This window comes from Nerophis ophidion, linkage group LG18 (genome assembly GCF_033978795.1).
Source record: "Nerophis ophidion isolate RoL-2023_Sa linkage group LG18, RoL_Noph_v1.0, whole genome shotgun sequence".
Classification (NCBI taxonomy): Eukaryota; Metazoa; Chordata; class Actinopteri; order Syngnathiformes; family Syngnathidae; genus Nerophis; species Nerophis ophidion.
Window position 1 is genome coordinate 32,120,055 of NC_084628.1, and position 144,179 is coordinate 32,264,233.

Consider the following 144,179-nt stretch of genomic DNA (forward strand, 5'->3'; position numbering starts at 1 on the left):
ACTGGCTTCCTGTGCACTTAAGATGTGACTTTAAGGTTTTACTACTTACGTATAAAATACTACACGGTCTAGCTCCAGCCTATCTTGCCGATTGTATTGTACCGTATGTCCCGGCAAGAAATCTGCGTTCAAAAGACTCCGGCTTATTAGTGATTCCTAGAGCTCAAAAAAAGTCTGCGGGCTATAGAGCGTTTTCCGTTCGGGCTCCAGTACTCTGGAATGCCCTCCCGGTAACAGTTCGAGATGCTACCTCAGTAGAAGCATTTAAGTCTCATCTTAAAACTCATCTGTATACTCTAGCCTTTAAATAGACCTCCTTTTTAGACCAGTTGATCTGCCGCTTCTTTTCTTTCTCCTATGTCCCCCCCTCCCTTGTGGAGGGGGTCTGGTCCGATGACCATGGATGAAGTACTGACTGTCCAGAGTCGAGACCCAGGATGGACCGCTCGTCGGGACCCAGGATGGACCGCTCGCCTGTATCGGTTGGGGACATCTCTACGCTGCTGATCCGCTTGAGATGGTTTCCTGTGGACGGGACTCTCACTGCTGTCTTGGAGCCACTATGGATTGAACTTTCACAGTATCATGTTAGACCCGCTCGACATCCATTGCTTTCGGTCCCCTAGAGGGGGGGGGGTTGCCCACATCTGAGGTCCTCTCCAAGGTTTCTCATAGTCAGCATTGTCGCTGGCGTCCCACTGAATGTGAATTCTCCCTGCCCACTGGGTGTGAGTTTTCCTTGCCCTTTTGTGGGTTCTTCCGAGGATGTTGTAGTCGTAATGATTTGTGCAGTCCTTTGAGACATTTGTGATTTGGGGCTATATAAATAAACATTGATTGATTGATTGATTGATTCTACAGACATCACAGATGGGACGCTTTAGGAAGTAAGAATTGTTTTAGTTATATTGTAAAACTTACAAACATTGCTTGGGTGGATGAATTAATAATCTATACGAGTAGGAACACTATGGATGGCTAGAAGACCCTTGTACTTCCGGTTGAAAGCACTAAACAGTGAGCAAACTCATGCAAAAGATGGTGCCACAGCATAAACAATAACACACATTTTCAGTGTATGTGCTTGTTTGTTTTATGGTCGTCAACGAAGAAAAATCCATATATTAGCTGCACCATTAAATAAGCCACAGGGTTCCAAGTGTCGGGAAAAAAAAAGCAGCAGCTTATAGTCCACAATTTAAAGTAAATTTTTTTTTCATCAGTTTATGAGTCCCTTCTTTTGCAGTATATTGTTTAATTTTGTAATCAGCCTGACCTAAGCTTTGATAGTAATCATACTTTGATAACATTTGTCAAAGTGTATCTTGTTAAACTTTAACGAGGTGAGACAGAATTATTGAATATGATTAAAATCAAGAGTAAGATGACTAATTCCATGTTGACATTTGAGTGGGCCCGGGCCCCTCTGTGGTGGGAAAAAAAAAGGTTAAAGGGGAACATTATCACAATTTCAGAAGGGTTAAAACCAATAACCAGTGGCTTATTTAATTTTTCGAAAATTTTTTCAAAATTTACCCATCCCGGAATATCCCTAAAAAAAGCTTTAAAGTGCCTGATTTTCGCTATCTGTGAAGCCACTGTCCATTTTTCTGTGAAGTCATCCAGCGATGCTAATACGGATAGCACAGCAAGATATAGCGACATTAGCTCGGATTCACAACCGGATTTCAGCGGCTTAAGTGATTCAACAGATAATGCATGTATTGAAACGGAGGGCTGGAGTATGGAGGCAGATAGCAAAAACTAAATTGAAGAAAAAACTGAAGCTATTGAGCGAATAGCTATTGACGCTATTCGGCCATGTCTGCCTTAGCATCGCCGGTAAAATGTGCAGACCAACGATCAGAAGTTTCGCATCTTGTGACACTGGATCAACTTAAATCTGTCGATTGGTAAGTGTTTGTTTGGCATTAAATGTGGGTAGAGGGAAACGATGGATGAAAATATAGTTTTAAATGTACATACAGCTAGCCTAAATAGCATGTTAGCATCGATTAGCTGGCAGTCATGCCGCGACCAAATATGTCTGATTAGGTCATAAGTCAATAACATCAACAAAACTCACCTTTGTGATTTCGTTGACTTTATCGTTGGAAATGCATCTGCAGGATATCCATACATGTCTGCCTTAGCACAGCCGGTAAAATGTGCAGACACTCCGGCACATTCAATGGGGGTCTGGCGGCAGATTTCTTTGACTTTATCGTTGGAAATGCATCTGCTTTGAGTGTCGCAGGATATCCACACAATCTTGCCATCTCTGTAGTAGCACAGCTTTCGCCGGTAAAGTGTGCGGAACAAACGACTGACCATTTCGTCGGCTTTCCCCACACCCTCTTATTTTGAACAAATTTCGTCCAATTTCTTGCCACTTTCGCATCTTTGGGCCAGTGGTGCAACTTGAATCCCTCCCTGTTAGTGTTGTTACACCCTCCGACAACACACCGACGAGGCATGATGTCTCCAAGGTTCCAGAAAATAGTCGAAAAAACAGATCTGAGAGCCGGTGTTTGTAATGTGTTTGAGAAAATAGCGGCTTTATTACCTAGGTGACGTCACGTTCTGACGTCATCGCTCCGAGAGCGATAAATAGAAAGGCGTTTAATTCGCCAGAATTCACCCATTTAGAGTTCGGAAATCGGTTAAAAAAATATATGGTCTTTTTTTTGCAACATCAAGGTATATATTAATGCTTACATAGGTCTGGTGATAATGTTCCCCTTTAAGAACTACAAAAAGTAGAAAAATCAGCCTCCATCTCTGTTCATAATATTACTAGCAGGGGCCCTCAGCTAGTGAATGGGGCTCTAGGAGGGGGCCTCACCTCCTGCTAGCCATCTTATTGGCCCCCTTCTATCAGACTTTGATGAAATATTTTATTAGTGCGACTTTTAAAGAGGCCAGACACTTTTGAAAGGCAGAATCATCTTTTTAATCATTTTCACAGGCAGATTAGTTTCTTCCTCCCCGACCGAGAAGGAAAACGATCATGGTTTGTGTTGTCAGATGATCTTTGTAGACCAGAGATAATGTTTTGTGTCTAATTGAGGTCTTTGTGCACTTTACGTTTGGCACAAATCAATGTTTCATAACTAATTTTTTAAAAAGTAGAATTAAAAACCGGTGTGTTATCCAGAGGTGGATGTGGTTTGGTGTGCTTTGGCGGCCTCTTGGATCCACCTCCAGAAATATCCCAGCTCCAACACACGGGCGGCGCGCACGGAGGGTGGGTCCAGGTCGTTGGCGTGGCGCAGATCCAGGTGGTGAGCGCCCTCAGGGATCACGATGGACACCAGAGAGTCGGACACGTTAAAGGTCACTCCGCCTGAAGACCACGGGTCCAGGCCGCCGTTGCTGGGACACCAGAGGAAAGGAGGAAGACAGTCAGGCTGAGTCCACATCACCCGGGCTATAGGCCGCTACTTCTTTCCCTTGAACCCTGCGGCTAATATATGGATTTTTCTTAGTTGACAACAATAAAACAAGCACATACACTGAAAATGTGTGTTATTATTTATGCTGTGGTGCCATTTTTTGCACTGTTTAGTGCTTTCAACTGGAAGTAGAAGTGTCTTTTAGGCGTCCATAGCTTCCCTACTCGTATAGATTCTTAATTCATCACCTCAAACAATGTTTTTAAGTTTTACAATATAACTAAAACAATTGTTACTTACTAAAGCGTCCCAAGTGTGATGTCTGTAGGAGTGTTTATGCATTTTTGTAAATTCTATAGCAATACGTCTTTAGCATTAGCTAATATGCTAAAAGTGTCTGTGTTAATATTAACTTACAAATCCACATTCTTTTTTATTGCTTCACTTTCACAAATTTCTCAGTAAATTCACCAAAATGTTAGAGTCGTTTGCTTACTATTCTTGATTTTATATTTTTATTTTCTCTTTCCCTGTCCGTCCCCTTCATTACATTGTAACTCTTTTATTGCAGTATATTATTGTAATTTTAAAATTTATTTTTTAAACATTTTTCCACTTTTTAATCGACTGTTTTTATCTGTCTTGTTGCTTTTAATGTTTAGGTGATGCATTTTGAATGACCTTGTGTGGAAATGTGCTGTACAAATTCACGTGTCTAATATAAGAACACAAATGCAATATATTAATACAAATGACCAATAACACAAATTTGTTTTTAAAAATATTTATATAATTTTTTTGTGTACATTTTTAGCCTTTGGAAAAAAAATGCATCATTGGCCACGCCCCCACTGCCACAATTATATTGGCAATCTGAGGTTATAAACTGTGTGGAATAAAAAAAGTCATTTGTTTAAAGATGGGGGCGGCATAGCTTGGTTAGTAGAGTGGCTGTGCCAGAAACTTGAGGGTTGCAGGTTTGATTCCCGCTTCCGACATCCTAGTCACTGCCGTTGTGTCCTTGGGCAAAACACTTTACCCACCTGCTCCCAGTGCCACCCACACTGGTTTAAATGTAACTTAGACATTGGGTTTCACTATGTAAAGCGCTTTGAGTCACTAGAGAAAAGCGCTACATAAATATAATTCACTTCACTTCACTAGATGTTTAAAAGTTTTACGAGAAAATATTTTAAAAAGTGAGTTGAAATAAGCAATATTAAAAGTATTCAAATGATGTTTACAAGACACTCGGGGGCCACACTTACCTGAAGATGATGTTGCTGTGTGAGGCGATGTCCTTCCCCCCGTAAACGCTGGCGGCCCAGTTGGCTCGCGGCCGCACGCCAAACGTGGCGTGACACTCATCAGAGAAAGCCTGGAAGTCCCACTCCTCGGCCTCGAACATGTCCTGGACCCCGTCGGCGCACATGGGCATCACCATCTCTGTGCAGGCCTGCAAAGGAGGACGCGGCGTTCTCAGCCAAGATGGACGCCGGCGGGCCCGCCGTGCTTTACAGGCACGAACCTGGTAGTTCCAGCCCAGCGCGCCCAGGCTACCGGTGGCTGTCTGAGAGGTGTTGAGGCAGGGGGAACTTCCTGTGGAGTTGTAGTAGACCTTGGCCGCCTGGGAGACGCCGTGCAGCAGCTGCTGGTCGGAGGCGGTGGAATCCAGGCGCAGATGCTTGCACACAGCCTTCAAACACAAATAAATCTTGGTAACAATTTGTTCCATTCAAAGTTGTCCAAATGTCTCATCTCATCCATGAATAAAATGCATTGAATAATGCCAAAAATGACGCGGTTTTAAAACTTTTTTTTCCCCAATAACACTGAATAATGATCAATTTTTGAAGTGTTCCTTGGAACCTTTGCCTAAAATAGTACAGTTTCAAAAAAATGTATTAAGGTATTAATGTTTTAATCGTTTTATAGCACGAAGATATAAAAGTAGACACTAGATGGCAGTAAAAGCATTTACTGAGGGTTGTCTCAATACCAATAATTTGGTACCGGAACCAAAATATATATTCCCGGGTTTCAAACAAAGTTTCATTGTACTTGTTGCAATGACAATAAAGACCTACCTACAATTCCATCCATCCATCCATTTCTACCACTTATTCCCTTTTGGGTTCTGGGCGGGGGTGTGGGGGGGGTGTGCTGGCGCCTATCTCAGCTACAATCGGGCGAAAAGCGGGTTACACCTTGGACAAGTCGCCACCTCATCGCAGGGCCAACACAGATAGACAGACAACATTCACACAGTAGGGCCAATTTAGTGTTGCCAATCAACCTATCTCCAGGTGCATGTCTTTGGAAGTGGGAGGAAGCCGGAGTACCCGGAGGGAACCCACGCATTCACGGGGAGAACATGCAAACTCCACACAGAAAGTTCCCGAGCCTGGCATTGAACCCAGGACTACAGGACCTTCGTATTGTGAGGCAGGAGCACTAACCCCTCTTCCACCGTGAAGCCCCATGTATATTGATACTTTTCCAAATAATTATGTATATTGATACTTTTCCAAATAAAGGGAACTACGAAAACATTTCAATGTTGGCTTTATTTTAACAGAAAATCTTACAATGCAATGAACATGCGATTCCTATTGCAATTTTAGAGGGTTCAAATATAAATTAGAGGGCATTGAACACTGTGTTTTTCTTGTTGCACTCAAATGCAAATATACAATTTTCCATAGTCAGACAGACTTAGACTTCCTTTTATTGTCATTCACATTTGAACTTTACAGTACAGATAAGAACGACATTTTGTTGCATTAGCTTGTTGTAGTGCAGGATAAAAGAGCAACAAGGTGCAGATATAAATAAATAGATTATTATACAGCTAAATATATTGCACTTTTGCATATGCATCCACGTTTATGGATGTAAATTATATTGTCTTTATATTCTAGCAAGTTGATCCATTTTTGGGGGGATTTGAGGGGATTATTATTATAAGTTCAAGAGTCTTACAGCCTGAAGGAAGAAGCTGTTACAGAAACTGGAGGTTCTGCTACGGAGGCTGCGGAACCTCTTTCTAGAGTCCAACAGTAAAAACAGTCCTTGGTTTAATTGATTGATTGAAGTTTTATTAGTAGATTGCACAATACAGTACATATTCCATACCATTGACCACTAAATGGTAACACCCGAATAAGTTTTTCAACTTGTTTAATCGGGGTCCACGTAAATCAATTTATGGTACAAATATAAACTATCAGCATAATACAGTCATCACACAAGTTAATCATCAGAGTATATACATTGAATTATTTACATTATTTATAATCTGGGGGTGGGAGGCTTTTTGCGATCTCCTGGATAGGACAAAGAGGAGTCCTGATGATCTTTTCCGCCGCCGTCCTCACACTCTGCAGAAACTTCCAGTCTGAAGCACTGCCGGCTCCAGTCCTGACAGAGATGATGTTGGTCAGTAGGCTCTCTATAGTGCCTGTCTGGAGAATGTGGTGAGAACAGAGAGAGGGAGCAGTGCTCTTTTCATCCCACGCAAAAAGTGCATGCGCTGCTGAGCTCTTATTACAAGAGTCCCGGTGTGTAAGACCAGGTCATATTTTCAGTTATCTGCACCCCCAGTAACTTGGTGCTGCTTACAATCTCCACCACTGTGTTGTTGATGAAGAGTGGAGTGTGGCTGGACCGGTGCTTCCTGAAGTCGACGATGATCTCCTTGGTCTTGTCGACATTCAGGAGCAGGTTGTTGGTTCTGCACCAGTCAACCAGATGTTTCACCTCCTCCCTGTAGTCCATGTTGTTGTTGTGTCGTCCGCATACTTCACAATGTGGTTAGTAGTGGACCTGGCGAAGCAGCGGACTCAGGAGGCAGCCCTGGGGGGAGCCGGTGCTCAGGGAGATGGCACTGGAGGTGTTGTCACCCGCTCTCTTACACTTGGGTCTGTCTGTGAGGAAGTCAAGCAGCCAGTAGCATAGAGGGGTACTGAATCCGAGGGGGTTACTGAATCCAAGGGGGGCCAGTTTGCTCACCAAGTGCTAGTGTTGAACGCTGAGCGGAAGTCCAGAAACAACAGCCGCACATTTGTGTCCTTTCATTCCAGATGTTCTAAGCTAAGGTGGAGTGCAGAGGAGATGGCGTCCTCTGTGGGCGAAAAGCAAACTGGTATGGGTTGAATGTGTGGGGAAGTATGGAGACAATGTATTCCTTTACCAGCCTCACGAAGCACTTCATTATGATGGGGGTGAGTGCCACAGGCCGATAATCACTGAGGGAGGATATTGTGGGGTTTTTTTAGGTACTGCAATGATTGTGGTCGTCTTAAAACATGATGGTACTACAGCCTGGGTCAGCAAGGTGTTGAAGATGTCTGTGAGAACCCCAGGCAGCTGGTCTGCACATGCCTTAAGCACCCTGCCTGGAATGTCATCAGGTTCCGCTGCTTTCCGGGGGTTCACTCTCCTCAAGGTTATCCGGACATCCGCTGTGTCCAGATTGAGCGGCTGCTCATAAGGGCAAGGGATGGATTTCCTTGCCGGAGTGGTGTAAGTGCCTCAAACCTTGAAAAGTGGTTATTTAGGTTGTTAAAGAAGCTGATGCTGTTGTCACAGGGACAGCTTTATAGTCCGTGATGACATGTATTCCCTGCTACATTCGTCTAGTGTTCGTGGGGTACTCGAAGAAGTCCCGCACTTTCTGACTGTGAGCACGCTTTGCAACCCTAACGGCAAGGTTCAGGTTAGATCTAGCTGTTTTAAGTCCTACACTTTTATTTTGTAAAGTAAATCTGAACAGCCGATATGAGCATCTACATCAACTATATGATTTGCCTGAGAAGCTGGACAGGACCAAAAAAATATTTAAAGAAAATAAAAAAGTGCTACCATGTTGCCAGATCTAAAAGCCTTGTTCCGAGCCTTTAGCATTGCACGTACCTCACTGTTCATCCAGGGTTTCTTGTTGGCCCGTGTGGGGATGTTCTTGATCATACTAACATCCTCCATGCACTTCTGAATGTATGTGGACAAAGACTCTGCATACTCCTTTCACACACGTGTGATGATTGTCGGTGGCGGCTGCCTTGAACATGTCCCAGTCTGTGCTTTCAAAGCAGTCTTGTAATGCTTCCATTGCTCCCTCTGGCCAGGTCCTCACCTGCTTCACTGTAGTTTGCTTTCTGAACAGCAGGGGCTTTTATGCAGGAATTAGAATCAAAGATAGATGGTCAGAGGAGCCGAGATGGGGGCGGGGTGCAGCTTTGAATGCATGCTTAATATTGCTGTACACCATCTACAGCGTGCTTCCACCCTGGTTGCAAAATTTACATATTGATGGAAATGGGGGAACACAGTTTTCATGTTAGCTTGATAAAAGTCCCCTGCCATGATGAAAACTCCCCCTGGATGTGTAGGTTGCAGTTCAGTTAATCAAGAAATAGATTACAATATAGTGAAACAGCTTTATAAATATATTAAATGATTCATGATTTATGGTTGTCACTCCTGGTCTGTGCTTTAAGACGAATCCAATTATTAGTAAGTACTAAAATCAAAACTATAGATAAAAGTACCCAGATAAGACATGTAGCAGGTAAAACACACTTTTGTTAAAGATAAAACACAAATCGTAGCAATTTGTTACCAAATTCAGTCATTCAGTCATCCAAGCAACTGTGTGCGCGTCGTCGTCAAAAGTTTACATACACTTGTAAAGAACATAATGTCATGGCTATCTTTAGTTTCTAATAATTTCTACAACTCTATTTTTTTGTGATAGAGTGATTGGAGCACATACATGTTGGTCACAAAAAACATTCATAAAGATTGGTTCTTTTATGAATTTATTATGGGTCTACTGAAAATGTGACCAAATCTGCTGGGTCGAAAGTATACGTACAGCAATGTTAAAATTTGGTTACATGTTCCTTGGCAAGTTTCACTGCAATAAGGCGCTTTTGGTAGCCATCCACAAGCTGCTGGCAAGCTTCTGCTTGAATGTTTGACAACTATTCCACCCCGAAAGGGACAAGCGGTAGAAAACACATGGATGGATGGATGCTCTTGATAAAATTGGTGCAGTTCAGCTAAATGTGTTGGTTTTCTGAAATGGACTTGTTTCTTCAGCATTGTACACACGTTTAAATCAGGACTTTGGGAAGGTCATTCTAAAACCTTAAGTCTAGCCTGATTTAGCCATTCCTTTACCACTTTTGACCTGTGTTTGGGGTCATTGTCCTTTTGGAACACCCAACTGCGCCCAAGACCCAACCTCCGGGCTGATGATTTTAGGTTGTCCTGAAGAATTTGGAGGTTTCTTTGTCCCATTTACTCTCTGTAAAGCACAATTTCTATTGACAACAAAACAGGCCCAGAACATACTACCACCACCATGCTTGATGGTAGGATGGTGTTCCTTGGATTAAAGGCCTCACCTTTTCTCCTCCAAACATACAGTTGGGTATTGTGGCCAAAAAGCTCAATTGTTGTTTCTCCTGACCATAAGACTTTCCTCCAGAAGGTCTTATCTTCTTCTTCCATGTGATCAGCAGAAAACTTTAGACACCCCTTAAGGTGTGACTTCTGGAGCAAGGGCTTCTTTCTTGCATGGTAGCCTCTCAGTCCATGGCGATTTGAAAACACACTTGTCTGTGGACACTGACACCTGTGTTCCAGCAGCTTCCAACACATTGCAGACTTTGTTTCGGTGGTTTTCGGTTGACTTTTGATCATCCTGACCAATTTTCTCTCAGCAGCAGGTGATAGCTTGCATTTTCTTCCTGATTAGGGCAGTGACAAAATTGTGCCACGCACTTTATATTTACCAACTGTCTGCACAGATGCTCTTGGGACCTTAAGCTGCTTTCAAATGGGTCCAAGTGACTTTCCTGACTTGTTCAAGTCAATGATTTGTTTTTTCAGATCTGTGCTGAGTTCCTTTGACTTTCCCATTGTCGTTTGTAACAGAGCCTAATGACTGCATCACATGAGCCCTATTTAAATGGACCAGAAAAGTCAATAGGTGTTGTCAATCATAATCACTCACATGAAGTTAAGAGGCCATGCCATGAAGCTAATTTAATTTAATTGTAACTTTTCTACATCACCAAAATTGATAATGTATGTTGCTGTATGTATACTTTTGACCCAGCAGCTATGGTCACATTTTCAGTAGACCCATTATAAATTCATAAAAGAACCAAACTTTATGAATGTTTTGTGTGACCAACAAGTATATGCTCCAATCACTTTATTACAGAAAAATAGGATTTGTAGAAATTATTGAAATCTCAAGACAGCCATGACATTATGTTCTTTACAAGTGTATGTAAACTTTTAACCACAATTGTACATATCTACATCTCACGTATCTACATGTTACGTGTCTATATGTCACATATCTAGATGTTATCTACATGTCACATCTTACCGCGGATAAATAAAAGTTAAATAAATAAATGTGAACCAGGAGGTAAATGTTTATATACTACATTACCCAGAAGGCTTAGCTGCTGCAGACAGGAAGTAGGTCCGAGTTAAAACAATTTTGTGGTTTAATGAATAAATAGTAGGGCTGTCAAAAACTTGTGTGATGAATGACAAAATATTATTGCATCAATAATGATTAATTATGTGCTTTGGATAGAACTTAACACATTTAGAGCAAATAAATGACATGCATTCAAGTAAAACGTTTAAAAACGTTCCTGGATGACATTCTGACAATAAAACTGCATATGTGTTTAAATATTGGGCTCTTTTCTTAAGTAAATTGTAATTATGCAAGAGAGTTATCACCTGTGATTAATCAGGATTGAAATTCCAAATTTTAAAATAAATAATTTGACAGCCCTAATAAACAGATTGTTTGCCTGTTGTTGTTCCTGTTTGGTCCACACAACGGACTGACAGAAGTTTGGATTACACAGCTGACGTGCTCGTCTAGAGACTCTTTTGATTGGAGGAAAAGATGAGGACATGGGACAAAGTTGCAAGGTAGCTAATAATTTGCATAAATTGGCAAAATGGTACCACCTTAGACGGACTGGCTAAAAGCCTACTGAAATGAGATTTTCTTATTTAAACGGGGACAGCAGGTCCATTCTATGTGTCATACTTGATCATTTCGTGAAATTGCCATATTTTTGCTGAAAGGATTTAGTAGAGAATATAGACGATAAAGTTCGCAACTTTTGGTCGCTAACAGAAAAGCCCTGCCTTTACCGGAAGTGACAGACGATGACGTCACCCGTTGAGGGCTCCTCACATCCTCACATTGTTTTAATGGGAGCCTCCAACAAAAAGAGCTATTTGGACCGAGAAAACGACAATTTCCCCATTAATTTGAGCGAGGATGAAAGATTTGTGTTTGAGGTTAATGATAGTGACGGACTAGAAAAAATAAAATAAAAATCTAGTTGAAAAAAAACAAAACGCGATTGCATTGGGATGGATTCAGATGTTTTTAGACACATTTACCAGGATAATTCTGGGAAAGCCCTTATCTTTCTATTGTGTTGCTAGTGTTTTAGTGAGTTTAATAGTACCTGATAGTTGGAAGGGTGTTTCCACGGGTGTCTTGAGGCCAGTGTCTGATGGAAGTCGACGGCAGCTATGGACGGCACAAGCTCAGCTGATCTCCGGTAAGTGGCGACTTTTTACCACAATTCTCTCACCGAAAACTGCTGGCGGTGGCGATGACCAAGAAGAACGCAAAGTAGGAATATAATTACATTGGCGGAGTTACAATGCATAGTAGGCTACCGCCACCTACTGCACCAGGATTTGTAACTACAAGCTCCATTCACATGCAGAGTCCCATTGCTTTTATGAGCGGTCGAGCGAGTCAAAAGCCGAAACAAATTTCTATTTAATTTTTTAAAATCTATTTGTGGTGGCCGAAAATATTTCGTGGCGGGCCGCCACAAATAAATGAATGTGTGGGAAACCTTCTGAGAAGTTGTATTAATGTTTTCCAATGTTCTAAAAATGTGTAGAATAAATATTACATTTCAACATTTCTGTCAACGAAGATTGACTACAACACATAGTCATTTTGATAGAAGGCTAATTTGGCTAATATAGACACATCATGTGTTTCCTTCATTATAACACTTTTTAAGTGATTTGATTGTAGGTTAATATAGTCAATATAGACGCATCATGTGTTTTCATTATAACACTTATATAAGACATTTAAAGTCCTTTTGATAGTAGGGTAATATAAGTAATATAGACACATCATGTGTTGCCTTCATTGTAACACTTACATAAGATTTTTAAAGTAATTTTGATAGTAGGCTAATATAGTCAATATAGACACTTACATCATGCGTTTTCATTATGACACTTATATAAGACATTCAAAGTCATTTTGATAGTAGGCTAATATAACTAATATAGACACTTGTGTGTTGTTCGCTTTATAACACTTATATAAGACTGTTAAAGTCATTTTAATAGTAGACTAATAGAGACACATCATGTGTTGCCTTCGTTATAACACTTACTGTATATATAATTATAATTTTTTGCAGCTCCAGACAGATTTGTATTTTGTATTTTTGCACCAATATGGATCCTTTAACATTTTGTGTTGCGACCCCTTACTTAGAAGAATATCAAAATTGTAACGTAGAGTTAGCACATCACGTCTAGATGAACGCGCCCTGAACCCTGGAGCAGCTTGGGGTGTAGTTGCTGAGGATGGTGTTTACCCGCTAGGAGTGAAGTCTGGACTTGCTGTGCAGCGATAAAAGACATTCCATGACATCCAAGAGGTTGACAACAAGTGTTTTTCCACATAAAACGTGCTGGCGCCTTATTTGCATGTGAAATTCCTGCTTATTTACGGCTGGGATCTTGGAACAGGGGGAATTGGCCGACGTCGGCGTTAGCATGCTAAGCGGCGTAGAATGCAAATAAAAACAAGTTTTTAATGGCGGCCGCACGAAAACGCCGCGGATGTTGAATATTTCGCCGGGCTTTGTTTCCGTGTTGTTATGGTTGCAGTTGTTGTCCGCCACTCTTTGTAAGGCGGAAAGAAACGAGCTCCTCTTGTTTTCTGCTAGTGTTACTAAGGCTTTTGTCCACCGGCGGGGAGGACTCGGGCCGCGATGGATGAGGACGGCCGAGGACACGTCCAAGCAAAGATTTACACCGTGAAAGAGGGGACTTTTCAGCCAGGATTAGCTTCATACATTCATCTCTGCCAGCAGATCTCCCTCCTCTAAGCCCTCAATGGGCCTCACATAATCACATTAGCTTTGTCATTAAAAGGAGCCTAAAGCGCTTACGGCGCCCACAGGCTCGCATACATTAAGGGGGCCCGGCAGGAGCATTTAGCCCCCCAAGTCTGCACCACCAGTGAGGATGGTCCAGGTGTAGACGTGGGCGGGGCCAAACAGGTGATGAAAATACAATAATTGAACAGTTAATGGTTTTCCTCTGAGAACGTTGTTAGTGGGGCTGTTGGATGGATGGATGGATGGATAAAACTGATTACTTCAGGAGAGTTCCCTCAGAAAAATAAAAATTCCAGCAGAAGTGTACAGAATTGAGATCAAATTTAAAAAATAAAGAGTAAATAATGGGGGTATAAATGGAAACAAAATAGAAAAATATTACAATAAGAATAAAAATAAAAATCAACAATGAGAACAAATATATAACAGTAAAATAAGAATTTAACAAGAGGAACAAGGCAGTAGTGACCATGTTATGAAAAAGTATTGCACTGTTGTGGTTTTCCATTCCCTTTCATCCTAGTACCCCCACCCCCCTCCTCCCAGAGAGGAGTTGTACAGTCTAATGGCGTGTGGGACAAAGGAGTTTTTGAGTCTATTAGTCCTGCACTTGGGATGAAGAAGTCTAGCACTAAACAGGTTCCTCTGGCTACTGATAACGGTATGCACAGAGTGACTGGCATCATTTTTCCACAGTCCTCTTCTTTGCTACTGTCATCGGCCACTAAGTGTGGCCGATGGAAGGACACTTCCGGTGCAAAACAGACTACATCCAAAACAAACTACAGTAAAAATGAATTTCTTTCAAAATGCATCATAACCTAAAGGGTAATATTAAATAAATGGATAGATGCTGATAGTCCAACTCAAACTGACTGGTATACACAAGCTATGGAGTTGATATCAGTAGGAAAAGACTGCATTTACCATATTTTTCGAACCATAAGGCGCACTTAAAATCCTTTAATTTTCTCAAAACTCGACAGTGCGCCTTATAACCCGTTGCGCCAAATATACGGAAGTGTTTTGATTGCGCTAACCAACCTCAAAGCTACCGTATTTTATTTGCAACATGGGGTAATGATAAGTGTGACTCATAGATGGCAACCGCACATAAGAAATACGTGTAGACTGCAATATGATGGCAGTCACACACACGAGATACGTGTAGACTGCTATATAAAACACACACACAAGATACGTGTGGACTGCTGTATAACACACACACACGAGATACGTGTAGACTTCTGTATAACACACACACATACATACATACACACATATACATACATACATACATACATACATATATATATATATATATATATATATATAAATATATACAGTATACATACAAACCCCGTTTCCATATGAGTTGGGAAATTGTGTTAAATGTAAATAAAAACGGAATACAATGATTTGCCAATCCTTTTCAACCCATGCTTACCTTAGCTAAAGCTAATTATTACTCAAATCTCATCCACCGTAATAAAAACGATCCTAAATTTTTGTTTAGTACGGTAGCATCGCTAACCCAACAAGGGACTCCTTCCAGCAGCTCCACCCACTCAGCTGATGACTTTATGCAATTCTTTAGTAAGAAAATTGAAGTCATTAGAAAGGAGATTAAAGACAATGCGTCCCAGCTACAACGGGGTTCTATTAACACTGACACGATTGTATATACGGCGGATACTGCCCTCCAAAATAGTTTCTCTCGTTTTGAGGAAATAACATTAGAGGAATTGTTACAACGTGTAAATGGAATAAAACAAACAACATGTTTACTTGACCCTCTTCCTGGGAAACTGATCAAGGAGCTCTTTGTATTATTAGGTCCATCAGTGCTAAATATTATAAACTTATCACTTTCCTCGGGCACTGTTCCCCTAGCATTCAAAAAAGCGGTTATTCATCCTCTTCTTAAAAGACCTAACCTCGATCCTGACCTCATGGTAAACTACCGACCGGTGTCTCACCTTCCCTTTATTTCAAAAATCCTCGAAAAAATTGTTGCGGAGCAGTTAAATGAACACTTAGCGTCTAACAATCTATGTGAAACCTTTCAATCCGGTTTCAGGGCAAATCACTCGACGGAGACAGCCCTCGCAAAAATGACTAATGATCTATTGCTAACGATGGATTCTGATGCGTCATCTATGTTGCTGCTCCTCGATCTTAGCGCTGCTTTCGATACTGTCGATCATAATATTTTATTAGAACGTATCAAAACACGAATTGGTATGTCAGACTTAGCCCTGTCTTGGTTTAACTCTTATCTTACTGATAGGATGCAATGTGTCTCCCATAACAATGTGACCTCGGACTACGTTAAGGTAACGTGTGGAGTTCCCCAGGGTTCGGTCCTTGGCCCTGCACTCTTCAGCATCTACATGCTGCCGCTAGGTGACATCATACGCAAATACGGTGTTAGCTTTCACTGTTATGCTGATGACACCCAACTCTACATGCCCCTAAAGCTGACCAACACGCCGGATTGTAGTCAGCTGGAGGCGTGTCTTAATGAAATTAAACAATGGATGTCCGCTAACTTTTTGCAACTCAACGCCAAAAAAACGGAAATGCTGATTATCGGTCCTGCTAGACACCGAACTCTATTTAATAATACAACTCTAACATTTGACAACCAAACAATTAAACAAGGCGACACGGTAAAGAATCTGGGTATTATCTTCGACCCAACTCTCTCCTTTGAGGCACACATTAAAAGCGTTACTAAAACGGCCTTCTTTCATCTCCGCAATATCGCTAAAATTCGCTCCATTCTGTCCACTAAAGACGCTGAGATCATTATCCATGCGTTTGTTACGTCTCGCCTCGATTACTGTAACGTATTATTTTCGGGTCTCCCCATGTCTAGCATTAAAAGATTACAGTTGGTACAAAATGCGGCTGCTAGACTTTTGACAAGAACAAGAAAGTTTGATCACATTACGCCTGTACTGGCTCACCTGCACTGGCTTCCTGTGCACTTAAGATGTGACTTTAAGGTTTTACTACTTACGTATAAAATACTACACGGTCTAGCTCCATCCTATCTTGCCGATTGTATTGTACCATATGTCCCGGCAAGAAATCTGCGTTCAAAGGACTCCGGCTTTTTAGTGATCCCCAAAGCCCAAAAAAAGTCTGCGGGCTGTAGAGCTTTTTCATTTCGGGCTCCAGTACTCTGGAATGCCCTCCCGGTAACAGTTCGAGATGCTACCTCAGTAGAAGCATTTAAGTCTCACCTTAAAACTCATTTGTATGCTCTAGCCTTTAAATAGACTCCCTTTTCAGACCAGTTGATCTGCCGTTCCTTTTCTTTTTCTTCCATGTCCCACTCTCCTTTGTGGAGGGAGTCCGGTCCGATCCGGTGGCCATGTACTGCTCGCCTGTGTATCGGCTGGGGACATCTCTGCGCTGCTGATCAGCCTCCTCTTGGGATGGTTTCCTGCTGGCTCCGCTGTGAACGGGACTCTCGCTGCTGTGTTGGATCCGCTTTGGACTGGACTCTCGCGACTGTGTTGGATCCATTATGGATTGATCTTTCACAGTATCATGTTCTCATAGTCATCATTGTCACCGACGTCCCACTGGGTCATTATTGTCACCGATGTCCCACTGGGTGTGAGTTTTCCTTGCCCTTATGTGGGCCTACCGAGGATGTCGTAGTGGTTTGTGCAGCCCTTTGAGACACTAGTGATTTAGGGCTATATAAGTAAACATTGATTGATTGATTGATATTCAATTGAATGCACTACAAAGACAAGATATTAGATGTTCAAACTCATAAACTTTATTTTTTTTGCATATAATAACAAACTTAAAATTTCATGGCTGCAACACGTGCCAAAGTAGTTGGGAAAGGACATGTTCACCACTGTGTTACATCACCTTTTCATTTAACAACACTCAATAAACCTTTGGGAACTGAGGAGACATATTTTTGATGCTTTTTAGGTGGAATTCTTTCCCATTCTTGTTTTATGTACAGCTTAAGTTGTTCCACAGTCCGGGGTCTCCATTGTGGTATTTTAGGCTTCATAATGCGGCACACATTTTCAATGGGAGACAGGTCTGGACTACAGGCAGGCCAGTCTAGTACCCGCACTCTTTTACTATGAAGCCACACTGTTCTAACACGTGGCCTGGCATTGTCTTGCTGAAATAAGCAGGGACGTCCATGATAACGTTGCTTGGATGACAACATATGTTGCTCCAAAACCTGTATGTACCTTATGCATAGTAGTTTTAACTTGCACTTACAGATGTAGCGATAAACTGTAGTTACTGACAGTGGTTTTCTGAAGTGTTCCTTAGCCCATGTGGTGATATCCTTTACATACTGATGTCGCTTTTTAATGCAGTACCACCTGAGGGAACGAAAGCCTGTTATATCATCGCTTATGTTCAGTGATTTCTTCAGATTCTCTGAACCGTAGATGGTGAAATTCCTAAATTCCTTGCAATAGACCGTTGAAAAATGTTGTTCTTAAAGTGTTTGACAATTTGCTCACACATTTGTTCACAAAGTGGTGACCTTCGCCCCGTCCTTGTTTGTGAATGACTGAGCATTTCACGGAAGCTGTTTTTATACCCAATTATGGCACCCACCTGCTCCCAATTAGCCTGCACACCTGTGGGATGTTTCAAATAAGTGTTTGATGTTCATTCCTCAACTTTATCAGTATTTATTGCCACCTTTCCCAACTTATTTGTCACGTGTTGCTGGCATCAAATTCTAAAGTTAATGATTATTTGCAAAAAAAAAAAAAGGTTTATTAGTTTGAACATCAAATATGTTGTCTTTGTAGTGCATTCAACTGAATATGGGTTGAAAATGATTTGCAAATCATTGTATTCCGTTTATATTTACATCTAATACAATTTCCCAACTCATATACACACATATATAGATGCATACATACAGGTACCCAGCATCATTCCACGAGCAGGTTCCCCCCAACAAATAAGGCCATTATTTCTTTTAAATACTTTTACGAAAATGATACTCATTCATTTTTGTGCTTAATAGTAAAAAGACAGCATGTTTTTTTCCAAAAGAATGTCCATCGTCTGTGGCCCGGTGCTAGCTTAACAAACGCTAACAGCCTACTGACAGAATGAAACAGGCTTTGATTGAAACGTAGCAGTTTGAAAATGCGGTGAACACAACATCATCATATGTAGCGTTAAAAGTCATGTTAGATCGTCTCACGGCTGCTATGCAGGCTATTCTGTCTTTTTATTAGCTTCGTAATCCGACTTCCTTTGGCTTTGCTTCAAGGCTGGAAATGAACTTAAAGGGGAACATCACCACAATTTCAAAACGGTTAAAAACAATAAAAATCATTTCCCAGTGGCTTGTTGTATTTTTTTAAAAAATTTTACTGGTCCCTGAATAGCCCTAAAAAAAGCTTTAAAGTGCTTGATTTTCGCTATTTGCGATGTGACTGTCCATTTCCCTGTGACGTCATACAGTGCTGCCAATGTAAACAAACAATGGCAGATACCACAGCAAGATATAGCGACATTAGCTCAGATTCAGACTCGGATTTCAGCGGTTTAAGCGATTCAACAGATTACGCATGTATTGAAACAGATGGTTGGAGTATGAAAGTATTGAAGAAGAAACTGAAGCTTTTGAGCGAGTAGCTAGTGATGCTATTCATAGCCATAGCATGGCCGAATAGCTGCGTTAGCATCGCCGGTAAAATGTGCGGACCAAACGATCAGGACTTTCGCATCTCTTGACACTGGAGCAACTTAAATCCGTCGATTGGTAAGTGTTTTTTTCGCATTAAATGTGGGTGGAAGAAAACGTAATATAGTTGCAAATGCATCTACAGGTTATCCATACATCTCTGTGCCAGGTCTGCTTTAGCACTGCCGGTAAACAGTATGTTAGCATCGATTAGCGTAGCATGTTAGCATCGATTAGCTGGCAGTCAACATCAAGAAAACTCACCTTTATGATTTAGTTGACTTTATCGTTGCAAATGCATCTGCCGGTTATCCATACATCTCTGTGCCATGTCTGCTTTAGCACCGCCGGTAAATAGCATGTTAGCGTCGATTAGCGTAGCATGTTAGCATCGATTAGCTAGCAGTCACGCCGCGACCAAATATGTCTGATTAGCACATAAGTCACAATCAACAAAACTCACCTTTGTGATTTCCTTGACTTTATAGTAGCAAATGCATCTGCAGGTTATCCATACATCTCTGTGCCATGTAAAATATGGAGACACTTTGGCACATTCAATGGGGGTCTGGCGGCAGACACTTTCGCATCTTCGGGCCAGTGGTGCAACTTGAATCCCTCCCTGTTAGTGTTGTTACACCCTCCAACAACACACCGACGAGGTATGATGTCTCCAAGGTTCCAAAAAATAGTCGAAAAAACGGAAAATAACAGAGCTGAGACCTGGTGTTTGCAATGTGTTGAAAATGAAAATGGCGGCTGTGTTACCTCGGAGACGTCACGTTCTGACGTCATCACCACATGAGAGATAAACAGAAAGGCATTTAATTCGCCAAAATTCATCCATTTAGAGTTCGGAAATCGGTTAAAAAAATATATGGCCTTTTTTCTGCACCATCAAGGTATATATTGACACTTACATAGGTCTGGTGATAATGTTCCCCTTCAAGAACAGAGTCTTGTATACAGGCATGAAAATAAGCCATCCACAGCCCAGCAAGACCCACAATGCAATGTGTTTCCAGGTCACACTTTCAAACCCTATTAGAATCACTTACTTTTGATATCATGTAATCCTGTATGCCTCTTTTAATCCGGATTAAATCCATACCTTCTACACCTCCTACTTGACAGAGGAAAGATTTGCTACACGTCTTAAAATGAATTATGATTAAAGCCACAGCAAACACTACATCATGTGCACCTGTACTACCTGTCGGTACCTGAATGGGCCAGGGAGGCAGCGGCTGCAGGAAGTCGGCTTTGTATGGATAGTCCACCATGGCCAGGTTGACCCAGGTCTCCTGCAGCCAACTCTTGAAGTCTGCCAAGTCCTTCTGGCTCTTGAATGGCGCACACAAGCCCAACTCCTCCGACAGCCACTGGCGACCAGACGCTAGTCCACAAGGAACACATTGGTTTAGTTTACATTGAAGAGGTTCTAGTTTGTACTAAAACATGATGGTGTCAAATGGAAAGGATTCGAGTTTGAATCAAAAATATCAAAATTAGATTTAAAAGGTTTTGGTTTATACCAAAACATGTTGTAGTTTGTTTCAAATGACTTTAGTTTGGATTAAAAAATATGTAAAAGGGTTGCAGTTTGGAAGGGAAAGAGTTCTAGTTTGGACTAAAAACTTCTAGTGTGGATCAAAAAAGGATCTAATTTGGATTTAAAAAAAGATTGTAGTTTGGATTTAAAATGTTTTCTAGTTTGGATAAAATAAGTTTTCATGTAGATTATAAAATGCTTTAAAGCAGTGGTTCTCAAACTTTTTTCAGCGATGTACCCCCAGTGAATATTTTTTTAATTCAAGTACCCCCTAATCAGAGCAAAGCATTTTTGGTTGAAAAAAAGATAAAGAAGTCAAATACAGCACTATGTTACCAGTTTCTGAAATTTATTAAATTGTATAACAGTGCAAAGTATTGCTCATTTGAAGTGGTCTTTCTTGAACTCTTTGGAAAAAAAGATAAAAAATAACTGAAAACTTGTTGAAAAATAAACAAGTGATTCAATTAAAAATAAAGATTTCTACACATAGAAGTAATCATCAACTTAAAGTGCCCTCTTTGGGGATTTTAATAGAGATCCATCTGGATTCATGAACTTAATTCTAAACATTTCTTCACAAAAAAAAGAAATCTTTAACATCAATATTTATGGAACATTTCCACAAAAAAATCTAGCTGTCAACACTGAATATTGCATTGTTGTATTTTTTTTTCACAATTTCTGAACTTACATTCATATTTTGTTTAAAGTTAAAGTACCAATGATTGTCACACACACACTAGGTGTGGTGAAATGTGTCCTCTGCATTTGACCCATCCCCTTGATCACCCCCTAGGAAGTGAGGAGAGCACTGGGCAGCAGCAGTGCCACGCCCGGGAATCATTTATGATTTAACCCCCAATTCCAAACCCTGATGCTGAGTGCCAAGCAGGGAAGCAATGGGTCCCATTTTTTTATAGTCTTTAGTATGACTCGGCCGGAGTTTGAACTCACAACCTACCGATCTCAGGGCGGACACTCCAACCACTAGGCCAGTGAGTAGTATTATTCAATAAATATATGTACCCCTTGGCATACCTTCAAGTACCCCCCAGGGGTACACGTACCCCCATTTGAGAACCACTGCTTTAGAGTGTTAAAAGAGGTGCAAGTTTAGATTAAGGGTTAAAAGGGGTTTTAATTTGTTTTAAAAAAGGGTTTGTAGTACATCTAAAAAGGTTATTTTTTGGTTAAAAAGGGCTATTTATGGTTTGTATTCAAAAGGTTATAGTTTGTTCTGAAAGGGGTTCTATTTTGGATGGAAAGGGGTTCTAGTTTGGGTTAATAAAGGCTCTAGTTTGGATTTAAATTGGTTGTAATTTCTATTAAAAAGGTTGTAGTTTAGATTGAAAAGGGTTCTAGTTTGTTTTGAAAGGGATTTTATTTTGGATGAAAATGGGTTCTAGTTTAGATTGAAAATGGTTCTAGTTTTGGTTAAAATGGGTTTTAAATTGCATTAAAAAGGGGTTGTAGTATGTCTTAGAGGTTTTTTTTTGGTTTAAAAAGGTTTATTTATGGTTTGTATTTAAAAGGTTCTAGTTTGTTTCGAAAAAGGTTTCTATTTTGGATGTTAAAGGGTTCTATTTGGATTGGAAAAAGGTTCTAGTTTGGATTAAAAAAGGTTCCAGTATACATTAAAAAGGTACTAGTTTATCTTAAAAAAAAGTTGTCATTTGGATTAAAATAGGTTGTAATTTTGATTAAAAATGTTCTAGTTTGGATTGAAAAGGGTTCTAGTTTGGATTGAAAAGGGTTCTACTTTGTCTTTTAAGAGGTTCTAGTTCGTATTTAAGAGGTTCCATTTTAGATAAAAAATAAATGATTATTGGATTAAAAGAGGTGTTAGTTTGGATAAAAAATGTTTCCAGTTTGGGTTAAAATGGTTTTCATTTGTGTTAAAAAGGGGTTGTAGTATGTCCTAAAAGGTTCTGGTTTGGATTAAAAGGTTCTAGTTCAAAGGGGTTTTAGTTCATATTTAAGGACTTTTTATGTTAGATTTAAAAAATCTTCATTCAATTAATATAGGTTCTAGCTTGGATTAAAATGTTCTAGTTTATATTCCAAAAGGGTTCTAGCTTGGATTAAAAAAGGTTCTGGTTTTGACTAAAAGGGGTCTAATTTGTCTATAGGTTCAATTATAGTTTAAAAATAGTTTATAGTTTGGAATAAAAATGGGTTTGAAATTTGATTTAAAAATAATTGTAGTTTGTATATAAAAGTTCTAGTGTGGATTGAAAGGTTTTAATTTTGTTTAAAAATGTTTGGATTAAAAAAGATGGTCATTTGAATTAAAAAAGGTTGTAATTGTGATTAAAAATGTTTCGATTAAAAAATTTCACATTTCGATTGAAAAATTTCAAGTTTGGATTGAAAAAGGGTTTTGGTTTGTTTTCAAAAGTTCGAGTTTGGATTTAAAACTGTTTTAGTTCGGGTTAAAAGAGGTTGTAGTTTGGATTAAAACAAGGTTTGTATTAAAATGCTATAGCTCAAAAGAACAAAGGTTTTATATTGGATTAAAGAGATTTTAGTTTTGCTTGTGAGTTGTGAAGGTGTCCATCAAGTGCTAAGAATTTACCAGTGGAGAAAAGGCGATCGATGGCCTTCCATGAAGCTCGGATGTTGGCGTGACAGTTTGGTCCACTTTGAGCAAAGTCTTGAGTGACAATAGTGTAGAAGTGTCCACAAGGAACCATGCCAGTGAACTGCCATATTGGAGCAGAGGAGGCCAAGGCGCTGCAAGGCAACAAGAGTTTGGTTTCCACCCAGTTTGATGTTTCCACTGACATTTTACCCCACCACCCAGTTTAATGTTTCCTCTGACATTTTACCCCACCACCCAGTTTAATGTTTCCACCAACATTTTACCCCACCACCCAGTTTGATGTTTCCACTGACATTTTACCCCACCACCCAGTTTGATGTTTCCACTGACATTTTACCCCACCACCCAGTTTGATGTTTCCACTGACATTTTACCCCACCACCCAGTTTGATGTTTCCACTGACATCTTACCCCACCACCCAGTTTGATGTTTTCACTGACATCTTACCCCACCACCCAGTTTAACGTTTTCACTGACATCTTACCCCGCCACCCAGTTTGATGTTTCCACTGACATTTTACCCCACCACCCAGTTTAATGTTTCCACTGACATTTTACCCCACCACCCAGTTTGATGTTTTCACTGACATCTTACCCCACCACCCAGTTTGATGTTTTCACTGACATCGTACCCCACCACCCAGTTTGATGTTTTCAGACATCTTACCCCACCGCCCAGTTTGATGTTTTCACAGATATCTTACCCCACCACCCAGTTTAATGTTTCCACTGACATTTTACCCCACCACCCAGTTTGATGTTTTCACTGACATCTTACCCCACCACCCAGTTTGACATTTTCACTGAAATCTTACCCCACCACCCAGTTTGATGTTTCCACTGATATTTTACCCCACCACCCAGTTTAATGTTTCCACTGACATTTTACCCCACCACCCAGTTTGATGTTTTCACTGACATCTTACCCCACCACCCAGTTTGATGTTTTTACTGACATCTTAACCCACCACCCAGTTTGATGTTTTCACTGACATCCTACCCCACCACCCAGTTTGATGTTTTCACAGACATCTTACCCCACCACCCAGTTTGATGTTTTCCCAGACATCTTACCCCACCACCCAGTTTGATGTTTTCACTGACATCTTACCCCACCACCACGTGAGGATATTTCATCCTCAACCAGGCGGCCAGCATGCCTCCATAAGAACCTCCGATGGCGATGACTGGGCTGTGCTGGGCCCCGGGCCTGCTGGACTTCAGGTTCTGGATCAGTACAGCGAAATCTGCCAGGGCCTGTTCTGAGGTCAGGTAGTTGAGATGTTTGCTGTCCTGCAGACAAACAAACAACAAACCTGCTGCTAAGTGTCAACTGTCCTAAAGACACCACATGGACATAAGTATTCGGACACAAGACCGTGTGATCTCACTCTTCCAGGGGGGCTTGCTTGTATCAAATACATGAAAGATGCTAAAAGCAATAAAAACTGTTTACATGTAATAGTATATCTCATTAATAATAAAGTAGTAAAGTATATTTATATAGCGTTTTTCTCTAGTGGCTCAAAGCGCTTTTACATAGTGAAACCCAATATCTAAATTACATTTAAACCAGTGTGGGTGGCACTAAAGAAGGTAGGTAAAGTGTCATGCCCAAGGACACAACGGCAATGACTAGGATGGCGGAAGCTGGGATCGAACACAGACCCCTCAAGTTGCTGGCACAGCCACTCTACCAACCGAGCTATACCGCCCCTGTTGTTTACAAATATTGAGTATTACATCCATCCATCCATTTTCTACCACATATTCCCTTTGGGGTCGCTGGTGCCTATCTCAGCTACAATCGGACGGAAGGCGGAGCACACCCTCGACAAGTCGCCACCTCATCACAGGGCCAACACAGATAGACAGACAGCATTCACACTTACATTCACACACTAGGTCCAATTAAGTGTTGCCAATCAACCTACCCCCAGGTGCATTTCTTACAATATATTACAAAATGCTTTTCTTTATCACTAATATATATTAGGGCTGCAACTAACGATTAATTTGATAATCGATTAATCTGTCAATTATTACTTCGATTAATCGATTAATAATCGGATAAAAGAGACAAACTACATTTCTATCCTTTCCCATATTTTATTTTAAAAAACAGCATACTTAGACTTAGACAAACTTCAATGATCCACAAGGGAAATTGTTCTGGCACCATGTCCTTTCGACTTGCCAAATAAAACAATGCAAGTGTTACAAAAATGTTTTTTTGTTTTTTTTATAAAGTGCACAATAGCAATAATTTTGTTTATGGGGATTTCAATCCTGCCTACTACCTATTCCAACCAATCTGCAATGTTGGATGCTGAATGTCTTTCCTCTAGTGGCATGGTCGTAAGGCAGATTGACTTCATGTTCCATTCGTCTCCAATGTAGTGGCATGTATTGCCGAGGTAGGCTTCCGTGGATACACTTGTCCACACATCAGTGGTCAGAACAATTTCGCTTTGGGTTGATTAATGTCAGTTTACACAGCTTGAAATGTCGGCTCATACTTCCTCTCCATCAGTTTCGTAAAATGGGTCCTCGAGGGAAGAGTGTAACCAGGGTTGAGGACGTAAATCATTTTTCTGAAACAGTCATCCTCCACCATTGATAGTCGTCTCATGTCAGTTTGCAACATATTCAGGATAGCATCAGTCAATGCAGCCGCTTGCTTTGGTGTGCACACCTTCCTTTGTATGAAGTCGCTAATGATGGCTTGTTTCTTTCTGAAATGAGAGAAACCATACCATGAACGTACATAGTAGCAACATTAACATGTAACTCAATACATACTTTGTTGATTTATTTAATCATTTCTGATGTAAAAGGCACATTTTTTCATATGGTCACTGCTGCCTAGTTTTTCTTGTTGTATTGTTATTTTTACTGTTATATTTTTTTCTTATGTTGCTTTTTTATTTTTATTCTTATTGTAATATTTTCTCTTTTTTTTTCCATTTAAACCCCCGTTATTTACTTTTTAAATTCGATGTCAATTCTGTACACTGCTGCTGGAATTTAAATGTTCCTGAGGAAACTCCCAGAGGGAATCAATAAAAGTACTATCTATCTTAATTACACCACCACATTAAAAAAAGCTAAATGAAATAAATTGACATTGGGGGTGCAGCATACAAAAATAATAACACAGAAATGTAACTCATCAGATCAGAACTGGTTCAGATATTGTACACGTTTCTGTTCTGAATAATAAAGGATTCATTTTAGGCTGTCTGTGAATAATAGCATGAAATATTCCAGCACCTTCATGACGTTTATTTTACTAAAGCGTCACTCAAATATTATATAGCTTTATCGGGTCCGGCTACATTGATCCATTATGAAACCAACCTGAGATTTTTCTGTCCGTTTATTGCCTTAAAAAAATCTCCTCGTTAACAACATATTAAAAACACACAAAGACGGACACAACGGATCAATGTACTCGGACTATGGACTTAAAAAAGTTACGTACCGTGAGTTCTCTTCATCCATTGCCCCTCTTCAGGTGCTGCCGAAGCAATGTTGTCCTTCGTGCCACACGCGAGGTCCATGCTGCTCGTTTTGCAGGAAATGTAGTCTTTGAAGTCTTTAAAGTAAAGTGTTCCGACACTTTTGACGACTTAGGTCGCACACTTTTATAACCTCGAGATGTTTCTCAACTGAACTATCCGTACTATTTCCCTCCGGTATTTTTTGAATGTTTACAAGGAAAGGATACGGCGTGGTCCGTGAGCTGCAGATGATATATCATTGGCTGGCTCACTGCTACCTCATGAGACGTGGGCTCAGTGTCGCCCTGGCGCTGTTTTGTACTGTTTTTGTACTTATTTTGATTATTGTTGTTCAGCTGTTTGTAAATGTTGCAGTTTATAAATAACGGTTTAGGAAGTAAAAAATAAAATAAAAAAAATAAAAAACGCACGTATACATCCAACGAATCGATCGCCGACTTTTTTTTATAATCGATTAGTTGTTGCAGCCCTAATACATATATAAACATACATACATACATGTATATATGCATACATATATATATGCATACATATATATATATATATATGCATACATATATATATATATATGCATACATACATATATGGGGCGGTATAGCTCGGTCGGTAGAGCGGCCGTGCCAGCAACTTGAGGGTTGCAGGTTCGATCCCCGCTTCTGTCATCCTAGTCATTGCCGTTGTGTCCTTGGGCAAGACACTTTACCCACCTGCTCCCAGTGCCACCAACACTGGTTTAAATGTAATAATTAGATATTGGGTTCCACTATGTAAAGCGCTTTGAGTCACTAGAGAAAAAGCGCTATATAAATATTAAAAAAAAAAAAATATATATATATATATATACATAGATATAATTCACATATGCATACATACATACATATATATGCATATACATATATATACATATACATATAAATATACATATATATATAAATATACATATATGTATATATACATATACATATATACATATACATATATACATATATATATACATATACATATATACATATATATATACATATACATATATACATATATATATACATATACATATATACATATATATATACATATACATATATACATATATATATACATATACATATATACATACATATACATATATACATATATATATGCATACATATATACATATATACATACATATATATGCATACATATATATATGCATACACATATATACATACATACATACATACATATATACATACATATATATATATAAATTAAATTAAATAAATTGGTTGTACTTGTATAGCGCGTTTCTACCTTCAAGGTACTCAAAGCGCTTTGACACTACTTCCACATTTACCCATTCACACACGCATTCACACACTGATGGAAGGAGCTGCCATGCAAGGCGCCAAAAAGCACCCATCAGGAGCAAGGGTGAAGTGTCTTGCTCAGGACACAACGGACGTGACAAGGTTGGTTCTAGGTGGGATTTGAACCAGTGACGCTCGGGTTGCGCACGGCCACTTTCCCACTGCACCACGCCGTCCCTACATATACATACATACATACATACATATATATATATATGCATACATACTGTACATATATATGCATACATACATACTGTACATATATATATGCATACATATATACATACATATATATATATATATACATACATACATATATACATACATACATACATACATATATACATACATACATACACATACATATATATACATACATACATACATATACATATGCAGTAAATATACATATATATACACATATACAAACCCCGTTTCCATATGAATTGGGAAATTGTGTTAGATGTAAATATAAACGGAATACAATGATTTGCAATTCATTTTCAACCCATATTCAGTTGAATATGCCACAAAGACAACCCATTTGATGTTAAAACTGATAAACATTGTTTTTTTTGCAAATAATCATTAAGTTTAGAATTTGACACCAGCAACACGTGACAAAGAAGTTGCGAAAGTTGGCAATACATACTGATAAAGTTGAGGAATGCTCATCAAACACCTATTTGGGACATCCTACAGGTGTGCAGGCTGATTGGGAACAGGTGGTTGCCATGATTGGGTATAAAAGCAGCTTCCACGAAATGCTAGGTAATTCACAAACAGGGATGGGGCGAGGGTCACCAATTTGTAAGCAAATTGTCGAACAGTTTTAGAACAACCTTTTTCAACGAGCTACTGCAAGGAATTTAGGGATTTTACCATCTGCGGTCCGTAAACTCATCAAAAGGTTCAGAAAATCTGGAGAAATCACTGCACGTAAGTGATGATATTACGGACCTTTGATCCCTCAGGCGGTACTGCATCAAAAACTGACATCAGTGTGTAATGGATATCACCACATGTGCTCAGGAACACTTCAGAAAACCACTTTCAGTAACTACAGTTGGTCGCTACATCTGTAAATTCAAGTGAAAGCTCAACTATACAAAGTGAATGCCATTTATCAACAACACCAAGGGACCCCGCCGGCTTCGCTGGGCCCGAGCTCATCTAAGATGGACTGATGGACTCAAAGTGGAAAAGTGATCTGTGGTATATATATATATATATATATATATATATATATATATATATATATATATATATATATATATATATGTAGGTGTGGGAAAAATCACAAGACTACTTCATCTCTACAGAACTATTTCATGAGGGGTTCCCTCAATCATCAGGAGATTTTAATGGAAGCATTCACATACAATGGTTTATATAGGGCACAGAGTGGGTGGGTACAGGCAGGCGTAGGGTGTGGTGATTGGCTCATGTGTTACCTAGGAGGTGTTTCCGTCTGTGGCGGCATGTTGAAATGATTTCACTGCGCTTGTTGAGGGATGATAGATCTGGATGATATATAATAAACAGTTTCTCTTTTAAGCATAGGTTGCATCTTTTATTACCACTGTTGTAAGGTGTGCTGGATGCAAGAATTTGCCATGTTATTGAATATTCAACATTATTGGCTTTGAGGTTCCAAATGTGTTTGCTGAGTTCTGTAGAATTCTGCAAAGTCTGGTTTCTAAAGGAGGCGTTGTGATTATTCCATCTTGTTTTGAACACTCCTTCGGTTAATCCTACGTACGTGTCGGATGTGTTAATGTCCTTGCGTATTACCTTTGCTTGGTAAACGACTGATGTCTGTAAGCACCCTCCGTTGAGAGGGCAATCAGGTTTCTTGCGACAGTTACATTCCTTATTGGTTTCAGAGTCGTTTAGTCTGGGGGTAGGCAGTCCTTTTGCAATTGCTTTGTTGTGGTTTGAAATGATTTGTTGTATGTTATTCATACAGCTGTAGCTCAATTTAATGTTGTTCTTGTTGAATATTTTTTTTAGGGTGTTGCCTTTGGGGAAGTGTTTGTCGATCAGACTGAGGAACTTGCGGCCGATGTTGGTTGAGACGTTTTTAATGAATGGCGGATTGTACCAGATGATGTTGTTTCGTTTTCTGCTCTTTTTTGGTTGGTTTCCTGGAGTGGGTTCATAGGTGAGGGTGAAGTTGTATCCGCTTTCATCAAGTGCTTTCTGGTACGGGGGGGTTGCTTGGTCGAATTCAGCTTTGCTAGATGACAGCATCGATAGCCTTTTATTAATTCCGGTAGGTATTCTTTTCGTGGTGGTGGGTGGGTGGTTGCTGTCATGGTGCACGTATTGGAGTGTTGTGTTGGGTTTCGTGAATGGTTGGTAGCTGTTATTTCTCAGGTTGAAAGTGACGTCGAGGAAGTTGACGGTTTGCTTGTTGGCTTCAATCGTGATCCGTAGGTCGTTTTCTTTGAAGATTTGGCATATGCGCTTCTTGGTGTTCTCGCTGCTCCTTGGCGAGGCGCGGCACACTGCCAGCCCGTCATCACGGTAAATACCAAGGTTCAGGTTGAGGCTAGCAAGCTGGGAGAGGAGGAAACTCCCAACGAGTTCGCACGTTTCTGCTCCGTCAAAACTCCCCATAGTAACGTCAAATGTTGAATTGTTCTTTTTTTGCCATGGTGTACTGTTGTGGATGAGTATGGAGTTCTTTGCGTTGATGATGATGTTTCTTTCATTGCCTGTGATTGAGTCGTAGTCCGAGGCGAAGTTTAGTGCTTGGGTCAGTAGGTCTTGCGTGATGGAAGGGTAAAATTCTTCGATGTCGAAGGAGATAAAGTTGTGTTGTTGTTTGTCTTGGATGTTGTTAAACCATTTGATTACTGCTGCTGTATTTCTCCATTGGTTGAGTGGTGTTTTGTCCTTGATTTTTGTGTTGATTCTGTCCAGGATTATTTTGCTGATTTTTCCTATTTCGGAAATAGGAAAAATCAGCAAAATAATCCTGGACACAAAAATCAAGGACAAAACACCACTCAACCAATGGAAATAGGAAAAATCAGCAAAATAATCCTGGACACAAAAATCAAGGACAAAACACCACTCAACCAATGGAGAAATACAGCAGCAGTAATCAAATATATGTATATATATATACACACATACATATATATACATACATACATACAGTGGGGCAAAAAAGTATTTAGTCAGCCACCAATTGTGCAAGTTCTCCCACTTAAAATGATGACAGAGGTCTGTAATTTTCATTATAGGTACACTTCAACTGTGAGAGAATGTGAATCATAAATTATGGTGGAAATTTAAGTATTTGGTCCACCATTCAAAGCTCTCACTGATGGAAGGAGGGTTTGGCTCAAAATCTCACGATACATGGCCCCATTCATTCTTTCCTTAACACGGATAAATCGTCCTTTCCCCTTAGCAGAAAAACAGCCTCAAAACATGATGTTTCCACCTCAATGCTTCAAAGTAGGTATGGTGTTCTTGGGATGCAACTCGGTATTCTTCTTCCTCCAAACACGACGAGTTGAGTTTATACCAAAACGTTCTATTTTGGTTTCATCCGACCACATGACATTCTCCCAATCCTCTGCTGTATCATCAATGTGCTCTCTGGCAAACCTCAGACGGGCCTGGACATGCATTGGCTTAAGCAGGGGACACGTCTGGCACTGCAGGATTTGATTCCCTGTCGTCGTAGTGTGTTACTGATGGTAACCTTTGTTACTTTGGTCCCAGCTCTCTGGTTGTAGGATTTTTGCTCACCGTTCTCATGATCATTTTGACCCCACGGGATGAGATCTTGCGTGGAGCCCCAAATCGAGGGAGATTATCAGTGGATAATTGCTCCCACAGTTGATTTTTTTCACACCAAGCTGCTTGCCTATTGTGGACTCACTCTTCTCAGTCTGGTGCAGGACTACAATTCTTTTCCTGATGTCCTTCGACAGCTCTTTGGTCTTGGCCATAGTGGAGTTTGGAGTCTGACTGTTTGAGGCTGTGGACAGGTGTCTTTTATACAGATAACGAGTTCAAACAAGTGCCACTATTACAGGTAATGAGTGGAGGACAGAAGAGCTTGTTAAAGAAGAAGTTACAGGCCTGTGAGAGCCAGAGATCTTCCTTTTTTGAAGTGACCAAATACTTATTTTCCACCATAATTTACAAATAAATTATTTAAAATTCCTACAATGTGAATTCATGGATTTTTTTTCACCTTCTGTCTCTCACAGTTGAAGTGTACCTATGATGAAAATTACAGACCTCTGTCATCATTTTAAGTGTGAGAACTTACACAATCGTTGGCTGACTAAATACTTTTTTGCCCCACTGTATATATACACACATATTATATATATATATATATATATATATATATATATATATATATATATATATATATATATATATATATATATATATATATATATATATATATATATATATATATATATATATATATATATAGAAAAGCCAAAAGCCGTTAAGTTGTCACGTTGAGAAAATGGTAAATAAAAAAAGAATACAATGATTCGCAAATCCTTTTCAACTTATATTCAATTGAATAGACCTCAAAGACAATATATTTTATGTTCACACTGAGACTTAATTTTTTTTTGTGCAAATAATCATTACTTTGAATTTAATAGCAGCAACACATTGCAAAAAAGTTGTCACAGGTGCGTTTTCACCGCTGTGTTACATGGCCTTTCCTTCAAACAACAGTCACTAAACGTTTGGGAACTGAGGAGACACATTTTTGAAGTGGAATTCTTCCCCATTCTTGCCTGATGTAGAGCTTAAGTTGTTCAACAGTCTCCCTTCTGCTATTTTAGGCTTCATATTGCAACACACATTTTCAATGGGAGACAGGTCTGGACTACAGACAGGCCAGTCTAGTACCCAGACTCTTTTACTCCTAAGCCACGCTGTTGTAACACATGGCTTGGCATTGTCTTGCTGAAATAAGCTGGGGCGTCCGTGTTAACGTTGCTTGGATGGCAACATAAGTTGCTCCAAAACTTGCATGTACCTTTCAGCATTAATGGTGCTTTCACAGATGTGTAAGTTTCCCATGCCTTGGGCCTAAATACACTCCGGTACCATCACAGATGCTGCCTTTTACACTCTGCGCCTTGAACAGTCCAGATGATTCTTTTTCTCATTGGTCGAGGACACGACGTGCACCGTTTCCAAAAACTATTTGAAATGTGGACTCATCAGACCACAAAACACTTTTCCACTTGCAACAAATCTAGAGATTCTGGGTGTTGTTGATAAATGGCTTTTGCTTTGCATAGTAGAGTTTTAACTTGCACTTACAGATGTAGCAACAAACTGTAGTTACTGACAGTGGTTTTATGAAGTGTTCCTGAGTCAATGTGGTGATGTCTTGTACACACTGAAGTCGCTTTTTGATGCAGTACCGCCCCGAGGAATCGAAGGTCAAAGGCATTCAATGTTGGTTTTCGCCTTTGCGGCTTACATGCAGTGAGTTCTCCAGATTCTCTGAAACTTTTGAGGATATTACGGACCATAGATGGTGAAATGCCTAAATTCCTTGCAATCAATTGTTGATAAATTTTGTTTTTAAACTGACAATTTTCTCACGCATTTGTTGACAAAGTGGTGACCCTCACTTCATCCATTTCATGGAAGCTGCTTTTATACCCAATCATGAGCATTCCTCAACTTTCTCAGTCTTTTTAGCCACTTGTGCCAGCTTTTTTAAAACATGTTGCAGGAATCAAAGTCCAAATAAGCTAATATTTGCAAAAAATAACAAAACATTTTCTGTGTGAGCATTAAATATCTTGTCTTTGCAGTCTATTCAATTGATTATAGGTTGACCAGGATTTGCAGATCATTGTATTCTCTTTTTATTTAACATTTACACAACATGACAACTTCACTGCTTTAGGGTTTTGTATATACATATACACATATATACATATACATGTGTTTAGCATGTTGCTAGCATGTTGGCTTACTCGGTAAGAGTCCGGTCCAAAGGGCATGGATTCTCCGTAGTACCGATGTTCTGCAAACACCAACATGGCCTGCATCTCCCCAGCCACGTCCCACATGAAGCCCTGCAGGAACCAGACCAGCATTAGTGGTAACATCATCATGGCTCACTTGGTGGACTCACAGTGTTGTTGCAGAACCAGGAGATGTCGCCCTCGTTGCCGGTGTAAAACAAAATGGGACCGCCTGGTTGACGCCAATGCTTGTCGGCCACAAGGTAGCGCTGTTTGAACGTGCCGTCTTCCTGGAAGCCAAAATGATCGATCTGGGAAGACAATAATGGACGAGAACACATTTAATAACGCTCACACTCATGTTCTCAATCAAATACATTTAATAACTCTCACACTCATGTTCCCAATCAATTACATTTAATGACTCTCACACTCATGTTCCCAATCAAATACACTTAAATACTCTCTCACTCATGTTCCCAATCAAATACAACACTTTAACTTGAAAGACCAACTTTTTAAACTAAACTGTTTGACCTTAAGTACCATATCCAGTACTTTTTTGGAACCTAACAAATCCCACCGGTGCCATGTTGGGGGACCTGAGTTCCACGTGATCTCACATTTGGTTGCCGACTCAATCAACACTTCGGCACTTGCTGGTCACTCCAGCAGCACTGAGAGCGGACTCAGGCAAACTAACTTAGGGTGATATTGCAATTTTCAGGGCCTAATTGGTTGAAAATAAGGCTCCAACATAAGTTAAGTAAGGTTCCACTTTATGAGAGAGGGACGACTCTTTTCAATTCCCAAGAAGTTTAGTAGGATTTAATTTTTTTTAAGTGCCATTGCTCAGAAAATAATAATTAATTAAAATTAATGTTCTTATGAATTGTCAATCTATTTAACGCTCCAATTCCTTCATATCAAATATACAACTTTTAAATTTGGGGGTAAAAAAATCTTATATTTTGTGTTTCTGCCATAAAAAACCTGACGAAAAAGGTATTAAAAACATTATACTTACAGAAAAACCCGAAGTCGGAAAAAAAATGTTATATATATATATTATATATATGTATATATATATATATTTTTTTTTAAGTATACATATAATTTAAAACAATGATATACATATAGATTTAAAACAGTTATGTATCAATACATAAAATGTATAAAAGCAATTTAAAGTACATATTGGAAATCAAAATCACTACCAAAAAATGTATATACATACTTACATTTTATATATATATATATATATATATATATATATATATATATATATATATATATATATATAAATAAAAACATCCATCCATCCATTACCGCTTATTCCCTTTTGGGGTCGCTGGCGCATATCTCAGCTACAATCGGGCGGAAGGCAGGGTATACCCTGGACCAGTCGCCACCTAATCACAATATATATATATATATATATATATATATATATATATATATATATATATATATATATATATATATATATATATATATATATATATATATATATATATATGTGTGTGTGTGAATGTTGTCGGTCTATCTGTGTTGGTCCTGTGATGAGGTAGCGACTTGCCTTCCGCTTGAATGCCGCTGATATAGGGTCCAACAACCTTCCGTGACCCCGAAATGGACAAGCGGTAGAAAATGGATGACTGGATATAAGGTGGATGGATGCATCCACCTTCTTCCACTCATCTGAGGTTGGGTCGCAGGGGCAGCAGCTTAAGCAGGGATGCCCAGACTTTCCTCTCCCCAGCCACTTCGTCAAACTCTTCCCGGGGGATCCCGAGACGTTCCCCGTGGCCTCCTACCGGTCGGACGTGCCCGAAACACCTCCCTGGGAAGGCGTTTGGGTGGCATCCCGACCAGATGCCCAAACCACCTCATCTGGCACCTCTCGATGTGGAGGACCAGCGGTTTTACTTTGAGCTCCTCCTGGATGGCAGAGCGTCTCACCCTATCTCTAAGGGAGAGCCCCGCCACCCGGCGGAGGAAACTCATTTCAGCCGCTCGTACCCGTGATCTTGTCCTTTCGGTCATGACCCAAAGCTCATGACCATAGGTGAGGATGGGAACGTAGATCGACCGGTAAATTGAGAGCTTTGCTTTCCGGCACAGCTCCTTCTTCACCACAACGGATCGATACAGTGTCCGCATTACTGAAGACGCCGCACCGATCTGCCTGTTGATTTCACGATCCACTCTTCCCTCACTCCTGAACTAGACTCCGAGGTACTTGAACTCCTCCACTTGGGGCAGGGTCTCCTGCCCAACCCGGAGATGGCACGCCAACCCTTTCCGGGCGAGAACCATGGATTCAGATTTGGAGTTGCTGATTCACATCCCAGTCGCTTCACACTCGGCTGCGAACCGATCGAGTGAGAGTTGAAGATCTTGGCCAGATGAAGCCATCAGGACCTCATCATCTGCAAATAGCAGAGATCTAATCCTGCAGCCACCAAACCCGATACCCTCAACGCTCTGACTGCGCCTAGAAATTATGTCCATAAAAGTTATGAACAGAATGGATGACAAAGGACAGACTTGGCGGAGTCCAACCCTCACTGGAAACGTGTCCGACTTACTGCCGGGCAAAGCGGACAGAGCTCGGACACTGATCATACAGAGAGCGGACCGCCACAGACAGACAGTCCGTTACCCCAGACTCTCTGAACACTCCTCACACGACTTCCCAGGTACACGGTCGAATGCCTTCTCCAAGTCTACAAAGCACATGTAGACTGGTTGGGCAAACTCCCATGCACCCTCAAGGACCCTGCCGAGAGTATAGAGCTGGTCCACAATTCCACGACCAGGATGAAAACCACAGTGTTCCTCCTGAATCCGAGGTTCGACTATCCGGCGTAGCCTCCTCTCCAGTACATCTGAATAGACCTTACCGGGAAGGCTGAGTAGTGTTATCCGATGATAGTTGGAACACACCCTCCAGTTCCCCTTCCTAAAGAGAGGAACCACCCCCGATGTCACGCGATGTTGCAGAGTCTTGTCAACCAAGACAGCCCCACAGCATCCAGAGCCTTAAGGAATTCCTGGCATATCTCCCACTTCCAAAGACATGCACCTGGGGATAAGTTGATTGGCAACACTAAATTGGCCCTAGTGTGTGAATGTGAGTGTGAATGTTGTCTGTCTATCTGTGTTGGCCCTGCGATGAGGTGGCGACTTGTCCAGGGTGTACCCCGCCTTCCGCCCGATTGTAGCTGAGATAGGCGCCAGCGCCCCCGCGACCCCGAAAGGGAATAAGCGGTAGAAAATGGATGGATGGATCTCATATACCCCCGGGGCCGTGCCACAGAGGAGATTTTTAACTACCTCAGCAACTTCAGCCCCAGAAATAGAAGAGCCCACCACAGAGTCCCCAGGCACTGCTTCCTCATAGGAAGACGTGCTGGTAGGATTGAGGAGGTCTTCGAAGTATTCCCTCTACGGATTCACAACATCCGCAGTCGAGGTCAGCAGAACACCATCCACACCATACACATGTGTTGACACTGCACTGCTTCCCTTTCCTGAGGCGGCGGACGGTGGTCCAGAATCACTTCGAAGCTGTCCGGAAGTTGTTTTCCATGGCTTCTCCGAACTCCTCTCTTGTCTGAGTTTTTTCCTCCGCGACCGCTGAAGCCGCACGCTGCTTGGCCTGTCGGTACTATGAGCCAAAAGAGCCCGATAGGACTCTTTCTTCTGCTTGACGGCATCCCTCACCGCTGATGTCCACCAGCAGGTTCTAGGGTTACCGCCACGACAGGCACCAACCACCTTGCGGCCAGAGCTCCAATCCGCCTCGATAATAGAGGTACGGAACATCGTCCACTCGGACTCAATGTCCAGCGCCTCCCTCATGACATGTTCAAAGTTCTTCCAGAGATGGGAATTGAAACTCTCTCTGACAGGAGACTCTGCCAGACGCTCCCAGCAAACCCTCACAATGCGTTTGGGCCTGCCAGGTCTGACCGGCATCCTCCCCCACCACCAGGTGATAATCGGTAGAAAGCTCCGCCGCGCTCTTCACCAGAATGTCCAAAACATGAGACTGCAAATCCGATGACGAAACTATAAAGTCGATCATGGAACTGCGGCCTAGGGTGTCCTGGTGCCAAGTGCACATATGGACACCCTTATGTTTGAACATGGTGTTTGTTATGGACAATCTGTAATGAGCACAAAATTTCAATAACAAAACACCACTCAGGTTCAGATCCGGGAGTCAATTCTTCCCAATCACGCCTCTCCAGGTATAGCTCGGTTGGTAAAGCGGCTGTGCCAGCAACTTGAGGGTTGCAGGTTCGATCCCCGCTTCCGCCATCCTATGCACTGCCGTTGTGTCCTTGGGCAAGACACTTTACCCACCTGCTCCCAGTGCCACCCACACTGGTTTAAATGTAACTTAGATATTGGGTTTCACTATGTAAAGTGCTTTGAGTCACTTGAGAAAAAGCGCTAAATAAATATCATTCACTTCACTTCACTGTCGTTGCCAACATGAGCGTTGAAGTCCCCCAGTAGAACGAGGTAATCACAGTACTCCCTCGAGTGAATCCAAAAAGGGTGGGTACTCTGAGCTGCTGTTTGGCGCGTAAGCACAAACAACAGTCAGGACCCGTCCCCCGCACCTGAAGGCAGAGGGACGTTACGCTTTCGTCTACCGGGTTGTACTCCAACGTGCAGGCTTTGAGCCGGGGGGGGAAACAATAATTGCCACTCCAGCCCGTCGCCTCTCACTGCCTGCAATGCCAGGGTGGAAGAGAGTTCAGCCCCTCTCAAGAGAACTGGTTCCAGAGCCCTTGCTATGCGTCGAAGTGAGTCCAACTATATCTAGCCGGAACTTCTCCACTTCGCGCACTATCTCAGGCTACTTTCCCCCAGTGAGGTGACGTTCCACGTCCCAAGAGCTACATAGCTTATGTAGCAGAGGATCAGACCGCCAAGTGCCCTGCCTTCAGCTTCCCCCCAGCTCACATCGCACCCGACCTCTATGGCGTCTGCTATGGGTGGTGAGCCCGTTGGAGGGGGGACCCACGTTGCCTCTTCGGCCCGGCCACCTCCGGGACTGGCTCCAGAGGAAGGCCCCGGTGACCCGCGTCCGGGCAAGGGAAATCTGGGTCCTTTGTTCGTGTTCTCCATAAAAGTCTTCGAGGTGCTCTTTGTCTGATCCTTCACCTAGGACCAGTTTTCCTTGGGAGACCCTACCAGGGGGCATAAAATCCCCTGGACAACATAGCTCCTAGGATCATTGGGACACGCAATCTCCTCTGCCACGTTAAGGTGGCAGCTCCGAGAGGATGGATATACACACACACACACACACCCACATATATACATATATACACACACACAATACACAACAATATACCACATATGATATGACTTATTTAAAAAAAATATTTGGACTCAGACTCTTGTGTTCCCTTGACCAAACTTGAGGGGAACCCTAAAGATTTAAAAATAAAACGCATATGTATTGTACTGGTTTTGAAAATATCAACATTCTTCAAATGTTCAGTGTGCGGCCCTCAGTGGAAAAAGCCTGTCCACCCCTGATGTACAGTGTTCATGGAGCAGAAAAGCTGCAGGCCAGCACAGCAACCATTTTCAACTATCGTAATAATAATAAAGTAGAATTAAACAGATCCCTTAGATTTATTTTTAGCTATCCATCCATCCATTTTCTACCACTTGTCCTCACGGGGGGTGTTGGAGCCTATCCCAGCTTCACATATTTTAAAAAATTTAATTAAAATTGGAAAAATAAGGACAATTTTCAAACTGCATCCAAAACCCTCACACTGAGAAATAGTGCCTCCCTGTGGTCATTGTAAGAATGACCGCCACAATTTGCCTGCAGTGTTATTTCACTTCCATAAAAAGAGGATTTCCTGTAGACACAGGCTTTGTTTATGATTCTGTTATGGCTTTGACGGCTGTAAAGTTCATTACAGGCTTTTTATTTGTGCAGTGGTTTAAAAAAACAGGACAAGACAATCAGAAAGGAGGAAATGTTTTCTTTTATAGGCTCCCTGGGGAGGAAGGATGCTGAAGCTGGGTGTGTCCCCTCCTCCCATCTCACTTATTTCTGATGCTCTTGCAGAAATATATTCTCCATTCTAACACTTTGGGGTTCCCTTTTACCTTGTGAAAGTGTAATAAACATACATCTTACTATTGCCTGCATGAAAACTTGAACACAAACCCACGCACACTCACAGTTTATGTCTCATGATTCCATAGAACCACAGCAACTTAAACCAATTATAGGCAGTGAGCCATTGCGGTTTGTCTTTAATACATCAAGTCCATTTATTAACACAATTGATTTAATGATGAATCATAAAAAGGATTATTAACATATGCGATTAAAGACAAATTATCCCTACCAAAAGCTATGCCGAGTTTACAGCTGTTTTAAAGTGCTTCCAACGTCGCAGAGTGTTATAAATGGACAGACTAACACCTCAAACTGATCTGTGAACAACGCAAGACAAAAGAGGCACTGACGTCATTGATCTGCCGCGATGCCAAAAGCTAAAGGGAAGATTGAAAGCCCGAAACCTTCAATGTCAGCCGACACAGGACACAAGATTTGAGACTGGACACTGGACATGATGGGAATCAAGAAGGGGTACTACTAAAAATATTCCATGAATTGAAAGAAGAAATGAAAGAAATTAAAAAAGATCTGTTAAAAACAATAACAGAAAACAATCAAGATGTGAAAAGTCTGCAGCAAAATATAGAAAGTTTGCAAACTCAAATCATCACCAGAAAAAATGAAGTCTCTGATATGTGCCAACAAATGAAGATCTTTCAAGAAGAAATGCGCCAACAAATGAAGACCCTTCAAGAAGACAACTACATGCTGTGGAATATCATAGATGAAATGGAGCAGGATAAACGAGTGAATGATATCATCGTGACTGGGCACCGAATTAAACCAAGATCCTATGCGAAAGCTGTGAATAATGAAGGCGAACCAAATTAAATGGATCTTGTCTCAGCAGAACAGCAAGTGGTCAACTTTCTGCAATCAAAGGAAATTGAAATTGACATTAATACCATCGAGACATGCATCCTACTGAACAAAAGTGACAACGCCACTCCAGTCGTGCTCGTGAAACTCGTAAACAGAAAAATCTAAAATGGCATTGGTGAGACAAAGAAAGAAGCTGAAGGGAACAAATGTGTACATGAATGAGCATCTCACTAAACGTAATGCTGGAATCGCCAAGAAAGCATGCGACTTAAGAAAGAAGGGAAAAATCCAGGGAACTTTGAGCGCCAACTGTAAAATCTACATTAAGCTGAATGGAGGTCCAGAAGCAAGAGTACTTGTCAAAGATATCAAGGACCTGGACAAATTTTAAGTTTACACAGCTTCCACAACAACGACGATAAGCACCTAAACTCAACATCAACACTACCACGCTGCAAGGGACAACTAAAAAAGAAGACTTAGATTCAGAATTGCATCCATCTACACTTATAGAGATTATTGAAACGGCATCAAAGATTGTTGAACAAGGAAATATGGAACTACAAAACTTCTGCAACAAAGATCACAAAAAACAGGATTTGGAAAACGATATAGATCCAGATACAATTTTTTTTTCCCACATCAGTAATTGTTTTTATTACACAGATAAGCAATACAATAGCATCATTAAAAGTGATAAATTGTCAATTATTTATTTTAATAGCAGAAGCTTGTATGCAAACTACAACAACAACATTAAAAACTTTTTGGAACACATCAACGAACCCTTGAAAGTGATCGCCGTCACAGAAACATGGGTTGATGATAAAAAAGGAATAGATTTTGATCTGGAAGGATATGAACTAAACTACATCAACAGAGCCAACAAAAATGGAGGAGGAGTAGCTGTGTATGTGATAAAGAACCTGAACTACAAAGTGGTAAAAAACATGAAATTTGCTATAGATAGTATCTTAGAATGTATTACCATTGAAATATGTCAGGAAAATAGCAAAACATAGTAATCAGTTGTATATACAGATCCCCTAAGTCAAGTATAGAAACATTTGAAGAATGGATCAAGGCAACTTACATGGACAATGGTAAAAAAATTATTTTCTTATGCGGTGACTAACATTGACCCTAACAAGCAAAAGTCTATTGATGACTGACTTCATTGATACAATGTACAGCATCAGTTTATATCCTAAAATCACAAAGCCAAGCAGAATCACAGGACACTGTGCCACGCTTATTGATAAAATGTTTACCAATGATTTTGATAATAACACTACAAGTGGTCTACTTATAACCAACGTTAGTGATCATCTGCCAGTTTTTACAATATATGATGGAAACTGCAAAAAGAACATGGAAGACAAAAGGACATTTCGAAGACTGTGCACAGAGAAGAGGAAGATTGCTTTCAAAATGGAGCTACAAAAGCAAGATTGAGACAATGTGTACAATGAAAAAGAGGTTGATGAAGCATATGAACATTTCTTAAACAAGTTCATAATACTTTATGACAAACATTGTCCATGAAACAACTCAGTAGTAAACAGAGAAATAATCAACCATGGATGACAAAAGGATTAAAAAATGCTTATAAGAAGAATACACTATATAGAAAATTTATAGTACAAAAAACTACATAGGCAGAAGTACAAAAAGTATAAAAACAAGTTAACAAACATACTACGACCATGTAGAAAAGAATATTACAGTGAATTATTGGACAGGAACAAAAATAATATGAGCGCAACATGGGGCATTCTCAATAGCATTATTAAAAATGGCACTAAAAGGGATTACCCCATATACTTCTTAGACGGAAATAAACATAATGACAACATAAAGGAAGTAGTTGAAAGCTTTAATAACTACTTTGTAAATATTGGACCAAAATTGGAAGAAATGATTCCAGACCCAGTTTCAATTGAGGACTATACCATAGCGCGAAAACCCAACTCTATGTTCCTCAGTAATGTGACACAGGAGGAAATAGTTAAAATCGTGAAATAATGTAAATCAAAGACTTCAACTGATTGTAACGGAATTGATATGGAAACGATAAAAAGGGTTATTGAAGAGATCTCAGGACCATTTATGTACAGGTGCTGTTCATATTATTAGAATATCATGAAAAATGTATTTATTTCAGTAATTATATTCAGAACGTGAAACTTACATATTATATCAATTCATTACACACAGTGTTATATTTGAAATGTTTATTTCTTTAAATTTTGATGATAAGTACTGACAATTACTGAAAATCCCAAATTCAGTATCTCAGAAAATTAGAATATTAATTACGACTAGTACCAAAAAATATTTTTTAGAAATGTGGGCCAACTGAAAAGTATGAACATGGAAAGTTTCAGCATGTACGACAATCAATACTTAGTTGCAGCTCCTTTTGCCTGAATTGCTGCAGCAATACGGCGTGGCATGGAGTCGACCAGTCTGTTGCACTCCTCAGGTGTTATGAGAGCCCAGTTTGCTTTAATAGCGGCCTTCAGCTCTTCAGCATTTTTGGGTCTGGCATCTCGCATCTTCCGCTTCACAATACCCCATAGGTTTTCTATGGGGTTAAGGTCAGGTGAGTTTGCAGGCCAATCAAGAACAGGGATACCATGGTTCTTAAACCAGGTACTGGTAGATTTGGCACTGTGTGCAGGTGCCAAATCATGTTGGAAAATTAAATCTTCACCTCCATAAAATTGGTCCGCGGCAGGCAGCATAAAGTGTTCTAAAACTTCCTGGTAGACTGCTGCATTGACCCTAGACCTCAGGAAACACAGTGGATCAACACCAGCAGATGACATGGCACCCCAGACCATTACCGATTGTGGAAATTTGACACGTGGATTCTGTGCCTCTCCTGTCTTCCTCCAGACTCTGGGACCTTGATTTCCAAAGGAGATACAAAATTTACTTTCATCTGAAAACATAACTTTGGACCACTCAGCAGCAGTCCAGTCCTTTTTGTCTTTAGCCCAGGCGAGACGCTTTTGACGTTGTCTCTTATTCAAGAGTGGCTTTACACAAGGAATGCGACAGCTGAAGCCCATACCTTGCATACGTCGGCGCGTGGTGGTTCTTGAAGCACTGACTCCAGCTGCAGTCCACTCTTTGTGAATCTCCCCCACATTTTTGAATCGGTTTTGTTTGACAATCCTCTCCAGGGCGCGGTTATCCCTCTTGCTTGTACACTTTTTTCTACCACATCTTTGTCTTCCCTTCGCCTCTCTATTAATGTGCTTGGACACAGAGCTCTGGGAACATCCAACCTCTTTGGCAATGACCTTTTGTGTCTTGACCTCCTTCTTTAAAGTATCAATGATCATCTTTTGGACAGTTGTCTAGTCAGCAGTCTTCCCCATGATTGTGTGTCATACAGAATCAAAACGAGAGACCAGGTGTTTTGAGTTAGCTAATTAGAGTGTGGCACCAGGTGTCTTCAATATCTGACCTTTTCACCATATTCTAATTTTCTGAGATATTAAATTTAGGGTTTTCATTGGTTGTCAGCTATAATCATCTCCTTTCTGGCAAAAAACACTTGAAATGTATCAGTCTGTTTGGAATGAATGTATACATTCTACAAGTTTGACTTTCTAAATGGAATTAATGAAATAAATCAACTTTTTCATGATATCCTAATAATATGACCAGCACCTGTATATTAGTAACCTATCATTTCAAACAGGTACATTTCCAAACAAAATTAAAATAGCTAAAGTTGCACCAATTTATAAGACTGGAGTTAAACATCTATATACAAATTATAGACCTGTTTTGTTACTTCCACAATTTTCTAAAATCATTGAAAAACTGTTCAATAACAGATTAGAGAGTTTCATAAATAAAAATAGAATACTCGAAGAGAACCAATATGGATACAGAGCTAATGTTTCAACTTCAATGGCTTTAATTGAAATTACAGAAGAAATTACCAATGCAATAGATAGTAAAAAATGTGCAGCAGCAGTGTTTATGGATCCAACTAAAGCATTTGACACAATTAATCACAATATTTAATCAAAAAATTAGAACGATATGGCATCAGAGGGTTAGTCTTAAACTGGATAAGAAGTTATCTAACGAACAGGAAACAATACGTGAAGCTAGGCTAACACACTTCCACAATGCTAAATATAGCCTGTGGTGTACCTCACGGATCAATACTAGGACCTAAACTATTCAATCTCTATATAAATGACATTTTTAAAGTTAAAAGAGATTTAAAGTTAGTATTATTTGCAGATGATACAACAGTGTTTTGTTCAGGAGAGAACACACAGAAGATAATACAAATAATAACAGAAGAAATGAACAAATTAAAAAAATGGTTTGACAAAAACAGACTATCATTGAATCTCAGTAAAACTAAAATAATGCTATTTGGTAACAGTAGAAGAGAAAGAAACACAAATACAAATAAACAGAATAGAAATTGAAAGAGTAAATGAAACCAAATTTCTAGGTATAATGATTAATGATAAATTGAACTGGAAATCGCATGTAAAAAATATACAACATAAAGTAGCAAGAAACACGTCAATAATGAATAAAGCCAAATATGTTCTGGACCAAAAATCCCTTTATATTCTCCACTGCACACTAGTGTTACCATATCTGAGGCACCGTGTAGAAAAATGGGGAAATAATTACAAAAGTACACTTCATTCACTAACAGTCTTCCAAAAAAGATCAGTTAGAATAATACATATTGTTGGATATAGAGAACATACAAACCCTTTATTTATTGAATCAAAGATACTGAAATTCCACGACATAGTGAAATTGCAAACAGCTAAAATTATACACAAAGCAAACTATAACCTGCTTCCCAAGAATATACAATTCTTCTCAACAAAAGAGGAGAAATATAATCTTAGAGAAAAATGTAATTTAAAACATTTGTACACACGTACAACACTTAGAACCTTCAGTATATCAGTACGTGGAATTAAATTATGGAATGGATTAAACAAAGCAATCAAACAATGTACTAATACGATCCACTTCAAGAAACTCTTCAAACTGGAAGTGTTTACAAAGTACAAAAAAGAAGAACCATGATAAACATTCTGATTATATTCACCCATTCAATCTTTGATTCTCAAAATAATCTTACTTATCTCATCGTATGGAATAAAACTTACTTCACCAATTATTTATTTTTATTGTGATTACTTATGGAGTATATTGTGAATACATTGAGAACAGGAAGTGAACAAAAGATTTAGCAACTGTTAAGTAAAAGAAAGGGGTATGATTAAATAAGCTCTGCTTCTTCCTACTCCTTTTTGAACAAGTTGAAAAGAGAAACTGGAAATTGTGATGTATCATATTGTATGCTTGCATGTTCGAAATAAACTCAAACTCATTCATCACATATAAATTATTTTGACTGCACAAAATCCCTTCCCTTAACAGCAGATGGTTACCTGAAAGGTGTGTTGCTAATAACGATGTTACCATCAACCCCAGTAAAACTCTAATGGGATAGTATTATCGTTTTAAATAAAAATATTTTTTCAAACAAATGTGACTGATAACTGAACTTCTGATTTTAACATGGACTGAATTGCACCAGCTCGCCTCATTGTTGACACGAAAAAAGAGACATTAACGAGATTACATACACACACACATATATGTAAATAAATATATATATATATATTATATACATATATACATACAAACCCTGTTTCCATATAAGTTGGGAAATTGTGTTAGATGTAAATATAAACGGAATACAATGATTTGCACATTCCTTTCAACCCATATTCAATTGAATGCACTACAAAGACAAGACATTTTATGTTCAAACTCAGAAACATTGTTTTTTTTTTTTGCAAATAATAATAAACTTAGAATTTCATGGCTGCAACACGTGCCAAAGGCATGTTCACCACTGTGTTACATTACATTTTCTTCTAACAACACTCAATAAACGTTTAGGAACTGAGGAAACTAATTGTTGAAGCTTTGAAAGTGAAATTCTTTCCCATTCTTGTTTTATGTAGAGCTCTAGTCGTTCAACAGTTCGGGGTCTCCGCTGTCGTATTTTACGCTTCATAACGCCACAAATTTTCGACGGGAGACAGGTCTGGACTGCAGGCGGGCCAGGAAAGTACCCGCACTCTAACTACGAAGCTATGCTGTTGTAACAAGTGGCTTGGCCTTGTTTTGCTGAAATAAGCAGGGACGTCCATGATAACATTGCTTGGATGACAACATTTGTTGCTCCAAAACCTGTATGTACCTTTCAGCATAAATGGTGCCTTCACAGATGTGCAAGTTACCCAAGCCTTAAGCACTAATACACCCCCATACCATCACAGATGCTGGCTTTTGAACTATGCGCCTATAACAATCCGGATGGTTATTTTCCTCTTTGTTCCGGAGGACACCACGTCCACAGTTTCCAAATAAACTTTGAAATGTGGACTTGTCAGACCACAGAACCCTTTACCACTTTGCATCAGTCCATCTTAGATGAGCTCGCGTCCAGCGAAGCTGGCGGCGTTCCTTCGTGGTGTTGATAAATGGCTTTCGCTTTGCATAGAGTTTTAACTTGCACTTACAGATGTAGCGACCAACTGTAGTTACTGACAGTGGTTTTATGAAGTGTTCCTGAGCCCATGTGGTGATATCCTTTACACACTGATGTCGGTTATTGATGCAGTACCGCCTGAGGGATCAAAGGTCCGTAATATCATCGCTTACGTGCAGTGATTTCTCCAGATTCCCTGAACCTTTTGAAGATTTTACGAACCGTGGATGGTAAAATCCCTAAATTCCTTGCAATAGCTCGTTGGGAAATGTTCTAAAACTGTTCGACAATTTGCTTACAAATTGGTGATCCTCACCCCATCCTTGTTTGTCAATTACTTAGCATTTCATGGAAGCTGCTTTTATACCCAATCATGGCACCCACCTGTTCCCATTTAGCCTGCACACCTGTGGGATGTTCCAAATAAGTGTTTGATGAGTATTCCTCAACTTTATCAGTATTTATTGCCACCTGTCCAAACTTCTTTGTCACGTGTTGCTGGCATGAAATTCAAAAGTTAATGATTTGCACAAAAAAAAAGGTTTATCAGATTTAACTTCAAATATGTTGTCTTTGTAGCATATTCAATTGAACATGGGTTGAAAATGATTTGCAAATCATTGTATTCCGTTTATATTTACATCTAACACCATTTCCCAACACATATGGAAACGGGGTTGTGTGTGTGTGTATATATATATTTAGTGTTTCCCCCCAGAAAATGTGTTAGTTAAGGTGGTGACTCTCCAGGGGGAGGGGACCATGGAAGGGCGTGTGTGGGTGTAAGGATCGGTGTAACTCGGCCTGTCTCCACCTCGTTGCCGCCACCACAGCCTGGGGGGGCAATAGACTACAGACTGTGGTGACTTAGGCCGGCTTCGTAGCATAAAGAAGCCTACAACTTTTGGTTGTGTTTTCCGCTTCATTTGCTGAATGGCGATAGACTAGGGCTGGGCGATATATCGATATACTCGATATATCGCGGGTTTGTCTCTGAGCGATACAGAAAATGACTATATCGTGATGTTCGAGTATACGTTCTCACGCAGTTGCTTTTAGCTTCGAAATTAAACTGCATGCGTTTCTCCCTCTTTTTTGTCTCTCGTTCTCAGAGACTTAAAACAAGCGCACCTTCTTACATATGCCACGCGTGCAATGTCACACGCCCTCCCCGAGCAGAGAGGTAGCGACATGGTAATGGTGTGTTACGAGTGTTAATAGGAGAGGAAGAAGGTGAGAATCTGGTAACAAATGAAGGAATAATTAATTACCAAGAAAACAGCACGGGTCCATCGTCTGGCGGCAGTTTCAAGCGGGAATATGTTGAACATTTATGCGACAGAAGCGTGCCTACAAAAAGTAGCAGCACTTCTAATTTGTTGCATCATTTGAAAGAGTGCTTCAAACTCTGCATGTCAACATCTCCATTCGGTGCCATACCCACAAAATGCTGAAGCACCTATTTCCACATCAACACCGTAGGACACATAGTATTTGATATGCAGCTCATTTTAATGTGGCACTTATTGAAATATCTTGTGTGACATCATGCACAAAAGTGCACTTTATTGGTTTTAAATTATTGTAGTGGCGTTCTGTACAAAAACTACACTTTAAGTTAGTGTTGTTTTGATATGTCATCTTAGTGACATGCACAAAAGTGCACTAATAGCTTCTTTTGAAATGTCTCTGACAATCTTACACTTTCTGTTTTGAAATGACGTGAATGTTTGTGCCACTGCTAAATAACTGTTTAATAAATACAGTTTTGGTCAATTGACTTAGTTGTGGTTTCCGTCTCTGCATTAAAGTTTAAAATGAGCATATATTAAGGCAGTATGAACAAGAATGTTTTATGTAGACACAGACTCATCATACTGCTGTGATTATATGTGTCAAGTGTTAACTCAAGACTAAGGCAAAACATCGACATGTATATCGCGATATGGCTTAAAAATATCGAGATATTGAAAAAACACCATATCGCCCAGCCCTACATATACATTTTATATATACATTTTATGTATATATATATATATATATATATATATACACACATATACACACACACACACACACACACACACACACACCCCTTAATTGGATTATCCAGAGAATAGTGCTCGATACCGTGGTCCAGCGCAATATGTATGTGCGGAAAAAAATCATAAGACTACATCTCTACAGAACTGTTTCATGAGGGGTTCCCACAATCGTCAGGAGATTGAGGGAACCCCTCATGAAACAGTTCTGTAGAGATGAAGTAGACTATTGATTTTTCCCCACACGTACATATATATGTATATATATATATATATACATATATATATATGTATATATATATATATATATACATATATATATATATATATATATATACACATATATATATATATATATACACATATACACATATATATATACACATATATATATATATATATATATATATATATATATATATATATATATATATATATATATATATATATATATATATATATATATATATAGTTAAATGCATAGGCAAAATCATGTAATGTTCACTGTTAAGTTAAAAAAAAACAGTAAGTAATGACAAGCTGAAACGTTTTAATGAACAAATGATAATTTTATACTTAGTCACCAAAAATACAAAGTTGACACAATAACTGTTTTCAGCATTTATTGTTTCATTAAAAAATACCAATACTTTTACTTGGACACCCCTTAAGCATCAAAAGTACCAATATTTTGATTTGGAGGATTGATATTAGAGCAAATAGATCTGGTATCGATATTTCAGTATCGATCACAATTTTGGATGTTTTTAGAGCACTTTATGGGCAAAATAGAGCGACTTCCATTGCTCTATTGCAGGGGTTACCAACGCGGTGCCCGCGGGCACCAGCTAGCCCACAAGGACCAGATGAGTAACCCGCTGGCCTGTTCTAAAAATAGCTCCAATAGCAGCACTTACCAGTGAGCTGCCTCTATTTTTTAAATTGTATTTATTTACTAGCAAGCTGGTCTCGCTTTGCTCGACATTTTTAATTCTAGAGAGACCAAAGTCAAATAGAATTTGAAAATCCAAGAAAATATTTTAAAGACTTGGTCTTCATTCGTTTAAATAAATTCATTTTGTTACTTTGCTTCTTATAACTTTCAGGAAGACAATTTTAGAGAAAAAAATACAACCTTACAAATGATTTAAGGATTTTTAAAACACATATACCTTTTAAATTCCTTCCTCTTCTTTCCTGACAATTTAAATCAAAGTTCAAGTATTTTTTTGTTTATTATTGTAAAGAATAATAAATACTTTTTAACTTAATTATTCATTTTAGCTTCTGTTTTTTCGACGAAGAATATTTTTTAAATATTTCTTCAGGAATCAATTTTAAATCTTATTTCAAAGTGGTCCTGGGTTCAAATCCAGGCTCGGGATCTTTCTGTGTGGAGTTTGCATGTTCTCCCCGTGAATGCGTGGGTTCCCTCCGGGTACTCCGGCTTCCTCCCACTTCCAAAGACATGCACCTGGGGATAGGTTGATTGGCAACACTAAATGGTCCCTAGTGTGTGAATGTGAATGTGAATGTTGTCTGTCTATCTGTGTTGGCCCTGCGATGAGGTGGCGACTTGTCCAGGGTGTACCCCGCCTTCCGCCCGATCGTAGCTGAGATAGGCGCCAGCGCCCCCCGCGACCCCGGAAGGGAATAAGTGGTAGAAAATGGATAGATGGATGGATTTCAAAGTGGATTTTAACCTATTTAAAACATGTCATCAAAAATCTAAAATTAATCTTAAACAGGAAAAATTAATAATGATGTTCCATAAATTATTTTTAGAAAATTTTCAAAAAGATTCGAATTAGCTGGTTTTTCTTTTCATTTTTTTTCGGTTGAATTTTTAATTTTAAAGAGTCGAAATTGAAAATAAACTATGTTTCAAAATTTAACTTTCATTTTTTTCGTGTTTTCTCCTCTTTTAAACCGTTCAATTAACTGTTTTTTTCATCATTTATTCTCTACAAAAAACCTTCCATAAAAGGAAAAAAAAAATGTACGACGGAATACAGAAATACCCATTTTTTTAATGTATATAGATTTATTAAAGGTAAATTGAGCAAATTGGCTATTTCTGGCAATTTATTTAAGTGTGTATCAAACTGGTAGCCCTTCACATTAATCAGTACCCAAGAAGTAGCTATTGGTTTAAAAAAGGTTGAGGACCCCTGCTCCTGCAGGTGGGTAAGCCGACTTTTGTTAGCGTTTATTTCAATCAATCAGTCAATCAATGTTTACTTACATAAGCCTAAACCACGACAGTCTCAAAGGGCTGCACAAGCCACAGCGACATCAACGGCTCAGATCCCACATCAGGGCAAGAAAAAACTCAACCCAATGGGATGACAATGAGAAACTTTTTTAATTTACGATCTAGAACAGTGGTTCTCAAATGGGGGTACTTGAAGGTATGCCAAGGGGCACGTGAGATTTTAAAAAAATATTCTGAAAATAGTAACAATTCAAAAATCCTTTATGAATATATTTATTGAATAATACTTCAACAAAATATGAATGTAAGTTCATAAACTGTGAAAAGAAATGCAACAATGCAATATTCGGTGTTGACAGCAAGATTTTTTGTGGACATGTTCCATAAATATTGATGTTAAAGATTTATTTTTTTGTGAAGAAATGTTTAGAATTAAGTTCATGAATCCAGATGGATCTCTATTACAATCCCCAAAGAGGGCACTTTAAGTTGATGTTTACTTCTGTCTAACAATCTTTATTTATAATTGAATCACTTGTTTATTTTTCAACAAGTGTTTAGTTATTTTTATATCTTTTTCCAAGTTGTTCAATAAAGACCGCTACAAATAGGCAATATTTTGCACTGTTATACAATTTAATAAATCAGAAACTGATGACATAGTGCTGTATTTTACTTTATCACTTTCTTTCAACCAAAAATGCTTTGCTCTGATTAGGGGGTACTTGAATAAAAAAAATGTTCACAGTGGGTACATCACTGAAAAAAGGTTGAGAACCACTGATCTAGAATGCATGAAAACATTAGTGAGCTTTATTTCCCTGCGGCATCATAAGTTTGAGAAGGAAAGCGAGAAAAACAACTTATGACACATAATGAAGTACAAAAGGACAAATTAGTTATCGAAGTGGAGAAAGGTCAACTCACCTTTTGGTCCAAGTAGAAAGTGTCATAGTTGAAGTCAGAGGAGAGAGAAAAGCCTCCATGTCTTCTGAACATCTGACTTGTTAGGGCAAAGACGTGAAAAGAGCAAATAAACACGACTAGCAAGCAGCAGATGACATATTTCTTCATCTTTCAAACTTCTTCTGCTGCTCAGTCAGCACATTCTGACACTGCTGATATGTTTACGACGACAGGAAGAAGACATGTCCCAGGGAGGAATCAGGAAGTCGATGTGTCCATTTTAGCACTATTACGACTCTCACATGCTTGCTTGTCAGCAAACACGTCTTAGGAATCATGTAAAACCTTTTTATTTTTTTGGCTAGTCGGCGAGCTCAAGAGCACCGCTGACAGCAAAATCACGCTGCTTGCCGCAAGGCATGCTGGGTGTGGGAGTTCTGTACGCAGCTGCCGCCATGATGGATATTATTCATCTTTTAACATCAGCCAGCTAAATCACGCTGCAGGCCGCAAGGCATGCTGGATGTTGGAGTTTAGACGAAACTGCCGCCATGTTGGATATATTATTCATCTTTGAACTAATTTACTCATTGAATTATTCACCAAAAATATCGCATTTATCAAGTATAGTTGCAGCTTAGTCACGCATGTATTTAAAACATGAAAAATTATTTGTTGTACATTCATTTGAGCTAATTTACGTTATTGACGAATAGTGACCTGAAAGGAGGAGGGGCGTGTTATTAGGCCAGTGATCAAGTCAGTGCTTACATACAACATTTAAATTCGAAATAAACATTAACTGGATTTTAGATCATACTTTAAGGTTTTGAGCAAATTATATATATAGTGTTTGAATGAGAGTGTGAATGTTGTCTGTCTGTGTTGGCCGTGCGATGAGGTGGCAACTTGTCCAGGGTGTACCCACCTTCCGTCCGATTGTAGATGAGATAGTGAAGTGAATTGTGAATTATATTTATATAGCGCTTTTCTCAAGTGACTCAAAGCGCTTTTACATAGTGACACCCAATATCTAAGTTACATTTAAACCAGTGTGTGTGGCACTGGGAGCAGGTGGGTAAAGTGTCTTGCCCAAGGACATAACGACAGTAACTAGGATGGCACAAGCGGGAATCGAACCTGCAACCCTCAAGTTGCTGGCACGGCCACTCTACCAACCGAGCCATGCCGCCTCACAGATAGGCACCAGCGCCCCCGCGACCCCAAAGGGAATAAGCAGTAGAAAACACACACACACACAAACCCTGTTTCCATGTGAGTTGGGAAATAGTGTTAGATGTAAATATAAACTGAATACAGTGATTTGCCAATCATTTCCAATCCATATTCAGTTGAATATGCTACAAAGACAACATATTCAATGTTCAAACTGATAAATAATCATTAACTTTGGAATTTGATGCCAGCACCACGTGACAAAGAAGCTAGGAAAAGTGGCAATAAATACTAATAAAGTTGAGAAATGCTCATCAAACACTTATTTGGAACATCCCACAGGTGTGCAGGCTAATTGGGAACAGGTGGGTGCCAGGATTGGGTATAAAAGCAGCATCCATGAAATGCTAAGTAATTCACAAACAAGGATGGGTCGAGGGTCACCACTTTGTAAGCAAAATTTCGAAAAGTTTTAGAACAACCTTTTTCAACGAGCTATTGCAAGGAATTTAGGGATTTTACCATCTACGGTCCGTAAAATCATCAAAAGATTCAGAGAATCTGGAGAAATCACTGCACGTAAGCGACGATATTACGGACCTTTGACCCCTCAGGCAGTGCTGTATCAAAAATCGACATCAGTGTGTAAAGGATATCACCACATGGGCTCAGGAACACTTCATAAAACCACTGTCAGTAACTACAGTTGGTCGCTACATCTGTATGTGCAAGTTAAAACTCTACTATGCAAAGCAAAACCCATTTATCAACAACCCACAGAAACGCAGCCAGCTTCGCTGGGCCCGAGCTCATCTAAGAAGGACTGATCCAAAGTGGAAAAATGTTCTGTGGTCTGACGAGTCCACATTTCAAATTATATTTGGAAACTGTGGACGTGGTGTCCTCCGGAACAAAGAGGAAAATAACCATCTGGATTGTTATAAGCGCAAAGTTCAAAAGCCAGCATCTGTGATGGTATGGGGGTGTATTACTTTTGTAATATGATTGTGTTGTGATTATTTTACATGTGGATAAGACTGGATTAGACTTTCACAATATCATGTTGGATCCGCTCGACACCCATTGCATCCGGGGGTTGCCCACATATGCAGTCCTCTCCAAGGTTTCTCAGTTACTGCCACCGACGTCCCACTGGGGTGAATTTTCCTTGCCCGTATGTGGGCCCTGCCGAGGATGTCGTTGCGGTTCGTGCAGCCCTTTGAGACACTTGTGATTTAGGGCTATGTAAATAAACATTGATTGATATTAGTGCCCAAGGCATTGGTAACTTACACATCTGTGAAGGCACCATTAATGCTGAATGGTCCATATAGGTTTTGGAGCAACATATGTTGTCATCCAAGCAACGTTATTATGGACGCCCCTACTTTTTTCAGCAAGACAATGCCAAGCCACGTGTTACAAAAGCGTGGCTTTGAAGTAAAAGAGTGCGGGTACTTTCCTGACCTGTCTCCCATCGAAAATTTGTGGCGCTTTATGAAGCGTACAATACGAGATTGGAGACCACGGACTGTTGAACGGCTGAAGCTCTACATAAAACAAGAATTGAAAGTGGAATTATTTCCCAAGCTTCAACAATTAGTTTCCTCAGTTCCCAAATGTTTGAGTGTAATAATAGACATGAATTAATCAACTGAATCATATTGTTGTCAACCATGATTTGACATTATCCATCACCGTGATTTTATCCTAACTTATTAATTTTAGCATTACATTTTATTATCACCATTAATTTATGTCATATAATGTTTTAAATGTGATCAGAAATATTTATAATGTCGCCATGATTCATGGGCAAGCATACTAAAAAAACATAAAACACAGACGCTGTTTGAGCCACACGTTACACATTTAACTTAAGCAGAACTACGTTAAAGAACTACAAATCCCATCAGCCAAACCAAGAAGTAAAGTGCCGGTATTTTCAAACTCAAGCCGTACCGAAGAATAAACCTACGAGCACTCAAATTCAGCCGGACACACTCAACGTGACAACTCTAATACAACAGATTCCAATCCGCACATTACTGTGGTTGTACCCTTTAACTTAATAATTTTGCCGATGTCGTTCAAAAGCTAAAACAGTGAGTGTTTGCTCTGGCTGTCAAACAGCCAGCCAGCCGCACAACAAGCGCCGCGGACTTGGCGAACACACAACAAACAAAAAAGAAAGGAAGCCAGCAAGCATGGAATTTAAACAATAGTTCAGCTGATATAACCAAGAAAAGCGGACATAAAATGATCTTACCAGTGGTGTATGCTAGTGGCGAAGCACGCTGTTTTTTACTAAAACAAACGATGACGACATTTTTAAAAGCTACCCAAGTAGTCACCTGACAGTGGTAGCCACGCCCATCTTAAAATTCCCAAGCAAGCCCGCCACAAATACATATAAACATAACAAATACACACAGTATCCAACAAGTACCGCCTGAGGGGTCAAAGGTCTGTAATATCGTCGCGTACGTGCAGTGATTTCTCCAGATTCTCTGAATCTATTGATGATTTTATGGACCGGAGATGGTAAAATCCCTAAATTCCTTGCAATATGCTCGTTGAGAAATGTTGTTCTAAAACTGTTCGACAATTTCATTACAAAGTGGTGACCTTCACCCCATCCTTGTTTGTGAATTACTTAGCATTTCATGGAAGCTGCTTTTATACCCAATCATGGCACCCACCTGTTCCCAATTAGCCTGCACACCTGTGGGATGTTCCAAATAAGTTTTTGATGAGCATTTCTCAACTTTATCCGTATTTATTGCCACCTTTCCCAACCTCTTTGTCACCTGTTGCTGGCATGAAATTCTAAAGTTATTGGATTTTTACACCCAAAAAAATGTTTATCTTTTTGAACATCAAATATGTTGTCTTTGTAGCATACTCAACTGAATATTGGTTGAAAATGATTAGCAAATCATTGTATTCCGTTTATACTTACATCTAACACAATTTCCCAACTCATATGGAAACGGGGTTTGTACATGTGTGTATATATGTGTATATATACATATGTGTATATATATTATATATATATATATATATATGTATATGCACATATATAAATATATATATATATACACACACTCACATAAATACATACACATATATATTTATACACACACACACGTATACACATTTATAATAAAGTTGCACTAGACAACCTATTGTGTATGTTTGCTATAATTCAGAACAATGAACCAGAAAAGAACACTCAAATTAAATACAAAACAAATGAAACAATTAAAAATAAAATAAAAAATATTTTTTTAAAAATGAACCCCAATACTGCTAAACTTCCTTTAACTCTGACTAATTTTTTAGTCAAGTCCCATCGTATCTGCATCTGAAAAAAAACAAAAAAAAACGAATGGCTCACAACTACGACTCGGTTCTCAACGTTCATTTTAAAGAGCTGTTCAAAAGGCTTTTTTTCCACACTTAAATGAAGAGGAGACATTTAGTAGTATTATTTAATATTATACACTTTTGTACACAAAATGTAAGGAATGAAAGCAACACCCTTGTAGTGTTTTCCTATCGCGTTAGCCGGAAACAAGCAACTGCTGCCACTTCGAAGTAAGAAAGCAAAACAAAAACATCTGCCATTTTAAAAAATCTAAATACAAAAGCAAAAAAAAAGTGCTATGAGTAGGAGAAACATGTTACAGTAAAACAAAGTGTGCAGTAAACGGCATTGTGCAATACAGTACGTTATGATCAATATATCATCACTACATGGCAAAACATGCAATGCAGAGGTTTTTCACAATAAAAGCATATGAAAGAACTTAACGCGGTGAATATTCATGTCGGTAAATGAAAACAGCTTCTCATAAAAATATTAGTTTACTTTTAGGAGTGCGAGAAGGCCAAATACTGATGCAGTTGCTTCAACACAAGAAGACACCATAGCAGCAAGGAGGAGTCCAAGGTTTCACAGTTTGAAGAAGGACAAACAATAATAGTGATGTGCGATACCACTTATCCATGCCTGGTCTTATTCAGGCTGGTATCGGCGATACCCAGCCGATACCGATACTTGGTGAAAATATACTGAAAAAGTCAAAAGTTGTGTTTTCAAATAACTTTTTAATCAAAAAATAAAAATAAAAAACCCAGTAAAGATGTAAGAAAAGAAAGAGGCAAAAAATCGGAATGTAATGAGAAAAAAAAGGAAATTTTTAAACTAATAATAATAATAATTTACTTAGTCACCTTTAACAAGTTTTGTCTTTTAATTCATGTTTTTTTTTTTAGGTCTAAAATACTAGCTCTTAAAATAACAATAAAATATACTTAAAGATGAACAAAAATTAAATAAAAACAACTTGTGAATAAAATAATAAAATAACAATAATAGTTCAGTTAAAAAAACATTTTTTAAATTGTTATGTAATGAGAAAAATACGACATTTTTAAACTAATAACAATACACTTAGTCACCTTTAATACATTTTGTCTTTATATATATAATGTTGTTTTTAAAACAAAAAATATTTAAAAATATCAGTTAATTAAAAAAAAACTTATGAACTAATTTAATATATATATACATATATATATATATATATATATATTTCAATGGTTAAAAAGAAGGTAAAACTATTTGAATTGTAATGAGAAACATTTTCTAATAATAAAATTATACTTAGTCACCTTGTACACGTTTTGTCTTCAAATATACGTATAATGTTGTTGTTTTTTTAATAAAAATAAAATATACTTAAAGATTTACCAAAATCCGTTAGTTTAAAAAAATGTATTAATTAATTAAAAAAACAAAATAATAAATATTGTTCAACAGTTAAAAAGAAAGGTTAAAAAAATTGGTATGAGACAAATGTTCTAATAAGTAATATTAAAATCAATACTACTCAGCTGATATCTGGTTTTAGCATTTTTCCTGAAAAAAAAAAAAAAAAAAAAGACCTCAACAGGCCCCCCCAGTATGGGCCATTAGAAGTATTTGGAGACTGATACCAGCGCACCAAGATGCAGTATCGCACATCACTAGTGCAAGGAAAACATTCCTGGGTCACTCACACTGCTGGTGACGTCGGGGTGACCGTGTTGCCATGACGACAGGCCCTGCGTGGATTCCCAGAAGGAAAGGAGGCCTGGAAGAAGGCATGAGGGAACCATGGAAAGGACGGTGTGGTGGGTGAGGGGACCCCTCCAGTCGGGGCCCTACACCAGGCTGCAGCAGCTCAGGTAGCTGATGGTCTTGCCCTCGCCGGGCATGGGCGCAGTGTCCGTGTTGTCCAGCTTGTTCCGCTTGGCCTCGCGGATCAGCTGGCAGGCCAGGTCCAGGAAGAGCTTCTCAACGTTGTCCGACTCCTTGGCCGATGTCTCCAGGTAGACCATGCCCTGGGCCTCGGCAAAGTCCTGGGCTCGCTGCTGCTGGACCTCCCTCTTCTCCGCCAGGTCGATCTTGTTACCTGGGGGACGTCACAGGCCGCGTCAGCACCTTTCTGTCCAGCTAGCATATCTTAAAAACAATGACTGCTGTGGCTGCAGGGTACCTCCTGATGTCATTTTTTTTTTACAAACAATTAAATAAATCAATAAATCAGTTACAAAAATGGTCACGTATGTTACTGATTTCTGCCGACTCAGCAGTGTTCTCACGAGTGCTGATCCAAACAACCTTTCGCATTTGCGGCGCAAAAAAAACAACAAAGTCAACACACTTTGTGGATATTATAACAAACGTCCAAACACAGCACATAATTCAAAATGACACCCATTTAAATACACTGCAATGCATGATGGGAAAAACGGGCACGGCTCAAAAACAATGGCAATGACTGCTATGGCTGTAGGCAACTTCCTGATGTCGTTTTTTTTATCATCAATTACTACAAACAATTACAAAAACGGTCACGTGTTACTGATTTCTGCCAACTCAGCAGTGTTCTCACACGTGCCGATCCAAACAACCTTTTGCACTTGCGCCACGAAAAAAACCTCACAGAAAGTCAACACACTTCGTGGATATTATAACAAACGTCCAAACATCGCGCATAATTCAAAATGATACCCATTTTAATCCACTGCAATGCATGGTGGGAAAAACTGGCATGGCTCGAAAATAATGGCATCGACTGTGGCTGTAGGCAACCTCCTGATGTCGTTTTTTTTTTTACCATCAATTACTAAAAACAATTCAATAAATCAATCAATCAATTAAAAAAACGGTCACGTGTGTTACTGATTCTTGCCGAATCAACCTGACTGTATTTGCAAGAAAGCCAATCAGAGGATGTTTTTCATGAGGAAACTGAGGGGCTTTCAGCTTGATAGGACACTGATGAGGATTTCTATTCATCTTGTATCGAGGCTATTTTAACTTATTTCATCACTTCCTGGTTTGGTAACCTCAGTGTGGCCAATAAAAGCAGACTAGGTGGTATAATCAAAGTGTGCCAAAAGACCATGGGCACTACCTTGAACCCCCTGATCCAGATCTATCAGGCCAAAGTCATCCAGAAGGCAAAGGCCATTCTAGTCAACGCCCAGAGGTTAGACTCGTGCCTTCAGGATGCAGGTAGGCTCCTAGTAATAGGAAGGCCAAAAACAACAGATACACAAGATCCTTTGTTCCCTCAGCTGTTGACTTTATAAATGAGCTTCTTAAACAAGTTAAGCTGCTATGCACACTCACTTTAGTGAGAAGTGACGTGTTTGTATTGTATTACAAATGTTTTTTAGTTTTTAGCTCAATGCCTTCATGATGGTTTGTATGTTGTATGTATTTTATGTATTTGTACCTTCTTTTAATGACTACTGCTGCAAACCAAATTGCCCCTCAAGGACAATGAAGATTTTCTACGTCTAAGTCTAACCTTTCCCACTCGCGGCGCAAAAAAAAACAACACAGAAAGTCAACACACATGATCATACATTACGCAACCTGCTCACTGAACTTTGTGGATATTGTAAAAAAAAACCTCCAAACACCGCACATAATTCAAAATGACACCCATTTAAATCCACTGCAATGCATGATGAGAAAAATGTAAAACACACTGCATGATATTTCTAATTGATCACACAACTTTAAGGGGGTCGTCACAGAAGCATTCACATACTCTTAATGTCCATGTATATTTATTATTAATTACATTATTATTATGTGTGTATATGTATTTTTACTTTTTTGGGCCAAATCAAAACGTTTGCACACCCCTGTCTTATGTGATTGTCTATGAAGCAGGAAGTACACACAATCAAACACTCAGCAGGTTTTCATGCAATAAATTAGTCTCATTCCTCAAAGAATTTGGTTTCATCTACAGTATTTTCTTTAATGGCTATAAGCAGTGTGCCTCGCGTACACTAAGAGGTGATTACCACCATTTAACTTGTTTTCGCAATGAGAAAATGTCAATAAAATAAGACGGGTGGTTCTCAAATTTACAATTTTACATACTGTAGCTCTTACATTGATTTTACATCTATCCTACATAGATCTTATATTCATTTTACATCCATCTTACATTGATTTTACATCCATCCTACATTGATTTTACATCCATCTTACATGGTTCTTACATTGATTTACATCCATCTTATAATGATTTGACATCCATCTGTCATGGATTTTACATCCATCTTACATGGATTTTACATCCATCTTACATGGATCTTATATTCATTTTACATCCATCTTACATTGATTTTACATCCATCCTACATTGATTTTACATCCATCTTACATGGTTCTTACATTGATTTTACATCCATCTTACATGGATCTTACATTGATTTTACATCCATCTGACATTGATTTTACATCCATCTTACATGGTTCTTACATTGATTTTACATCCATATTACATGGTTCTTACATTGATTTACATCCATCTTACAATGATTTGACATCCTTCTTACATGAATATTACATCCATCTTACATGGATTTTACATCCATCCTACATGGATCTGACATTGATTTTACAGCCATCTTACATGGATCTTATATTCATTTTACATCCGTCTTACATTGATTTTACATCCATCCTACATTGATTTTACATTAATTAAGCTTACATTGATATTGCATCCATCTTACATGGTTCTTACATTGATTTTACATCCATCTTACATGGATCTTACATTGATTTTACATCCATCTGACATTGATTTTACATCCATCTTACATGGTTCTTACATTGATTTACATCCATCTTACATTGACTTGACATCCCTCTTACATGGATATTACATTGATTTTACATCTATCTTACATGGATCTCACACGATTTTACATCCATCTTTCATTGATTTTACATCCATCTTACATTAATTTTACGTCCATCTTACATGGATCTTACATTGATTTCACATCCATCTTACATGGATCTTACATCGATTTTACATCCATCCTTCATTGATTTTACATCCATCTTACATTAATTTTACATCGATCTTACATCCATCTTACATTGATTATACATCAGTCTTACATTGATTTTACATCCATCTTACATTGATTTTACATCCATCTTGCATTGATCTTACATCCATCTTATATTGATTTTACATCCATCTTACATTAATTTTACGTCCATCTTACATGGATCTTACATTGATTTCACATCCATCTTACATGGATCTTACATCGATCCTTCATTGATTTTACATCCATCTTACATTAATCTTACCTCCATCTTACATGGATCTTACATTGATTTCACATCCATCTTACATGGATGGGGCGGCATAGCTCGGATGGTAGAGTGGCCGTGCCAACAACTTGAGGGTTGCAGGTTCGATTCCCGCTTGTGCCATCCTAGTTACTGCCGTTGTGTCCTTGGGCAAGACACTTTACCCACCTGCTCCCAATGCCACCCACACTGGTTTAAATGTAACTTAGATATTGGGTGTCACTATGTAAAGCGCTTTGAGTCACTTGAGAAAAGCGCTATATAAATATAATTCACTTTACAATTCACTTTACAATTCACTTCACATGGATCTTACATCGATTTTACATCCATCCTTCATTGATTTTACATCCATCCTACATTAATTTTAAATCCATCTTACATTAATTTTACATCTGTCTTACATCAATCTTACATTGATTTTACATCAATCTTACATTGATTTTACATCCATCTTACATTGATTTTACATCCATCTTACATTGATTTTACATCCATCTTGCATTGATCTTACTAGGGCTGGGCGATAAAACAATAACAATAGATATCGCGATAGACATGTGATCAATATCAATAGAAAATGGGACGGCGTGGCGCAGTGAGAGAGTGGCCGTGCGCAACCCGAGGGTCCCTGGTTCAAATCCCACCTAGTACCAACTTCGTCACGTCCATTGTGTCCTGAGCAAGACACTTCACCCTTGCTCCTGATGGGTGCTGGTTGGCGCCTTGCATGGCAGCTCCCTCCATCAGTGTGTGAATGTGTGTGTGAATGGGTAAATGTGGAAGTAGTGTCAAAGCGCTTTGAGTGCCTTGAAGGTAGAAAAGCGCGATACAAGTACAACCCATTTATTATTTATAAAATGGGGTTGATAGAACTTTCGATAATTTCACTGAGTTCTGTTAGAAAAAAATAGTAAAAAACGCAGAGCCGGAACCGCACGGCATTCTGGGGGGTGTAGGCAAAGTAAGGGCTTTAGCCTCTCGACCTATTACGGCTGAGCCTGAACCGCAAGGCATTCTGGGAAATGCTAACAGGAAAAAAAAAAAGCAACGATTGATTGATACTTTTATTAGTAGATTGCACAGTTCAGTACATATTCCGTACAATTGACCACTAAATGGTAACACCCAAATAAGTTTTTCAACTTGTTTAAGTCGGGGTCCACGTTAATCAACGAAACGGGAATATGAATGCGGCAGCACGAGAGGAAATTGTAAATAAAAAAGGAAACGTCACGTCACCAGTTTGGCAGTATTTTGGATTTTTTAAGTCCGATACAAATCAGAGTTATACTGTCCGCAAACTTTGCAAGGACGTCGTCCCGACCAAGTCTTGGAACATGACAAACTTATTTTACCACCTGAGCCGCTCTCACCCGCTGGAGTAGAGCAGCAAACAAACACAACATCAGCCGGTGCAAGTGGAACAGCACCGAAGCGGCAACAACAGACCACCATCGAGAGGTACTCGGCAGCAGTGCCATACGAAAAAAATTCAAAACGTTAGAAAGAAATAACGGATGCAGTGGTGTATCAATTAGCGAAGGACATGCTACCGCTCAGCATAGTTGAGAAGTCTGGGTAAGCATTTATTTAATGTCAATATTTGCACATCGACCAGTATTTTCATTTATTTGACTGTTTTTCTTAATGCTGACCTCGTTCTATAGGTTAAATGTTATATTTAAAATAAAAGTATTTAAATTCAGCCTTTTTCATCCTGGTCTTTATTTAGAATAGTTATTTGTTTTTTTTTAATCAATAATTATCGATATCGACTGATATGAAACACTTATATCGTGATACATTTTTTAGTCATATCGCCCAGCCCTAGATTTTACATCCATCTTATATTGATTTTACGTCCATCTTACATGGATCTTACAGTGATTTCACATCCATCTTACATGGATCTTACAGTGATTTCACATCCATCTTACATGGATCTTACATCGATTTTACATCCATCCTACATTGATTTTACATCCAACCTACATTGATTTTACATCCATCTTGCATTCATCTTACATCCATCTTATATTGATTTTACATCCATCTTACATCGTCCTTACATCCATCTTACATCCATCTTACATTGATTTTACATCCATCTTACATTGATTTTACATCCATCTTGCATTCATCTTACATCCATCTTATATTGATTTTACATCCATCTTAAATCGTCCTTACATCCATCTTACATTGATTTTACATCCATCTTACATTGATTTTACATCCATCTGGCATTGATCTTACATCCATCTTATATTGATTTTACATCCATCTTACATTGATTTTACATTCATCTTACATTGATTTTAAATCCATCTTACATTTATTTAAAATCCATTTTACATTGATCTTACATCCATCTTACATCAATTTTACATCCACTGATGACGAGGTTGTTGTCTTCCTTTTTTAGTCAAATGAAATATGACACAGTCTAATGCCATCAGAATATTGGAGCGAGTTGATCTTTTAAAAATCATTAATAAGGGAAGGACCAGTGTAGTAGTTTTAGTGTTCAAAATAACTTGGTGGTTTGCTTCATTATACCCTGGTATAAAAAATGTGAATCGCTGTTTGTCAAGTGTTTGACTTCATAAATTCTATAGAACAAGTGTAACAGAACTATGTTATCGTCATTTTAGGAATTGAACAGAGTTTACGGCGAGGTGGGCTATATTTTGGGGGAAATGGGCTCCAATGGCGCTAAAAGTTGCTGACCCCTGGTTTAAACAGTCGCTACTTCCGCTGTTGTGTCATATGATCTCTATCCCTCCCAAACTGTGGGAACTCCCCTCTTCCATCCAGTTTTCAGCGTATAGGAGCAATGCCCACTCCCTCGGGGCACACTCTCTCACTAATGTTTGCCATGTGTGACTAATAAATCTAGTAAAAGACAGTTTTGTTTGACTACTTGATTAGAAAAATTCCCAATACAATAATGTCAACACTTACCGACTAATATTGTCACCACCTGGTTGTTGGCGTACTGCTCGATCTCCCGCAGCCACTCGGGAAGGCACCTGAAGGAGTCCTCGCAAGTAATGTCGTAGGTGAGAATGAGGGCGTTGGCACTGCGGTAATAGCTCTGTGTGATGGAGCGGAACCTCTCCTGTCCCGCCGTGTCCCAGATCTGCAGCTGCAACAGCCATGGAAGCGCGTCAAACACTCAGGCGGACGGGCGCCTGCAAACATCAACGCACCTTGACCTTCTGCCCTCGGATTTCCACCGTCTTAATCATGAAGTCCACGCCGATGGTGGCTCCTTGACCGGGCGGGAAAAGGCCCTGCCGTGAGCAGAAGGACGTTAAAGGAGTGCGTAGGGTGAGGTGGATATGGACAGGGGCGTAGAGACTGACCTGAGTGAAGCGGCGTACAAGACATGTCTTCCCAACTCCAGCGTTCCCGATCAGAACGATTTTGAACAAGTAGTCATAATCCTCCATACTCATCCTCAACTGTAAAAATATCACTTCAGTCTTTCAGGTGGGCATCTTCACCCTGACAGTAGCATTCAGACATTACATTCTCAAATACATATTCCTTATTTTTGCACCTCACATTCAATGTGATTTGACTATTTTGTTGACATTGTTTGGGTGTTTTCAATGCTTGTGTGGACATTTCCTTCCTGCCTTGATATCTGAGGGATTATAATCAGAGAAATGTTATATTTGAAGAATACATATTTTTCTTCTCATTATTTGCTATAGTTCATAAAAATATCAACATTATTTTATTCCGTAGGGGTTGTGTGTGAATGCTTGAATGTCCAAGGTGAGTGTAGTGAGTGGATGTTAGAACAGTTCAAATCGGTTAAGAAATGTGGGATATGACAATGTTTGTATATTGCCCATTCATTTGATTCCTGGTAATTACGGATAATCGGGGAATTTTCTGAAAAGGGAAACCTGGGGACTTGAATGTCCAGGGTGAGTGGAGTGTGTGGATGTTGGAACAGTTCAAATCAAATGAAAAATATGCATATGATTGTATATTTCCCATTCATTGTCAATGGGTAAAAAATTACCGGAAATCCCGGGAATTTTGAGAAAGGAACAAGTTTTGCGATCAATATTTGTGAAGAACAGTGTGGGTTGATGGTTGAAAGGTCGAAATTGGGTAAAAAAAATTGTGAAAATGTTTGGCACTTCTATACTCTCGACAGGGTTCTTGAGGGTGCATGGGAGTTTGCCCAACCAGTCTACATGTGCTTTGTGGACTTGGAGAAGGCATTCGACCGTGTCCCTCGGGAAGTTCTGTGGGGAGTGCTCAGAGAGTATGGGGTATTGGACTGTCTTATTGTGGCGGTCCGCTCCCTGTACGATCAGTGCCAGAGCTTGGTCCGCGTTGCCGGCAGTAAGTCGAACACATTTCCAGTGAGGGTTGGACTCCGCCAAGGCTGTCCTTTGTCACCGATTCTGTTCATAACTTTTATGGACAGAATTTCTAGGCGCAGTCAAGGCGTTGAGGGGTTCCGGTTTGGTGACCACGGGATTAGGTCTCTGCTTTTTGCAGATGATGTGGTCCTGATTGCTTCGTCCGACCGGGATCTTCAGCTCTCACTGGATCGGTTCGCAGCAGAGTGTGAAGCGACCGGAATGAAAATCAGCACCTCAAAGTCCGAGTCCATGGTTCTCGCCCGGAAAAGGGTGGAATGCCATCACCGGGTTGGGGAGGAGACCCTGCCCCAAGTGGAGGACTTCAAGTACCTAGGAGTCTTGTTCACGAGTGGGGGAAGAGTGGATCGTGAGATCGACAGGCGGATCAGTGCGGCGTCTTCAGTAATGCGGATGTTGTACCGATCCGTTGTGGTGAAGAAGGAGCTGAGCCGGAAGGCAAAGGTCTCAATTTACCGGTCGATCTACGTTCCCATCCTCACCTATGGTCATGAGCTTTGGGTCATGACCGAAAGGATAAGATCACGGGTACAAGCGGCCAAAATGAGTTTCCTCCGCCGTGTGGCGGGGCTCTCCCTTAGAGATAGGGTGAGAAGCTCTGCCATCCGGGAGGAACTCAAAGTAAAGCCGCTGCTCCTCCACATCGAGAGGAGCCAGATGAGGTGGTTCGGGCATCTGGTCAGGATGCCACCTGAACGCCTCCCTAGGGAGGTGTTTAGGGCACGTCCAACCGGTAGGAGGCCACGGGGAAGACCCAGGACACGTTGGGAAGACTATGTCTCCCGGCTGGCCTGGGAACGACTCGGGATCCCCCGGGAAGAGCTGGACGAAGTGGCTGGGGAGAGGGAAGTCTGGGTTTCCCTGCTTAGGCTGTTGCCCCCGCGACCCGACCTCGGATAAGCGGAAGAAGATGGATGGATGGGTTTGGCAATTCCTGACTATTTTATACACCCCTCTAGGTTGAAATACTATTGACGCAGCAACAGTTTAAATTTTATTTGGTATTTCAGAATTCTTGGAATTTCGGGAAAACCGAAAATATTTATGAAAAAAACCTTTTGTTGTTCCAGTTAAGAGGAATATTTTGAAGGTAGAAAGTTCAAAAACGGTTGAAAAATGTGGACTGTGAAAACTTTCCAAGAAGAGGTGAAAATAGGGTTTTGGAAAACAGGGAATTCTGGGTAGTCCTGGATATTTGGGGAGCTCACATTTTCCGGTCGATTTCAATCGGATGCAAACTGTGGGTAGTGGGGCGCGCAGAATACAAACCACATTTCCAAATGAGTTGGGAAATTGTGTTAAATGTAAATATAAACGGAATAAAATGATTTGTAAATCATTTTCAACCCATACTAACTTCAATATGCTACAAAGACAACATATTTGATGTTCAAACTGATAAACATTTTTTTTTTGCAAATAATTATTCACTTTAGAATTTGATGCCAGCAACACGAGACAAAGAAGTTGGGAAAGGTGGTCATAAATACTGAAAAAGTTGAGGAATGCTCATCAAACCCTTATTTGGAACATCCCACAGGTGTGCAGGCTATTTGGGAACACGTGGGTGCCATGACTGTGTATAAAAACAGCTTCCCAAAAAATGCTCAATCTTTCACAAGAAAGGATAGGGCGAGGTACACCCCTTTGTCCACAACTGCGTGAGGAAATAGTCAAACTTTTTAAGAACATCGTTTCTCAAAGTGCAATTGCAAGAAATTTAGGGATTTCAACGCCTACGGTCCACAATATCATCAAAAGGTTCAGAGAATTTGGAGAAATCACTCCATGTAAGCGGCAGGGCCGGAAACCAACATTGAATGACCATGACCTTTGGTCCCTTAGACCAGTAGTACCCAACCACCGGCTCGATTGGTACCGGGCCGCAGAATCATTATTTATTTATTTATTTATTTATTTATTTTTGTAATTTTTTTTTAAGCCTGAGATCTAAGATGATCTCAGAATTCTCTGGGCCTGAGATCATCTAAGATGGACTGATGCGAAGTGGAAAGGTGTTCTGTGGTCTGACGAGTCCACATTTCAAATTGTTTTTGGAAATATTCGACACTGTGTCATCCGGACCAAAGGGGAAGCTAACCATCCAGACTGTTATCGATGCAAAGTTGAAAAGCTAGCATCTGTGAGGGTATGGGGGTGCATTAGTGCCCAAGGCATGGGTAACTTACACATCTGTGAAGGCACCATTAATGCTGAAAGGTACATACAGGTTTTGGAACAACATATGCTACCATCTATGCGCCGTCTTTTTCATGGACACCCCTGCTTATTTCAGCAAGACAATGCCAAGCCACATTCAGCACGTGTTACAACAGCGTGGTTTCATAAAAAAAGAGTGCGGGTACTTTCCTGGCCCGCCTGCAGTCCAGACCTGTCTCCCATCGAAAATGTGTGGGGCATTATGAAGCGTAAAATATGAAATCATTGTATTCCATTTATATTTACATCTAACACAATTTCCCAACTCATATTGAAAAGGGGTTTGTAATTATAAATAGATGATTGTTAGGTATAGAATCTCATTATGGGGAATGTTTAAACATTCACACAACAATAATAATAATAATAAGAAGAAGAAGAAGAAGAAGAAGAAGAAGAAGAAGAAGAAGAAGAAGAAGAAGAAGAAGAAGAAGAAGAAGAAGAAGAAGAAGAAGAAGAAGAAGAAGAAGAAGAAGAAGAATATTTATGATAATAAAAACAATAATACAAATAATAATAATAATAATAATAAATAGATGATTTGTAGGTGTAGAATCTTATTGTGTGAATGTTTGGACTTTCAAACAATAATAATAACAATTATGGGGACGGCGTGCCGCAGTGGGAAAGTGGCCGTGCGCAACCCGAGGGTCCCTGGTTCAATACCAACCTTGTCACGTCCGTTGTGTCCTGAGCAAGACACTTCACCCTAGCTCTTGATGGGTGCTGGTTAGCGCCTTGCATGGCAGCTCCCTCCATCAGTGTGTGAATGTGTGTGTGAATGGGTAAATGTGGAAGTAGTGTCAAAGCGCTTTGAGTACCTTGAAGGTAGAAAAGCGCTATACATGTACAACCCATTTATCATTTATAATAATTATATTAATAAATAGATGATTTGTTAGTGTAGAATCTTATTGTGTTAATGTTTGGCCCTTCAAACAATACTAATAATAATAATAACAGTAACAATATGAATTACTATTATTTTTATTAATTAATTCAAATAATATTCTACACTAGAAAACCATAAATGCATCAATATAATTATAATAAAAACAACAACAACAAAAATATTAATTATTATTATCAACATTAATATTATTATATTGATGGTTATATTATATTATGGTTTTTAAGTGTAGAATCTTATTGTGTGAATGTTTGGACATTCGTACAATTATGATATGACCAATATCAAACACTGATATCGTGATACAGTTTTATGCCGTATCGCCCAGTCTTACGTGAACATGATTATACACACACATTCGGACTGCTGGGGATAAAAACGAAACTAGCATCTTTGAAAAGAGACAAAAGCCAAATGTTTTAACATTTACTTTGAGTATGATTTTTTGTAAACAAAAACAAAATCCCAAATAAATATGTGAAGAGTAAGCAGCTGTGAAGGCTCCATGATGTACCTAAAAATGTGGCCTTGAAGTAAGTGTATCGTTGTGTATTAATATTACAATTATTATGCACATACAGTCTTATAAAACATGTTAGCTTGTGTAATAAGTGTCTTTCTTTTATTATTTCTAAAAGTCGTCACTTTGGCTTCTTTTTATTGCTGCAATGTATAAAAAAAACCTCTTTATTGATACTAATTACGTTGACATTTTATTGCTGAATGTTTTAAAAAAAACATCTTTATTGATACAAATTACATTGACATTTTATTGATGAATGTTTAATTGAAAAAAACATCTTTATTGGTTCGAAAAACGTTGACATTTTAGTGTTCCGTGTTTTAAAAAAAACATCTTTATTGAAACGAATTACGTTTGGCATTTTATTGCTCAATGTTATAAAAACAACATTTTTATTGATAGAAATTACGTTCACATTTTATTTCTGCATGTTTTTTTAAAAAGTCTTTACTGATACGAATTAGGTTGATATTTTATTGTTGAATGTTTAAAAATATATATTTATTGGCACGACTTGCGTTAGCATCCTAGCGAGGAGAAGCTAGCATGCTAGCATGAAGCAGCTAACCTCAGTCGGGCCATTTTGAGCCTTTCTTTGTGTCTTGGAGGACAAGCAGCAGACCAAAGATGGACAAACCTAACCATGGACTTACCACGCTGGTAGAAAGCCGGGTTGTCCCCGGGTTGTGACGACTACTTGGCCTGCATCGAACCTGAACGCTCCTCTTTAGGGGCTTGATGATGAATTCTTCTTCTTCAGCAGCCTGATGGAGACAGACTTGGTGACGTCATCGCAGAACGCTGCAAGTCATTCAAACAATTTTTTAACTTTCATTTGTGGTTTGGGAAGACATTCCACACTCTGCTTTTTTCGTGCAACAAATGCACATTTTTAATATCATTTTTGAAATCATTATTGAAATCATTAAGACCATTCAGGGGCGTGGCTTAAATCATTAATCAATGAGATAGTCATTAATATCCTTAAAACATCATTAATAATCAGTGTCATTTAAAAAAAACAATACAATCAATGAAAAATTCATTAACAACAATTAATATCAATAAAACGTAATTAAAAATGATATATCATATTAATAATCAACATAATCAACAAAAATAACCATAATAATTACCATTAAGTTAATATAATCAACAAGTCATCGTTAAATATATATATCATTAATAAATTCATTATCATTAAAAACATCTATAATAATTAAAATCACAAAAAGCATAATTAATATTTAAAATAATATAACAATCACCAATAATAATCAATCAATAAAATAATTAGTAATGATTATTAATATCACCAATAATTCATCATTAATAATCAATATCGTCAATAAATCTTTCATTATAAATATAACATCAATAATTAAAATCATAACACAATTGATAATGAATGTATGAATAAAATAATGAGTATTTATTATCAATAGACCATCATTAATGATTATTGATATCAATATACCATCATTAGCATCAATAAAATATAATTTTTAATCAATGTCATCAATAAAACATCAATATTTAATATCATTAAAAAAAATCCTATTGGCAAAAAATAATATCAATAAAATTGAAATAATTGATGTCAATAAAACATTAAAATTCAATACCATCGAAAATGATTAATGATCAATAACCAATAGAATCAATAAAGTATCACTAAAGATTAATATCATCAATAAATATATTCAATAATAATGTCATTATTAATAATACATACAAATCAAATCATAATCATATACTATGATCGTAAACATCATACCTGATATTATTTATTATGTATTTATCATTAAAATATCAAATATCAATACAACAAATAATATGATGAATAAAACATTAAATACTAATAGCATCAATAAAACATAATATCAAAAAAATATTCCATCCATCCATCCATTGTCTTCCGCTTGTCCCCTTTTTGGGGTTGCTGGGGGTGCTGGAACCAAAAATCGGGCAGAAGTCAGCGTACACCCTGGACAAGTCCCCACCTTATCGGAGGGCCAACACAGATAGACAGATATCATTCACACTCACGTTCACACACTTGGTCAATTTAGTTTTGCCAATTAACCTATCCCCAGGTGCATGTCTTTGGAGGTGGGAGGAAGCCTGAGTACCCGGAGGGAACCCACGCAGTCACGGGGAGAACATGCAAACTCCACACAGAAAGATCTCGAGTCCGGGATTGAACTCAGGACCTTCGTATTGTGAGGCACATGAACTAACCCTTGTTTCCCTGTGCCATTGTTATTAATAATAATAATAATGGATTAGATTTATATCGCGGTTTTCTATTGTTGTATACTCAAAGCGCTCACAGAGAAGTGGGAACCCATCATTCATTCACACGGTGGTGGTAAGCTACATCTGTAGCCACAGCTGCCCTGGGGTGGACTGACGGAAGCGTGGCTGCCAGTTTGCGCCTACGGCCCCTCCGACCACCACCAATCATTCATTCATCATTCATTCACCGGTGTGAGCGGCACCGGGGGCAAAGGGTGAAGTGTCCTGCCCAAGGACACAACGGCAGCGACTTTGATGTCCATAGGTGGGAAGCGAACCTGCAACCCTCAGGTTTCTGGCACGGCCACTCTACCCACTACGCCATGCCGCCCCAATTATAACATGAACATCAATATTGTCAATAAAACATAATAATCTATCAATAAAACCAAATAAGATCACCAATAATAAATCAATATCACTAAATGCAACTACTGTAATCAATTTTACTGATAATAAAGCACAACTGGGATCATTTATCATGTAAAATATATTTCTATTATTTAAAATCGTTTTATGCCATTTTCTGATGTCAAATAACTTCACCTCACCTGCAACGTTTATTTACTTTGATATTATTTATAGAATAGTACAAAGGAGCAGCCTTTAGTTATGTAATTATGTAATAAACACTTGCGTTACTTTTAGAGTCAACTAAATCAAGTTAGTTGAAGTATGACTAAAACTAAATCAAATTGGTTCAAGTATGACTAAAACTAAATCAGGTTGGTTAAAGTATGACTAAAACTAAATCAAGTTGGTTCAAGTATAACTAAAACTAAATCAGGTTGGTTCAAGATAATGACTAAAACTATATCAAGTTGGTTCATGACTAAAACTAAATCAAGTTGGTTCAAGTATGACTAAAACTAAATCAAGTTAGGTAAAGTATGACTAAAACTAAATCAAATTGATTTAAATATGATTAAAACTAAATCAATTTGGTTCAAGTATGACTAAAACCAAATTAAGTTGGTTCAAGTATGACTGAAACTAAATCAGGTTGGTTCAAGTATGACTAAAATCAAATCGAGTTGGTTTAAGTATGACTAAAACCAAATAAGGTTGGTTCAAGTATGACTAAAACTAAATCAAGTTGGTTCAAGAGTATGATTAAAACTACAAACCCCGTTTCCATATGAGTTGGGAAATTGTGTTAGATGTAAATATAAACGAAATACAATGATTCGCAAATCCTTTTCAACCCATATTCAGTTGAATGCACTACATAGACAACATATTTGATGTTCAAACACACATAATAATTAACTTAGAATTTCATGGCTGCAACACGTGCCAAAGTAGTTGGGAAAGGGCATGTTTACCACTGTGTTACATCACATTTTCTTTTAACAACACTCAATAAATGTTTGGGAACTGAGGAAACTAATTGTCCTAGCTCTGAAAGTGGAATTCTTTCCCAATCTTGTTTTATGTAGAGCTTCAGTCGTTCAACAGTCTCCGCTGTCGTATTTTACGCTTCATAATGCGCAACACATTTTCGATGGGAGACATGTCTGGACTGCAGAAGGGCCAGGAAAGTACCTGCACTCTTTTACTACGAAACCACGCTGTTGTAACACGTGGCTTGGCATTGTCTTGCTGAAATAAGCAGGGGCGTCCATGATAACGTTGCTTGGATGACAAGATATGTTGCTCCAAAACCTGTATGGACCATTCAACATTAATGGTCCCTTCACAGATGTGTAAGTTACCCATGCCTTGGGCAATAATACACCCCCATACCATCACAGATGCTGGCTTTTGAACTTTGCGCCCAAAACTATCCGGTTGGTTATTTTCCTCTTTGTTCCGGAGGACACCACATCCACAGTTTCCAAATATAATTTGAAATGTGGACTCGTCAGACCACAGAACACTTTTCCACTTTGCATCAGTCCATCTTAGATGAGCTCGGGCCCAGCGAAGTCGGCGGGGTTCCTGGGTGTTGTTAATAAATGGCTTTTGCTTTGCGTAGCAGAGTTTTAACTTGCACTTACAGATTTAGCGACCAACTGTAGTTACTGACAGTGGTTTTATGAAGTGTTCCTGAGCCCATGTGGTGATATCCTTTACACACTGATGTCGGTTTTTGGTGCAGTACCACCAGAGGGGTCAAAGGTCCATAATATCATCGCTTACGTGCAGTGATTTCTTCAGATTCTCTGAACCTTTTGATGATTTTACGGGCTGTAGATGGTAAAATCCCTAAATTCCTTGCAATAGCTCGTTGAGAAATGTTGTTCTAAAACTGTTCGACAATTTGCTTACAAATTGGTCACCCTCACCCCATCCTTTCATGGAAGCTGCTTTTATACCCAATCATGGCACCCACCTGTTCCCAATTAGCCTGCACACCTGTGGGATGTTCCAAATAAGTGTTTGATGAGCATTCTTCAACTTTATCAGTATTTATTGCCACCTTTCCCAACTTCTCTGTCACGTGTTGCTGGCTTTAAATTCTAAAGTTAATTATTATTTGCAGAAAAAAAAGTTTATCAGTTTTAACATCAAATATGTTGTCTTTGTGGCATTTTCAACTGAATATGGGTTGAAAATAGACGGCGTGGCGCAGTGGAAGAGTGGCCGTGCGCAACCCGAGGGTCACTGGTTCAAATCCCACCTAGAACCAACCTCGTCACGTCCGTTGTGTCCTGAGCAAGACACTTCACCCTTGCTCCTGATGGGTGCTGGTTGGCGCCTTGCATGGCAGCTCCCTCCATCAGTGTGTGAATGTGTGTGTGAATGGGTAAATGTGGAAGTAGTGTCAAAGCGCTTTGAGTACCTTGAAGGTAGAAAAGCGCTATACAAGTACAACCCATTTATCATTTAAAATGATTGGCAAATCATTGTATTACGTTTATATTTACATCTAACACAATTTCCCAACTCATATGGAAACAGGGTTTGTAAATCAAGTTGGTTCAAGTATGACTAAAACTATATCAAGTTGGTTCAAGTATGATTAAAACTGAATCAAGTTGGTTCAAGTATGACTAAAACTAAATCAAGTTGGTTTAAGTATAACTTAAAATAAATCAAGTAGGTTCAGGTACGACTAAAACTAAATCAAGTGGGTTTAGGTATGACTTAAAATAAATCAAGTAGGTTCAGGTATGATTAAAACTAAATCAAGTTGGTTCAAGTATGACTAAAACTAAATCAAGTAGGTTCAAGTATGACTAAAACTAAATCAAAATGGTTCAAGAATGACTAAAACTAAATCAAGTTGGTTGAAGTATGACTAAACTGAATCAAGTTTGTTCAAGTAGGACTAAACCTAATCAAGGTGGTTGAAGTATGACTAAAACTGCTCACATTGAAAGTTTGTTATTGAGGATGCCCATCCATCCATTTTCCAACGCTTATTCTCTTTGCGGTACCGGGGGGCGCTGGTGCCTATCTCAGCTACAATCGGGCGGAAGGCGGGGTACACCCTGGACAAGTCGCCATCTCATCGCAGGTTATTGTCTGTCATTATTATGAAATAATGACAGATGATTATTGACATATTGTATTCCAAAGTACCTTCAAACACAACAATTCAAATAATCCTGCTCGGGATGACACCAAACAATATTTACAAATAATCATTTCATTTTGAAGGACATTTGTACTGACAAAATATAAAATATTGTTCCACTTCAGGAAGATGGACTTTGTCACCTGTACTGCATTTTAATGACATCTTTCAATGATATCATCAACCATGCAGTCCTCCCACCACAACTTGTCATCATTCTTTGCCAAAATAGACGGTTACAAAATCAATAGTTGCAGAAAACTGTTGAAATTAATGTTTTAAAGATGGGATTTGACAAAAAAAGAAGAGAATTGTTAGCTGCAGTGTGAACTAAGTTTATTTCTACAATACATGTGCTTTTATATCACTAATAGATGTACTTTAATATCACTAATAGATGTACTTTGATATCACTAATATGTTTACTTTAATATCACTAATATATGTACTTTATTATCACTAAAAGATGTACTTTAATATCACTAATAAATGTACTTTAATATCAGTAGTAAATGTACTTAAATATCAGTAGTTAATGTACTTTAACATCAGTAGTAAATGTACTTTAATATCAGTAGTGAATGTACTTCAATATCGCTAATAAATGTACTTCAATATCGCTAATAAATGTACTTAATATCACTAATAAATGTACTTTAATATCACTAATAAATGTACTTTAATATCAGTAACAAATGTACTTTATATCAGTATTAAATGTAATTTAATATCAGTAATACATGCACTTTAATATCAATAATAAATGTACTCCCACACATTGTTTTGTGTGTCAGTCCCTTCACTCACTCCATCATCCTCAGTAACGCACAATCACTGAGAAACAAAGTAGATGTGCTTCAAGCTCATGTAAAGTGCATATCCTAATACAGGAACGCTTGTGTGATTGCACTAACAGAGACGTGGTTAGAGGATCACGACTTGAACCGGGACCTGGAAATCACTGGTTTCGGGCAGCCTATTCGGCTCAACAGAGACGCACAGCTGACAAGTAAAACACAGGGAGGAGGCAGCCTGGTGCAAGACTGTCACGGTGCGGGAAACTATATGTAGCCCCGACATTGAACTTTTAAGTGTCTCACTGCGGCCGTCTTATTTATCGCGAGAAATGCCACAGCTGTTCATGACAGTTGTCGACATCCACCCCAGAGCCAATATGGGAGAGGCCACATCCACTATTGTTAAAGGCCTACTGAAATGATATTTTATTATTTAAACGGGGATAGCAGATCCATTCTATGTGTCATACTTGATCATTTCGTGATATTGCCATATTTTTGCTGAAAAGATTTAGTAGAGAACATCCACGATGAAGTTAGCAACTTTTGGTGTTAAGAGAAAAGCCCTTCCTGTACCGGAAGTCGCAGACGATGACGTCACATGTTGATGGCTCCTCACATATTCACATTGTTTTTAATGGGAGCCTCCAACAAAAAGTGCTATTCGGACCAAGAAAATGACAATTTCCCCATTAATTTGAGCGAGGATGAAAGATTTGTGTTTGAGGATATTGATAGCGACGGAGTAGAAAAAAAAGTTTGAAAAAAAAACGCGATTGCATTGGGATGGATTCCGATGTTTTAAGACACATTTACTGGGTTAATTCTGGGAAATCCCTTATCTTTCTATTGTGTTGCTAGTGTTTTAGTGAGTTAAATAGTACCTGATAGTCGGAAGGGTGTCTCCACGGGTGTCTTGATGCGCAGTGTCTCAGAGGAGTCGACGACAGCTATGGACGGCACAAGCTAAGCTTTTCTCCGGTAAGAACTAACTTTTTAACCACAATTTTCTCACCGAAACCTGCTGGTTGACATTTGGTAGGGATCCATGTTGGCTTGACCGCGCTCTGATCCATAGGAAAGTTTCACCTCCAGGAATTTTAAACAAAGAATCACAGTGTGTTTGTGTGGCTAAAGGCTAAAGCTACCCAACTCCATCTTTCTACCTTGACTTCTCCAATATTAATTGAACAAATTGCAAAAGATTCAGCATCTCAGATGTCCAAAATACTGTATAATTATGCCGTTAAAGCAGACAACTTATAGCTGTGTGTGTGTGCAGCGCTCATACTTCCTAAAAACCTGTGACGTCTTGCTTACACGTCATCATTACACGAAGTTTCGAAGACGAAACTCCCGGGAAATTTAAAATTGTAATTTAGTAAACTAAAAAGGCCGTATTGGCATGTGTTGCAATGTTAATATTTCATCACTGATATATAAACTACCAGACTGCGTGGTGGGTAGTAGTGGGTTTCAGTAGGCCTTTAAACCTGTGCACCGTCTTCAAAGCATCAGCCCCGAAGCCCCTCATTTTCTATTTGGAGATTTTAATTCATGTAGCCTTAAGAAGTCCCTAGGTCACTTTCACCAGTATGTAACTTGCCCAACTAGGCATGGAAACATTCTTGACCTGTGCTATGGCACCATAAAAGACGTCTACAAATCCTATGGCCTAGCACCATTAGGCTCATCTGATCACGACATCATCATTCTGGCCTCTGTGTATAAACCGGCCCTCAAGAGAGGAAAAGTGGAGCGCAAGGAGGTGGCTGTGTGGACCGAAGGCTCTAGTCGTGAACTAAATGGTTGCTATGACAGCACCAATCGGGATGTTTTTAAAGACTCTTGCAAGGATTTAAACGACGTGAGTGACACAGTGACAACTTATATTTATGTTTTGTGAGGAAATGACTATCCGTAGGAAGATAATTAAAGTATACCCAAATAATAGGCCATGGGTTAGCAAATCCCTTAAATATTCCTTCAACTTGAAAAAGTTGGCTTTTTATCAGAATGACATTGGAAAACAAAGAAAAGCTCACAAGCTGGTCAAAAAAAAGATGAAAATGGCCAAGCTACAGTATAAAGATAAGGTAGGGGAAGAACTAAAAAAATGATAGTTCACACTCTGCTTGGAGGGGAATTAAGTCCATGGTCGGAATGCAAGACTCCAAAAAAGGTCTGTCTAACCCCCACAAGCCTGATTCTGTTCTAGTAGATGAGTTAAACCTGTTCTATTAGAGATTTGATTCTCATGATTTCAGTAATGAACTATCTGAATTCAGAGGTGCCCCTGTGAGAAGTCAGATTCAGATTAATAAAATGGATGTCTGGAGAACATTTGAGCAGACAAATGTGAGGAAAAGCCAGGAGCCAGACTGCATTAGTGGTAGACTACTTAATTAACATGGTCTGTTTTTATGTGGCATTTACTCTCACATCTTCCAACTGTCTTTATCACAGAACTGTGTCCACAAATTATGGAAGGAGTCCCTTGTAGTACCTGATGCAAAGGTCCCATCACCAAGGGGGCTGAATGACTACCGCCCTGTGGCATTGACCTCCTTGGTGATGAAAAGCTTCGAGAAAATAGTAAAACCGAGTTTAATGGTTATGACCTAGGATGCAATTGACCCACTACAGTTTGCTTATCAGCCCAGGAAATGTGTAGAGGATGCCATAGCAACACTACTACACCTTTTGTTGGGCATCTAGATGGAAATAAAACACATGCATGCGTATGCTTTGTGGATTTTTCATCTGCGTTCGACAGCATGCGGCCAAACATTCTGGCTTGTAGACTGCTGAATCTGTCCAATATTGACTTTGGTAGTATATGTTGTCTAGTGGACTTTCTCGCCTGAAGATCATAAAGGACCCGTGTTAATATTACACTGTCTGATGCTCGCTTATGCTCCACAGGATCAGCCAAGGTCCCCCCTGCTGTTTGTACTGTACACAAATGACTGTCAGAGTACACGTCAGTCAAAGTACATCATTAAGTTTGCCAACGACTCTGTCATAATCAGCCTCTTACATGACAAAGAGTCAGACCACAGTCATGTTCTGGAAAACTTTATCAAATGGTGCAATGATTCGTACCTGGAGCTTAATGGCGATATGTGGAGAGACGGAGCCGACGAGCCGACATCGGGCGGAGGAAAGCAGCATCCCTAGCCGAGATGGAGGCGAGAAGGCGGGCCGTGCGGCGGAGAGAGGAGGCGTGTCGCACTCGGAGCCGCACGGTAGCAACAATCAGCGCACACCACACAGCTGTGCGCAATCACGTCATCTTCTCCTCCAGCATAAACAGGGGGAAGGAGGAACAGATAGGGGAGAGTAGGAGAAGGAACCCACTGGAGGAGACCGACCACGACCAGCAAACAAGCGATCAAACCGAGAGACGATGCAACCCCGCAACAGACGCAAACCCCGGACACCGCAAGGTGCTCCGCAGACGGAACCAGGAAACCCCCGCGCACTGCAAAGTGCCGCAACAACCAGGCAAGACTTATCAAATGTTGAAATAATAAATGAAAGTCAAACCTGCTATGATGCGTCCTGTATCCATCGTCGCTACAACCCACACATGGACGGTAGGAAGCCCGTCACACGATAAAATGAAGGAGATATTCATTGACTTTCGCCATGATCCCCCTGCCAAATCACCCATTGTCATTAAGGGCTCTGCTGTTAAAATAGTCAGTGAATACAGGTATCTAGGTACCATTTTAGAGAATAAATTGACCTTTGACGCCAACACTGACCGTATTTGCAAGAAGACCAATCAGAGGTTGTTTTTCTTGAGGAAACTGAAGGGCTTTCAGGTTGATAGTACACTGATGAGGATGTTCTATTCATCTTGAATCAAGTCTATTTTAACTTATTCTATCAGCTCCTGGTTTGGTAACCTCAGTTTGGCCAATACAAACAGACTAGGTGGTATAATCAAGGTGTGCCAAAAGACCATAGTCACAACCTTGAACCCCCTGAACCACATCTATCAGGCCAGAGTCATCCAGAAGGCATAGTCCATTCTGGTCAACATTCAGCACCCTCTCTTCTCAGAGTTTAGATTCTTGCCCTCTGGATGCAGGTACACCCCTAATAATAGGAAGGCCAAAAACAACAGATTCACAAGATCCTTTGTTCTTTCAGCTGTTCCATCCATCCATCCATCCATCCATCCATCCATTTCCTACCGCTTATTCTCTTTGGGGGCGCTGGTGCCTATCTCAGCTGTTGACCTTATAAATTAGCTTCTTAAACAAGCTTAGCTGCTATGCAGTAACTTTAGTGGGAAGTGACGTGTGATGATTAATTTTTTTTTGCATGACAAATGTTTATAGTTTTTAGCTCAATGCCTTCATGATGGTTTGTATGTTGTATATATTTTATGTATGTGCCTTTTTTTTACTGTTGTACCTTGTTTTTACTGTTGTACCTTGTTTTTAATGACTACTGTTGCAAACTAAATTGCCCCTCTGGGACAATAAAGATGTTCTAAGTCGAAGTCCCACATGTTGTCTTGTGTGTCACTCCCACATGTTGTCTCCCACATGTTGTCTTGTATGTCACTCCCACATGTTGTCTTGTGTGTCACTCCCACATGTTGTCTCCCACATGTTGTCTTGTGTGTCACTCCCACATGTTGTCTCCCACATGTTGTCCTATATGTCACTCCCACATGTTGTCTTGTGTGTCACTCCCACATGTTGTCTCCCACATGTTGTCTTGTGTGTCACTCCCACATGTTGTCTTGTGTGTCACCCCTACATGTTGTCTTGTGTGTCACTCCCACGTCTCCCACATGTTGTCTTGTGTCACTCCCACATGTTGTCTTGTGTGTCACTCCCACATGTTGTCTTGTTCGTCAGTCCTACATTTTGTCTTGTGTGTCAATCCCACATGTTGTCTTGTGTGTCACACAGGCTTACACATCATTCCAACTCGATGTCTGACTCAGATCCATCCACATGAATGAGGTGAATTCTTCCATGGGGTTCATCCACTTCTGGAGATACTGCGGGCATGCACTTTAGAGACCCTGTACATCAGCAAAGAACTGGTCACATTCTTTTCCATGCCCATCTGTGCACTTCTGTGCAAGGAGTCCCTTAACTTCCAGGGACATGAAGTTGTTACTCTGCCGTTCCTCAAGTGTTGTGTGGACTCTCTGCAAGATGTTACACACTTCAACAATGGAATTATTTTTTCTTTTCCATTTCTTTAATGGGTGAGTGGAACACACGCATGAGTGAATGCATGTGCCAGAGGTAAATTTCACTGAATTCCTTTTCAAAAAACCTCTTGATCATTACAGGTGTTTTTTCCTGTGACAGACAATATCCCTTTAATTCTGGAAACATCTGCAGCAGCCTTTCGGTTCCAAGGAATAATGACAGCCATCGTGTCTTGCTGTGGGAAAGGAGCTTTCTGAATTCAACATCAACAAAGTCATGAGTTGGAACCCCAAAGACTATAAAAATGGGACCCATTACCACTCTGCTTGGCACTCAGCATCAAGGGTTGGAATTGGGGGTTAAATGATCAAAAATGATTCCCTGGCGTGACACCGTTGCTGCCCAGTGCTCCCCTCACCTCCCAGGGGGTGTGAACAAGGGGATGGGTTGAATGCAGAGGACACATTTCACCACACCTAGTGTGTGTGTGACAATCATTGGCACTTTAACTTTAACTTCAACAGTACTCCTTCAAACTCTCAGTACGCACAGTGTAAATATGGAAGGACTGGTAGATTTTGAACATGATATTCTCAATTTCAATATCAACTGTGTCTGCACCATGATAGACACAATTGTTCATTATGTGTGCTGGGCAACCCACCCCGATCAGCATCTTGTTCTGGAGCAACTTCTTCAAATTTGCATACACATCAAAATTATTTTTTCTCAGTGTTTCAATCAAGCAGTTTGCAATGGTGTCCGCTGTCTCATTAGGTGTGTCTTTGACCTCAAGCAATGTTGATTGTACACCACCTTTCTTCCAGTCAAAATACTGGATTATTCTTAGGAATATTTTCACCGCACCATGTGACAATGTGACAGTACTTTATTTCTTTTTCGCCTCTAGCGAAATGTCGATGCTGTGGGGAGCTATAACACTGTTGACAATCGTCTCTGTTTTGGTGCGTGCACTTGAAAGCTTTTTTGCTGTGTCTGAGTCTGGAAATGCTTTTTTTCAGCAAAGCAAGTGGTGCAATCCATCTACCCCTATAACTGCTATGGTGTGGAATGCTAAAACACCCTCTGCTGCGTTTACAATATCTTCTCCTTTTCCAGGTCACACAAAGTACTTTGTCAATTTAGCAGACGAGCTCTCGCCCTGCACAGCTGTTTTGTGCTTTATAGCAGTGGTCCCCAATCACCGGGCCGTGGCCCGATTGGTACCGGGCCGCAGAATAATTTTTTATTCATTTTTCTTTAAAAAATAAAAATTTTAAAAAATTAAACATTTTTGGTTATACACTAAGACGTCTTGGTTTGAAATCATGCATGGCACGGAAGGTTCCCTTGCTTAAAACAGCACATGTTGGGCCCGTCTTACGTTTGCTAATGACCATTTGGAGGATCCAAAGGAGTCATGGGAGAAAGTTTTGTGGACAGATGAGACCAAAATTGTCCTTTTTGGTCATAATTCCACTATGGGTGTTTGGAGGAAGAAGAATGATACGTACCACCCCAAGAACACCATCCCTACTGTGAAGCATGGGGGTGGTAGCATCATGCTTTGGGGTTGTTTTTCTGCTCATGGGACAGGACGACTGTTAAGGAAAGGATGACTGCAGCCATGTATTGTGAGATTTTGGCCAAAAACCTCCTTCCCTCAGTCAGATCATTGAAGATGAGTCGTGGCTGGATCTTCCAACATGACAATGACCAAAAGCACACAGCCAGAAAAACCAAGAAGTGGCTTTGTAAGAACCATATAAAGGTTCCAGAGTGTTCTAGCCAGTTTCCAGACCAAAATCCAATTGAAAATCTTTGGAGGGAGCTGAAAGTCTATGTTACTCAGTGACAGCCCAGAAACCTGACTGATCTGGAGAAGATCTGTGTGGAGGAGTGGGCCAAAATCCCTCCTGCAGTCTGTGCAAACCTGGTAAAGAACTACAGGAAACGTTTGACCTCTGTAATTGCAAACAAAGGCTATTCTACCAAATATTAATGTTGGTGTTCAAATACTTATTTTCAGCCTTATCACACAAATAAATTGTTAAAAAAAATCATAGATTTTTTATTTCTGGATTTTTCTTTTTAGGTTGTCTCTCATACAGTAAACATGCACCTACCGTGAAAATTTCAGACCCCTCCATGATTTCTAAGTGGTAGAACATGCAAAATAGTGTGTATATATATATATATATATATATATATATATTAGGGGTGGGCAAATTAATGCGTTAATTATGAGTTAACTCATCAATCTATTAACGCCGACAATTATTTTATTGCACATTTGCGTATGTTGTTTACATGCTTTTATTTTGTTAACGCCTTTTCTTAACAAGATGGCGTCGCCCGGCGTCGAGGGGCTCTTGGTAAAGATGGAACATTTGGCAAAAATACCGGACAATTCTGCAAATTTCATGGCTGGCTTACAGCGTGGTCACTCCGGGATCACTTACGACCGCCAGACAATTCTGAATGTGGATAGATCGGGCCATTTTGGACTGAATGACGCGTGCTTGCTAGACCGGCTAGCTAGCATGGGAATACTTTGCCGGCTACATCCAGCGGCCTGTGAAGCAGCGGAGTATATGTGTTGTCTGTTTATTTATGAATAATGCAGACGAGGAGTGTTGGCTGAGTTCTTAACGTTTGCTTTCAGAGTGTGCATATCACAACATACAAGATGCCGTCATGGCAACACACAACCTATACCAGGCTACCGCGCATGCTCGTCACTCCTGTTGCATGCTGGGTAGGGTAGTTCTTTTATTGCCTGGCTCATAACATGACAATATAGTACCATGTCTATACGTTCAGTTTATCAAAGCATCAAGCAAACAATCGGAAAATTCCCATCATATCAATTCCTAGATATGGTCATAATTATTTTAAGTGCACTACGCAGAATAAACACAACATTATTAATATTGCTACTACGGATAATTTGATCAAAAATTCCCTAAAACAGCCCACTACCTATAATATAGGTTTTTTAAACATAAGATCCCTGATAAAAAAAAATATTTCTGCTGTTACCTCAGAAATTGCATGTTCGGATGTTATGATTGTGGCTCAGAGATTTGTATGTAGATTATATTTATTTTCCATAGCAAACAGGATAACTTAAATACCCTGGCAGTGGCAATAAGCTTAAATGTTTGTAATTACATTTTTTGAGTTGATTTTCATAAAATATGCTATTTAACTACTACTGTTTAACAAGGACTGATTTAAATTGTGTTTGCACAACAAATGTTTTGGCGCTTTTGTTCATGTGGGGGAATATTCCAATAAAGGTGCACTACACACTACTTTTGAATTCATTATTGGGCTTTGCGTATACAATGCAGTTAATCGCGATTAATCAGAGAAATAGTGCGATTAACTTCGATTAAATTTTTTTATTGTTGCCCAGCCCTAATATATATATATATATATATATATATATATATATATATATATATATATATCTATATATATATATATATACATATACATATATATACGTGTAAACCCACTCTTGAATAAGAGACAACGTCAAAAGCGTCTCGCCTGGGCTCAAGACAAAAAAGGACTGGACTGCTGCTGAGTGGTCCAAAGTTATGTTTTCAGATGAAAGTAAATTTTTTATCTCCTTTGGAAATCAAGGTCCCAGAGTCTGGAGGAAGACAGGAGAGGCACAGAATCCACGTTGCCTGAAGTCCAGTTTCAAATTTCCACAATCGGTAATGGTCTGGGGTGCCATGTCATCTGCTGGTGTTGGTCCACTGTGTTTCCCGAGTTTTAGGGTCAATGCAGCAGTCTACCAGGAAGTTTTAGAACACTTTATGCTGCCTGCCGCGGACCAATTTTATGGAGGTGAAGATTTAATTTTCCAACATGATTTGGCACCTGCACACAGTGCCAAATCTACCAGTACCCGGTTTAAGGACCATGGTATCCCTGTTCTTGATTGGCCTGCAAACTCACCTGACCTTAACCCCATAGAAAACCTATGGGGTATTGTCAAGCGGAAGATGCGAGATGCCAGACCCAACAATGCTGAAGAGCTGAAGGCCACTATTAAAGCAACCTGGGCTCTCATAACACCTGAGGAGTGCAACAGACTGGTCGACTCCATGCCACGCTGTATTGCTGCAGCAATTCAGGCAAAAGGAGCTGCAACTAAGTATTGATTGTCGTACATGCTGAAACTTTCCATGTTCATACTTTTCAGTTGGCCCACATTTCTAAAAAATAGTTTTTGGTACTAGTCGTAACTAATATTCTAATTTTCTGAGATACTGAATTTGGGATTTTCAGTAATTGTCAGTACTAATCATCAAAATTTAAATAAATAAACATTTCAAATATATCACTATGTGTGTAATGAATTACACACATAGTGTAATGAATATGTAAGTTTCACGTTCTGAATATAATTACTGAAATAAATCAACTTTTTCATGATATTCTAATATGAACAGCCCCTGTATATACACACACACACGCACACGTATATAGTGTAACGACCTGCTGATGTTGATTTTGTGTTCTTGAGTGAGTGATATTCAGAATTCCTATTGTTGTGAACATAGCACGCCTGTAAGGTGATTGGCGAAGAAGGAGGAAGGTTGTTGTTGCGGAAATAAAAAAGGAGGATAGACGTGCATGTGAAAGGAACAAGATAAGTTGAGCTGTGTTAGACAGGTTGCTCAATAAAAGTTAAAAAAAGAGCGTCAGACTTTACGTGCACTTCTTCTGGACGCTACAATTGGTGTCAGAAGTGGGATGACGACGTGCACGAAAAACAGCGACATTTTACTGCTGAAGAGTTGGTGTGGGTGTACAACCCCCAGCGGAAAAAGGGAAGATGCCCGAAGCTGGACAGCGACTGGATGGGCCCTTGTAGAGTGTTGGAAAGACTCGGAAGAAGTTGTATACCGAGTCTAACTCCCACCCCGTGGCAGAAAAGTTGTCCTGCACCGCGACCGGCTAGCACCATACCGGGGAACGGGCACTCCTGCAGGACTCGTAGTGGACTTACCGGGGAGGATGAGCCTTAGCCCAGGGACTAGAGAGTCTGGTTCTTCCGTTCCGGGGACCTCGTCCTGGCCTTCACAGGATGTAACACTTCCTGTGACTTCTTCCCCAGAAAGGGGGAACACAAGACCCCGGAGGCTGAGGCGGCGACCAGCCCACTAGAGAGATCTTATTGTCCCCCTCGGGGACGAGGGACTTTGAAAGGGGGGATAGTGTAACGACCTGCTTATGTTGATTTTGTGTTCTTGAGTGAATGATATTCAGAATTCCTATTGTTGTGAACATAGCACGCCTGTAAGGTGATTGGCAAAGAAGGAGGAAGGTTGTTGTTGCGGAAATAAAAAAGGAGGATAGACGTGCATGTGAAAGGAACAAGATAAGTTGAGCTGTGTTAGACAGATTGCTCAATAAAAAGTTAAAAAAAGAGCGTCAGACTTTGCGTGCACTTCTTCTGGACGCTACAATATATACATATATACATACATATATACATATATATATATATATATATATATATATATATATATATATATATATATATTTGTGTGTGTGTGTGTTTATTTTACACTTGCACAAAAGTAAACACTGTCATGAATTGATTTACGTGGACCCCGACTTAAACAAGTTGAAAAACGTATTCGATTGTTACCATTTAGTGGTCAATTGTACTGAATATGTACTGAACTGTGCAATCTACTCATAAAAGTTTCAATCAATCAATCAATTTCATTCTGTCGGAAACAACTAAGTCCCGTTTTGTTCCTAGCCGGACGTAAATTCCGGTTGCGCGCTTGACTTCCTGTAGGCCAGCTGAAGCTCGGAGGTCACAGGCGCATATTGGGAAGACACACGCGCTTTTAACGGCATGAGAAGAGTTCCAGACGAGGGCAAGGTGCTCCCTCCCCCGGGAATCGTCAACGTCGTCTCGGTCTGGCTGGGGGGTTGCGGCTATTTCTCCGCCTTGCTGGACAATGCTTTGAAACGCAAGCCAGCGCTAAAGTCAGGTTAGAATGTTGCTAACTAGCTCGCTTTCTCTTATGTAGCCCGAGCTGTCACTTCTTAATACATTAGCTAACAAAACTAGTTTAATGTGCATAGATTAGTAACTATTTTGGGAGTCCGGTAATGTATTTAGCTCTGAGATAATTAATATGTGGTCGCCAGGAATCTTCAAAATGGAGTCAGGGACCCCATCAAGTCATAAAAATGAGGTCCCAGAATAAATTGTTGGGGTCTCACTTTTTTGTAAGCGTTTTGAAAACAAATTATAATTGTGTGCATTATTCTGTTATATCCATACATCCATTCCTACCGCTTATCCCCTTTGGGGTCGGGGGGGGCGCTGGTGCCTATCTCAACTATTCTGTTATATCTTACACCAGGGGTCACCAACCTTTTTGAAACCAAGAGCTACTTCTTGGGTACTGATTAATGCGAAGGGCTACCAGTTTGATACACACTTAAATAAATTGCCAGAAATAGCCAATTTGCTCAATTTACATTTAACTATATTTTATTATTAATAATTTATGATATTTATTTTTGTGGAAAAACTAATCATCTTAATTTCTTACAATAAATATATATAGAAACAGATACATATTAATATGCAACACTTTATTTTTATATTTTCTCTAAGTCCACATTTTTCAAATTGAACATTTTCAAATGATCACTTTTAAGACAGTCTTGTGAAATCACAATATCCCTTTTAACTAGTTAGCCACTAACATGTTTTAACAAATCATTAATTACTTTGCACCATGTTTGTACAAATAATTCATGTATAATACAAAAGTAAACTCAAATTTTTAAATTTCACACTTTGAACTGGACATCAAATCTTTTATCTGTTTCTTTGTCAGTTAGTGGGAAGCCTGCCATTGCTGTTAATTAGTGTGTTGTACTCTGGTATGTAACTTGACACTGCAACTCTGAGTGAGTCTTGCAGATGTGCATCAGTGAGGCGTGTTCTGTGTTTGTTCTTGATGAAGTTCATGTCAGAAAAGGCTGATTCACAAAGATAGGTTGAACCAAACAGGCTTGCAACCTGCTGCACATACACCACTGTACTTTTCTGTGTCAACAAGGCACCAAAACTTTTGTGCAGCCTGGTGGGCTTTACATTTTAAATTGTCAGGAAAGAAGAGGAAGGAATTTAAAAGGGACGGCGTGGCGCAGTGGGGAGAGTGGCCGTGCGCAACCCAAGCGTCCCTGGTTCAATTCCCACCTAGTACCAACCTCGTCACGTCCGTTGTGTCCTGAGCAAGACACTTCACCCTTGCTCCTGATGGGTGCTGGTTGGCGCCTTGCATGGCAGCTCCCTCCATCAGTGTGTGAATGTGTGTGTGAATGGGTAAATGTGGAAGTAGTGTCAAAGCGCTTTGAGTACCATGAAGGTAGAAAAGCGCTATACAAGTACAACCCATTTATCATTTATTTAAAAGGTAAAAGGGTATATGTGTTTAAAAATCCTAAAATCATTTTTAAGGTTGCATTTTTCCTCTAAAATTGTCTTTCTGAAAGTTACAAGAAGCAAAGTAAAAAAATTAATTTATTTATTTAAACAAGTGAAGACCAAGTCTTTCAAATATTTTCTTGGATTTTCAAATTCGATTTGAGTTTTGTCTCTCTTAGAATTAAAAATGTCGAGCAAAGCGAGACCAGCTTGCTAGTAAATAAATACAATTAAAAGAATAGAGGCAGCTCACTGGTAAGTGCTGCTATTTGAGCTATTTTTAGAACAGGCCAGCAGGCTACTCATCTGGTCCTTACGGTTTACCTGGTGCCCGCAGGCACCACGTTGGTGACCCCTGTCTCACGCTCTATATTGTGTTTTGGAAAAAGGTTGTCATAAGCGTTACTTAATTCACAAAAATAAAATAACAAAAGAAAACAAATGCAATATTGAAACTGTACTGGAAAGTGCATTACTTTGACGTCGACCAATAATAGATAATTAATTATTTGACCCAGCAGAAATACAGTATTTTCCGGACCATAGTTTGTGGGCGGTCTTATTTATGTGCCTCCACTTCGACAGCGCCTTTTCCCCATCATCTTTGTTATAGCGGTGTCGCGTGCAAGGACGGGAGAAAGAAGTGTCAAAAGATGGAGCTAACTGCTTTAATGACATTCAGACTTTACTTCAATCAATAACGGAGCAGCATCTCCAACACTGGAATTGTGTCCTGTGAAAAAACGTCTGACCGGAACTCTAATAACTAAAACATTTTGATAGATTTTTGAGCGCCATGTGTACTGTTCTATATTTTCAATGAAACATTTAAAATGTTGGTGTTTTTTACTTGAGACTTATATCTTATGTTTGACTGCCATTTACTGGTCACAATTACACTTACACCCTGTACCAAATAAAATAGTGTAGGTTGGTACTGCAGGGAATTCTGGGTATTTGTTCTGTTGTGTTGCAGTGCAAATATTCTCCTGAATTGTGTTTGTCATTGATGTTTAGTATGGGTTCACAATATAGCACATATTTATGACAGTGTTGGCGTTGTTTAAACGGCCACCCTTAGTGTAACATATATGGCTGTTGAGTAACAATGCCCTTCATTCATTTGTACATTGGCTGTGATATTTCAAAGCGACGGCTGTTCTCATCATCTGCAATATAAGTCAAATTCCACCTTATTGTCCGAGATATATGGTATACAAAACACCCGCGATAAAAAAAAACGCGTCCCCACGCGTAGACTACCGTAATTACGCATCCTTTCTGATTTCAATACGTCAAGACACAAAAAATGCGTTCATGCCAACAATGAATTTATTTTTCAACACGCAGAGCAAGGTATTGAGTTTACGACACAATACTCCATTAACTTGTCAGTTGTTTTAATAATCGCATCCAATAATGCTTGTCTATCTGAACTTTGGTTTAAAAAGGTTGCTGTGCGGAAAAATATATAGTGACACTCGTCAATTCTGCTCTCTTAATGTCATTTAAAAAAAGGATTTAGGAGCAAAACATGACACTGCTTCTTTCTACAGGGGTCCATCGGCAGGTGTTGTTGGTGACAATTGGCTGGTTCTTGGGCTACCACATGAAAAAATATGAAAACTACGTCTATGCCAAACGGGACCGAGACATGAATGCGTACATCAAACTCTACCCCAATGATTTCATCCCCAAGGGTGAGTTTTTACTAGGGCTGAAAACTGTATCATGATACCTGTTCTTTATCGATTAAAATCAATGAGACTTGATATTTTTACGACCTGTGGAAAATAGGGAAAATGTAACCTTCCTCTGTTCAAAATGTCCTCAGCTTTCAATAGGCTTGACCATATATTGACCTACAAATTATTGTTGATAAATGATATTATTGCCATTATTTTTATGGGACTGAATATAACCACTGATGTATTTATAATAATATACAATAATAACACATTTATATCCTTTCAAAGGCAATAAACATGTATTTCTTGTCTGTTTTAACATTGTACTTGGAGTGTAGACGTAAAACTCCTGGTTAATTAAATTAAACAAATATTAACAAGATTTTGTCTTGAATAAAAATCACAAGTATAAACCTTTTTAATTTGGGGCTGGTTGGTCATATGGCAGGTTTTCCCAGTGAGGAACCGCTGGTATCATCCATCCATCCATTTTCTACCCCTTGTACCTTTCGGGGTTGCTGGAGCCTATCTCAGTTGCATTCGTGCGTAAGGCGGGGTACACCCTGTACAAGCCGCCACCTCATCACAGGGCCAACACAAATAAACAAATAACATTCACACACTAGGGCCAATTTAGTGTTGCCAATCACAGGTTTATCATATCAGTATTAAGTGTCAGGATGTATGTAACCACACTTTTTATAAAGGCACATTACTATGTTGCACTGCTGACATGCTTTGTTCATCCAACACCTTAGTAAGTGCAAACTGAAAGTAAAAGTAGGATTCTTCACACAAATACCCAAAAAAGGATTAAAGCTACGCTGACAATTTATTCAATAAAGTAACTAACTGTATTTTACTATAACTATTGTAAGGATTACTACTGTACTATTAGTGTTACTATTGTAATGATTACTTTTACTGTTGTAATGGTGACAGTTGTAATGATTACTATTGTAATAATTACTAACACTGTTGTAATGGTTACTATTGTAATGATTACTTTTACTGTTGTAATGGTGACAGTTGTAATGATTACTATTGTAATAATTACTAACACTGTTGTAATGGTTACTATTGTAATGATTACTATTTTAATGATTACTAGTACTGTTGTAATGATTACTATTGTAATGATTACTACTACTGTTGTAATAGTTACTATTGTAATGATTACCATTTTAATGATTACTACTACTGTTGTAATGATTACTGTTGTAATGATTACTATTGTAATAATTTCTACTACTGTTGTAATGGTTACTCTTGTAGTGATTACTATTGTAATAATTTCTACTACTGTTGTAATGGTTACTCTTGTAGTGATTACTATTGTAATAATTTCTACTACTGTTGTAATGGTTACTCTTGTAGTGATTATTATTGTAATAATTACTACTACTATTGTAAAGATTTTTATTGTAATGATAACTACTACTGTTGTAGTGATTATTACTGTAATGATTACTACTACAGTTGTAACGGTTACTATTGTAACGATTACTACTACTGTTGTAGTGATTATTACTGTAATGATTACTACTACAGTTGTAACGGTTACTATTGTAATGATTATTATTACTACTGTAATGATTACTACTACTGTTGTAATGATTACTATTACTACTCTGATTACTACTACTGTTGTAATGATTAGAATTGTAGTGATTACTTTTGTAATGATTACTACTAGAGTTGTAATGATTACTACTACTGTTGTAATGGTTACTCTTGTAGTGATTATTATTGTAATAATTACTACTACTATTGTAAAGATTTTTATTGTAATGATAACTACTACTGTTGTAGTGATTATTACTGTAATGATTACTACTACAGTTGTAACGGTTACTATTGTAACGATTACTACTACTGTTGTAGTGATTATTACTGTAATGATTACTACTACAGTTGTAACGGTTACTATTGTAATGATTATTATTACTACTGTAATGATTACTACTACTGTTGTAATGATTACTATTACTACTCTGATTACTACTACTGTTGTAATGATTAGAATTGTAGTGATTACTTTTGTAATGATTACTACTAGAGTTGTAATGATTACTACTACTGTTGTAATGGTTACTATTGTAATGATTGCTATTGTCAAGATTACTACTACTACTGTCGTAATGATTACAATTACTTTTGAAATGATTTCTAGTATTATTTTAATGATTAATATTACTATTGTAATGATTACTATTACTTTTGTAATAGTATTGTGATGATCTATGAATTGCTTGCTTGTGTGTAAATTGTGATTTTTATTTATTTATTTTTTTTTTTCATTTTTGTCTAAATAAAGTCAAGAAGTATTTATTAGAGCGGAGATTCTCAACTGGTGTGTTTGCCAACCACCATAACCACAGCCATCCAAAGTGCGTACATTTTATAAACCTTGGTGGAACTTTAGATAACACTGTTTTAAGCTAATTAATGACCAGCAAGCACGTAAAACATGTGATATTGGGAAAATACAATTGGATTTTTGTCCCAAGTATTGCCCTCTTTTAAAAGGGAACTGCACCTATCATTCACAATCTAAGAACAAGTTTTTCTAATTTTTTATGCATTCTAACTCGTAAAAAAATGTTTACAAAAGTCAGCGAACAGTTAAGGTAATGGTGGTCAATCTATTATACCTATAAAGTGCTCTAAAAACCTCCATCAAAGTTGTATATACACACTGTAAGTATATATGTAATGTAATAACATTCATAATATGTAAAATTTACATATGTTGATCATTTTAAGTATCAATTTCACAGACGCATCACAACATTCACTTTCCCTTCAACAACAACAAGACTACTAATCATGGCTGACTTGATGAAATACAACAAACACTACTTTGCAACAAATCAAGCATCAAAGTTTATTTATAAAACCCTTAATGACAAACGGCAACTCACATAATCCTCATGACAACTTAAAAAGGTGCCGCAATCAAGTGTCTTTTCATGTCTTTCTGGCCATCTCCGAGCTTAAATTGGATGTCAAAGTTGAGCAACTTGTCAGATTATGTTCACAACCTTCCACTATCCAGATGAGAGGCATGATTTATCATCTAGAAGTAACTTTCACCAACTCAGAAGCCATTCAGCAGCTCAATATGTCAATACAGCAGCATAAGCTAGTTAGCTCTCTGTGATCAGCTGAAAGAAATCTCTCTGTGTCAGCATTTATAATAACAATATCAATAATACTTGCTAATATTATACTTCATTTATAGTATAAATGAAGTATTGTAGGTGCTTTTTGTATGTTTTTAGAAGACTTTGTGGAGGAAATGATTACTTCCATTAGCTTCATTGTTAGCCGTCTACATTGAGCCAAAAACAAGTTAGAATGCATTTAAAAAATAAAAAAACATTCTTGTCTTACATAAGGATTGTGAATTATTGACAACATTCCCAAAAAAGTACAGTTCCATCCATTTTATACCGCTTATTCCCTTCTGGTGCCTATATCAGCTACAATCGGGGGGAAGGCGGGGTACACACCCTGGACAAATCGCCACCTCATCACAGGGTCAACACAGATAGACAGACAACATTCACACAGTAGGTCAAATTTAGTGTTAAGTTGAATTTAAAGTACCAATGATTGTCATACACACACTAGGTGTGATGAAATTTGTCCTCTGCATTTGACCCATCCTCTTGATTACCTTCTGGGAGGTGAGGGAAACAGTGGGCAACAGCGGTGGCCATGCCCGGGAATCATTTTTGGTGATTTAACCCCCATTTCCAACCCTTGATGCTGAGTGCCAAGCAGGGAGGTAATGGGTCCCATTTTTATAGTCTTTGGTATGACTCGTCCGGGTTTTGAACTCACAACCTACCGATCTCAGGGCGGACACTCTAACCACTAGGCCACTGAGTAGGTTGCCAATCAACCTATCCCCAGGTGCATTCCACTTAAAGTTAATTTGACTTATACAAACGGGTGACCCCAAAGGGAATAAGCAGTAGAAAATGGATGGGTGGATGGATGGAGTAATAACCTTCCATTAACACGAGTAATCCAAATTCAAAGTTGAGTTGAAAAACAATTATTGTAGAGCAACAGTGATAAAAAGTACAATTTAAAAACATTAATATATACACGTCTCCAGTAAGTATATTAATAATAACTAGAAAATTCCTGCGGAAATTTTAATGGTCATGCTATCTGTGCCCTAGACCTCTGGCCGTAAGCCGTCGTACATATTAGATGGTGCAGTGTCGTAATCCGTGAGTTTTAGGTGTAACTACACATTGAGCGACAGAGCTACCCTAAAATATTAGCGTGCTTATGTTAAAATGTAACACTTAGCATGTGTGCTAACGATGGCATGCTAACAGTTAGCATGCCTCACATATTAAGTAACAGGGTTATGCGGAAGTAAAGAAAAAAGTGAAAAAAACAGCAAAGAAAAGTGAGCATACATGTGAGCATGCTAAACAGTTAACAAGTGTCACATACCAAGTTATTTGACTCTGGGATAAACGCAAGAAAAATATAACTAAGAAAATATCGTGTTTCTGTTGGCATGCAAGCAAGCTAACATTAGCATACTATCAGTTAGAACAAAACGAGACGTTAAGCACCGAGCTACATGAAAGTATGGCTTAGCTACAAGAGGAGGTAATCTTGTCTTTTTTCCTTTTGTCTCAAGGCAATCGTCAATTAAAAGGGTGTGTACCCATTCAATTGGCCCATTTTTTGCATTATTTGTGCATAGCGTCACCATAGTAACACGATATTTTGCCAACTTAAAGTAGCGCTGTAGGTGTGAGTGAGAATTTTTCGACAGTATAACATGTGTGGGGGGTTCGTTTGCCGGTCCGTCACATATTACGCGTAAGAGAAACGTGCGCAACTATAATAATACAAGTTGAAGTATGAGGAATAATGTGCAGTAGACCCATAATTACACATTTACCCATAGTTCCAATTGGGCATAAAAAGGTTGCACCTCTGAGTCCTCAGTGTGGGAGAACATTTTCCCATGTGTCACAAGGTTCACACTCTTCACAACTGAATGAGGTGCATTCAGGGACCCTGGGATGTTACATTGCTGTCTCCTTGCAGCCCACCGGTTGAGAATCACTATATTTTATAGTATATATATATCGACTGTTATGATTAATATTCACAGTGATTTATTGTCTTCTCTCGCCAGAAAAAAAGACCTTTGCTGAGATCGTGGAGCCTTTCACTCCCGTACGCTGACATCAATATTGTTCTTCTAAATAAACACATGACACTGCAACTATCTTCTAGTCTAATTCATACAACACTTAGTTCAACCTGGAGAAAAATGACAAGTTAGCATCTCACCAAGGCAGATGTGAGTGGATTTCAAATTAAAAGTTGATGTCCAGGAAACAAGAAGTCAAAGTCCTTGTTTATATTTTATTTTATGTAACTATTAGGGTCCCGGGACCTATAAGGGTCTAAAAAATGCAAAAAAATAAGTCGTATAATATTTTTTTGTTCGTCACCTAAATATCTACAATCATTTTGAAATCTGTTTTATTTGAATGTTTTATGCCTTTTTGTTAAAGAAAACCCTGTTTTTATAATGAAACATATAACGGTCAATATTTTCCCTTCAAAGTGGAATATTTTATGTGAAGTAAATAGGTCAATAATTCATTACATTGATTGTATTTAATTATTTTTAATCAATGCCAGTGGGATTTTAAAAAGAACAAACTAACAGTATGAGTGTTAAAAATAAGTCATGCATTGCTTTACGTTTTAAACACTTAAATCTCAAGCTCAGTTTTAGATGTATCAATTATACGTTTTTATTTGTTTTTGTTTGTTTTACGTCCTTTTTGTCAAAAATAACTATTTGATTTGAAGTCATTGGGCCTTCTAAAGGTCAATAATTTACAACATTGATTTTGATTCATTATTATTTTTTGAGCAATGACAGTTTTAAAGAAAAAAAACGGCCTTCATGGCTGCTTTGTGTTATTATAGTCAACATTACAACTTTTTATTTTTACATTTTACCTTTTTGCTGTTTTATTCCACTTTTAAAGGCCTACTGAAATGAGATTTTATTTTTTAAACAGGGATAGCAGGTCCATTCTATGTGTTATACTTGGTCATTTCGCGATATTGCCATATTTTTGTTGAAAGGATTTAGTAGAGAACATTGACGATAAAGTTCGCAACTTTAGGTTGCTAATAAAAAAGCCTTGCCTTTACCGGAAGTAGCAGACGATGTGAGCGTGATGTCACTGGTTGTAGGGCTCCGCACATCCTCACATTGTTTATAATGTGAGCCTCCAGCAGCAAGAGCGATTCCGACCAAGAAAGCAACAATTTCCGAGGATGAAAGATTTGTGGATGAGGATATTGAGAGTAAAGGACTAGAAAAAAAAGGCGATTGCAGATGTTATTACACACATTTACTATGATAATTCTGAAAATCCCTTATCTGCCCATTGTGTTAATGTTTTAGTGAGATTAAATAGGAGGGGTGTGGCCACGGGTACGTGTGTTGACCCAGTGTCTCTGAGGCGAGTCACGCTGCTCGAAGCTCCGCTTTTTGATTGATTGGTTGATACTTTTATTAGTAGATTGCACAGTTCAGTACTTATTCCGTACAATTGACCACTAAATGGTAAGACCCGAATAGGTTTTTCAACTTGTTTAAGTCGGGGTCCACATTAATCAATTCATGGTAGCTGATGTTGCCGATGTCGCCGGTAAGAGCAAACTTATTACCACAATTTTCTCACCGAAAATGTCTGGACCGCTCTGATCCATAGTAAAGCTTCGCCTTCAGGAATTTTAAACAAGGAAACACCGACTGTGTTTGTGTGGCTAAAGGCTAAAAGCTCCCACCGCCATCTTTCTACTTTGACTTCTCTGTTATTAATTGAACAATTTGCAAAAGATTCAGCAACACAGATGTCCAGAATACTGTTTAATCATGCGATTAAAGCTGACTACTTATAGCTTGGATCGGGCTGGAAAATAATGTCCGATCCAACCCAAGACGTCAAACGCACGCGTCATCGTACAAGTCATCATACCGCGACGTTTTCAACACGACACTTCGCGGGAAATTTAAAATTGCAATTTAGTAAACTAAAAAGGCCGTATTGGCATGTGTTGCAATGTTAATATTTCATCATTGATATATAAACTATCAGACTAAGTGGTAGGTAGTAGTGGGTTTCAGTAGGCCTTCAAAGGCCTACTGAAATTAGATTTTCTTATTTAAACGGGGATAGCAGGTCCATTCTATGTGTCATACTTGATCATTTTGCGATATTGCCATATTTTTGCTGAAAGGATTTAGTAGAGAACATCCACGATAAAGTTCGCAACTTTCGGTGCTAAGAGTAAAGCGCTGCCTCTACCGGAAGTCGCAGGCGATGACGTCACATGTTTGATGGCTCCTCACATATTCACATTGTTTTTAATGGGAGCCTCCAACAAAAAGTGCTATTCGGACCGAGAAAACAACAATTTCCCCATTAATTTGAGCGAGGATGAAAGATTTGTGTTTGAGGATATTGATAGCGACGGACTAGAAAAAAAAAAACGTGATTGCATTGGGACGGATTACGATGTTTTTAGACACATTTACTAGGTTAATTCTGGGAAATCCCTTATCATTCTATTGTGTTGCTAGTGTTTTAGTGAGTTTAATAGTACCTGATAGTCGGAAGGGTGTCTCCACGGTTGTCTTGACGCGCAGTGTCTCAGAGGAGTCGACGGCAGCTATGGACGGCACAAGCTCAGCTTTTCTCCGGTAAGAACTGACTTTTTAACCACAATTCTCTCACCGGAACCTGCTGGTTGACATGTGGTCGGGATCCATGTTCTCTTGACCGCGCTCTGATCCATAGGAAAGTTTCACCTCCAGGAATTTTAAAAAAGGAATCACCGTGTGTTTGTGTGGCTAAAGGCTAAAGCTTCTCAACTCCATCTTTCTACTGTGACTTCTCCAATATTAATTGAACAAATTGCAAAAGATTCAGCAACTCAGATGTCCAAAATACTGTATAAAATATGCCGTTAAAGCAGACGACTTATAGCTGTGTGTGTGCGCAGCGCTCATACTTCCTAAAAACCTGTGACGTCTTGCGTACACGTCATCATTACACAATGTTTTCAAGACAAAACTCCCGGGAGATTTAAAATTGTAATTTAGTAAACTAAAAAGGCAGTATTGACATGTGTTGCAATGTTAATATTTCATCATTGATATATAAACTATCAGACTGCGTGGTGGGTAGTAGTGGGTTTCAGTAGGCCTTTAATGTTTTTTTCCCCAATAGTATTTGTGACGTGAAGCAGTACCCGGACTGACCTGTGAGTGGCAGCCTAGTCGCGCGAGCATCCAAACATCCGGGGTATTAGGAAAAGATTAGAAGAATATACTGGGCAGCTGTCAGTTTACCTCCTAACTCCATTAGAGTCCAAGACTTCTAAAACTGATAATGTATGAACATGTATAGCACATTGTGGTTCCTTTTCTGAAGTCTGCTTCTGTTTGTTTTTGCCGCCATTGTTGGTGCTTCCGCCTCGCTTCAATTATCTCGCTGCTGATTGGCTCTCTTTTCGTCACGGATGTCCCGACATCAATCGGTAATGATCACGTTTTTTTAAGTAAGACATTTTTGGATATGCGGCAATTTTGTGAAATGTGTCTAATGCAACGTTGAATCAACACTCAGTATATTGAGCAAGTGTGACAGTTTGTCTCATTTAAGGCAACACATTACAGAAAGACGCTAAGCCAGTGGTTCTCAACCTTTTTTCAGTGAACATTTTTTTTAATTCAAGTACCCCCTAATCAGAGCAAAACATTTTTGGTTGAAAAAAAGAGATAAAGAAGTAAAATACAGCACTGTCATCAGTTTTTGATTTAATAAATTGTATAACAGTGCAAATTATTGGTCATTTTTAGTGGTCTTTATTTAACTATTTGGAAAAAAAGATATATAAATAACTAAAAACTTGTTGAAAAATAAACAAGTGATTCAATTATTAATAAAGATTTCTACACATAGAAGTAATCATCAACTTAAAGTGCCTTAATGTTTTTGGGCTATTATAAGCATCAATCAATCAATCAATCAATCAATGTTTATTTATATAGCCCCAAATCACAAATGTCTCAAAGGACTGCACAAATCATTACGACTACAACATCCTCGGAAGAACCCACAAAAGGGCAAGGAAAACTCACACCCAGTGGGCAGGGAGAATTCACATTCAGTGGGACGCCAGTGACAATGCTGACTATGAGAAACCTTGGAGAGGACCTCAGATGTGGGTAACCCCCCCCCTCTAGGGGACCGAAAGCAATGGATGTCGAGCGCGTCTAACATGATACTGTGAAAGTTCAATCCATAGTGGCTCCAAGACAGCAGTGAGAGTCCCGTCCACAGGAAACCATCTCAAGCGGATCAGCAGCGTAGAGATGTCCCCAACCGATACAGGCGAGCGGTCCATCTTGGGTCCCGACGAGCGGTCCATCCTGGGTCTCGACTCTGGACAGTCAGTACTTCATCCATGGTCATCGGACCGGACCCCCTCCACAAGGGAGGGGGGGACATAGGAGAAAGAAAAGAAGCGGCAGATCAACTGGTCTAAAAAGGAGGTCTATTTAAAGGCTAGAGTATACAGATGAGTTTTAAGATGAGACTTAAATGCTTCTACTGAGGTAGCATCTCGAACTGTTACCGGGAGGGCATTCCAGAGTACTGGAGCCCGAACGGAAAACGCTCTATAGCCCGCAGACTTTTTTTGAGCTCTAGGAATCACTAATAAGCCGGAGTCTTTTGAACGCAGATTTCTTGCCGGGACATACGGTACAATACAATCGGCAAGATAGGCTGGAGCTAGACCGTGTAGTATTTTATACGTAAGTAGTAAAACCTTAAAGTCACATCTTAAGTGCACAGGAAGCCAGTGCAGGTGAGCCAGTACAGGCGTAATATGATCAAACTTTCTTGTTCTTGTCAAAAGTCTAGCAGCCGCATTTTGTACCAACTGTAATCTTTTAATGCTAGACATGGGGAGACCCGAAAATAATACGTTACAGTAATCGAGACGAGACGTAACAAACGCATGGATAATGATCTCGGCGTCTTTAGTGGACAAAATGGAGCGAATTTTAGCGATATTACGGAGATGAAAGAAGGCCGTTTTAGTAACGCTTTTAATGTGTGACTCAAAGGAGAGAGTTGGGTCGAAGATAATACCCAGATTTTTTACAGAGTCACCTTGTTTTATTATTTGGTTGTCAAATGTTAAAGTTGTATTATTAAATAGTGGTCGGTGTCTAGCAGGACCGATAATCAGCATTTCCGTTTTTTTGGCATTAAGTTGCAAAAAGTTAGCGGACATCCATTGTTTAATTTCATTAAGACACGCTTCCAACTGACTACAGTCCGGCGTGCTGCTTCATCCAACCCTTTTTCACGCCTTGCATAAATATCTCTGCCAAAATGTAAGAAAAACATGTGTTTAGTTGTGCTGTGCAGGTTTGAAATAAATATTTCAATTCAATTCTTTGGGTATTGCAATAGAGATCCATCTGGATTCATGAACATAATTCTAAACATTTCTTCACACAAAAAGAAATCTTTAACATCAATATTTATGGAACATGTCCACAAAAAAATCTAACTGTCAGCACTAAATATTGCACTGTTGTATTTTTTTCACAGTTTATGAACTTACATTCATATTTTGTTGAAGTATTATTCAATAAATATATTTATAAAGGATCTTTGAATTGTTGCTATTTTTAGAATATTTAAAATAAATCTCAAGTACCCCTTGGCATACCTTCAAGTACCCCCAGGGGTACACGTACCCCCATTTGAGAACCACTGCGCTGAGCTTTACACACTAAGCACCGGACACTTCATTAGAAGATCAACATACAGTACATTGATATTGGTCATCCCAAATACACCAAACTACTTCTGCCATCTTGTGTCAAGTACCAGTCAAATCATCAGGGTATAAACACATTATGTCAATATTGAAGTGTAGCAAAGCCATTCAGGAGACTTTGGAAGATATGCCATCTTCGAAGCGTGTTTTGGTTCCATAACGTCCAACCCGGCAGACATCTTGTTTCCTCCTTGTGGCCGAAGAAGCTCCACGCAAGACCGGCGCCACAAAGTTTCAACGCCGGCTTCGCGACCTGTCCGGCCTGAGACAAAAGTTGTGTGTCACTTTGTGGCCAAGCTGTGCTTCTGCTGTCCCATGATGATGATCTCCAACACGTGGGTGAGGTCCATCATCTTGGTGAGCATCTGCATGATGTCTGCGTGCTGCCTGGCGCCACTGATGAACTCCTCCAAGGTCAACTCTCCTAGGACACAGCAGGAGGGTTTTTGTGTATAAGTTTTTTTTTTGTCTCAGCCTTCATTTATACAGTAGTCCAGTTTGTTAGTTATCATCGTTATTGATATTATTTTAATATATCAAAATATTTATTTTCTTTCGTACTATTTGAGGACTTAGTCTTAAATAAATGTCATTAATTCATATACAGTACATACAGTGAATAAATAAATACATTATATATGTGTACATATTTTATATATATAAATATGTATATATATATACATACTGTTCACACATACTTTTGTGTGTGTATATATATATATATATGTATGTGTATATATACGTATACACACATATATATATATATACATATACACACATATATATATATATACATATATATATACCCATATACACACACATATATAAATACATATATATATATGTATATATATATATATATATATATATACACACAGTGAGGCAAAAAAGTATTTAGTCGGCCACCGATTGTGCAAGTTCTCCCACTTAAAATGATGACAGAGGTCTGTAATTTTCATCATAGGTACACTTCAACTGTGAGACAGAATGTGGAAAAAAATCCAGGAATTCACATTGTGGGGATTTTAAATAATTTATATGTAAATTATGGTGGAAAATAACTATTTGGTCAACCATTCAAAGCTCTCACTGATGGAAAGAGGTTTTGGCTCCAAATCTCACGATACATGGCCCCATTCATTCTTTCCTTAACACGGATCAATCGTTCTGTCCCCTTAGCAGAAAAACTGCCCCAAAGCATGATGTTTCCATCCCCATGCTTCACAGTAGGTATGGTGTTCTTGGGATGCAACTCAGTATTCTTCTTCCTCCAAGCACGATAAGTTGAGTTTATACCAAAATGGATACATGGATGATACAGCAGAGGATTGGGAGAATTTCATGTGGTCAGATGAAACCAAAATATTACTTTTTGGTATAAACTCAACTCGTCGTGTTTGGAGGAAGAAGAATACTGAGTTGCATCCCAAGAACACCATACCTACTGTGAAGCATGGGGGTGGAAACATCGTGCTTTGGGCTGTTTTTCTGCTAAGGGGGACAGGACGATTGATCCGTGTTAAGGAAAGAATGAATGGGGCCATGTATCGTGAGATTTTGAGCCAAAACCTCCTTCCATTAGTGAGAGCTTTAAATGGTTGACCAAATACTTATTTTCCACCATAATTTACAAATAAATTATTTAAAATTCCTACAATGTGAATTCAGATAGGCGCCAGCGCCCCCCGCAACCCCGAAAGGGAATAAGCGGTAGAAAATGGATGGATGGATGGATGAATTCCTGTTTTTTTTTTTCACATTCTGTCTCTCACAGTTGAAGTGTACCTATGATGAAAATTACAGACCTCTGTCATCATTTTAAGTGGGAGAACTTGCACAATCGGTGGCTGACTAAATACTTTTTTGCCCCACTGTATATGTATATATATATATATATATATATATATATGTGACATTTAAAAGTTTATACTGAATATGGGAATTGTGGTGAAAATAATTCATTATCAACAGGAAAACATAGAATTTTGGAAAAACGGAGATATTTGTGAAAATAGAAAAAAATCGTATGCTAGGGGTCATGAATGTTTTGATACTTGAACAAAGAAACAAAACATTCACACAAAAATTAGGCTTGTCTCTTAGCGTTCACCTGCTAACTTTTGGATAACGTAGCATGAATGCTAATGCTGGTCTTTAAAAAAAAGTAACATTTTTCAAAACAGCCACAAAAAAGTCTGGTTTCTGAGCATTTCTCCAATTCTCACCTTCTCCGTTGATGTCGATCTTTTCGTATATGAGCGTGACGATTTCCTCAGGAGGAATGTCGTAGATCCTGGTGATGTCTTGTATGGCCTGATGGAGGACAGCACCATGGTCAACTGTGTTTACTTACAAGTTAACTAAAGCCAAAATGTGAAATACTGTGATTAATTACAAGTTAACAACTGTCAAATTTGATAAACCATGATTAATTACAAGTTAACTACAGGCAGAAACATGATTGATCACAATGAATTTCAATTTAACTACAGCCAAAATGCAAATATCATGATTAAGCATGAGTTAGCTACACCCAAAATGCGATTAATCGCGATTATTTACAAGTTAACTACAGTCAAAATGTATTTGACCATGATTAATTATTTGTGAACTACAGCCAAAAGGCAATTAATCACAATTAAATAGAAGTTAACAACAGTAAAATGCTATTATGGTGATTAATTATGGGTTGACTTCAACCAAAATGTAATTATGTACAATTAATTAGGAGTTAACTGTAGCCAAAATGGGTTTGAGAAAAAAAATCAGTCTAAGCCTGGGTCCCTGGAAAGGGGGTACAGACTGAGACCATAAAAAAAAAAAAATATGGGTTAACTACAGCAAAATGCTATTAATGATGATTGAATATGGGTTAACTACAGCCAAAATGCAATTAGTGATGATTAATTGCTGATTAACTACAGTAAAATGCTATTAATGACGAATAATTATGGGTTAACTACAGACAAAATGCAATATTGCTCTTTATTATGGGTTAGCTACAACAAAATACTATAATTGATTATTAAATATGGGTCAACTACAACAACATGCTATGTATGACATAATTATGGGTTAACTACAACAAAATGATTGTAATGATGATTAATTATGGGTTAACTACAGCTAAAATGTTATTAATGACAATTTCAGGTTGACTACAGCAAAATGCTAATAATGACAATTATTGGTTTACTACAGCCAAAATGCTATTGATGGCAATTAATTACGGGTTGACTACAGCAAAATGCTATTAATGACTATTACTTATGGGTTAACTATAGTCAAAATGCTATTAATGACTATTAATTATAGGTTAACTACAGCAAAATGTTATTTATGAGATGTAATTACGGGTTAACTACAGAAAAATGCTATATATGACATATATCTATTGGTTAACTCCAGCAAAATGCTATTTATGACATAATTATGGTTTAACTACATCAAAATGCTTTTTCTGACATACTGTATAGTTATGGTTTAACGACAACAAATTGTTATTAATGACTATTAATTATGTATTAACTACAGAAAAGTGCTATTTACTATGTATATATGGGTTAACTACAGCCAAAATGTGAGGAATAATTGAAATGTTGAATGTTCTTGAATTTAAAGCTGAGAAAACAAGAATGTTTGTCCTGAGCTCAAAAGAGAAGATTAGTCCGCTTTAATCTCCACTTGCACTCCCTGACATGTGAGAGCAGTACCTTTTTAAAGATGGTCCTTACATCTGAGAGCAGTACCTTAAAGATGGTCCTTACATCTGAGAGCAGTACCTTAAAGATGGTCCTTACATCTGAGAGCAGTACCTTAAAGATGGTCCTTACATCTGAGAGCAGTACCTTAAAGATGGTCCTTACATCTGAGAGCAGTACCTTTAAAGATGGTCCTGACATGTGAGAGCAGTACCTTAAAGATGGTCCTTACATCTGAGAGCAGTACCTTAAAGATGGTCCTGACATGTGAGAGCAGTACCTTAAAGATGGTCCTGACATGCGAAAGCAGTACCTTAAAGATGGTCCTGACATCTGAGACCAGTACCTTAAAGATGGTCCTGGCATGTGAGACCAGTACCTTAAAGATGGTCCTGACATGTGAGAGAAGTACCTTTATAGATGGTCCTGACATGTGAGAGCAGTACCTTTATAGATGGTCCTGACATGTGAGAGCAGTACCTTTATAGATGGTCCTGACATGTGAGAGCAGTACCTTTATAGATGGTCCTGACATGTGAGAGCAGTACCTTTATGGATGGTCCTGACATGTGAGAGCAGTACCTTTTAAAGATGGTCCTGACATGTGAGAGCAGTACCTTTTAAAGATGGTCCTGACATGTGAGAGCAGTACCTTTTAAAGATGGTCCTGACATGTGAGAGCAGTACCTTTTAAAGATGGTCCTGACATGTGAGAGCAGTACCTTTTAAAGATGGTCCTGACATGTGAGAGCAGTACCTTTTAAAGATGGTCCTGACATGTGAGAGCAGTACCTTTTAAAGATGGTCCTGACATGTGAGAGCAGTACCTTTTAAAGATGGTCCTGACATGTGAGAGCAGTACCTTTTAAAGATGGTCCTGACATGTGAGAGCAGTACCTTTAAAGATGGTCCTGACATGTGAGAGCAGTACCTTTTAAAGATGGTCCTGACATGTGAGAGCAGTACCTTTTAAAGATGGTCCTGACATGTGAGAGCAGTACCTTTTAAAGATGGTCCTGACATGTGAGAGCAGTACCTTTTAAAGATGGTCCTGACATGTGAGATTTGTACCTTAAAGATGGCCCTGACATGTGAGAGCAGTACCTTTTAAAGATGGTCCTGACATGTGAGATTTGTACCTTAAAGATGGTCCTGACATCTGAGACCAGTACATTTAAAGATGGTCCTGACATGTGAGAGCAATGCCGTAAAGATGGTCCTGACATGTGAGATTATTACCTTAAAGATGGTCCTGACATGTGAGAGCAGTACCTTAAAGATGGTCCTGACATGTGAGAGCAGTACCTTTTAAAGATGGTCCTGACATGTGAGAGCAGTACCTTTTAAAGATGGTCCTGACATGTGAGAGCAGTACCTTTTAAAGATGGTCCTGACATGTGAGAGCAGTACCTTAAAGATGGCCCTGACATGTGAGAGCAGTACCTTTTAAAGATGGTCCTGACATGTGAGATTTGTACCTTAAAGATGGTCCTGACATCTGAGACCAGTACATTTAAAGATGGTCCTGACATGTGAGAGCAATGCCGTAAAGATGGTCCTGACATGTGAGATTATTACCTTAAAGATGGTCCTGACATGTGAGAGCAGTACCTTAAAGATGGTCCTGACATGTGAGAGCAATGCCTTAAAGATGGTCCTGACATGTGAGAGCAGTACCTTAATAGATGGTCCTGACATGTGAGATTAGTACCTTAAAGATGGTCCTGACACGTGAGAGCAGTACCTTTAAAGATGGTCCTGACATGTGAGAGCAGTACCTTTAAAGATGGTCCTGACATGTGAGAGCAGTACCTTTAAAGATGGTCCTGACATGTGAGATTAGTACCTTAAAGATGGTCCTGACATGTGAGAGCAGTACCCTTAAAGATGGTCCTGACATGTGAGAGCAGTACCCTTAAAGATGGTCCTGACATGTGAGAGCAGTACCTTTAAAGATGGTCCTGACATGTGAGAGCAGTACCTTTTAAAGATGATCCTGACAGGTGAGAGCAGTACCTTTAAAGATGGTCCTGACATGTGAGATTAGTACCTTAAAGATGGTCCTGACATGTGAGAGCAGTACCTTTTTAAAGATGGTCCTGACATGTGAGAGCAGTACCTTTTAAAGATGGTCCTGACATCTGAGACCAGTACCTTAAAGGTGGTCCTGACATGTGAGAGCAATGCGTTAAAGATGGTCCTGACATGTGAGAGCAGTACCTTTTAAATATGGTCCTGACATGTGAGAGCAGTACCTTTAAATATGGTCCTGACATGTGAGAGCAATACCTTTTAAAGATGGCCGTGACATGTGAGAGCAGTACCTTTGAAGATGGTCCTGACATGTGAGAGCAATGCCTTAAAGATGGTCCTGACATGTGAGAGTAGTACCTTAAATATGGTCCTGACATCTGAGACCAGTACCTTAAAGATGGTCCTGAAATGTTAGAGCAGTACCTTTAAAGATGGTCCTGACATGTGAGAGCAGTACCTTTAAAGATGGTCCTGACATGTGAGATTAGTACCTTAAAAATGGTCCTGACATGTGAGAGCAATGCCTTAAAGATGGTCCTGACATGTGAGAGCAGTACCTTTTAAAGATGGTCCTGACATGTGAGAGCAGTACCTTTTAAAGATGGTCCTGACATGTGAGAGCAGTACCTTTTAAAGATGGTCCTGACATGTGAGATTTGTACCTTAAAGATGGCCCTGACATGTGAGAGCAGTACCTTTTAAAGATGGTCCTGACATGTGAGATTTGTACCTTAAAGATGGTCCTGACATCTGAGACCAGTACATTTAAAGATGGTCCTGACATGTGAGAGCAGTACCTTTTAAAGATGGTCCTGACATGTGAGATTTGTACCTTAAAGATGGTCCTGACATCTGAGACCAGTACATTTAAAGATGGTCCTGACATGTGAGAGCAATGCCGTAAAGATGGTCCTGACATGTGAGATTATTACCTTAAAGATGGTCCTGACATGTGAGAGCAGTACCTTAAAGATGGTCCTGACATGTGAGAGCAGTACCTTAATAGATGGTCCTGACACGTGAGATTAGTACCTTAAAGATGGTCCTGACACGTGAGAGCAGTACCTTTAAAGATGGTCCTGACATGTGAGATTTGTACCTTAAAGATGGTCCTGACATGTGAGAGCAGTACCCTTAAAGATGGTCCTGACATGTGAGAGCAGTACCTTTAAAGATGGTCCTGACATCTGAGAGCAGTACCTTTAAAGATGGTCCTGACATGTGAGAGCAGTACCTTTAAAGATGGTCCTGACATCTGAGACCAGTACCTTAAAGGTGGTCCTGACATGTGAGAGCAATGCGTTAAAGATGGTCCTGACATGTGAGAGCAGTACCTTTAAATATGGTCCTGACATGTGAGAGCAGTACCTTTAAATATGGTCCTGACATGTGAGAGCAATACCTTTTAAAGATGGCCGTGACATGTGAGAGCAGTACCTTTGAAGATGGTCCTGACATGTGAGAGCAATGCCTTAAAGATGGTCCTGACATGTGAGAGTAGTACCTTAAATATGGTCCTGACATCTGAGACCAGTACCTTAAAGATGGTCCTGAAATGTTAGAGCAGTACCTTTAAAGATGGTCCTGAAATGTTAGAGCAGTACCTTTAAAGATGGTCCTGACATGTGAGAGCAGTACCTTTAAAGATGGTCCTGACATGTGAGATTAGTACCTTAAAAATGGTCCTGACATGTGAGAGCAGTACCTTTTATAGATGGTCCTGACATGTGAGAGCAGTACCTTTTAAAGATGGTCCTGACATGTGAGAGCAGTACCTTTAAAGAGGGTCCTATATATGAGAGCAGTACCTTAAAGATGGTCCTATATATGAGAGCAGTACCTTAAAGATGGTCTCCATCTCGTCCTTGTCTATTTTGCCGTTGCCATCCTGGTCGAAGAGCTTGAAGTACCACTTGAGCTTCTGGTTGACTTCCCCTTTGAGCAGGAGACTGATGGCGGCGATGTACTCCACAAAGTCGATGTAGCCGTCCTGCAAGGACACATTTCAGTCTGGCCATGCCCGCCTCACGTCCACACCTCGGTCTTACCCCATCCATGTCGAAGGTGAAGAAGACCTGATCCACGTAGCTGCTGGCCTCCTGCGTCATGCCGGTCATCTCCAGCATGGTCTTGAGCTCAAAGAGCGTGATGAGGCCCGAAGGGGACTCTTTCATGAACTTGGTGTACCAGTGGTGCATGTCCTCCTCCATGATGTCGTCCAGGTTGGAGCCGTGGGCGCCCATTTCTCAGGAGAGACGGAACAGGACTGACTGAGCCAGGACCTTAATCCTCTTGATCTTGGCAGTCGCCAAAAGTAGACATAACCCTCTAATGGGATCAGAACGGTGAGAGGAGACGTTCACCACACCTTCGTGTGAGAACGTCTCTTTGGTTCACCTTCCTCTCACCAAGTGCTGCTCTTCAGTCCTTCTCACCAACATACAGTACATTGACAAACTCTGTCACAGGGGGTCCACACTTCTAACAACAAATATATACAAAGACAAAACTTTCTGTCTTAGGTGACTAAAATATTATAATCATGACAACATTTCAGATTTTTCTCATTACACTTCCATTTTTTTGCTCCTTTATCTTACATTTAGTGTCGTTTTCCCTGTAAGTGAATATTACAATTAGGACTGGATCACTTTGTATGTCAAAAATGATGCCTGTACAAAAGAATTATTGTTTAGTTACACATTTACTTGTTTATTAGTGTTGTATTTTTATTTGGATTTTGTATTTTTAATTGACAAATATATATGTATACATGTACATATACATATATAAATATATACAGTGGGTCAAAAAAGTATTTAGTCAGCCACCGATTGTGCAAGTTCTCCCACTTAAAATGATGACAGAGGTCTGTAATTTTCATCATAGGTACACTTCAACTGTGAGAGACAGAATGTGAAAAAAAAATCCAGGAATTCACACTGTAGGAATTTTAAAGAGTTTATTTGTAAATTATGGTGGAAAATAAGTATTTGGTCAACCATTCAAAGCTCTCACTGATGGAAGGAGATTTTGGCTCAAAATCTCACGGTACATGGCCCCATTCATTCTTTCCTTAACACAGATCAATCGTCCTGTCCCCTTAGCAGAAAAACAGCCCCAAAGCATGATGTTTCCACCTCCATGCTTCACAGTAGGTGTGGTGTACTTGGGGTGCAACTCAGTATTCTTTTTCCTCCAAACACGACGAGTTGAGTTTATACCAAAAGTTCTATTTTGGTTTCATCTGACCACATGACATTCTCCCAATCCAATGCTGTATCATCCTTGTATCCATTGTCACAATATATATATATATATATATATATATACATATATATATATATACACATATATATATATACATATATATATACATATACATATATATATATATATATATATATATATATACACACACACATATATATATATATATATATATATATACATATATATATACATATACATATATATATATACATATATATATGTATATATATATATATATACACACACACACATATATATATATATATATATATATATATATATATATATATATATATATATATATATATATCAATCAATCAATGTTTACTTATATATACACATACTAGGGGTGTAACGGTACACAAAAGTTTTGGTTCGGTACGTACCTCGGTTTAGAGGTCACGGTTCAGTTCATTTTCGGTACAGAAAGAAAACAACAAAATATAAATGTTTTGGTTATTTAATTACCAAATTTGTAAACAATGGCTTGATCCTTTTAACATTAGGAACATTATAATAATTCTGCCCACGTTAATCAACATTAAACTGCCTCAACGTGTTGCTCAGATGAAATAAAATGACACAACTATTCTTCTACATATAAAAAGTGCAACATTAAACAGTTTCAAGTCAACTCATCATGCTTAATTTATTACAGCATTTGGGAAGCCTGTTGTTGATTTATATTATGTAAATGTTATATTTGTATCAACATGTGATAACAGTGACCCTGCCATCCAAAACTAGGCTGCTACATTACTAATGATTGATGTAACTATAGCTGAAAAAATAGTACAATAGCAATAGGAGAGACTATTCATCCCTGAAAACCATGGAGTTCATGTAAGCTTTATGATGTATTTACATTATTATATACACAATCAGACACAGAAACTCTTCATTTAACATAATGTCCTTTTTTGCTGCTTCAACACACCTCAACTACCACTGTCTGTAACCCACACACACGCACAAACGCACACACTGAAAAATTAGCTAACGTTACGCTAAAAGCTAACTAGCCTTCACCTAAAGCCAGGACTGCGAGTGAGCTGAGCTGCAGTTTGTTTCTAGAAGGTCAACGGGCTCATAGTGATGTTTAGAAAGTAGTTGACTTGGAAGTGTTTAGTATAATTTGGGGAGAGTCCGTTGCTCCCCTGCTAAACGCCTATCTGCTCGACGCTGAAGCGCTGACTAGATGCGCTCTAAATACGCACTGTTGACTGGCTTGTTATCGCTACTGTTGTAACCAAACAGGTGGTTGTGTGGGTGGGACAATGCAGGGTGCTGTGCAGGAGACAGAGGCAGAACAGAGCGGAGCAGCTTGTTAAGACTTTAGCATAGGCGGCTACTTCATGTGGAACTTGTTCGGTACTCCTCCGCACCGAACTGGACCCCCGTACCGAAACGGTTCAATACAAATACACGTACCGTTACACTCCTAATATGCTGTACACATACATATATATGTATATACATATATAAATATACATACATGTACATATATACATACTTATACATATATAACATATATATACATACATACATACACATGTATACATATATACATACATATATATACACACATATATATACAGTATATATATATATATATATATATATATATATATACATACACACATATATACATATATATACATATATACATACATTTACATATACATATATATATATATATGTATATATATCTGCGATGAGGTGGCGACTTGTCCAGGGTGTACCCCGCCTTCCGCCCGATTGAAGCTGAGTTAGGCTCCAGCACCCCCCGCGACCCCGAAGGGAGTAAGGGGTAGAAAATGGATGGATGTATGTATATCAATCAATCAATTTTTATTCATATAGCCCTAAATCACAAGTGTCTCAAAGGGCTGCACAAACCACAACGACATCCTAGGTACAGAGCCCACATAAGGGCTAGGAAAAACTCACACGTCAGTGACAATGACAGTGATGACTATGAGAAACCTTGGAGAGGACCGCAAGGAAGAGAGGTGTAGAGGAGAAAAAGAAAAGAAACGGCAGATCAACTGGTCTAAAAAGGGGTCTGTTTAAAGGCTAGAGTATACAAATGAGTTTTAAGATGAGACTTAAATGCTTCTACTGAGGTAGCATCTCAAACTGTTACCGGGGAGGGCATTCCAGAGTACAGGAACCCGAATGGAAAACGCTCTATAGCCCGCAGACTTTTTTGGGGGGCTTTGGGAATTACTAATAGGCCGGAGTCCTTTGAGCGCAGATTTCTTGCCGGGACATATGGTACAATACAATTGGCAAGATAGGCTGGAGCTAGACCGTGTAGTATTTTATATGTAAGTAGTATAACCTTAAAGTCACATCTTAAGTGCACAGGAAGCCAGTGCAGGTGAGCTAGTATAGGCGTAATATGATCAAACTTTCTTGTTCTTGTCAAAAGTCTAGCAGCCACATTTTGTACCAACTGTAATCTTTTAATGCAAAAATAATACATTACAGTAATCGAGATGAGATGTAACAAACGCATGGATAATGATCTCAGCGTCGTTAGTGGACAAAATGGAGTGAATTTTAGCGATATTACGGAGATGAAAGAAGGCTGTTTTAGTAACGCTTTTAATGTGTGACTCAAAGGAGTGAGTTGGGTCGAAGATAATACCCAGATTCTTTACCGAATCGCCTTGTTTGATTGTTTGGTTGTCAAATGTTAAAGTTGTATTATTAAATAGAGTTCGGTGTCTAGCAGGACCGATAATCAGCATTTCCGTTTTCTTGGCGTTGTAACAAAAAGTTAGCGGACATCCATTGTTTAATTTCATTAAGACACGCCTCCAGCTGACTACAATCCGGCGTGTTGGTCAGCTTTAGGGCCATGTAGAGTTGGGTGTCAACAGCATAACAGTGAAAGCTAACACCGTATTTGCGTATGATATCACCTAGCGGCAGCGTGTAGATGCTGGAGAGTGCAGGGCCAAGGACAGAACCCTGGCGAACTCCACAAGTTAACATAGTCCGAGGTCACATTGTTATGGGAGACGCAGTGCATCCTGTCAGTAAGATAAGACTTAAAGACATACCAATTTGTGTTTTGATACGCTGTAATAAAATATTATGATCGACGGTATCGAAAGCAGCGCTAAGATCGAGGAGCAGCAACATAGAAGACTCATCAGAATCCATTGTTAGCAATATATCATTATCATATACATGTATAAATATATACACACATACATATATATGTATATACATATATAAATATACATATATACATACATATATATTTATACATACATATTAGAGATGCGCGGATAGGCAATTATTTAATCCGCAACTGCATCACAAAAGTCGTCATCCACCCGAACCAACGTTTAATCAAAACCACACCCGTCAGCCACCCGCCCGTTGTTATATATATCTAATATAGACGATGCAAGGCATTAGTGAGGTTAGAAAGCTTTTGCCTGTTAAAGAAAGGAGTCTGATCCAATGCAGCAGAGACATTCAATGCGTGCCACGCATTATCTCTTGGCCACGCATTAGTGGCTATAAGAGATATCAATGCGTGATAATATTATTTATCATTATTATAATTTATTGTCATTTCCATTAAGAAAGTGTTGACTATTGTTGCCAAGGCCCTCAGATCAGGAGTGCGTTCCTCACACTTTGTGTGCGCAGTTGCAGCAAGCAGAACGATGCTTTTAAGAAGTTAAAAAAATGTTTTAGAAAGACTAGTCCTAGATTTTCGTTAGGTAAAAAAAATTTTCTGAATTTATTTTAATGAATATTAACTTGTTAACGTTATAATGCTCAAATAGGCACAGTGAAACAGTGAACAATTTTGCGACAAAGATGAACCTTTATTGATTGATCTGCAGCCGTGACAAAATATCAGACAATCTCCATTGTCAACGACAGGCAGGAAAATAAAGATAAACACATAGCCTATGTTGTAGGAATAGGCTCATACGTTTCAAAGTTGAAATAAAAAAATCAATAAAAAATGTGCCTCATAAGCCTTAGGCTGTCAATCACGTGCACAAACTTAAATTATACAACCACATATGTATGTCATCCCTATTGAAACAAAAATTAATTAAATAAATAATAATAATAAATTACCTGCAACTTATTGGCCAAGGCAAATAGCTGAAGGGGGGAAATCAAACCCATCAGACTACACTTCATCATCAAACTTGAATTATAATGAAAATAGACGGTCGCGACTTACAAAGCAAGCTAAATAGCCTTACATTGTAGCCAATTGGAGATGCTCTTCACTTGAAAGCGAAGCCAAATAATTAACACACAGTAGTATATCTCGAATAGAAAAACCCCCACTGTTGAGTAAATGTGATCTCTTTGTTATTAATGCTGTTTCTGTGTATCATGAGAAGAGAGTCTTGCCGTTGTTGTTATGCGCCTCCAATAGGTTATATACGGTAGTGCCGGCTCACCTGTGCTATCGTCACGTGATCTCTTCCGGTTCACTTCGCGCGAGAGAATACGAGTGACTCACAGAAAGAAGCGCGATGGAGTTGTGTTTTATTTTCCACAGTTACCGATGTTTTGTTTCCCGGTGCTGTGAGGCATTGTACTGAAACATCCTTAAAATGAACCATCATCTTTCATCTACATACAACTGGAGTATTCATTGAAGATGAGTGAAGAAAGAAGAAACCCAACAGGTTATGGGCCCAGACATGCAACAGGAGGAAGATGGCAGCACCTGATCTTCGATGGAGACGAGGACAACTACAAACTTTGGGAAGTAAAATTTCTTGGTCACATGAGACTTGAACATTTAAAGGACACTATACTTTCCTCTGGTGAAGTGGACCCAGAGAAGAATGCAGAATGCTTTGCAGAGCTAATCCAGTTCCTAGATGACAAAAGTCTGTCGTTGGTGATGAGAGATGCTGCCGACGATGGTCGCAAAGCACTACAAATTTTACGGCGCCATTATGCCAGTGATGGTAAGCCAAGAAATATTTCCCTGTACAACGAATTGTGTTCCCTGAAGAAAGATTCAGAAGAAACTATTAGAGACTACATCATTAGAACCGAAAAGATAGTGACTGTTTTTAGAAATACAAAGCAAGTAATAAGCAATGAGTTGAGCATTGCTATGGTTCTGCGGGGCCTACCGGAACCATACAAACCATTCGTCATTCACATGACACAGAGCAACGATGAAGTGACTTTTGTGGAGTTCAAGAGCAAACTACGAAGCTACGAAGAGAAAGAGAAATTTGAACACAAACCAAAATCAGACAACGTAATGAAAGTGGACATAGCGTCAGCGACCTGTTATGGATGTGGGAATCGTGGACATTTTGCGAGAAATTGTCCCCACAAAACAACACCAAAGTGGTGCAACAACCACAGAAGCACAACACATACAGACGAGACGTGCAGAAGAAAAACCAAGCCTGACTCTGCTAAACAAACTATGGAGAAAGAAAAAGATTCAAAGGAAAGTGGCACCTCCTTTGTGTTCCAAGCCAGTCATTTGGTGCTTCCAGACGGCATCAAACAAAATGGACTGATGGTGGACTGTGGGGCAAGGTCACACATAATCACTGAGAAGAGCAAATTTACACGATTTGATGAGACTTCTAACCCAAACAAACACTACATGGAGTTGGCCGATGGAACAAGGAAGAACAAGGAAGACCAACGTGGCGCTGAAGAGAGGCGATGCAGTGGTTCTTCTACGCAACACAGAGGGGAGAAGCGCCCCCGTCACGCTGAAGAACGCCTTGTTCATCCCAATCTACCCACAAGACTTCATGTCGGTGAAAGCAGCCACGACTGATGGAGCTCAAGTGATCTTCGAAGAAGGACAAAACCGGCTCATCACGAAAGAAGGAAACACCTTCAAGGCAGAAGTACACGAGAGATTGTACTACCTCAAAACGGTAAACCATCAAAAACCATACGATGACTCTGTGCATGACATGATGTCAAAAGACAAAGTGAAACTATGTTCTGATGTGAAAACATGGCCAAGATCTTGAGGCACTGCAATGTGAATGATGTGTTGAAGCTTCAAAATGTTGTGACAGGCATGACAGTTACAGGAGATGCAAAGATAGAATGTGACATTTGTACACAAGGAAAATTCACTAACACTAGGAACAAATTACCTGATGTCAAAGCTAGTGCACCCCTAGAACTGGTGCACACTGACCCATTGACCCCATTGGATTAGATGGACATAAATATTCAGTCTAATTTACTGATGATTATTCAGGGGCAGTATTTGTTTACTTCTTGAAGAATAAGAGGGAAACTACCCTTGCGACAGAGAAGTTCATTGCAGACGTTTCCCCATATGGGAAACGTCTGCAATAAATTGTATGCGCTCAGATAATGGAACTGAGTTCACTGGAAACGATTTTCAAACACTTTTGAGAGGGAAAAGTATCAGAAATGAAACCTCGTCACCTTACTCTCCTCATCAAAACGGTACAGCTGAAACACAGTGGCGAACACTGTTTGAAATGGCAAGGTGTATGCTACTAGAAAAAGAGTTAACAAAAACATTATGGCCTTATGCTGTTCAAAGTGCCGCCCACATTCCGAACCGATGTTACAATTATAGAAACAAAGAACACACCATATTTCATGCTAACTGGGAAGAAGCCCAACATTTCAAAAATGTGGTTGTTTGGCTCGGAGTGTTACGCATACACTCACAGTCACAGGAAACTTGAACCAAGGTGTGACAAAGGAGTATTTGTGGGCTATAGTAAAATTAGTCCAGCATACTTGGTCTATGATCCACAGTCAAGAAAAGTGTCAAAACACAGACTGCTAAAATTCACCAAAAAGAACACTGCAGAAAAAGACACACAAACAAATGCGTATGACTTGGACATCCCAGATTGCAAAAGCAATGAAACCAAACTACCTGACACTGTGTCAGAAAAATCAGTGAGCATCGAAAGTCTAACTGTAGCTCAAAATGATGCCGATAACCAAACACAAACTCTCGAAGTAGAGGATGATGTGGTGTTAGATGATGCCACAACTAACACAGAGACAAGAACAGAACAAAGAGGTTGTTACCCAAAGAGAGAGAGAATTGTTCCTCCAAAATATTTTGAGGAATATGTAACAAACATTGATGATATCAATGAAAGCCATGATGTTATTGATCACTGTTGCAGGGCAGTGTGTGGAATCCCACAGACATAGAAAGACACCCTGATGTCATCAGAGGGAGCAAGCTGGGAAAAAAACATGAAAGACAAGTTGGCATCTCTCAAAGAAAATGACACATTTGAACTAACAACATTACCAAAAGGGAAAAATGCAGTAGGCGGAAAGTGGGTTTATGCCCTCAAAGAAAACACAGAGAAAGGACAGCTTTTCAAAGCTAGATATGTCGCCAAAGGATACAGTCAAACTGAAGGTATAGATTATCAAGAAACATTTGCACCAACCGCAGACATTACTTCTGTGCGTGCATTGATGCAAATAGCTGCTCAAAATGACCTCACCGTCCACCAGATGGATGTGAAAACGGCATATTTCCATGCCACCATTGATGAAGAGATATACCTTTTCAGAAAACATCGGACACAGGTGAAAAACTAGTATTTAGGTTGAAGAAACCTAAAACAATCAGGAAGAAATTAGTACAAACTTCTAAATGATCATTTAGAGCAAAACAATTTCAAAAGAAACCTATCTGCTCATTGTGTCTACCGAAAACAAACAGAAAATGAATCAGTCATTTTTATCATCTGGGTGGACGATCTGATCATTGCTGCAAGTAGCAAAGAAGCACTTGAGCAATTCAAAAACACAATGAAAGCCAAATTCAACATGAAAGACCTGGGTAAGATATCTTATTTCCTGGGTATTCATTTTGAACAGAAACAGAATGAAATCAAAATGGATCAAAAGATGTACATACAAAAGATGCTTGAAAGGTTTGGCATGTCAAAATGCAAACCTAGAAGCACTCCTGAACAGAAAGTAGGACTGAACAAAAATCCAGTTAATAGACAGAGGTCCAACATATTGATGTCAAATATCATTTAATTTGTGAGGCACTCTCTGAAGGGAAAATGTCATTAGTCTACTGTCCTACAGAAGACATGGTTGCAGACATCTTAACAAAACCTACTACAAGAGTCAAGATTGACAAATTCAAATTATTCTTTTTTTGGAAATTAATGTGTTTCGCTGTTTCATGGTCATGAGATCAAGATTTTGTTCTGGAAAATCTAGAAAAAATAATGATTTGTCTTTGTTAGAAATATAGATTTGTCCAATTTTTTCATATATTATAACAAAGTGCAGATTGGATTTTAATCAATTTAAAACATGCCATCGAAATTCTAAAATGAATCTTTATCAGGAAAAATTACTAATGATGTTCCATAATTTTTTTTTTTTTTTTAAAGATTCAAATTAGCTAATTTTTTTATTCATTTTTTTCGGTTGAATTTTGAATTTGAGAGAGTCGAAATTGAAGATAAAATATGTTTCAAAAATTTTTTTTTTTTTTTTTCGTGTTTTCTCCTCTATTAAACCGTTCAAATAAGTGTTTTTTTCATCATTTATTCTCTACAAAAAACTTTCCGTAAAAGGAAAAAAAAAATGTAGACGGAATTACAGACAGAAATACCCATTTATATATATATATTTATATATATATATATATATATATTTATATATATATATATATATATATATATATATATATATATATATATATATATATATATATATATATATATATATATATATATATGCTCTTTGTATTATTAGGTCCATCAGTGCTAAATATTATAAACTTATCACTTTCCTCGGGCACTGTTCCCCTAGCATTCAAAAAAGCGGTTATTCATCCTCTTCTTAAAAGACCTAACCTCGATCCTGACCTCATGGTAAACTACCGACCGGTGTCTCACCTTCCCTTTATTTCAAAAATCCTCGAAAAAATTGTTGCGGAGCAGTTAAATGAACACTTAGCGTCTAACAATCTATGTGAAACCTTTCAATCCGGTTTCAGGGCAAATCACTCGACGGAGACAGCCCTCGCAAAAATGACTAATGATCTATTGCTAACGATGGATTCTGATGCGTCATCTATGTTGCTGCTCCTCGATCTTAGCGCTGCTTTCGATACCGTCGATCATAATATTTTATTAGAACGTATCAAAACACGAATTGGTATGTCAGACTTAGCCCTGTCTTGGTTTAACTCTTATCTTACTGATAGGATGCAGTGTGTCTCCCATAACAATGTGACCTCGGACTACGTTAAGGTAACGTGTGGAGTTCCCCAGGGTTCGGTCCTTGGCCCTGCACTCTTCAGCATCTACATGCTGCCGCTAGGTGACATCATACGCAAATACGGTGTTAGCTTTCACTGTTATGCTGATGACACCCAACTCTACATGCCCCTAAAGCTGACCAACACGCCGGATTGTAGTCAGCTGGAGGCGTGTCTTAATGAAATTAAACAATGGATGTCCGCTAACTTTTTGCAACTCAACGCCAAAAAAACCGAAATGCTTATTATCGGTCCTGCTAGACACCGAACTCTATTTAATAATACAACTCTAACATTTGACAACCAAACAATTAAACAAGGCGACACGGTAAAGAATCTGGGTATTATCTTCGACCCAACTCTCTCCTTTGAGGCACACATTAAAAGCGTTACTAAAACGGCCTTCTTTCATCTCCGTAATATCGCTAAAATTCGCTCCATTCTGTCCACTAAAGACGCTGAGATCATTATCCATGCGTTTGTTACGTCTCGCCTCGACTACTGAAACGTATTATTTTCGGGTCTCCCCATGTCTAGCATTAAAAGATTACAGTTGGTACAAAATGCGGCTGCTAGACTTTTGACAAGAACAAGAAAGTTTGATCACATTACGCCTGTACTGGCTCACCTGCACTGGCTTCCTGTGCACTTAAGATGTGACTTTAAGGTTTTACTACTTACGTATAAAATACTACACGGTCTAGCTCCATCCTATCTTGCCGATTGTATTGTACCATATGTCCCGGCAAGAAATCTGCGTTCAAAGGACTCCGGCTTGTTAGTGATTCCCAAAGCCCAAAAAAAGTCTGCGGGCTATAGAGCGTTTTCCGTTCGGGCTCCAGTACTCTGGAATGCCCTCCCGGTAACAGTTCGAGATGCCACCTCAGTAGAAGCATTTAAGTCTCACCTTAAAACTCATTTGTATACTGTAGCCTTTAAATAGACTCCCTTTTTAGACCAGTTGATCTGCTGTTTCTTTTCTTTTTCTTCTATGTCCCACTCTCCCCTGTGGAGGGGGTCCGGTCCGATCCGGTGGCCATGTACTGCTTGCCTGTGTATCGGCTGGGGACATCTCTGCGCTGCTGATCCGCCTCGACATCTCTGCGCTGCTGATCCGCCTCCGCTTGGGATGGTTTCCTGCTGGCTCCGCTGTGAACGGGACTCTCGCTGCTGAGTTGGACCCGCTTTGGACTGGACTCTCGCGACTATGTTGGATCCATTGTGGATTGAACTTTCACAGTATCATGTTAGACCCGCTCGACATCCATTGCTTTCCTCCTCTCTAAGGTTCTCATAATCATTATTGTCACAGACGTCCCACTGGATCATTATTGTCACCGATGTCCCACTGGGTGTGAGTTTTCCTTGCCCTTATGTGGGCCTACCGAGGATGTCGTGGTGGTTTGTGCAGCCCTTTGAGACACTAGTGATTTAGGGCTATATAAGTAAACATTGATTGATTGATTGATTGATATTTATTCATTAAAGGTAAATTGAACAAATTGGCTATTTCTGGCAATTTATTTATGTGTGTATCAAACTGGTAGCCCTTCGCACTAATCAGTACCCAAGAAGTAGTTCTTGGTTTCAAAAAGGTTGGTGACCCCTGATAAACATATATATATATATATATATATATATATATATATATATATATATATATATATATATATATATATATATACAGTATATATATACATACAGTATATATATATATGTATATATACATACAGTATATATATATTTATATATACATATACATATATATATACATACAGTATATATATATGCATATATACATATATATATATATAAATATATATATATATACATACATATACATATATACACATATATCCATACACATATATACATATAGGTGACGTGCGGGGAACTAAACACCAGGTGAGGCAAACATACTTGTTTTTCTTCTTTTTAGTTAAATTGACATGTGCATCTACAGTCATTGTTTATTTAGGTTGCACATTAGAGTTACAGAGATAAAAAGGGAGTTATTCGCTTTCATAAAAACGTCATCATAATGACATTATGATATAATAAATGGGTCCAAACACTATTTGATAAAGTTGTTATTAAATACTTTTGGTCCCATCTGCTTTTAACAAAATCAACTATTGTGAGTGTATCTTATCTTTCCGTATTTGTATCTGAAGCAGCAATAGCTATCCTCCATGAAAACGTACTTTGTATGATCGCATTAATTTTGTCTTAAAGTCCAGTCTAGAGAATTATTTCATTTTGGATACAGTATATAATCATCCATATTGGCAGTAACATTCATTTAATTAAATTTCATTCCAAGAAATTATACAATAGTTTTGAATCTGACAAAAAACACCCACGAACGCTGGCTTACTCCAATAAAAATGCCATGTTTGTTATAAATACAGTAAAAAAAAAATAAAATGCTGGCTTCCACTGGAGAGACCTGTGTCTGCTAGCTTGAGCGCCCTCACTTCTCCCAGTGTGGCGAGTCAGAGTACTGCTGAAGCATTAAACTGCAAGTTGACAATATATTGCCCCCTACCTTAAGGCAGAGGTACTTGCTGCCTCAAGACCTGCCTTTTCCACGTGGCAACAAGCATGCGCCACCTCGCACGCGCGCCCAATCCCCATTGTGTGTAGCCATGGAGGCATCGCCTGTGTCTGCCTCACTTCTCATCTGCTGCATTGTTTTGATCAGGAAACATGGAATTTCCGCGATTTTGACCATGAAATTGATCAAAATATACAGGAACCACACCAAAATCTCCTAGAAAGCATAAACCAAAAGAGAAATATTAAAACTTATTTTATTTTATTACTTCGTTTTGGAACATCTGTTATGATCCGCTGCCCGGATCATATCATGTTCTGGTTTTGATTCGTTTTTGTAATATATTCTGTTAGTGTTAGACTTCCTTAGTTCCTGTTTTGTTCTGTTTCCATAGTTACTCATTAGATTCACCTGTCTCTTGCTTTTGACGCGCACCTGCCTCTTGATTACGGTCTTTATTTAAGCCTGCCTTTTCTGTTCATTCAGTCTTGCCTCCTAATATGTGTTCGCACAACAGTGACAACCTTGATTCTCGATTCGGTAATCCCATACGTGTACTTGCTAGCTTCCGCGCTAAGCCTTTGTTCCTCTAGCTCCCATGCTAGCGCTTTTGTTTTTTTCTAGCTCCCATACTAGTTCTGTTTGTTTTGACTAAGTCTTTTTTTATTTATTAAATAAATCAGTTATTTCTTACCTTCACGCTGTGTTCGAGCCCGACTGTATCCCTGAGAGAACGACCCGCATCATCACGATGCCCCGCAATCGTCACAATCTCATGGTTAAGCCACCTGGTGGCAGCTCAGGCCCTGCCTCACTTGCCTCTCCTGACAGCACGTCACTGATACATATATATACTCATATATACACATACATATATCCATACTGTGACAGTCGCTTGCTTTCGTCGTGCGGGTTCCACGGACCACCAAGAAAGGACATGGTTTTTGAGCAGGTTTGACTCTTGTTTATTTTTTCAAATAAGCTTTTGTCTTCCGATCGGGTCGCTTTGCAGCTCCTCCTCTCCACTGCTCGCTCACGTTCCGCTTTTCAGCCGCCGTCATCGTCGTTGTCTGCTCTCCTCCTCCTTCTCCCCCACCCTCCTCCGCTGCTGCCCTTTTATACAGCCAGAGGAGAAATGTTAATTGTCTCCCGGTGTGCGAGCTACGCACCTGATCTAGTCTGCTGCGTCTTTCCCGGCACGCCTGGCCTCTCCGCCTCCTCACTGCCATCTGGGGCCGGGCTCCAGCGTGCTCTGCCGATCCGTCAGACCGTCGGCTCCGCCTCTCCACAGTCCTCCATCGCCAGACGCAGGCTGGGCTTACGACCGGCTGAGCGTACTCCCCCCTTTTTTCCCAGAAGTGGGAAGTGAAGGCGGCCACGACCACCTGTGCCCCCAGTCTTCTCCTTGTCTTCTTTTTATATATATTTATATATATATATATATATATACACTATTTTAAACACCCCGCTAGCAGCAAACCCCGTCCCCCCCACCCCTATGCGTCGGTAAGGTGGGCGGGGTTGGGGACGCGGGGTGTAAAATATATTCAGGAAGTGTCACTGATGAAAAGGATTCTGCGTATTTGTTGTGTTGTGTTTATGTTGTGTTACTGTGAGGATGTTCTCCCGAAATGTGTTTGTCATTCTTGTTTGGTGTGGCTTCACAGCGTGGCGCATATTAGTAAGAAAGTTAAAATTGTTTATATCACAACCATCAGTGTACTCTGTGTCACCCAGTATGCCTTTCAATCTTATACGTGTGATTGCGTAAACTGCATACAACATGTTGCTGGACTAACAATCGGATTGTACATGTTGTTGAAGGTGTCAAAGGCAATGGCTTCACAGCACGCCCTTATTCCTGTCATCAGGATGAACACCATTGGATATTCGTGAGAACGTTAGCGGCTCCCATTGTCTTCTTTACTCTGTGAAACGGGTTTAAATAGCTCATTGAGTGGTAAAGGTGGCCGACCTCTGATGTATTTAAACGGGCGGTTGCGGTTCTGATAAAATGTTGGTTCAGGTGGACGGCGGGTGGATGACGACTTTGGTGATGTGGTTGCGGATGATATAATTGTCTATCCGCGCATCTCTAATATATATACATATTAGAGGTGTGGGGAAAAAAATTGATTCGAATACGAATCGCGATTCTGACGTTGTGCGATTCTGAATCGATTCAATTTTTTTTTTAATCGATTTTTTAATTTATTACCATTATTTTTATTTTAACAATCCAAAAAAACAAAACACAGCAATACCATAACAATGCAATCCAATTCCAAAACCAAACCTGACCTAGCAACACTCAGAACTGCAATAAAAGGAGCAATTGAGAGACACAAATACGACACAGAACAAACCAAAAGTAGTGAAAAAAATATATATATTATCAACAACAGTATCAATATTAATTATAATTTCAGCATAGCAGTGAATAATAATCCTTCATTGACATTATCATTAGACATTTATGAAAATAAAAAAAAAGAACAATAGTGTCACAGTGGCTTACACTTGCATCACATCTCATAAGCTTGACAACACACTGTGTCCAATGTTTTCACAAAGATAAAATAAGTCACATTCTTGGTTCGTTTAATAGTTAAAACAAATTTACAATATTGCAATCAGTTGATAAAACACTGTCCTTTACAATTATAAAAGCTTTTAAAAAAAAATCAAGAATCGATATTGAATCGAATTGTGGCACACCCAAAGATTTGCAGCCCTAATATATATGTGTGTGTGTGTGTGTGTGTGTGTGAGAGAGAGAAAAATCACAAGAGTACTTCATCTCTACAGAACTGTTTCATGAGGAGTTCCATCAATCGTCAGGATTTTTTAATGGAAGCATTCACATACCGTGGTTTGTATAGGGCACAGATTGGGTAGGTACAGGCAGGCGCAGGGACATGGTGATAGGCTCACGTCTTACCTAGGAGGTGTTTCCGTCTGTGACGGCATGCTAATATAATTTCACTGCGCTTGTTGAGGGATGACAGGTCTGGGTGATAACAGTTTCTCTTTTAAGCATAGGTTGCATCTTTTATTACGACTGTTGTAAGGTGTGCTGGATGCAAGAATTTGCCATGTTATTGAACATTCAACATTATTGTCTTTGAGGTTCCAAATGTGCTTGCTGCGTTCTGTAGAATTCCGGAGGCTCTGGTTTCTAAAAGAAGCCTTGTGATTATTCCATCTGGCTTCAAACTCTCCTTCGGTTAATCTTAGGTATCATGAGCCAATCACCACGCCCATACGCTGAAATGGCTCAATCAATGTTGTCCTGGCTAGCAGTTCCTCCGTTAAAATCCTTAGGTGGAGGTGGAAGTGAAGTGTGTCTCTCTTTACTAGCTTCGTCCAAGCATGTTGGTTTTGTAGCTGTTGCAGCAGATTTGAATTGCTGTTTTGGGCAGCAGATAGGATCTTTGATCCAAGACACAACTTACATTTAACTCAAATGTTATTTTCTTTGTGCTCGACAAAAGTAGTGAGAATAGCTCCATGTGGTCTACATTGTTAAAATAACAATCTAAGGAAGAGAATCCCTCTGCCATCTTCCACTAGTTTTTAAGTATATAAATCAATATTCTTCTCTTCTCCCATTTTTATTTCACTTTCTGGTTCAATGACCCGCCCTAGCTTGCCTCTGATTGGCCTGCTGTAATGATTTGCCTTAATCTTGACCAATTGTGATTCATCATAGTAAACAACAAATCATGGATGTACTTATATGGTAAACCAACCAATTATCATTGCTGTTTCGCTCGTAGATTCCATTGTTTAAGTTCATAATTGTTTATTGGAAAACCGTAGTTTTCACCACTTGAAGATCAAAAACCGTGCTCTTTACGTGAAAACCGTTGTTATGGCAAAGAGACAGATCAAGATTTTAACACATTGTAGGTCGGAGAAAATAAAAAAATATTTTATTTTTATATTTTTACAGAGATCAAAAGACGGTAAAATAACATGCCTGATTGTGGTATAATTTAGCAACTGTGCTGCCTTTTTTTCAACCACAAAATGTACAGTTTTTTTTTAGTTTACAGTGTATGTAAAGAAATAGGTAAATGTTAAATATCTGCCATCAGAGGGCAGAAAAAACTGCAGTGAACCAATTCGGCCACAAGATGGCGCCACAGCACAATAACAATTTCTGTCCTCTGCTCTGCTATACTGATAAAAGAGAGTTTATGATATTTTATATCTGCTGATGTAGTTGTGGCAACGACATGTCAAAATGCCAGATCGCAAGGTCGATAATGATATTGGTGGATCTCTCCTGTGCAGGTGTACCTATTGAAGTGTCTCTGGCGAATCCAAAGAAGATGGGAAGAATCCCCCTAGGCCTCAGACCAAGGTGAGAGAGAGCGGGTCGATGTAGGCGCCGCGGTCCTCCTGCTGGTGCAGGGACTGCCTGAGCACATTGTAGACCATTTCCCTGCTCAAGGTGAACCTTGTCAGCTGCTCCTGCTGCTGCTCCGGCATCAGGAAGGTCAACCGGTACTCGGCCACCACCGAGCCGTTCCTGCAGAACAAGACCAGGGCAGAAGGTCAGCGCCGATTGGGATTGGAGTGGGGGGGGGAATGGCGGCGCAGACCTGAAGGCGTGGACCTCGGCTTCAGAGAAGTAGCGGCTCAGAGCAGGAGAGGAGCTGTAGACCACGGTCAGCTTCACCCAGGAAGACAAGTCACTGTTAGCACGATAGCAACAAAGATGTGCAAACCTCTGGAGGTCTCAATCCAACCACAATTACTTAAAAAATAACATCTAAAACATCGCTTGAGATCAAAAATGTGCCGATTGCGATACGGATCTATGAGTACTGACACTCTTAAACCTGTTAGCATATTAGCTGATACTAACGACGCAAGCTTGATTATATTTCCATACGTACAAATATGCATGAAAACGTATGGGGGGCCGTTAGGGACATTATTCAGAAATACCTCTTACATACACTACTGAAATGCTCTCACACACTACTGAAATGCTCTTACATACACACTGGTAAAATGCTCTCACACATATAACTGAAATCCTTGCACACATACTACTAAAACTGTTGTATCTCACACGCAAGTGGTGTGTGTGCGTGAGAGTAAAACATTTTAGTTGTTTATGTGAGAGCATTTCAGTAGTGTATGTGAGAGCACTTCAGTAATGTATGTGAGAGCATTTCAGTAGTGTGTATAAGAGTGTTTCAGTAGTGTGTGAGAGAAAAACATTTCAGTTGTTTATGTGAGAGCATAAGTAGTGTATGTAAAAAGTAATTCTGAATAATGTTCCTAACGGCCCCTCATAAAAACACTCCTACAGACATCACACATAGGACGTTTTAGTCTGTAAGAATTGTTTTAGTTATATTGTAAACATTTCAAAACGTTGCTTGGAGTGATGAATGAAGAACCCATACAAGTAGAATTTGCTATGGATGGCCAGAAGACTGAACAGCACTTATACTTCCAGTTGAAAGCACTAAATGGAAGGACAGAGCAGCACCTGCAGTGAGCAAACTTGTCCAAAAGATGGTGCCATAGCACAAACTTTGACACACTTTTTCGGTGTCTTAGCATGTTTAAAAAAAAAAAAAAGTTTATGGTCGGCAGCAAAGAAAAATCAATAATTGAGCTGCACTGTTTTAAAAACAGCAGGGTTCAAAGTGTAGGAAAAAAAGATCGGCTTATAGTCCAATAAGTGAACAAGTCCATTACTAAGAGTTATAGAAAGGTTAATATAACAAAAAAAGTTGCTGTGTAATACAAGTATTTAACATCAATATTAAAACTAGTTCATGATTATTATAATTGTGTGATTAAAAACAGAGTCAAAACACTTTGGTTTAATCACAAATGATTTGGAGAAAATACAAATATCGCCCTAATCCTTCCAGTATAATGGACTTATTCAAGTATCTTCGTAATGGACTTATTCAAGTATTGGACTATAAGCCGCTACTTTTTCGCAACACTTTGAACCCTGCTGCTTTTAAAATGGTGCGGCTAATTTATGGATTTTTCTTCAAATAAAAATATTTTTTTAAATATGAAAAGGTGTTTTTGGTTGTGCTATGGCGCCATCTTTTTGATGAGTTCCCTCACTGCATGTGCTGCTGTGTCCTTTATTTAGTGCTTTCAACTAAAAGTAGAAGTGCATTTCAGTCTTCTGGCCGTCCATAGCGTTTTTACTCCTATGGATTCTTGACTAATCACTCCAAGCAATTTTTGTAAGTTTTACAATATAACTGACACTATTCTTACTTACTAAGGTGTCCCATGTGTGATGTCTGTAGGAGTGTATTCATGCATATTTGTACGTGCTATCGTAATATAATCAAGCTTGCATCACTAGCATTAGCTAATATGCTAGCAGGTGTACGAGTGTCTGTGTTAGTGTTACTAACTTACATTACTTTTATATTGTATCACTTTCACCAATTCCTCAGTAAATTCACCAAAACGTCACCGTGGTGTTGAGGCAGTTTAGCTGACTAGAGCTAGCTTACGCAACAAGTGGGTCCATGACCATGACTTCTGTTTTGTTTGATCAGCTATTTTACTGCCGCCTTGCAGACACCGCTTGGAAACAATTAAGGTATGTAAATAAATATGTCTGTGTAACTAACTCATTTCAAAATGTATATATATCTGCGACTTATAGTCCTGTGCTATGAATATTTTCCTCTTAAATTGAGTGGGTGTGGCCTATAGTCAGTGAAATATGGTAATAACTGCTTACTTTCTGCTATGCTCTGAGCTACACTTCCTGAACTTTACTAAGCACTTAATTATTTCCCTGTTTTAACATACCTTAGTTGCTAGCTTAGCGAGTAGCATGCCTGCTCTTATTTGGAGTGTAGCATGTTTATCCGCGTCCTCCAGTGATCACACTACATGATCATGATCGTTTGGATCAGGGCTCCTCAGTTATTTTCCAGAACTAAAAATAGCATGCAGTGTTTCCCCCAGAGAATTTGTTAGTTAAGGTGGTGTCTCTCTGGGGGGAAGGGGTTGGCTGGGTGTAAGGAACAGCGTAACTCGGCCTGTCGCCATCACGTCTCCAGCTCATCGCTGCCACCACAGCCTGGGGGGGGGGGGCAAAAGACTACAGACGGCAGTGAAGTATGCCGGCTTCGTCGCGTGACAAAGCCTACAATTTTTGGTTGTGTTTTCCGCTTCATATGCTGAATGCCGATTTACTATATATATCTCGATCATTTTTCCGTAAAGTAAAAACAATACACAAAACAGTCCTAGTTACCTGAGAAACTGTCATTATTATGACTGAGTAAGCCAATATTTTGACTTAGTAATTTACTAAGTAAAAAATATGACTAAATAATGACTTACTAAGTCAAAATAATGACTTAACTAAATTTAATGACTTACTGTAAGTAAGCGTTTAAAAAATAAAAAAAAAAGTTAAAAGTGGGGCCACATGCTGACAGATGCTCAACTCACCATGCTTAATTTATTACAGCATTTGGCAAGCCTGTAGTTGATTGTTAATATGTAAATGTCATATTTTTATCAACATGTGATAGCAGGGACCATGCTGTTCAAAACTCAGCTGCTACATTACTAATGATTAATGTAACTATAGCTGAACAAATAGTACAATAGCAATAGGAGAGACTGTTCATCCCTGAACACCATGTTCATGTAGGCTTTATGATGCAGTTACATAATTATATCAACTATCAGAGAAAGCTTCAGGAAACTCTTCCTTTAACATAATTTTTTTTTTTTTGCTGCTTCAACACTGCTCAATCAACACAGAAAAAGGTAAAGTGAAATAACTTAGTTGTTTACTGTAGGTCAATAATGCTGGTCTTTCTCTCAGACAGACACACACGCATGCACGCACACAGACACACCGCACAGTGAGCTAACGTTACGTTAAAAGCTAATTAGCCGTCACCTCAAGGATTGCGAGCGAGCTGAGTTGCCGCTTATGTTTCTAGAACGTCAACGGGCTCATAGTGATGTTACTAATAGTTAAGTAGTAGGGGACAGGGAGGTGTTTATTATGATTTGGGGAGAGTCTGCTGCCTTATGCTTACCTGCTAAACACCTATCTGCTCACCCCACCGCAGAAGCACTGACTCCATACGATTTGAATACAAACTGCTGATTGGCTGTTACCGCTCTGCGTGTAACCAATCAGATGGTTATGTGGGTGGGACACTCTGGGTGCTGCAGAGACGTACTTCAGAGGCAGAACAAAGCGTAGCAGCTTGTTAAGATGTTAGTTTAGGCCGTGGCTCTTTGTTGTTAAGGATGAAACCTTAACAACAAAGCGCTGCGGGAAACCCTGGCATGATTTGTCTTAATAAGTACACCTCTGCATAACATGGTCTCCTTATTAACATAAAAGAAAGCAAAACTAAAATAGTCTATCAAAAAAGATTTAAATGCATAATTTTGCCTGAAATGAATCCAAATTAAATCCCAATTTAAACTAAAATCCTTTATTAACCCACTTGAACCATTTTACACTGAAAAATAAATTACATGAACTAAATAAAATCATTTTATTTTCCTGAAAATTACGAAGTCAGGATTAATGTTTACTATCAGCACTTGGCAGGGTTTGAATTATGACACTGGATGATACTGATAAAGCATGATACTGCATGATATTGATAAAGCATAAAACTGCATGATATTGATACGGCATGATACTGCATGACACTGATAGAGCATGATACTGAGCAAGCATGATACTGATAAAGCATGACACTGATTAAGCATGATATTGATAAAGTATGATACTGCATGATATTGATCAAGCATGATATTGCATGATACTGATCAAGCATAAAACTGCAAGATATTGCATGATACTGATAAAGTATGATAACCGCCGCCTTAACAACAAAGAGGCAATGCCTAAATTAACGTCTTAACAAGCCCTGTAAGTATGTGTCTCTGCTGTGCTGCTGGTGCACCTCAGCAATGTTCCACCCACAGAACCATCTGATTGGTTACACGCAGAACGGTAACAGCCAATCGGCAGTGCGTATTCAGAGCGCATGGTGTAGGTGCTCACGGCACAGGCAGGCAGAGAAAAGAGACAGCGTCTTGAACAGAAAGGTGTTAAGCAGGTAAACATAAGGCCCGCAGCGGTCCTGACGTGCAAATCGGTCGTACGACCTGGGTATAATTATAATAAACACCTCCCAGTCCTCTACAACCCAACTACTAGTAACATCACTATGAGCCCGTTGACGTTCTAGAAACATAAGCGGCAGCTTAGCTCGCTCGCAGTCCTTGAGGTGAAGGCTAATTAGCTTTTTAGCGTAATGATAGCTCACTGTGTCGAAATGAGTCCGACTATATCCAGCCGAAACTTCTCCAACTCGCGCACTAGCTCAAGCTCCTTCCCCCCCAGCGAGCTGACATTCCACGTCCCAAGAGCTAGCCTATGTAGCCAAGAATCGGACCGCCAAGTGCCCTGCCTTTGGCTGCCGCCAAGCTCACAACGCACCGGACCTCTATGGCCCTCCGATGAGTGGTGAGCCCATTGGAGGGGTGACCCACGTTGCCTCTGGGCAGGCATGCGGATTACATGTCCCACCCAGCGCAGATGTCTTTGCACAAGGAACACTTGGATGGTAGGTGTTTTGGTCCGGTCATAAATATCCACATGTGGGACCCTGTCCTCCCAGGTCAGACCCAAAATCCGTGGCAGGGAGCGGATGTTGTATCTCTCCAGACGTGACTTTTGTAAGGGGTCCAGGCTTCTGACGGAGATAGATATCTACATATATCCATATTTAATTAAAAGTTATTTATTTTGTTCCATAGTCATATTTGATATAGCTAGTGTTCCATCTTGTAATCTGTTTATCTTTTCCCTATCTCATGACCGATGGTACACTGTAGACGACCTTGAGCTTGGAATGCATGAACAGCGATACTAGTGGCATAGTGAAAAAGGCAAGACTTCCGTAGTGTTTGCAGATCAACTTGGGCGATGCGATTTGAATGTGTTGTTCATAGATTGGTCTCTCCAAAGCTTTGGAATAAAATGTCAAAATACCTATTCTGTCTGGGATTCATTTAAAATCATCTTAAGTGTCATCAAAAGAACTTGGGGGTGACCAGCAGATTAAATTCCCTCGGAGGAACATCTGGTCAAAACGCAACAATTTGGGGGCTTTCGTTCGGGATGCTAAAACATAAATCAAGGTAAGCAGAGCCTTTTTCTAAAATCTGCATTAGGAGTCTGTCCTGAAGTCTGTAAGTCAAACACTGTTTTGTACCCCAGACATAGAGCGGTGATTTTGATCGATTGGTTGCATTTTTGCCTTGTCCGCCTCACATAATAGTTGTAAATAATGGTCAACTCACGTCACTGTGTTCGGACTATAGTGACGGGCTGTTTCATTGAAGAGTGAACTAATAGTCGGGTGTGGCTCACCCTGGGTCGTTGGACGTCGCCAGGGGAGTAACGGGTTAGAAACCCATCAGACTACAGTGACGGGCTGCTTCACTGACGAGTAAGTAAATAGTCGGGTGTGGCTCGCCCTGGGGATTTGGTTTCCCCTAAAAAAGTAAAGGATTCGAACTCCGTCGTCTGGGACGAGTGACTCTGAGTAAAAGGTTCGAAACCGGTCATCTGGGATGACATAAAGGGTTCGAACCTCGACTTCTGGGATGATTGACTCGGAGTAAAGGGTTCGAAACCGGTCGTCGGGGACGATAGATACTGAGACAAAAGAGACACAATGGCCACGAAGTCTGACAAGAACAAATGTGGAGGCGACTGGGGAAAATGTGATGAATGATTACCGGTTAATGATCAATTGAATGTACTGTTGTCGACAATGAAATTAGCAGGTAGAGTTTAAAAAGCTCTTTTGTGCCTGAGTGCTTGCGCGCACGTGTATGTGTGTGTGTGGGTGTGAAGTGTAAGGAAGATATGGAAACAGAATGTGCTTTGTAAAGGAAAAAGAAAGTTGAAGAAAAGATGAAAAAGTGACAAATGAATGGGTAAATGGGTGTGTCCTTATAGAGGGTGACTCCGTCTGCCGATCTGACTGGGGTTATGTTTTTTCTCTGTGGGCCATTTATGGATTTGATGGCATCATAAAATCCATGGGAAATCTTGGAGTCAGCATAGAGTTGGATCTTGCTGGCTTTCTTGATCCACCAGTCATTTTACATGGCTCCGAGAGTACACTGGACTTCAGCTCTTATGGAGGAGAGTCGATTCTTTAGTGTGATGGATTGTGGGTTGGCAAAGTAAGCAGCATGTGTTTTGTGTTTAGCCTGGAGAAATTTATAGATATCTGGTGCACTGATGTCAAACCAGTCCTGATGTTTACGCCTGGTGTACCCAAGGAATTCCTCTGCTCCCTGATAGATGGCAGTCCTTAGCTCCAGCAGTTGTTGATGTCTGGGTCGAGGTGGGTATCAGGGATTGCAGACAAATTTTCTGCAAGCTGTACTCTGAGCTGTTCTACAGAGTGCTTGGATTTGAGTGATTCACAGTTGGGGGAAGCCTTCCATCTAAAATTAGATTCTGATCATTCAAAAGTCAGTCCAGCAGTCCGCTCCACGCATCGCTCTGGAGATTACGACCTCCTTCCTGTCTCTACAACGGGTAATAATATAGTCGAGGAGGTGCCAATGTTTGGAGCGTGGATGTTGCGAGGAGATCTTGAATTTATCCTTGAGCTGGAACAGGGTGTTGGTGATTATCAACTGATGTTCAGAGCAGAGTGTAAGGAGGCAAAGCCCATTATCATTAAGCCTACCAACCCCGTGCTGACCAGGTGTTCCGGTCCAGTGCCCACTGTCAGAGCCCACCCTCCTGTTAAAATCCCAGAGGAGTATGAACTTGTTGATGGGAGGCATTCTCTCTATGGCAGTTTAGTGAGGCATATAATGTGTCCTTGCTCTCGAGGTCTGGATCCAGTGTTGGGGCGTAGGCTCTGATAAGGGTGACATGGCGATTTTCTGTGAGTGGTACACGCCACGTCCTGAGCCTTTCGCTTATATCCACTGGAGACTGGGATCTTGTGAAGCAGGCTTGTCCTGGCAACAAAACCCACTCCATGTAGACAACGGGAGCCTTCTGGATGTCCCTCCCAGAAGAAGGTGTAGCCTTCTCCCGCCTCAGTGATTGAGTCTTCCCCATGTAAGCGGGTTTCGCTCAGAGCTGCTATGTCAATGCCGTATCGGTTTAGTTCATGTGCAACCAGTTTTGTTCTTCGCTGCGGGCGGAAAGGGAGATCACGCACATTCAAAAGTGTATGGACGTTCCTTGACGTGAAGGGAATTTGTTTCTCTTGTACGTTTGTTTTCGACCGCATGAGGGGATGGCCCGGCAGCTGCAGTAGGCTGCCCAAGCGATGAGGAACAGACCATTTTTAGGCCACCTTCAGAAATGGGAAGGGCCCAGGTGCGGGGTTTGGGAGTGGGTGTAGTGCTGGGGAGGAGCAAAACACCTGCACAGTGAATTGATTTAAATGGTGGTAGAAGTGCGCAGTCTCTACCCACACTGTTTTGTTTTGGCCCCATGTGGTGTCCTCCAGTGGCATGAAAAGCTCATGACAACCTTCTGCCGCATGGGGTTGCAGAGGACTGCCAGGTCTGTTGGTGACTACCTAATGCGGGTCCTCGCCACAGATTTTTCATGAGGGGTTTTCTCCAGTAGCCTATAACCAAGAGGTGAGCCAGTAGGCACTGGTCAGTCGGATGGTGGTAGCCTGGATGGAGCCTAAACTATCCACCCCCGGGGGATCCCATGCTGTTTAGCCTGAGGCCGCGAAGCATACAGTGGCAGTCCCCGATGGGACTGCCACGAGGAGGCACAGCAAAGGTATTGGTGATGGAGAGGCTATCTACTGGGGAGGAAAAACTTACGCATTCTGCTTTTCCATCGCTTGGTTCTTGATCAGCTAGCCAGCGGCAGTTCCTGGAAGGAAGAGGCAGCAAGCGGCAGGCATGCAACACAGCAAACAGCAGACAGGCATGCAACTATGCTATCCGAGGATGGCTGCACTGGACACATGACATCACCCTGCGGGTCATACCCGCTAGGCCTCTGTGCATGATCATACAATTAACCTACACTGTGTATGATCATACAGTTAGCCTACCCTGTGAATGATCATACAGTTAGGCTACACCGTGTATGATCATCATATTGATAAAGCAGTATACTGCATGATACTGATAGAGCATGATACTGATCAAGCATGATACTGATAAAGCATGATACTGCTTGATAGTGCATGATACTGATAAAGTATGATACCGGGGTTTCCTGCAGCGCTTTGTTGTTAAGGCGGCCACTTCAACAACAGAGAGCCACTGCCTAAACTAACGTTTTAACAAACCCTATAAGTATGTCTCTCTGCTGTGCTGCTGGTGCACATCAGCATTGTCCCACTTTGTATGATCATACTGTTAACCGACACTTTGTATGATCATACAGTTAACCGACACTGGGTAAGCTCATGCAATCAACCTACACTGTGTAAGATCATACAGTTAACCTACTCTGTGTATGATGATGCAGTTAACCTACACCTACACTGTGTATAATCATACAGTAAGCCTACACTGTGTATGATCATACAGTTAACCTACAGAGTGTAAGATCATACAGTTAACTTACTCTGTGAAAGATCATACAGTTAACCTACTCTGTGTAAGATCATACAGCTAACCTACTCTGTGTTTAATCATACACCATTGAGGTGATGATTATCACGTTAAGCGACACCTACACTGTCTAACCTAAACTGTGGATGATCATGCAGTTAACCTACACTGTCTATGATCATAGAATAGAATAGAATAGAAAGTACTTTATTGATCCCTGGGTTAACCTACACTGTGTATGATCATGCAGTTAACCTACACTCTGTATAATCATGCAGTTAGCCTACACCTACACTGTGTATAATCATACAGTAAACCTACACTATGTATAATCACACAGTGAACCCACACTGTGTATAGTCATGCAGTTAACCTACACTGTGTATAATCATGCAGTTAGCCTACACCTACACTGTGTATAATCATACAGTAAACCTACACTATGTATAATCACACAGTGAACCCACACTGTGTATAGTCATACAGTTAACTTACACTGTGTATAATCATACAGTTAACCTATACAGTGTAAGATCATACAGTTAATCTGCACTGTGTATGATCATACAGTTAACCTACACCTACACTGTGTAGGATCATATAGTTAACCTCCACTGTGTAGGATCATAAATAAATAAATGGGTTGTACTTGTATACCGCTTTTCTACCTTCAAGGTACTCAAAGCGCTTTGACACTACTTTCACATTTACCCATTCACACACTGATGGCGGGAGCTGCCATGCAAGGCGCTAACCAGCACCCATCAGGAGCAAGGGTGAAGTGTCTTGCTCAGCACACAATGGACGTGACGAGGTTGGCACTAGGTGGGGGTTGAACCAGGGACCATCGGGTTGCGCACGGCCACTCTGCCACTGCACCACGCCGTCCCGCATACAGTTAACCTACACCTACACTGTGTAGATAGATAGATAGATAGATAGATAGATAGATAGATAGATAGATAGATAGTACTTTGATTCCTTCAGGAGAGTTCCCTCAGGAAAATTAAAATTCCAGATATTGTGTATCATAAGTAGAATGTTCCCCCTAGTGGCTTGTTTTCATGCATGCCTTTAAAGAGGTCTGACCTCGCCTAATACCGACCTTGCCTTGCAGGACATGGCTGAGAGCTTGGCTCTGATTGGACGACGGCACCAGGAGGTCGTCGCTGAACGGCAGGTCAAGGAGACTGAAGTTGCCCTTGAAGAGGCGAGGAATGTTGAAGGTCGAGGGGTCAAACTTCTCATCTACGTCCTGGTGAAGAGCTGATAATACACACATATAGTATTATTATGGTGTCAGATAATACACACATGTAGTAGTATTATTATGGTGTCTGATAATACATACATGATATGATTATGGTGTCAGATAAAACATGTTATTATGGTGTCATATAATACACACATGTAATATGGAATCAGATAATACACACAAAGTATTATTATTATGGTGTCAGGTAATACACACATGTATTATGATTATTATTATGTGTCAGATAAAACATCCATGTAGTATTATTATGGTGTCAGATAATACAAACCCTGTTTCTATATGAGTTGGGAAATTGTGTTAGATGTAAATATAAACGGAATAAGGATTAAGGATGTGGATTAAGGACTTCTTATCCAACCGCCCCCAGAGGGTGCAGCTGGGTCACCACAAGTCATCGAGCCTGTACCTCAGCACCGGCTCTCCACAAGGCTGCGTGCTGAGCCCCCTTCTCTACTCCCTCTACACATACAACTGCACACCTGCCCACTCCAGCAAGTCCATCATCAAATTTGCGGATGACACCACCGTAGTGGGGCTCATCTCGGAGGGAGACGAGTCTGCATATCAGGACGAGGTGGAGAAGCTGTCGGATTGGTGCACAGTCAACAACCTGGCCCTGAACACCTCCAAGACCAAGGAACTGGTCATAGACTTCAGAAGAAATAAAACGGACAACCTGCCCCTGATCATCAGCGGTGACTGCGTGGAGAAGGTCTCCGACTTCCACTTCCTGGGAGTCCACCTGGCCGACGACCTATCCTGGAGCACCAACACCACGGCTACCACCAAGGAGGCACACCAGAGACTGCACTTCCTGAGAATACTCAGGAACAACCACCTCTCTCAGGAACTGCTGGTGTCCTTCTACCGGTGCTCCATTGAGAGCATCCTGACCTACTGCATCTACGTGTGGTTCAGCAGCTGCACGGGCGCAGAGAGAACGGCGCTCCAGAGGGTCATAAAGACCGCCCAGAAGATCATCGGATGCCCCCTCCCCTCCCTGGCTGACCCGTACAGCTCCCGCTGTCTCAGGAAAGCACAGAGCATCCTGAAAGACCCATTCCACCCCGGGCACTGCCACCTAGAACTGCTACCCTCGGGCAGATGCGATAGGGTGCTAAAAGATGGCACAAATAGACTAAAAAACAGCTTTTACCCAAGAGCCATAGTAGCATTAAACAGGCACTGAGTGAGCACATTATGTCCATCATGTCCCCCACCCTTTCGCTGCCACTGGGACTGGACGTGTTGAGGACTTTGGAGCGCTTGTCCTCTTAGAAATATTATTTGGTGGTTTAGTATGGATCCTGGTGGCTTCCTCCAATGTTCCCGTTCCTCTGCTGCAAGGCTGGGTCAAGTGTGTGTCTGTCATTGCCTTCTTCCTCTCCTCCGCCTACCTCACCTTACTCATCACCGGCCTGGCAGACCACATCAATACTAATTGGAATTTTTTGGATGTCTTCTACCATTTCATAGCTCTGCTTTTCTATTTTTCCGCCTTCGTGCTGGAAGCGGCGGTGACAGCAGACAACGGGGGAGCCATCATCACACCGCTGCCAAACAGCACCACGGCTGTGATGTGTATACACTACCCTAAGGGAAATGTATTCACGGTGCTCACTGGTAACCACTACAGCATTAATGTAGTAGCCAAGATATTTGCGTTTGTGTTGACGCTGTGCTACGGCTGCAGTTTGGTGATGGGCTTCAAGCGGTGGAGGATCTAACCTGCAACACCACGACTTCATCCACAAAAATGTATTGTATTGTTACAAACTTGTGTCAAGATTGTGTGTCTTTTAGATTTTTGAGAATTGATACTGTATTTCCACGAGCAATGACCAACATTTTTTGAGGTCATTGAAAGTGTACTGTAATACACTTTCAATGAAGGATTTTACTGACGCTTAGGAAACCGTTTTTTTTTTAAATTCACATCAACACTGCAGCTTCCTTTTTTTCTGTGCCACATCCTCATTGAAGGGAATTTTTCCCATCTCCAAAACCACAAAACACCAGCCCCGATGCTTTCGTTTCATTCATAAGCGAAAATATGGTTGCACAATTTCATGAAAAGAACCTTGAACACGCAGTGGTGGATTGATGCAAAGGGGATCGAAAGTCATTTTACGTGAAACTTTTATGAACGATAAATACCGTATTTTTCGGAGTATAAGTCGCTCCGGAGTATAAGTCGCACCTGCCAAAAATGCATAATAAAGAAGGGAAAAAACATATATAAGTCGCACTGGAGTATAAGTCGCACTTTTGGGGGAAATTTATTTGATAAAACCCAACACTAAGAATAGACATTTGAAAGGCAATTTAAAATAAATAAAGAATAATGAACAACCGGCTGAATAAGTGCACGTTATATGACGCATAAATAACCAACTGAGAAGGTGCCTGGTATGTTAACGTAACATATTATGGTAAGAGGGACGGCGTGGCACATTTGGGAGAGTGGCCGTGCGCAACCCGAGGGTCCCTGGTTCAATCCCCACCTAGTACCAACCTCGTCACGTCCGTTGTGTCCTGAGCAAGACACTTCACCCTTGCTCATGATGGGTGCTGGTTAGCGCCTTGCATGGCAGCTCCCTCCATCACCGTGTGAATGTGTGTGTGAATGGGTGCATGCGGAAGTAGTATCAAAGCACTTTGAGTACTTTGAAGGTAGAAAAGCGCTTTACAAGTACAACCCATTTACCATTTATGTCCTCATGTGTCATGTCTTTTAATTGTTTTTATTTTTTCGGACTATAATGTGCAATAATGTTATATTTATGTGTGTATATACATTCATATGTATGCATATATGCATGTGTGTGGATATATATACATATATATAGATACATCTCTTATTTCTATCTTTTTTTAGTATTTATATTACCATATTGTATATGCACCTTAGGGGATCTGCTCCAATTTCGTTGTTCTTTGAACCTGTTTACTGAAATAATGACAATAAAACTTTATTCTATTCTATTCTAATACAATGATTTGCAAATCCCTTTCAACCCATATTCAATTGAATACACTACAAAGACAAGATACCTTTTCTTTTAACAACACTCAATAAACGTTTGGGAACTGAGGAAACTAATTTTTGAAGCTTTGAAAGTGGAATTCTTTCCCATTCTTGTTTTATAATAATGATAAATGGGTTGTACTTGTATAGCGCTTTTCTATTTTCAAGGTACTCGAAGCACTTTGACACTACTTCCACATTTACCCATTCACACACACAATCACACACTGATGGAGGGAGCTGCCATGCAAGGCGCTAAGCAGCACCTTTCAGGAGCAAGGGTGAAGTGTCTTGCTTAGGACACAACGGACGTGACAAGGTTGGTACTAGGTGGTGGTTGAACCAGGGACCATCCGGTTGCGCACAGCCACTCTCCCACTGCGCCACGCCGTCCATGTAGACCTTCAGTCGTTCAGCAGTCCAGGCTTTCCGCTGTTGTATTTTAACGCTTCATAATGCGCAACACATTTTCGATGCAAGACAGGTCTGGACTGCAGGCGGGCCAGATAAGTACCCGCACTCTGTGCCTTGGCATTGTCTTGCTGAAATAAGCAGGGGCATCCATGAAAAAGACGGCGCTTAGATGGCAGCATATGTTGTTCCAAAACCTGTATGTACCTTTCAGCATTAATATTGCCTTCTCAGATGTGTTAGTTACCCATGTCTTGGGCACTAATGCGCCCCCATACCATCACAGATGCTGGCTTTTGAACTTTGCGTCGATAACAGTCTGGATGGTTCGCTTCCCCTTTGGTCCCGTTGACACGATGTCGAATATTTCCAAAAACAATTTGAAATGTGGACTCCTCAGACCACAGAACACTTTTCCACTTTGCATCAGTCCATCTTTGATGATCTCGGGCCCAGAGAAGCCGGCGGCGTTTCTGGATGTTGTTGATAAATGCCTTTCCCTTTGCATAGTAGAGCTTTAACTTGCACTTACAGATGTCGTGACAAACTGCATTTAGTGACAGTGGTTTTCTGAAGTGCTCCTGAGCCCATGTGGTGATAACCTTTAGAGATTGATGTCGGTTTTTGATACAGTGCCGTCTGAGGAATCGAAGGTCACGGTCATTCAATGTTGGTTTCCGGCCATGCCGCATACGTGGAGTGATTTCTCCAGATTCTCTGAACCTTTTGATGATATTAAGGACCGTAGATGTTTAAATCCCTTAATTTCTTACAATTGCACTTTGAGAAATGTTGTTCTTAAAATGGTTGACTATTTGCTCACGCAGTAGTGGACAAAGGGCTGTACCTCGCACCATCCTTTCTTGTGAAAGACTGAGCATTTTTTGGGAAGCTGTTTTTATACCCAATCATGGCACCCACCTGTTCCCAATTAGCCTGCACACTTGTGGGATGTTCAAAATAAGTGTTTGATGAGCATTCCTCAACTTTATTAGTATTTTTTGCCACCTTTCCCAACTTCTTTGTCACGTGTTGCTGGCATCAAATTCTCAATTTGCAAAAAAAAAAAAATGTTTATCAGTTTGAACATCAAATATGTTGTTTTTGTAGCATATTCAACTGAATATGGGTTGAAAATGATTTGCAAATCATTTTATTCCTTTTATATTTACATATAACACAATTTCCCAACTCACATGGAAACAGGGTTTGTTCACACATGTAGTATTATTATTATGGTGTCAGATAATACACACGTGGTATTATTTTGGTGTCAGATTATACTACTGCTTATAATAATAGATTGTATTTGTAAAAAGCACTTTTAATTGAGCAAATAACTTCAAAGTGCTACAGTGTATTAAAAAAATAAATAAAAAGATAATAAAAATAAAGAAAAATAAAAAATAGAACTAGCACGCAAATATTTTAAAAAGGCTTTTTTAAAAAGAAGGGTTTTTAAGCCTTTTTTTAAAGCATCCACAGCCTGTGGTGCACTCAGGTGGTCAGAGAGAGCGCTCCACAGACTGGGAGCGGCGGCGCAAAAAACCCAGTCTCCCATTGTTCGGAGGTTGGAGGAGGTTAATCTGTACGGAGCAGAGGTGTCGTGTGGAGAATTTGGGGCTGAGCAGTTCTTTGATGTAGAGGGGGGCGCTTCTATGGAGGCACTAGTGGGTTGGATTAGAGATTTTGCATTCAATCCTGAGTGGAACAGGAAGCCAGTGAAGGGATTTGAGAACTGGTGTGAAGTGGTTGTATTTCTGCAGTCTCATCAGGATCCTAGCAGCACTATTCTGTAAGTACTGCAGCTTCTGAATGTTCTTGCTGGGGATCCTGACAAGAAATGAGTTGCAGTGGTCAAGCCTGGAGGGGACAAAGGCGTGGACGAGCCTCTTGGCATCAGAGAGAGTGAGTGAGGGGCGGAGTTTTGCAATATTCCTGAGGTGGTAGAAGGAGGTCTTGCACAGTTGTTTTATGTGAGCCTCAAAGGTCAGGTGAGGGTCCATTCTAACACCCAGATTAGTGACTGAGGATGAGAAATGAATGCAATGGCCGGAGAAGGTGATG

The 144,179-nt window shown here is 39.5% G+C and overlaps 5 protein-coding genes and 1 pseudogene across 7 annotated transcripts in view; 2 read left to right on the forward strand and 4 right to left on the reverse strand.

The window, feature by feature from the left end:
* Positions 1-2,929: 2,929 nt before the first annotated feature.
* On the reverse strand, positions 2,930-53,504 carry prcp (prolylcarboxypeptidase (angiotensinase C)). Of its 3 annotated transcripts, none has more exons than XM_061877999.1 (9): positions 53,087-53,500; positions 34,508-34,648; positions 34,347-34,448; positions 24,592-24,773; positions 23,453-23,610; positions 20,546-20,718; positions 4,924-5,091; positions 4,664-4,851; positions 2,930-3,375 (listed from the first exon to the last, which is right to left on the reverse strand). In XM_061877999.1, the coding sequence occupies exons 1-9, from the start codon at positions 53,231-53,233 to the stop codon at positions 3,150-3,152; spliced, it is 1,485 nt and encodes a 494-aa protein (XP_061733983.1). In that variant the 5' UTR covers positions 53,234-53,500; the 3' UTR covers positions 2,930-3,149. The 3 variants fall into 3 exon arrangements, with proteins under 3 accessions (XP_061733983.1, XP_061733982.1, XP_061733985.1); XM_061878001.1 differs by having other exon boundaries at positions 3,341-3,466; positions 53,087-53,503; XM_061877998.1 differs by having other exon boundaries at positions 4,664-5,091; positions 53,087-53,504.
* Positions 53,505-57,721: 4,217 nt separating this feature from the next.
* rab30 (RAB30, member RAS oncogene family) lies at positions 57,722-71,796 on the reverse strand. Its single transcript, XM_061878002.1, has 5 exons — positions 71,652-71,796; positions 66,305-66,403; positions 66,149-66,232; positions 65,901-66,084; positions 57,722-59,703 (listed from the first exon to the last, which is right to left on the reverse strand). The coding sequence occupies exons 2-5, from the start codon at positions 66,395-66,397 to the stop codon at positions 59,453-59,455; spliced, it is 612 nt and encodes a 203-aa protein (XP_061733986.1). The 5' UTR covers positions 66,398-66,403; positions 71,652-71,796; the 3' UTR covers positions 57,722-59,452.
* Positions 71,797-88,603: 16,807 nt separating this feature from the next.
* Positions 88,604-97,245, forward strand: ndufc2 (NADH:ubiquinone oxidoreductase subunit C2). Its single transcript, XM_061878004.1, has 3 exons — positions 88,604-88,834; positions 91,845-91,988; positions 97,156-97,245. Exons 1-3 carry the CDS (start codon positions 88,696-88,698, stop codon positions 97,203-97,205), a joined length of 333 nt encoding a protein of 110 aa, XP_061733988.1. The 5' UTR covers positions 88,604-88,695; the 3' UTR covers positions 97,206-97,245.
* A 3,025-nt stretch (positions 97,246-100,270) lies between these two features.
* Positions 100,271-110,919, reverse strand: guca1c (guanylate cyclase activator 1C). Its single transcript, XM_061878003.1, has 4 exons — positions 110,698-110,919; positions 110,490-110,639; positions 105,140-105,227; positions 100,271-103,338 (listed from the first exon to the last, which is right to left on the reverse strand). The coding sequence occupies exons 1-4, from the start codon at positions 110,890-110,892 to the stop codon at positions 103,196-103,198; spliced, it is 576 nt and encodes a 191-aa protein (XP_061733987.1). The 5' UTR covers positions 110,893-110,919; the 3' UTR covers positions 100,271-103,195.
* A 16,755-nt stretch (positions 110,920-127,674) lies between these two features.
* Positions 127,675-144,179, reverse strand: part of LOC133537124 (TPA-induced transmembrane protein) — a 25,556-nt gene continuing 9,051 nt past the window's right edge. Inside the window, exons 5-7 of the mRNA XM_061878005.1 lie at positions 138,503-138,663; positions 128,379-128,449; positions 127,675-128,305 (exon numbers count right to left, since the gene is read on the reverse strand). Of these exons, the coding sequence (XP_061733989.1) occupies positions 128,128-128,305; positions 128,379-128,449; positions 138,503-138,663 (410 nt within the window). The 3' untranslated portion in view covers positions 127,675-128,127. The remainder of the gene's footprint in view (positions 128,306-128,378; positions 128,450-138,502; positions 138,664-144,179) is intronic.
* LOC133537125 (protein MAL2-like) lies at positions 139,736-140,989 on the forward strand (annotated as a pseudogene).

Bases quoted from the DNA above. Each gene is read 5' to 3' on its own strand.
- prcp (XM_061877998.1), bottom strand. From the start codon at position 53,233: ATGAAGAAATATGTCATCTGCTGCTTGCTAGTCGTGTTTATTTGCTCT. The intron at 20,719-23,452 runs GTAAATTCTTAG...CTTGTGGACTAG, and splicing joins CGATCGCCTTTTCTCCACTG to CGTCTGGTCGCCAGTGGCTG. The intron at 5,092-20,545 runs GTACCGACAGGT...TTGTGTTTGAAG, and splicing joins TGCCTCCCTGGCCCATTCAG to GCTGTGTGCAAGCATCTGCG.
- rab30 (XM_061878002.1), bottom strand. From the start codon at position 66,397: ATGAGTATGGAGGATTATGACTACTTGTTCAAAATCGTTCTGATCGGG. The intron at 66,233-66,304 runs GTCAGTCTCTAC...TGCTCACGGCAG, and splicing joins TTGTACGCCGCTTCACTCAG to GGCCTTTTCCCGCCCGGTCA. The intron at 59,704-65,900 runs GTAAGTGTTGAC...GACGTCCCCCAG, and splicing joins GGTGGTGACAATATTAGTCG to GTAACAAGATCGACCTGGCG.
- ndufc2 (XM_061878004.1), top strand. From the start codon at position 88,696: ATGAGAAGAGTTCCAGACGAGGGCAAGGTGCTCCCTCCCCCGGGAATC. The intron at 88,835-91,844 runs GTTAGAATGTTG...TTCTTTCTACAG, and splicing joins CAAGCCAGCGCTAAAGTCAG to GGGTCCATCGGCAGGTGTTG. The intron at 91,989-97,155 runs GTGAGTTTTTAC...TTCTCTCGCCAG, and splicing joins CAATGATTTCATCCCCAAGG to AAAAAAAGACCTTTGCTGAG.
- guca1c (XM_061878003.1), bottom strand. From the start codon at position 110,892: ATGGGCGCCCACGGCTCCAACCTGGACGACATCATGGAGGAGGACATG. The intron at 105,228-110,489 runs GTACTGCTCTCA...GTCCTCCATCAG, and splicing joins AGATGGAGACCATCTTTAAG to GCCATACAAGACATCACCAG. The intron at 103,339-105,139 runs GTGAGAATTGGA...GCTGTGTCCTAG, and splicing joins GATCGACATCAACGGAGAAG to GAGAGTTGACCTTGGAGGAG.